General features: G+C 44.1%; 2 protein-coding genes across 9 annotated transcripts; both read right to left on the reverse strand.

The window, feature by feature from the left end:
* Positions 1 to 4,282: 4,282 nt before the first annotated feature.
* Positions 4,283 to 12,882, reverse strand: meltf (melanotransferrin). The gene is made up of 16 exons (XM_030791128.1): positions 12,822 to 12,882; positions 11,158 to 11,312; positions 10,881 to 10,980; positions 10,264 to 10,449; positions 9,843 to 9,999; positions 9,526 to 9,593; positions 8,668 to 8,852; positions 8,326 to 8,491; positions 7,764 to 7,915; positions 7,464 to 7,560; positions 6,133 to 6,327; positions 5,620 to 5,773; positions 5,319 to 5,386; positions 4,964 to 5,151; positions 4,527 to 4,716; positions 4,283 to 4,350 (listed from the first exon to the last, which is right to left on the reverse strand). Exons 1-16 carry the CDS (start codon positions 12,880 to 12,882, stop codon positions 4,283 to 4,285), a joined length of 2,190 nt encoding a protein of 729 aa, XP_030646988.1.
* A 5,430-nt stretch (positions 12,883 to 18,312) lies between these two features.
* Positions 18,313 to 120,316, reverse strand: dlg1a (discs large MAGUK scaffold protein 1a). 8 transcript variants are annotated; one of them, XM_030792036.1, is made up of 25 exons: positions 119,567 to 120,316; positions 119,186 to 119,317; positions 114,041 to 114,207; positions 81,253 to 81,417; positions 55,505 to 55,603; positions 54,776 to 54,841; positions 51,772 to 51,822; positions 49,917 to 50,041; positions 48,837 to 49,006; positions 48,323 to 48,459; positions 47,139 to 47,283; positions 44,882 to 45,008; positions 42,661 to 42,817; positions 42,309 to 42,411; positions 33,628 to 33,742; positions 29,716 to 29,892; positions 27,194 to 27,260; positions 24,787 to 24,811; positions 23,679 to 23,720; positions 22,135 to 22,185; positions 20,381 to 20,482; positions 20,003 to 20,175; positions 19,700 to 19,809; positions 19,358 to 19,449; positions 18,313 to 18,462 (listed from the first exon to the last, which is right to left on the reverse strand). In XM_030792036.1, the coding sequence occupies exons 1-25, from the start codon at positions 119,583 to 119,585 to the stop codon at positions 18,356 to 18,358; spliced, it is 2,724 nt and encodes a 907-aa protein (XP_030647896.1). In that variant the 5' UTR covers positions 119,586 to 120,316; the 3' UTR covers positions 18,313 to 18,355. The 8 variants fall into 8 exon arrangements, with proteins under 8 accessions (XP_030647896.1, XP_030647895.1, XP_030647893.1 ...); XM_030792035.1 differs by lacking the exon at positions 24,787 to 24,811 and adding an exon at positions 25,200 to 25,296; XM_030792033.1 differs by lacking the exon at positions 24,787 to 24,811 and adding an exon at positions 25,200 to 25,299.
* Between the last annotated feature and the right edge of the window lie 2,696 nt (positions 120,317 to 123,012).

The following is a 123,012-nucleotide window of genomic DNA, read 5'->3' on the forward strand; positions in this document are numbered from 1 at the left end:
TAATGAATAATGAAAAGTGGACAGGTCATCTGTCCATTGACTCATCCATCACTGTATTAAAATCACCCCTCTGTGACTTCTGCAAATGGAAATTTTGAAATTAGGTGATTTTACTTTTAGCTGGTTAGATGTTTTACTCTGCTGTTTACTGTTGGTGGCACAGACTTTCACAAAAATAAACTAAGAGATTAATAAAACAAGACTGATAAGTACTAATGTGTAAAATCATCCGTCTACCCTCTGTATCTGTCTGCTTGCTGAGTGCCTGTCCTTTGAATTTTCCCTCTGGTACAGTAACTCCTGCTGACCTGTTGCGACCAAATGAAAACTACATGCATCATTCCGCCACCGATTCCTCCAGAAAGTCAGAGCTGTTTCACAAACACGTGGTTGCTGAATAAAACAGAAATGGCCAGCTTTACTCTGACAATGTAAATACATAAGTATAAATAATAAGTGTTTCTATCGATTGGTTTATAATACTCCTGGCATTAATGAACAAAACAGAAATTGACACAGATAACAAATAACTCATAAATAAAAAAAAAAAAAAAAAAACTCATAACATATATTATTATAATATAATAATACTTAAACTTTGCTTTAGGCCTACTCTTTATCTAATTAACGTATGGTCTCAGAGGGGAGGACTGTTACAGATATTGAAACCTGTTAAAACAGGGGAAAAGTGAGTGGAGGGAGAAGACGCAGCTCACTCTCTCAGGCGTTCTCCTTTTCTGCCCGATTCTTTTAGGTTAGTCTGCGTCTCTCCCTCGTGCGACCAACACGCTCAACAGAATGAGCAGCAAATAAATGAAATGAACACTACACAAAGAAATGTGAGAACACTTTTGTGTGTCACACTATCGATTGGTTTATAATACCCCTGGCATTAATGGACAAAACAGAAATCGACATCGATAATAAATAACGTAAACTCATAACATATATTATTATAATATAATAATACTTAAATTTTGTTTTAGGCCTACTCTTTATCTAATTGACGTAGCACCAAACACAGAGTGCATTCAAATGTGAAAAGTTCGAAAGCAACATGTGAACCAAGTCATTGTGAGTTCACATTTCAAACTATTCATCTAATTTGCCTCCATCAACGTCTGAGCCTTCGAGTGGTCGATTTGCTTTCCTTCAGTGAAAGCATGCGCCACATTAAAGAATGCTAATTTGCCACCTGCACGGGCCTCGCTGGCTGACGGCCGAAACAGCTGTCTTCTCCTTGTAGTTTGGAGCATAGTTCTCTGCAAACCGCAAGTTGTTATCGTCGAGGTAAAGCGACACCCTGGCGGCTGCTTGTCACACGACATCTCCTCTGACACGAGAGACTGTAAAACACGGCTGTCTTTTTTGACTCTGCATCAGGATCTAGACTTTCCACCAACTTATTTCTCACAAAATATTGTTGTTTTGCCTCGGGATATACAGATTCAAAATAATTGTCCAAACTTGGAAGTGACATTACACGGAAGGCTTGTTCTCCAAGTTAGGCATGAACAGAAATCAAGCGGGCGAAATATCACGCTATGTACACAGTCAGAACAAGGTACTTACAAGAGCTTTTAAATGACCGTTCCCAAGATGAAAGTGAACAAGATTATTTACATAAAACTTGCATAATCCTTGAAATCGAGAGGTACGGCGAGTTTATACAGCCTACAGTGGCGATAACACAACATAAAGGTATGCGTTGCTATGCGTTAAGACTAGGTTGTGATCCATCGTGAGGACTATTAAATGCGAGGTCTGTAATGGGATTAATGAATACAACTTGTGGGTAGAGGGCTTGCTGACATGCGATTCTGACTGACTAGAAGCCATGTGTTAAAACCGTTTAATAGGCCTACACAAGTCAAATTTAATAATTCTTAATTCATACGCTGCTCCAAACGATAACTCAGTCTATCACACAATTGTCTGCCACTCAACTGACCTCAGAACAGAAATCACATCGTTGGAGGTTTAGGCATACTTATCTATGTCAGCATCAGCTTTCATGGTGTCCTTTCCTTTATAAGCATTTAGCATGGCGAAAGCGATAAGTTTAACGAGGTGATAAAAACGATATTAATAAGGTAAAGTAAGGTGTTTGTTAGGTTACATTAATTTTTCTTCATCGAAAAGCCTGGCTTATCTATGTCACAACTGTATTTACTTCACCTGTTTTCACTTACACCTTAGGCACACTTTATATCTAACTCGTTAATCAAGGAGACGAGATCAAAAACACATATATACTGCATGCTCTATAGCCCATTGCTAACACAGATCAGTGGAAAATATCAATTTAATCAGGACTATAAGAAGATTCTCTTGCTCTAAAAGGATTCCAATACTGAAAACTAATACTTTTAGTTCGCTGTCATTGTTTTTTGGTGAGAATTTGAAAAAAAAAAAAAAAAAAATCATTGAACGTCCTGAACTTTTGTTCTCTCAGTGAACCTGGACGTGTGACACAGAGTCATAGTACTTTGACATGTATTTACAGCCTGTAATAAATTTTTCTGCGGAATTGCACAACAGGTGTAGGCTCTGAAGATTTCTCAAGGTTTTCCGTAAAAAGCGACCTGACTCATTGAGAATGTTCTGATTAAACTAAGGTTTAGCAAAGTCGGCCATGAAAATAAAACCTCAAGATTGCATTGCTCATTTATTTCAACAGAACAACAGAGAACGCTGTTAGGATTTATGTAGCAATACTTATGCAGGCGCACTGACCTGGCAACTAAATATTAGTTACACATCAATCATTTCTCACAGGAAACAGTGACAAAATAGCAAAGCGAGAATCTATGTATGACAGCAATGTGCCAGCACATATACACTGATATGGTAACTGAACATCATATAAAAATAGATCTGTGAAAGATACAAACACATAACCAGTGATAGGCAAATTACATACAGTGTCATATTGCGATAAAACAGACATCAATAGTGAGTACAGTAGTAAGGTGTAAATGCAAAACAAAGGCTACTAAGTGACTAGAAGAACAAACGATTTTGATAGCTTTACTCTAGGCTACATGGGACAGAGAACTGGGGTAGGTTCCTTTCATTGTTTGATACTTTCTTCTCTTTTTTTTTAAATGACAAGTTGAGAAGCACATGTTCTCACCACACTTGACAATACCCACGTCTTCTCTATTCCTCTTAAATTACTGAGCAAAACGGGTCATGTAAATTCCAACTGTTCCTTCACATTATAATCACAGTTATTACCATATTACTATGGGCATTTTGTTTTTCAATGTAACAATAATCAAAAACGAGCTGTTTTACTCTGTTTAAACAGATCACTGGAGTCTTTGCACAGTAATGTGGAGTGAGGCCTTGCTCTGGAAAGGTCTGAACCGAGTCTTTCCCCTGTATATCACCACAGTGCTTTGCAGTGCACGTCACTACTGAAGACCCTGTTTTATCTTAGCATCTCCTCATTTCAGTCGAAGATAAAGACAAATTTAACCTGATTTTTATGAAAATAAACTAATGAAGGCAATCTAGTCTAATCAATATATATATTGTTTAGCAAAACCATTAAGTATAGCCGTTGTCTCATTGCTGCACTGTTGAGGGGAGAACACATGAGGAAAGCAATCAGTCCAGACCTTACAACACGCAGTGGTACATCACTAGTGCATATTCACTGATATGCCATTAGCTTTCAAAACAAACAAACAAACAAACAAACAATCTCAAGACAATGTGCAAGACACAGTGTATTCACTGATACAGCTTGTGCCTTTCAAGTAGTTTGACGGAGTACAGTAAGCGTTTGTTTACTGAAGTCCTACACAGTGTATCTTAACACAGAGCAATGTAACAGGCAAAGCATATTCCCTGATATGGCAGTTGCCTTCAGTAATCCGAGTGCTCTAGCCATGAGGACTGTGCATTACTGACCAACACAAAACACTGCTCACGATGAAGCAAATGGGGAGGGTAAAAAAAAAAACAAACCCTGGCACATTCATTCCTTTCTTTATCCTTTCTTACTCTAACAAACACACCACTGAACTGACAGTTTTTCCATGCATATTATTCTCCCTGGGACACGTTCATGATTTTTTACACCTTCGGTATGTACACGAGAATCTAGTGCAATCAGAGGCATTGATTAACAGAGAGGGAAAGTACGCAGCAGGAAAAGCATGTGCATTAGGAAGAATGTATGTGATTAGAGTACTGGGAGGGAGGCTGAAGCGTCATCAGGAGGCACGGCTGCTGCTGCAGGGCTGGGCCGTGACTAGTGCTGGTCAACCTGCTATACGGCCATCGTGGCCAAGAGGCAGGCCAACAGGCTGGCCCACAGCACCGAGGCCGAGAACAACACTGAAGAGACACACACACACACACACACACACACACACACACAGAACCACGAAAAGAGAGAGAGAGAGAGATGATTACACACTGAGGTTTCTTTTTTTCCACTTTTTTCATTTCGTAAATGTTTGTGCTCTCTCGCAGACTGTGTATTGTGAAGCTTGAAGTCATGGACTTCCTACCTGTAGCAGAGTTGCACTCCATAGCGATAAGGGAGTCCATGTAACCCTGACCCAGCCACTCCTCGTAAGTCTTTCTCTCCCCCACGCCCACCATCTTCAGGGTCGAATCTTTGAAGATGAGGTCATGGCCTTCATAACCAGAGGAGTCAAACATCTTGAAGCCGGGACTGGAGTCATCGCCAAAGAATTGCTTAAAGGAGGGAAGAGGGAAAAATATTATATTACTCACGTCTCACTGTGATAGATTGAAATACTACATAAGAGAGATGTTAAAGGCATTTAGCTCACTCAGTTTTGAGTGAACCGGTAAATATTGTGAAAACCCCCCCCCCCAACTATTTCCTATGATTCTTTTTCCTAATGTCCTCATTGCACGCTTTAAAGACAAAAAACACATGATTGTGTGAATGAGTCCCTTCACTAGATCAGGGTATTACCTGTGCTTTGTCCAGAAGACCAAAGATGGCAAAAGGGTTAGTGTCAGGCCGCACCATCACAGCATGCGACGGGACGCGGGCCAAATGACACTGGCCATACTGGGTGACCTCGGCGCGTGAACCATGTGGACACAGCAACTGGAAACTCTTTGACTGCAGGTTTATGGCCCAGGGTTCTGTGGAGTTCCCTGAAAATAAGAACAGTGGAGAAGAGTGAATAATGACTTTCATAAATACCACCTCAGCTGTTGAAAAGGAACTCACAAACTACACGCTTATTCACTTTTATCGAAAGAGAGTGGAAAATGTATCATTGAATGTAGTTTCTCTGGTCTGGTCTAAAGATGAAACGTACCGTCGGTGTTCTGGAAAACAGTGGTGTGTTTGACAAAAGCCACATCTCCTGCTCCAGTGGCCATACATCTACAAAACAGATACAGAGTCCATTTAGACCCGTTTAAAACCGACAAAGCCTTCAGGTTAATGTCAGTGTTTCATAATTTATTTACTTTAATGAATAAATTACTTTTATTCATTTGTTTAAAGCAGTATTTATTTTCCACGCATCACAGGTAATGTGTTAACACATTAGATTGTATCAACAGTCTGATAATGTTTCGCATCTGTATCTTTATCTCTTTTTGTAAAGCAGTCACCTGAAAGCGCCATTGTAACCGTCATAGAGATCCTTGTCCTTCATGCATTTGTTGTTGCCGAGGGTGTCACCGATGCACTGCTCACAGAGATTGCTGGGAAAGCCGGGCTGATTGGCACCTGGAACACAGCTGGCTTTGAAGAACTCTCCAACAGCTGCAGAGAACACAGAGACAAAGAGAGAGACAAAGAGGGAAAGGGAGAGAGAAAACTAAGTCATTTCAATTCAGTGTGTTAAAAAAAACCACAAGGCATCTGCAATATTTGTGGCTCCATGTTGTATTAATGAGAAATACAACCGTTTCAGAAACCATGCATTGCTTGAAAAAAAAAAAAAATTACCAGACGTGAAAAAAAAATTATGGAAACAAAAAAGCAACTAGTGGTAGGATCGAAAAGATGAGTTCCTATAACCACGTTTACAAAGCAGCACGTAAAACTGTTTTACGGAGCATATTCACTGGGGTGAAGCCTCGGCGTTACTGGCCGCGTGTGTGGTGCGGTGGCTGCGCTACCTTGAGGGACCTTGCAGTGCTCCGGTCGGATAAGACCCTGCTCGACGAGCGTGCCCACGGGAACGTTCCAGCCGGCTGTCCTGCCGTAGCCTGTGTGGCACGACCTTTTGTCCTTCAGGTTGGAGAGCCTTTGGATGTCTGCGTTGCTCTTCTTCAGCACAGCCACGGCATAGTACGCACTACCATCATCGTCTCCTGTCACAGAGGTGAGGTTCACGGTTAAGCCAGAGGGCAGTCGACTTTGAATACTTTTGAAGAGCTTTTGGAAAAAAACGTCAGTTGAACATCGGTTGTCTTGAGTTTCTGTGTGACCTTGTGTAATTACAGAAAGACTGACATGTTAACCAAAGCAGGCACATGTCACACCCCTCCTCATCTCCCTCCACTGACTCTATGTATCTCCCTGCATCAAGTTCAGGTCCCCGATGTTGGCTTTTAGATCGACCAGCGGACCTAGACCTCCGTACAACGGGTCACTTATTACAACCTATGTCCCACCCTGCCCGTCATCGTCCGTAAGGGAATGGCATGTGGCAATTCCAGCAGCTCGCAGCAGAGAGTCACCAGCTGGACTCTTTGCGTTCGCGGTTCCTTGATGCTGGAGAGAGTTCTCCAGTTCTGCTAACTCCCTCACAGTTTTTAAGAAGCACTTAAAAATTCACCTTTTCTGGTGAAATCCATACCTCCACAAACCACTAACTAACCCACCCTTCTATACTCGACCCCTACCTACTGCCCTGATGACTCTAATGTTCCGCTGCACTGCTCATCAGTCTATGGTGTATACTTCACAGCACTTCCTTACTATTTGCATAAACTCATGCTTACACTGCTCTATGTGTGCTGACTCTTTTAACTCTGATTATGTTCTCTATGACTGGCACTACCTAGCACTGAATTGTGATACTTGATGTTCGATAGTTTATATTATGGATGGCTTTTTGACCAACTTGTGTGAGCATCTTATTTTCCTTCATCATTCTTGCATTTGTATCTGGCCTGAAACTGAATTAAGCAGTGGAACTTGTGCATCCTACAGCACCTCAATGGCCCTGTGCTCAGTTTGTATTCTGTGTGTCACGGAAGTCGGTTTGGATAAAAGCGTCCGCTAAATGAATAAATGTAACATATGTTTTAAGGCAAAAATCATTAATTTTCAGTTGATGTAACAAAAACCAATTCATTATGCTCACAATAACTTTCTGCTCTGTTGGGACTGAATCTTATTAACTGTATGACTGAAAGAGTGCAGATGGAGCCTGGTACACCGATTAAACAAAACACAATCCTTAAACAAAGCCACACTAGGTGAGCATATGCTTGGTTCTGACCTGTGTAGCTCTCCCCTGCAGCAGGCACCAGTCCATACTGTTTCCCTGCATTGAAGATGTAGCCTCCATCAAGAGTAATGGCATCAGCGTCCTTGGCCTTCAGAAAACAGAACAGAACATTAACCTGAAACTGGAGCATATTATCTGCAGAGGGAGAAATGGATACACGCTTACATTGGGTCTTCTGTCTATCTGCCTGTCCATCTGTCTATATATCGATCTGTCTGTCTGTCTGATGGTCTATCTATCTGTCTGTCTGTCCACCGGTCTGTCTGTCTGTTCACCAGTCTGCCTGCCTACCTTGATTTTCTTCATGCAGTCGTCCACAGATGATCCGGAAACACACTGAATTTGAGGAACCAGTGCCTTGCTCTGGAAGGCTGTAGCCATGTCTGCACATTTGAGCAGCTCACTGTGAGACACCACACACCAGCGCAGGGACTGAGGAATGTCTTCACACACACACACACACACACACACACACACACACACACACACACACACACACACAGAGATGCATCCATGGTATGAGGAATAATTCTGTACTCCACCTTAAAATACAAGGTATTTAAATACTAAACTGCTTAACTACTAAATACTAAACAATACTAAACTGCAAAACAGTATGATATAGATATAAATACAGACATAGTACATTGTTGAAAGAACCAGATTAGTTTAACATTGGGCAGTGCACTCGCACAAGCTTCGGTGGAGATGAAAGACTTAAGTATATGAATCAATGCTTAAGTTGTTACTCTAACAATGTAACATTGTACTGGCACATTTGTGCAGGTCCATCTACTTGTACACTTGGTTAAACTTATTGATTCTGATGTGTGAGACAGATAGGGATTCTAACCGGAGGGAGAGCAGTCCATGGCTCGCAGTGTATCGTAATATCTCTGACCCATCCACTCTATGTAGTTCTCACTTCCTGCTGTGATGAATTTGGTGGAGCTGTCACTGAACATCAGGTTCGTACCCCCGTAGGCGGCAGAGGAGAAAAAACTGAAGCCAGACTTTTCCTGTGGACATGTCAAACGACAGGACAAGACCACCTGCCTCAGCAAATTTACCGGTGCCACAACGTCGATCAAAGTCACACAGTGCGTAGGTCGTATTTTGGCCATATAGACAAAGCAAGCGCCATTAGATGTATGACACAATACAAAAGAGCCCAGTCTCATTCATTTGTTCTCACCAGTCCCTCCCGCAGCATGTTGTAGACCACGGACGTGTCGACGTCACTGCGCACCACAATGCCTCGGGCCGGCACTCGCACGAGGTTACACGTCTTGTAGTTATTGACGGGACTGCGTGTGCCGTCTCGACACAGGAGCTCGTAGTCCTCTGACTTCAGACCTTGAGCCCATGCATCTCCCTTTCCTAAAACGCAGTTGATTCAGGTTACACAACCACACAGAAACACAAAACAAGCAGAATTATGACTGATTGTTCACTGGACCCAACATAATTACAGCTCATATGATATTTACGCTATACACTGTAAAAAAATTTTTCCACCGGTTCAACTTAAAGACTTAAGTTCAATTGCTGCCTTAAAGTTTGAAGTTAAATCAAATAAGATTTACTAGTTCATTTGACACCTTCAAATTTATATTTCATTGTACTGACTTAAAAACCTGAGCTGAAACACTGAAAACTCAGAAAATTCAGTTAAAATGCATAAATTATTTTTATAAGTTGAAGTAAATGAAAGAAAGATGTTAACATATCTTATTAATCAAATCATTTTTTACAGTGTAGCTTTGCGAGACACTGACAGCTTTTCCTTGCTATAGTTTTCTTTTGGATATGTCGTTGAATGTACATTGTGATGTAGTTCTTAGTTGATGCATCACAGGTGAGTTTCATGACAACTTACAAAATGAATAAGTTTCTACATGACCACTCAACTGTGACAAACATCTATCTGTCTGTATTCAATTTAATGTTTACAACTGGAGATATAATCCATAAAAATATTCCATAGCCCCTTTTCTGCTAAGATAGCCTGAGAGGTTTCCCTCTGTTCTTCTAGACAAACAAACAATCTTACCATCAGTGTTCTCTGCTACTGTGGTGTGCTTTATGAAAGCCACCTCTCCTGCATCCTCAACCAAACACCTGAGGAGATTCACACAGGACAAGGTGTTACTGCAAACAGAGGAACCTGAACTTTCGTACTTAATGTTTAATTCTTGTTAGAAATGTGCAGATATAACACCGGCACATGTAGAGAAAAATATGATTTTTTGCTTAGTGTTGTGTAGTTGCTGTGTATTATGAATGTCTACCATATTTGATTGGAAAAAGCGACAGAAGTGCATTTGTATTCAGCGATATTTTGACACTATGATAGCAGTTAGCAGTTACCTGAAGGCTCCACTATAAGCGTAGTATCTTTCATTGTTACTGGCCTCACACTTGTGGTTCCCGCTGCCATCTCCAACACACAGCTGACACAAGGATTTTGGGTCGCCTGTTTCAGTGGCCCCAGGAATGCAGCTAGCACTGAAAAAATCTCCTACTCCTAAAAGCACCAAAACAATTTTTTTCTTTGTCAGTTCTTATACACATTTTTTTTTTTATTGTAGAGGTAGTACAAGTGTGAGTATCTGTATGTGCGCATGTTTGTTTAGGTTCTTCTGTCATTACGTAAAACGAATATGCCAAACTGACCAATGGAGACTTCCTGAAGGGGTATTACCTGTGTATGTGTGTGTGTGTGTGTGTGTGTGTGTGTGTGTGTGTGTGTGTGTGTGTGTGTGTGTGTAAGCGCATTGAAGATGCAAACCTTGCGGTACGTTGCAGCCCATGACGGACATCTTGCCACTGTCAATTAAATAACCCAGCGGCATGTTCCAGCCAGCCGTGCGACCCTTTCCGGTGTGGCATGACTTCTTGCCTTTTAGGTTGTTAATATTGATAGACGGGTTGTTCTTCTTTACCACAGCGACGGCATAATAAGTCGTTCCCTCTCCTGTAGAATGGCCAAAGAGAAGAACTGATAAGCTATGGCTGTGAACTGATCACCAAAACGCACAATAACACACCAATTTGTTATTTTCAACGCTACAAAGTCTACCCATGCTATATGTTTGTCGACCACATAAACCCTGCAGTTAAGCTATCGCATGCTGTGGATGAAATATTAAATAAGAGAATTCCTTACTGAATTCCAACGGTTGCAAGCTTTTAACTACTATTTTGTTAAATATAAAATAATCCCGGTGAATAAATCGCGGTGAAACTCAGGGGCATACAACCTACACTCACCTGTAAATCTTCAATTTGATTACACCATTGAGGATAATTACAGTCATGACTACACGTGTATTAAGGTGAACGGGAGCACAGAGGGTAAAGGGCATTGGACAATTCTCAGTGCAACAGGTAGGCGAAAACACGTACCGGATACATCCGACTCTCCTGCAGCGATTTTGAAGTTGTATTGTTTCCCAATGTCGTAAATGCTGTTGGCGCTGGTTGAGAACGCATCGGCTTGATTATTCTGAGAAAGAAATCACACGTTACAGATTTATGGTGAGTTGGCTTTTCGGCCCCTAAGCTGGAGTGGAAGACATACGTTTCACAAACCTACTGCAACCAAATTCACTAGGTCGTGAAATATCTAGGTTTGCGCAAAGCTATAGCGTACACCCAACGACGCCCAGATTGTGTGACTTACCGTAAGTTTTTGAGCACATCCTGCGACAGACGAATCGCGAACACATGCGAGGGTCGGACGGATGGACGCTCTGCTGAATGCCTCTGACATTGCCTTACATTTTGACTCTTCTTCATTAGACACAGTACACCACCTAATGCTACTCTGGCCAGAGGCTGTATAAAAATTTAAATGAATGTTATTCGATTTAAAAACAGTTAAATTTGGGGGTTTCATTTAATGATTGGAAGACGAAACTGGCATAGGTAATCTAAAAAGTTAAAATGACAATGAAATTAAACATGACATGATGTTCTATCAATATCCTGAGATCACTACATAATGATGTAAAGACATTGGAAATAAATACCCAATGTATTTTTCTTTTAAAGGGATGAGAAAACAAACCATAAGCGCGCGCTATTAACACTTGAGATCACGTGTAAATAGATCATTGAACGTAATAAAACGAAAGGTCCCTGTATTTAAGCATGACATACATTATCATTTCGTTATGTATACATTTTAATAACGTTTTATTTAATCTGTATCGGGATACGAACAAGAAGACTTACTGACCGTGCTGAGAAATAACGAGCAAGGAAAAGAGCAACAACCAAGCGTCCATGGTTGACACCTTGATACGAAGACGTGAAATGTCTCTCAACCTCTGGATTTATACCAACGTGGCTTTACCACCGCGTCTCAAAGTCCAAAATACAAGGCAGGACTTCCAGCACAACGGCCTGAAGGATGGTAATGTAGTATTTTATGACTGAAGAAAGTTTTCCGCGTCCTTTAGGTTATATGTTACTGATTTGTCAAACTTCAGGGAACATTGCGCATACCTAAAACGACACGTCTGACAGAGCCACTCGGAGCCCGGCCAGAGAGTACACAGTGGAGGCTTTCATTCCCACTGCAATGACTCCTCCTTAGTGGATTTCCATTGCCCGCCACCTCTATTTGGAGCTAAACTTTGCGTTGATGTAGTGCGTAATGATGCGTTCATTCACACACTTCATTACAGCAGAATCATTTGTAAATCATCGATAAATTTTGTTAGTAAATGAAATGTTACCTGATGTTTACTTACAGCTGTAATAGCCTAGAATTCTGACAATCAAGACGACGTGCAAATACGATTATACAGGTAGCCCATAGCCTACAGATAAATGTCAAAATGAAACACTTTAAGACACACAGCTTCAGTGCGCCTTCACATCGACTACGCCCCTCTCCGAAACATTGGTGTAATGCAACGATATTTTTATTGGATAGAATTCCACCTTTTGGCACTTTGCTGGATGTGTGAAATGCTTTTTCACTTGCCCCTTCAGAACCTTCCGTTAATTTGCGTTGAGATCAGGTGACTAAGGCTGCCATGGTTTAAGGTTACATTTTTTTTAATATTCATCAAACAATTCAGTGACCACAGGTGGCATGTGAATGGGGGCTCTTCCATCCTGGAGGAGACCACTCCAGTCTTGATGGAAATGCTTTACCACAGAATGTAGGCGATTACTTAGATTGTATTATGTGCGTTTACCTTGCCCCTGAGGAGCTGAGTGGATCTAAACCATGCAAAGAAAATACCCCTTACGTCAGAGCACCTCATAGACACGTCACTTTTCTTTTGGCTTATGCATCAGCTTGAAAAAAAGGAGAAGAATGTGACACCTGACCATGTAACCATTTTCCATTGGTCAGCAAACCACTGTGCTCTTTGCACTGGCAAACGTGCATCTTCGGTGTGATAAAGGATTTATGCAACTCTAACCTGACCACAGTATCTTCACCCTTCTTACTTAATGGACTGTTATAGATGAAGCTGCCTGCTCATGCTCTAAATGAACATTTGCAGTCAGATACTTCAAGATCATTTGAAGAAGACATGCATGTTAGGGTTAATTTTCCTGTCAGTGCTCTGGACCAAGGCACTGGCAAAAAGAACTGGAGTTGGTCCCTGGGTGCTGCACTGCGGCTGCCCAATGCTCCTAGCTCATAGTGCATGTGTGCACTGCTCCTAGTGTGGGTGTATAGGATGGGTCAAATGCACAGGTTGAATTCCACTGCTCACTGCTCCTAGTGTGCGTGTGAGCAATAAAGTACTTCTTGCTTCTTCTTTCTGTCTGCTGAGCATGAGGATGAATTCATTAACAAGAAGTGCTGTATGAGAAAATACACTCTAAACCATAAAACATACTTCTGGATTCAGCAGAATCAATTTTAATCTAAACTTAATGGATGAATGTCTTTTTCTGACTCTCATAATCAAACTGTCAGTTACGTTAATGGTTTTCTCTTAGACCCACCAACCCTAAATGCTCTATTGTTAGTTCAGCAGAACTCTGACCCTGGTTTAGGATAATGTGTCTTTCTCTACTGAAGAGTTCTTTGTCATCTGCCCTGGTCTAGTCACATGACTCAGCACAACTTAGCAGCCTAGCTATTGCAGTAATCTTTAGTCATGGACACCATTTGTTTGCATCTGTGAGGAGAGAAAGTCAGGTGTACATGGATTGAAATGTCTCAGAACTCCATCTTTCACATTATTAACATCACACTTTTCATCATGGTTGACCATAGATAATGTCTTTCCCTCAAAATTCCACATCAACGTTAGCTTTTTCAGTACACCCCATGAAACATACCCAAGACTTTTAATGAGCCTGGCTGGCATTTTAGTGCCTATTATATTAATTACCTCTGGAACCACCTGCTTTCAACATTTTTATTACACATAACAGAACAAAATAAATCTCATTTTTCCTGATAAAGATAACCCGGGGCGGAAATTGAGATAGCTGACATGCTTAGGTTGTAGCTGCGCAGTCAGGTGAAATCATCACACGCAGATAACAGAGTTTATAACATCCGCAGTGTATGAACTGTAACTAGCCGGTGCCGGAGATTTTTTCAGACAGCTTTGTGCCCAATACAGGGTTAGAGAGGACAAGGGCGAATCAAAGCACTGCCGCTAAAACTATGTACAGTGGCAGGCAAAAGTTTGGGCCCCCCTGGTCTGTTACTGTGAACAGTTAAGTAGAGTAGAGGATGAACTGATGAACTCCAGAAAGGCATTAAGTTAAAGATGAAACATTTGTTTTCAACATTTTAAGCAAGATTAGTGTATTACTTTTGTCTCGTACAACTTCAGAGTAAAAAAAAAAAAAAAAAAAGGAATGGAGCACCAGGCAAAAGTTTCGGGGACCCTGCACGGTGAATATTCAGTAACACCGCCTATGGCAGGTATCACAGCTTGTAAACACTTTTTGAAGCCAACTAAGAGTCTTTCGGTTCTTGTTTGGGAGATTTTTCGCCCATTCTTCCTCGCAAAAGGCTTCTGGTTCTGTGAGACTCTTGATGTTTAGGTCAGGGGACTGTGAGGGCCATGGCTTGTGCCTCTTGAGGTCATCCAGTTTGGATTTTGAGGTGGGTTTAGGATCATTATCCTGTTGTAGAAGCCATCCTCTTTTCAGCTTCAGCTTTTTTTTTTTTTTACAGATGGTGTGATGTTTGCTTCCAAAATCTGCTGGTATTTAATTGAATCCATTCTTCCCTCTACCAGTGAAATGTTACCCATGCCACTGGCTGCAAAACAAGCCCAAAGCATGATCGATCCAACCCTGCGCTGTTGGAGTGGTGTTCTTTTCACGAAGTTCTGCACCCTTTTTTCTCCAAGCGTACCTTTGCTCGCTGCGGACTTGTTTCCAAAATGTATCAGGCTTGTTTAGATGTTCCTTTGCAAACTTCTGACGCTTAATTTTGTGGTGAGGACACAGGAAAGGTTTTCTTCCGATGACTCTTCCATGAAGGTCATATTTGTGCAGATGTCACTGCACAGTGCACCACCACTCCAGAGTCTGCTAAATCTTTCTGAAGGTCTTTTGCAGTCAAACGGAGGTTTCGATTTGCCTTTTTAGCAATCCTACGAGTTCCCTCAGAAAGTTTTCTTGGTCTTCCAGACCTCAACCGTTCCTGTTACCTGTCATTTCTTAATTACATTACGAACTGAGGAAACGGCTACCTGAAAACGCTTTGCTATCTTCTTCTCCTTCATGAGCATCAATTATTTTCATTTTCAGAGTGCTAGGCAGCTGCTTAGAGGAGCCCATGGCTGCTGATTGCTGGGGCTGAAGGTTTGAGGTCAGAGTATTTATAAAGCTTTGAAATTTGCATCACCTGACCTTTCCTAACCATGATTGTGAACAAGCCATAGCCCTCACAAGCTAATTAAGGTCTGAGACCTTGGTAAATGTTATCGGAGGGCTCAAATCTCTAAGGGTGCCCAAACTTTTGCATGGTGCTCCTTTCTTTTTGTTCACTCTGAAATTGTACAAAACTTAAGTAATACACTAATCTTGCTTAAAAGGTTAAAAAGAATGTTTCATCTTCAACGTTATGCCTTTTGGAGATCAGTTCATCATCTACTCACTAACTATTCATAGTAACAGAACTTTTGACCAGGGGTGCCCAAATTCTCACATGCCACTGTAAAGTTATTCCATATCACATGAAAACCATACCATAAAGCTATAAGATGTCAGAGTGATTACATATTAACTTAAATTTGTTTATTTTACGTCTCAAACCAGTGCACAGACGTGACAGATGGGAGGACTGCCCCTCTGACCGCGGCTGGCCCCGCCCACCTCTCGTCTCCCTCTGACTTTCTGTGATACCACATTAACGCTGAACCAAAAACCTATTTGACAACATCTGAGTCATGAAGATTTAATGTGCTGACTAACTGGACGGAGGGCAATAACCGTACAATACCTTGTTCAAGAGGGACAGAAAATTGTTTATTGTGACCTTGAAATAAGAATACAACCTTCATAAAACCCAAAGAATATATCAATTAACTGTGTTATATTACAAGACAAGATATTACATTGTAATGTATTTTATATAAAGCAGGATATTTTATAGGGCTAGTCCAGTCCAAAGGATTCATGTTTATGATAAAACAGTCCATTCTACTGGAATGTGGGGAGACTGGGGATTTTCTTTATCAGATGATACTGTGATAGGATACGGATATTGGCATGTCGATAATCCAATGATAAAATCACTGTGAATAAAGCAAATTTGTTTGCGGTATGGTCAAATTTGGCCAGGAACACAGATACACGGAGCTACTGGAAGTAGTTTCAATTATTGTTGCATGTAAAACAATGACTCATTCAAAAGCACCCATTGGTGCTAATATAAGAGATGAGGTCAAACTCTATTCCAATTGGTGAGATTAACTCACCCAGTTAACTGAAATCATTAACCGCCATTGGCTGAAAACAACCAGAAGAGCTCTGCCATCACAAACTGAGAAACAAAGACACATACATTACAAAACCGTATGAGAAAGCTTTATTTTATTAGCAGGTCTCCTCTTTTGACAAATGGAATGAATCTGGTCAGCAGGTTATTTACATAATCCAGTCCAAAAAGGAAAAAAAAAAGAAAGAAAGAAAGAAAGAAAGAGAGAAGGAAAAGAGTTATAAAGCAGTGGTGGAGTGGAAGAGAAGCAGTCTTTAAAAAACAATCGTCTGTGCAGAACATGATGACGAGTGAAGGTATGTGTCAGAAGTTCGCCCCCTGGTGGAGCATTAAAGGCTTGCATTAAAGAGAGCATGGTCAGGCCCGACAACTCGACAGCCCACTCAAATCCGTCCAAACAAGATATGCCGTTTCACAATCCCAGCTGGAAAACCATGGGAATTCTTTGTCTTTGCATCACACCTTCTTTATTTTTCTGTAATAACAACTATTGCTTAAAAACCATGCATGTCACCATGAAGAAAAGAAAAGAAAAGAAAAAAACAAAACAAAACAAAACAAAACAAAAACCTCACAGAGAATACACATGGACGAGAGGCAGAGGAGAACCAGCTGTTGACTTAACTGAGTTTAGTGACTGACTGTTTGATCCCGTTCGTCTCTGGTTTGATGCAAGCTCCAGGCCTTGGGCATGTTCTCTGATCGACTAACGTGAAATGCGTTGCCCAATGTTACGCGCAAGAAGAAAAGTAAGCAACAACAAGACAGTGGTAAAAGTAAAGGAAAATATATTCATATTTATATATATATATTTATATTTATATATGTTTAACATTGTAAAGAAAATATTTCCCATAGCTGTAGAGTTTAAGTAAAGCTCAATATAGACTTTTATTATAACAAAATAGGCAGTATACCGTGGGCTAAGTATATGTTAAAATCTCAGTGTACAATGAATTCTTTCAGGTTTGCATTGGTTTGTCTTGTCCTATGAAAACGTGGCCACCAGGAATTGAAAAGTGGAGGAGAAAAAAAAAAAAAAAAAAAAGAAAATTAAATTCAGCCGTTTATCACTTTTGTACCTTGATTCAAAATTCATCTCTAAAGAGCCTTGGCATGACGATATCGAATGGATTTTTGGGAGGAAGAAGGAAAAAAAAAAAAAAAGGCAAAGAGAGTTTTTTTATTTTGTGCCAGAATAATGTCGATTAAAAATTCACCATCTCTTTGTGCAGTAGTGATGAAAGTGAATGGAAGCGGAGGAGACTGAGTAGAAACAGAACAGGAGAAAAGCAAGATGATGGCTATGATCAATGCAGCTCAAACATGTATCCAACAAAAAAAAAAAAACAACAACACCTTAACAACAAAATACCTGGAAAAAAATGAACTAGAAAAGAACTCTCCAAAAACATGCTCTTAAATCTAAAACGTGCAAACATTTGCCTCATGTCCTGGTTTTTTCTTCCTTTCCAAAAACAAGTGAGTCGATACACAAACTTCTATTAGTTAGAAAAAAAAAATCAGTAATAAACCAAATTATACATAATGCATCTGATTCATTGTGATTTTTTTTTCCTTGCAGAAAGTCACCTCCCTTAAACATTAAGGAACTGTACCATAAAAATCTCCCCAGTGGCATGCTGCCCAGTCATAGCCCTTGCCCCCCGCGAGTAGGACTTTTACAGATCCAGAGTCCTAGGGACAGCCCTGCGGCTGCCGCTGAGTGTTAGCGTGACGGAGGCCTAGGAGACCACCTTTCGTCTGCACAAACACATCCTCTGAGTTTCCTATGCTTGGGGTCAGTGTGCCAACGCACACAGCAGGCCAGGTCGGTTATTCAAAAAAAAAAAAAAAAAAAGACGACAGACAGAGAAAAACAAAATAAAAAAAAAAAGAAAGAAAGAAAGAAAAAAAGGTTTCTTTGTCTTCTGCTATTTCATAATTTCTCCTTGGCTGGCACCCAAATGTAGGGGCCAGACTGCTCCTCGATGACCTGCTTAACCTGGTTGTAGATCTCCTCCAACGTGTCTCCCTGTACGATGGCTGAGAGGAAAAGGAGGACAGGGTTACACCTGTGGCTATATACATATACAGATATATTTAACCTTCATTATTATAAATCTGTCTTAAATAATCTACTAAATAAAGGATACCAATGTCTGCAATGTCTTAAGTGTCCATTAAAAACTGTATCAGCACAGATGGTGAGCCCTACAGTGATAGTGAAGGTAATGTGTTGAACTGACCCCTATAGTGTTGCAGGTCGTGAAAGGCCACTGTGACAGTGTGTGATGGAGGTGGAGAAAAGTCACTGTGATGGTGTGTGATGGAGGTTGTGAAAAGCCACTGTGACGGTGTGTGATGGAGGTTGTGAAAAGCCACTGTGACAGTGTGTGATGGAGGTTGTGAAAGGCCACTGTGACAGTGTGTGATGGAGGTGGAGAAAAGTCACTGTGACGGTGTGTCATGGAGGTTGTGAAAAGTCACTGTGACGGTGTGTGATGGAGGTGGTGAAGTCGTTGTGATGGTGTGTGATGGAGGTGGTGAAGTCGTTGTGATGGTGTGTGATGGAGGTGGTGAAGTCGTTGTGATGGTGTGTGATGGAGGTGGTGAAGTCGTTGTGATGGTGTGTGATGGAGGTGGTGAAAAGTCATGATGGTGTGTGATGGAGGTGGTGAAAAGTCGTGATGGTGTGTGACGGAGGTGGTGAAGTCACTGTGATGGTGTGTGATGGAGGTGGTGAAAGGCCACTGTGACGGTGTGTAATGAAGGTTGTGAAAAGTCATTGTGATGGCATGTGATGGAGGTTGTGAAAAGTCATTGTGATGGTGTGTGATGGAGGTTGTGAAAAGTCATTGTGATGGTGTGTGATGGAGGTTGTGAAAAGTCATTGTGACGGTGTGTGATGGAGGTTGTGAAAGGCCCGTGATGTACTCACAGGTGAAGTGCTCTGTAAACTCCTGTTCCAGCTTCATGGCGCGATCAAAAGTCTTCCTGCCCTGCTCCTCTGTCAGCCTCTTATTCATCTCTCTGCAGATAAAACAGCAGACACATTACTGACAACGCTCTCCCTTCCTTTTTAACACACGTATATACCAACACACACAAAATAATGACCCGACACCACTGAGGAGGTGGACCTAGAAAATGCCTGTGCAGTATGCTATATCAGTATTTATGGTTGGTAAACCATTGTCAGTACATGATGTTAAAAAATGAACTCCATTAACTGTTCATAAAATAAAACAAAACAAAACAAAAAAACCCCATGTTAACTTACAGGATATTTTCCACTGATTTTGGTTTGACAAACACCGCGATGGGGTGCAGCTGCGCCATCTGCAGGCGTTTGATAGCGTTGCCTGACACGTCCAGGATGCAGTGTTTACCCTACGGACAGACGAGTGCGAGCAATCCATTTTAAACCTCAAACCGCCAAAGCACTCGCCCAAAACACATTAAGACCCATATTAACTACACCGTTTTTTAACAGGGTCTTTGTCCATGATCTATCCGTAGAAACTGAGCAAACTCCACAAAGCACAAAAATGACGACAGGTATAATATTTGGCTTTGCTCTCACCTTTTCTGCGACCTCTCGTACTGACTGCACGCTGGTGCCATATAGATGGTTGTTGTACTGGCCTGCCTCGATAAACTTATGGTCCTGAATGTCCTTCTCCATCTGTTCTCTCGAAAGCACAAAATGATAGTCCCTGCCATCCACCTCATAGTCCCGTTTTGGTCTGGTTGTGTCTGGACCACAGAGAGAGAGAGAGAGAGAGAGAGAGAGAGATCATTTTAAGGCATGATGATATGTGAGGGAGAAAATACTGTTACAATGAGAGTCTGTAAGATCTGAGAAATGAAAGGATTGAAGTGAAGATCCTGTAGTCAAGCTGGTGAGTGTAAGCGCATTGTTGCTGTGGAAACCACACCAATTTGACCAAATGTAACTCACGGGGCACGCAGGATCCAAACTTGTCGGGAAACTCAGAGATGAGATCATCGTTGATCCGGTCCTTCATGGGTCCGAGGACAATGACTGGACGGGTATAATTCACTGAAACAGAACACATGTCGTCAGCTCTCGACTCACACACCTGCCTGTGTCTTGCCACACACTACGGTTCATCATCACACCTGCTGTGAAAAGCTCAATACAGAGCATATCCAACCACCAGCCATGGCTGAGTATGTGACCAACATCCAAAAGCTCAGCCTCACACAGAAAAACAGAGTCATGGAGAACAGTAGAGACAGAGAGAGGACACCGGTAAACCAGAGTCATGGAGAACAGTAGGGACAGAGAGAGGACATGGTAAACCAGAGTCATGGAGAACAGTGGGGACAGAGAGCGGACATGGTAAACCAGAGTCATGGAGAACAGTAGAGACAGAGAGAGGACATGGTAGAGTCATGGAAACAGTAGGGACAGAGAGAGGACATGGTAAACCAGAGTCATGGAGAACAGTGGGGACAGAGAGAGGACATGGTAAACCAGAGTCATGGAGAACAGTAGAGACAGAGAGAGGACATGGTAGAGTCATGGAAACAGTAGGGACAGAGAGAGGACATGGTAAACCAGAGTCATGGAGAACAGTGGGGACAGAGAGAGGACATGGTAAACCAGAGTCATGGAGAACAGTAGAGACAGAGAGAGGACATGGTAAACCAGAGTCATGGAGAACAGTAGGGACAGAGAGAGGACATGGTAGAGTCATGGAGAACAGTAGAGACAGAGAGAGGACATGGTAAACCAGAGTCATGGAGAACAGTAGGGACAGAGAGAGGACATGGTAGAGTCATGGAGAACAGTAGGGACAGAGAGAGGACACTGGTAAACCAGAGTCATGGAGAACAGTAGGGACAGAGAGAGGACATGGTAAACCAGAGTCATGGAGAACAGTAGGGACAGAGAGAGGACATGGTAAACCAGAGTCATGGAGAACAGTGGGGACAGAGAGAGGACACTGGTAAACCAGAGTCATGGAGAACAGTAGGGACAGAGAGAGGACATGGTAAACCAGAGTCATGGAGAACAGTAGGGACAGAGAGAGGACACTGGTAAACCAGAGTCATGGAGAACAGTAGGGACAGAGAGAGGACATGGTAGAGTCATGGAGAACAGTAGGGACAGAGAGAGGACATGGTAGAGTCATGGAGAACAGTAGGGACAGAGAGGGGAAACTGGTAAACCAGAGTCATGGAGAACAGTAGAGACAGAGAGAGGACATGGTAAACCAGAGTCATGGAGAACAGTAGAGACAGAGAGAGGACATGGTAGAGTCATGGAAACAGTAGGGACAGAGAGAGGACATGGTAAACCAGAGTCATGGAGAACAGTGGGGACAGAGAGAGGACATGGTAAACCAGAGTCATGGAGAACAGTGGGGACAGAGAGCGGACATGGTAGAGTCATGGAGAACAGTAGAGACAGAGAGAGGACATGGTAGAGTCATGGAAACAGTAGGGACAGAGAGAGGACATGGTAAACCAGAGTCATGGAGAACAGTGGGGACAGAGAGAGGACATGGTAAACCAGAGTCATGGAGAACAGTAGAGACAGAGAGAGGACATGGTAGAGTCATGGAGAACAGTGGGGACAGAGAGAGGACACTGGTAAACCAGAGTCATGGAGAACAGTAGAGACAGAGAGAGGACATGGTAAACCAGTAGGGACAGGGGGATATGCTGCATGAGTGCGTGTCTTACCCTCCTGCTGAATTACTGGTTCGTAGGACAGCACATATTCCTCCTGTCCACCTGGTGAAGCGGAGAACACACACAGTCAGCTACAATCGGACACACCGCTCACTTGTCCAACAGTGTCCTCACGCTGCCTAACTTCCACTCTGCCAGTACACTCGTCTGTGTGACCATCGCTACCTCTACTGGTCTCTACTGACCACATGCACTTCCACAAAATGAGACCCTGCTGAGGAATCTGTCTGGAGGTGATGTATGTGTGTGTGTGTGTAGTTTTTTTTTCCCAGTGAAGTTGGGGGTGGGTAGGTGGTCTACTGTTTACTGAACTGTGCTGTTTTTTTTTGTTTTTTTTTTATTTGGCCAGCTGGGATTTGATCATGTGTAGAACACATGCGTAGACTACAATGCATAATCAGTATGCCACAATACTAAAGAGATTTCAATGAATTCATGTGAATATTTGTGATGGGAATATAACAACAAATGAAGTAAAGCACTCGTCAAAATGCACTAATCGCACTTGAGCTGAATGTATGATTGTTAACACTCTGCATATGCAGAGATGACATTGAGCTGAGAGGCATGCAGTCTGTTTGAAAGTTCAAGAGACATTTCCAGCCACTCAGAGACAAGCACATGCACAAAATCTGAAACCCCAATATCCCTGATCCACCAAACTAACAAAAGACACTTACTGTAAGACCACAATTTAAATGTCAAATCAGCATAATTATTTTTTGTAATGGTTATATAATATGCTTTATTCCAGGGATCAGTCACGTAGACTTCTTCCTCTTCTTTACATTAAAGGAAGGTAAGTGTGTGGTTTAAAGGAGGATAAATGTGTAGTTTGAGAAAGACTCTGCAGTGCCATATAAAGACTGGTTAGGAATGAACTACTTGGTCACGTCTACAGAGAAAAGGCACTGGTGAACTGGAGAAAGACACTGGGAAAAGACAGTGTAAACCAGTGCCTATAATACTTTGCCTGTCTGCATATGTGTATGGAGTAAATGTTTTTAAGCAGGTCTTTACACTGGCAAACGGTAAACCAGTCTTCACACTGGCAAACGGTAAACCAGTCTTCACACTGGTAAACTGTAAACAAGTCTTTACATTCGTGAATGGTGAACGAGTCTTTAGACTGCTTAGACTGAGCACATGCAGTGAGTGTTGAAGCTGAGAGGAATCTGTCAGAAATCCTTCTCCTTCAAACAAACACACACACACTACTGGTTAATGAATGAGAAAAACACACTACACTACAGCTCATGCCTGCACTAGACTTAAAGTGAATGTGTATGTGTGAGAGTGTGAAGCTGTGAGTGTGTGTGTGGGGGGGCAGACACATTCTAATAAGGAACGTAGAGGAAACATTCAGGAACCCCCAGAAAGAACGACAGGAGATGGGTGGAGAGAGGCAAGCATCTCAACATGCACACTCACACACACACACACGCACGCACGCAGCACGCACGCACGCACGCACGCACACGCTCAAATGCCGAGCAGAACAGGATGGTGGGAAATGGAATGGAAGGCACACTTACGGTAACTACTCTCACTATCGCTGGCATTAGACGTTACATGCTCTGTAATCACAACAGAGGGGACATGAGGACCACCATGGCACGGATCACCACACACCACAAGAAAATACGCAAATCAACAAATCAAACGAAATTACAGATAACCAGAGCCCAGCAGATGGCAGTGTTGAGAACCTACAGGACGTTGGCTTCCAATGAGAACCTCTGTCCGTAAACCGCATGTTCTGATGCTAGGATGCACACGGTGTTTTAATTTGGTGGGAGCGAGTCTCTCGTGTCATTTTTAAGTGGATACGAGCGTTTTCAGGGGACATTAAGGCCGGATAGAGACAGCCTGTGGCATTATGAAATTTTAACAGGTGCATTATGAATTTAACAAAACCACATAGTCTAAGGAACTCAACACCGTCATGGTTCATTGCTCATTTACAGACAGAGAGGGGAGCAGCTCCACCACCTGGGGATGAGAGGCAACATAAAACACACACGTACAAATGTATAAGCACGCACACACACTCACACACACGCACTCGCACTCTGTGGTCTGATCTAACACACACGAACTCATGAACTGAACAACATCTAAGTGTATTGCTCATTTTTCTCTTCTCTGTACTATGACGACGCAGAGGGATCTTCAGTCAGTGAAGGGTGTAGTAGTGGTTGTAGTTTTGTAACAGAGGTGCTTATGTCAAGACAAAGGGTGGCTGACACTTCTGGTTTGAACTTCAGTTACTAAAAAACCATAAGACATGAGATTAGTTTGCTGATGGAGATTTAGAGATTTGGGGCATTTCAGTACCATGGAAACTAACTGACCTGGAGCTGCCCAAAAAACTTAACTGCTGTGAATTTTGATGAAAAACTCTGAAAATGTTGTGTCAATTAGCATAATCTTAGATGTATGGAAAATGGAAAGGTATTGTCTCAGTTTAATGGACTTTCCCATTCAAGATCTGCCTTACAAACAAAACTGAATGAACTAAAATAATACTGAAAAAAAGGCTGAGGATGAGGTGAATAGGGTAGAATGGTGAGAGAGAAGAGGTGGATGTGAGAGACTAAGAAGGGGCAGAACAGGATTGTGGGAATCCGTGCAAGGACTTACTCATGGCTTTGTCGTCAGAGAGGTCCTGTGTTCAGCAGAGAACAAGAGAAACAACCACAAAAAAACACAACAACCGTTAAATGACTGGAGCACCACACGTATTCCGACCACCGGACAAATCCACCGAGCTGCCACAGAACCCAGACCCGTGCACACGGATTCACAGTGAACCCCAGAAGGAGGAAAGACTCAAACTTCAAACTGACTAATCACCGATCTCTGCTGATTTACGCCCTGTTCTAGAGGTGACGGGCAGACTCCTGGACGTGGGGACTGGTATAGGTCTGGGTTACGTGAGAGTGACAGGGGATTTGTCCAGTGGCACTGAGCTGCTCCTGGACCTGAGGCTGTCCTGGGTCACCCTGTCGGCTGTCTCTTTGGCCAGGTTACCACGGCAACTGTACTGTACTTACGGTCCACATCACTCGTTTCCTGCTCGCTGAGATCCTTGTTCTTGTAGAAAGGGAATTTTCGGGAAAAGAGGTTCTTTTTACGCTTGTCATTGAGTGACTGCTGAGGAAAAGAGGGGGGGCAGGACAGAGGAAGGGGACGGAGGGAGGGTGGGAGAACAAAAAAAAAAGGGGGGGGGTGGAGAGGAGGTGTCTAGTATTGGTGTGACCAAAAACCCAAAACTGAAAAGTTACCCAAGGAACTGACTCTGCTGCCATCAAATAATCCTCACTTGAAAAACGTTCGATATTTTAATGCCATCGGACACCAGCCAAACATATCATCATCATTCATTTGCTATGTTTGCAGTTCGTAGCAGTGTAGTTATACATATACTGTCTATGTATTGCGATGTTTGCAGTTTTGTCTGATGCAGTTCCATGTGATTTCATAATTTGGTAGCAACCAATTAAAACTATTTCAGCCTAACCTCTACTTCTAAAAACCAATCCGTTCTTACCAAACTGGACAAGAAAAAAAAAAATCCAATTTATCGTTTCAGATGGCAACAGGGTCAGTTCAGATTATGACACAGATTACCAAACATCTGACCAAAATCATGGCAAATTAATAAGTAGTGCCCATAGCCAAGACAAACATGTGCAAAGCATGCAGCTTAGAGCAACTGGGCCTTTTTTCGGCAGTTTACATAATCTGATTAACTCCATGGCAAAATAACTATTTATGAAAGTGCATTTACAGAGGCACTTAAAAAAAATGAGGAAATGAGTTGCCTCATCTCAAATGACAACATGAAGTTTACGGAAGCACAGAGAACCAAAAGACGGTTTTTCGAACACGAGGCTAAAGCTAACAGTGAAGTAAGCACAGACAAACTGGGACATTCATGCTAAATGGCTCCAGATTACAATTTTATTAATTCACAGAGGTTAGGACAGAGTGAAGAAGTAAAAAAGAAGGGAAAAGAAAGAAGGAGAGGAACAATGTAGGACGTGGAGAAGCAGTTTGACATCAATGGCAAGCGTACCTGTTTTTTTCTTCTTCTTTTTTTTTTTTTTTTTTACACTCAACAGTTCATGCAATAGTTTTGCATTTTTTTGTTTGAGCTGTGTTAGATTGTGGGATGCCAACACAGCCATATCGAGACTGCCGTTAATAATCCAGTGAGGGAAAAGTTTGCTAAACTGTTAACAATGCCGTGAGAACTCGCAGAGTCATAAACATGCTGTTAACTAGCCTTTGTTTTTTGTTTTTTTTCAACAAGCCTCGGTCAGCAACATGGATTAGTACAGAACACACTCAGTTTGGTCATTCGAGCAACTGTGCAAGACATTCATTTTACACATCATAAATGCACAACACACACTAAACACAGTCTATAAATAAATACATTACCGTCAGGCAGTTCAGCATTTTTTTTTTTTTTTAAACAGACGTCATTAACAATGCAATAGAGAATGTGCTTAATCACTTCCCAAATGAAAGCTAAAAATGGCCAGTCGTCAGTGCTCGTCTGATTAGTGAAATGTCTGAGGTGCTACAGGAGGGTTCACAGTGGGACTGAACTTCATTAGCACATGGGAGAGGTGTGACAAAGGCAAGGCAAGGACTGACGCCGCGGTGCTGAGTTAAAATTAACACCAACCGCTCCTGCTCCAACAGACGCTCCGCCTCATAGCAACGCTTATCTCCCTCTTACTCATGCAGTGTGGATCAGGAGTGCTTTTCTTTTTAAATGACTAAAGTCAGACGTGGTAGATCCGACAGCTTAAAAATACGCATGCTAGGGAAAAGTTCTGCGTGAATGTTTGTGGAGAAACTGGTGTAAACTGGCCTGGACTAGGTTGAAGCAGTGAACAGTCAGAGACAAACAAGTTTTGTTTCTAGAAAATTCCTCAGTGGTGCTGGAATAAGCACTATCATTTATTATGTACGAGACCTGCGCACGGGTGTGCGTGTGTGTAACAGAGTCAAATTTGGAAAGGCACACACTTACCCCTTTGTCTCGAGACTTGGCGTTAAACTTCACCGTCTTTAACCTGGCTCGTTCTTTCTTTTCCACCCTGATGGAGAACAGGACGAACGCATTAAAGCAGAGACTCATGGGCCGCTAATGAAATATTTATCGCAATTATGCTTGAAAAAAAACATCACATTTATTTTCAGCAAGTCAAGAGCAGGAGCCACAGGCATCCTAAGGACTGGGACAGTCTTTTATCTCTCAGGCACAGAGACTTCAGAGGACAGACTAATTGGGAAAAAAAAAAAAGAAATTAACCTTGATAGGATCAGTATAATCAATCTGTCTCATTTTCAGCTGTAGTCTACCAAGCTTTATGAGCAGGAAGTGAATCTTTAAGAGCAGCCATCAAATTCTGCCTCAGAACAATCATTCTGATAAAAAAAAATATGATACCACCAAAAATGTCAGTTTAATTACTTTTAATTACTGAGCTGCCTCAACACACCATAACCTGGTTCCTAAAATCTGTTAGTGGATATGGATTAAGTTGCTCAAATGCTTTTAAGAATTTCTCTTAAAAGCAACACAGCAACTAGACAAAAGCAATGCCAAAATGTTCAAAAGGCCCTTTATACATCAACGTACAGAAAGCAGTTCAAAGCAAATGTCCAGTTCCTACTCAGAATATCATCGATGCAATAGACTAAAAGCGTATGAAACTATGTTTCTAACGTTTCAGCGGACATGTGCGAGGAGCGTTCTGCGCTCTGGAAAATCTTCGCCCGTCTGAAAAGAGGAAAGTTTCAGTCAGAAGTTTGCTCCTGCGGTGTTTCCGTCAGATGGAGAGTGTGTGAGGTGAGAGACAGCTGAGCTGCGTGTAGATGCAGCTGTTTTTTCGCTGGTGAGGCGATAAGTCAGCTGTATTTTCGGTGGCGAGGTGATAAGTCAGCGGTCGTCTTTCAGACGTCGACGTCTACGTGTCTGCTGCTGGGGCGAGGGAAGACGCGCTGCTATCACACCATCGCTAACCCGAAGAGCTCGGATTAAACGGTGTGATATCACATGCCAATACATTCAAAGGCCAAGGTCCAAACGGAACGCCTGCTGAAAACGTGCAGACATTTTCCCGAAGCCTGTTGGCTCACGTCGCTAATCCAAGAACGCACGAATCAAAGTCAACATGCTAAGGCCTTTGGCGGTTTTCCCATTAGTGCTGCGGTCAGTGATTGGCCAAGTTATTTTTTGATACACCAATAACAGTTCACGCTATTGGTCTTTGCAATAAGGTTGTTAAATACTAAAAAAAGGTTAATTTATGCAAATTTTGTTCAAAGGTCTGGCCCCTAGCAAAGAACTGATTCATGCAAATCCAGAAGAAAGAAAGTGATTCATGGCTGACTGATGCCACTAAACTCGGGCTGGTGAAAGCAGGGAGAGGGAGAGTGAAGACTCAGGGGGAATGGCTTCATCTCTGTAATGCAGAGAGGAACGACAGACAGGGGAAAGGAAGTGATGCATATTTTAAAGGCGCGAGCGTAGTCAAAATTTTTCATGCACCGTTATCACGAGACGTGGTGGTGTTTGTCTGTAACAGATCTGTCGTGCGGAAACGTGTCTCCGATTGAAACGCGGTCGTAGCAACATCCACAAGATTTTTCCAACAAAGACAAAGTAAAAACTACTTCAAAACCAAAACAACGCTCCTCCAAAAAACAGTCACCCTGAGAGTCATTTCAGGGGTCCGGTCACTTCAGGTATCCAGAAAATTGTGTGAGTGTTTTTTTTTTTCGCCTGCTTGTTAACCTGTGCCCTGATATTGAGTTTTCACAACAAAACAGCTTCTCCCCCTGATGCTTATAACTGAGTACAGTTTGACACTGTCTGAAACAGTCACCTCACTAAGAGAGAATGGCTAGGACTCAGACACACTGCTCTTTGTGTGTGTGTGTTTGTGTGTGTGTGTGTGTGTGCGTGCATGTGCACTCTGCTGACTCACTCATACAGTTTTTACTGAGTCTTCATGAGCTGAATGCATATAAGAGCTTTTTAAACCTGTGTACTCCAGAAAACTGCCAAGTAAGACTTACTCCCTAAATCCCTCAGCAGAGAGAGAGAGAGACAGAGAAACACAAGTAACCTAAGAACATCACATGAAAATATTTTCTCATTTGAATGAATTAATATGTGAGAGTGAAGTTCTAGAACACAGGGGATGGAGATGACTGTTCCATGTTCCATGTCAGTATTCAGTACATGGCAATGTCATGTGTGTGCGCATGTGTGTGTGTGCACGCCTGGGTGATTCTGCTGATTATTCACAAAGGGTGCTAATTCAATTAAAAGCCAAGAGGCAGCCATGTGGAAAGCTGCAGCTATTACAAGGAACATTAAAGGAGACATTAGTGGAAACAAATAGTTAATGTAGCATTAAGCTCACAGTGGTGTTAATTATGCTGAAAAGGGGGTGGGGGTATGCTGAGCTATTGTTTCTCTCCTCCCCAGACGGATGGACAGAGAGATGAACAGAGGGATGAGGGGTGAGTGGAGTAGCATACCTCCTCTTGCTGGGGATGACGCCCACTTCCTCCACCTCTCCGTCGGGCGTGACCTGTCGTGCCTGCCACCACTCATCGTCGGAGGCGTTGAGCACGTGCAGGATGTCGCCGAAGCTGAAGTTCAGCCCCTGACTGGGCAGGCCAGAGTCCTTAGTTTTATCATAGTCAAACAAAGCCCTAAAGCACAGATGGAACAGAGCAGAATAATTAGAATTGTTCTATAACAGTTATAATAGAATGTACAGCACAGATGGAATAGAGCAGAATAATTAGAATTGTTCTATAACAGTTATAATAGAATGTACAGCACAGATGGAATAGAGCAGAATAATTAGAATTGTTCTATAAGAGTTATAATAGAATGTAAAGCACAGATGGAGCAGAATGGAATACTTCAGAATAGAATAGTTTGGAAGAAAAAAAAGCATTGAGAATACAGGAGGAGAGTCAAATGACGTCTCTGGAGCTTGTGTTTCACTGCTTCAGGTGATGATGCCAAACACATAGTAGCACTAAATGAAGAGAAGTAGGATTTTCTGTGGCTATGCTAGTTTTGTCTGGCCTGAAAAAAGACAGAGTACACTACAGAAGCAAAAGGCCAGAGGGTCTCAGAATGGACTCAGAGGAGGAACAAAGCTATTGAAAGGCTCTTACTAAACACAAATTCACTTTATCTTTTTTTTTTTAACTGCTATTCTCTTTAATCTCACAAATTCAGCATTCCTGAGCCTAGACTTGCCCACAGAGACATGCTAAATAGGCCACTGTTTCACTTACTGTGCGTACATGAGCATGCGTGTGTGTGAGCATGTGTGTGAGTGTGTTGGCATGTGAGTGTTTCGTTGAAAGAATTGGAGCTGAAGTAACACCTCTCTGATACTTCCTCACTGGCTAATCCCTGGTCTTTCATCAATAATAAAAAAGAGAAACACACTGCATTCCTGCTCTCTGACAGGAGGCAAAAACTGAGGAAAAATCCAGAAAAAACCCCCACAAAAAACATGAAGACATTGACGAGGTCTCTAAAATCAAACAAAAGAACATCCATGTGAGCTGTCATGTTCTGGAGAAAGTTCTGCTTGTTATAGCTGAACAGATTTATTTAAAAAAAAAAAAAAGAAAAAAAAAAAGCCCCAAAACAACAACAAAAAAACCAATACAATTACTACAAATTCTACAAAAACTAAGCCCATTAGCTGTGCCCTGTCAAACACATAGATAAGACTGAAGAAAAAAAGACACTGATTTAGCATTGGGCTGATTTTACGAGCATTGTTAATAAGACTGCTCAGAGCTGACTGTCAGTCAATGAGAGGGAAGAGTAGGAAATGGTTCCTCCAAAGCTTCTATCCATCAAAGGCCTGCTGGGGGTTCACTGCAAGGCCTCCGCAATGACCAGTGTCCATACACCAGAGAGGCATTATAATAACCATATAAAAATTATATTACCAACAGAACATTAAATAAACAATAACGTATTCATTATGACTAATATACTCTGACCACAGGGCACTTGGTTTGGGCCGCTGGGTTCAGGCATTAACGAAGGACAACATGTTAGACGACATTCCTATAAATTTGTTCTCCTGTGTTATATCTCACGCAAAGCTGGGGAGGCTCCCATGATTAATGTTAAACTAAATCTGTTCGGAAAACGCGCACGCTCTCTCTCACACACACACACACACACACACACACACACACACACACACACACACACACACACACAGAGCACAGGGTCTAACTGTGTTAGCAGAGAGTTTGAAACAGAGAGGGAGAGAGAGCAGAGGCTGTTCTCAGTGCATATGGAGAAGAATTTTAGGAAGCCACTCCGTGCCATCGGCACCTCACATTCAATATTCTCACTGAGTTTTTGATCTGATAAAAAAAAAAAAAGATTTCAACATCTTTCTCCACACTCCATTATTCATCTCAGGCTAAGTATGACAGTATGTCAGTCTGACTTAATGCATTTCATTATTCAGATGGAATTGTAGCTCAAGAAACCAGCTCTCCTAAATATTTAACACTAGGTTAAGATTTAATGGTTAATCTTGAAGTGTTTTAAACTGTACTGCACGGAGGCATAATTCAGCTAAATCCACACTGAAACACTATGGTACTAATGAGATTTTAGTGCAGGGATGTTCATCACACTCCTTCTCTGTCCTGAGATAAGCATTTGCCTCAGTCTCCGAAGGTTTACGCACACAAAACCCCCAATGAGAGCTGAAGCAAACAGCCTCTCTGCTAAACGCACAGCCCAGGGGCTCCAAAAACCCCCAATATGTCAGCAACGCTCTGCTCCTCTCCAGCTCCGCTCTGCTCCTCTCCAGCTCCGCTCCTCCCGGTCTCCCAGCGAGACAAAATAAACCACAGTATCTAGTCTGAGTTAACCCCTCATGTTCCGAGCAGCCCGGGGTTTTGGACGCAGATGAAGTTTTAACTGATATCATGAGCAGAGACCGTGGGTCTCCAGCTCTAGCTACGCTACCTGTATTATGGGTTCAGTGAAAACCAACGCTCGATGCGGAAAGCACTAACGCCTTCTACAACTGAACGCGTACCCCGGTGTGTGCTCAGGCCGTCAGGGCCAGCTGCCGAAAAAGCAATAAAGTAAACAAATAAACAAATAAATCTGCTCCCGCCCCCTGTTCTGCTGTAGTGTGGTGAGTCATCCAACAGTATATCTGAGTCTGTGACGAATTCCCTCTCACAGTGGAGACCTTTATGGTGGGTGCAGACACTAACACAGGCATTTGTGTGATTGCTATATGCTCAGTGTTATTATAGCAGTAACACAGAGAAACACACAGACGTATAATAAAGCAATAACACACCGGTGGAAGGGTGCCTTATTGCGATTATGCCTGGCACGAAGCGACGCACTCCCTACGTACGAGATGAAGCAGAGTGTGCAACTACAATTACACAAAGAATCCGTCCAGCTATTTCCATGGCTATCAGACATACTCCTGCTTGCATGACAGGAAAGTTACACCCAGTTACACCCAATTAAAACAACAACAACAACAAAAAAAAGATATAATTCACTGCTAGGTTATGTCCAACAAAAGTGTTCACTGAGCAGACGAAAAGAGTGCAGATGAATGGAAGAAGTGACTCAGGACCGGTTGGCCATTGAGACCACACCAGTGTCAGTAAAGCAACATGACGATTTCAGCGTTGGATACAAAAGCAGAAGACCTCTTCATCATCCTCTCAGAAGACCTCTTCATCATCCTCTCAGAAGACTGGGTGTTCACACACCAGACTTCATCTTTTCCTGAGTGAACTGGACCTTTAACGGCCGTCTAAGGTAAACAGCATGTGAGAAAGGTACGGATTTCTGTGAGGAGCAACACGTCCCTTCTCCAGGCACACAGAAAGGTCACAACCAATGAAAGGTAATAAAGGTCTAAACTGCAATGAGGTCTTAAGAGACTGTGGTGGGCACTGAGCTCTCCGTTGCCTAAGGAAACCATAGAAGTCAGAGGAGACAGCACAAAGTCTGATGAATAAAGGAAAGTAACTGGGAGATAAAACTGTTCCCTCATAGACCCTGTGCTCTTCAGACAGTCAGTGGATCAGTTTTTACACATCTGCAGAACAGTGTCTCACTCCGTAAGAATAAGCTGCTCTGAATTCTACTATATTACAACTGGCCAAGAGGCAACGTGATACGTCAGGCAAAACTCACAATAGAAAATAACCCTATTCAAAATTTCCTGAACCAAAAAAACAAAACAAAACCCAAAACGACAGCAGCAACAACAAAAAACATCTGTCAGAAGTGTGTGAGAGGCGCTCCTCTGACGGAGGTGAGATGCACGCTGTTTCAGAGGGTAGTCTTGGTGAAGGGAATCAGATGGAGGAGATGGAGGCAGGTGGAGACGGAGGGGTGGGGTTTACCTGACGTAGAGCGTTCTCTTCTGGCTGGTGCGCAGAGAGCCAGAGCCTGAACTGACACTACTATTCATCATCTGCTCCCGCAAGTCATGGATTTTCGCCTCAAACCGACTGTACTCTGCAAAGAGGGAGAGGGAGGGGGAGAGAGAGAGACAGACAGAGAGAGAGAGACAGATAGAGAGAGAGCGAGACAGACAGACAGAGAGAGAGAGAGACAGACAGAGAGAGAGAGAGACAGACAGAGAGAGAGAGAGATTACCAAACTTGAGGATAACAAAAAAATAAGTAAAGCAAATCCCAGCAGATCCCTCTAACAAAATCAAAAATCACAGATATATCGAGAATATCAGAGCAAGCAGTGACCTCCGATTTAACCTCTCCTGCCCTCTGAGGTATGCCTTTTGACCCATTCCCAAAGGTCAGTGAAAGTCTACACATCAACTGATTCACGCACTTCCCATCTCTCTCTCTCTCTCACTCACACACACACACACACACACACACACACACACACAGACCGAGCGTGAAATAATCCGTTTTGAGACAGATGTAGGAACATAAGTTTGGCAGTCTAGGTTGCCCAGTGGTAAGGACACTGAGCTTCAGACACAGAGAGCCTGACTGGTTTCAGCAGCCATACATAATAGATTGAGAAGTGAAACCATCTGCCCAGTTCATTTCTGCTTACTGGAGCTGTGATTCCCCATGTCTCCGCAGCCTTACACACAGGACAGACACGGGGGAAACTGTGGATGACATGAATTATTAAACACTTTTCACGTGCTATCACGTCCTTATCCTAAACCCCGTTTTTCCTTTATCTGACCCCTCACGCTTTTGTAGTGCAGACAGAAGCTTCATAAGAACACAGAGCAAACTCATTTGAGAAGAGTATCGATAGAATCTACTCTTTAATACAGGAGTACACAGACTGAACTAGTGCATTTTAGTAAATAATCAAAATGTTTATATTTAGAAAGGATTTGTTAAAAGTAAGACTAAAAACATAATCTGATAATCAAAATGGAGGATTCATTGAGCTTTAGACAAAAGACAAAAACCAACACCAACTCTGGGTTCCCCACTGGAAAGCTGAAAGATCTCGGGTTTACACACAACACTTACTCACGCTTCCAAATCGGAGCGCTCCCCTCCAAAAAGTCAGCATGCTGGAAAACGTTTTCATAGCCCACACATGCACACACTGAAAACACATCAAGGCTGCTTTCCAAACCCACACCCTCTATGTCTCAGCTTTAAAGACAGTCATATCACTGCTTCTTTGACTCCCTTTTACTTACATGTTCCTCTTTTCAGAGGTGCTGTTTGTTTGGAAGAAAAAGATGAATATTATGGACTTTCTCTCTGTCTTCCGACTGCTTCTCTCTGTCCTGCTAGTCTACATCCATGTGCTAGTGTATCGCGGTGCTGAAGACAGCGCTCTACATCTCTGCTTACCATCAGCGTGTGTGCGTGCATGTGTGTGTGAGTGTGTGTGTACCACGACGCAGCAGTGCAAACACCCCCAGCATGGCAACACAACAGATGCTAATGGACTACAGAGTGCTCACAGAGCCCTCCCCTCCCGAACTATACCCCTCCTCCATCTCTCTCTCTCTCTCTCTCTCTCTCTTTCTCTCTTGTTCTCTCTGCCCCCACCCCCTTGTTTAAGTCATAGTCACACTGGTTTATGTAGAATGCACATAGACTATAATAAACATGCCACTGCTTCAACCAATCAGGAGAAAATTCTCAACAGAGGTAGACTATAAATAAAGCAAAGGCATATTCTGGTTACCATGACGTCCCACATTTGACAGTTCAATTCACAAAGTTTTGCGTGTGACCATAGCCAATGTGTCAGGACACAGAATCCTCTGACCAAGCCTGCCATACACACAGGTGTCTGGGCAATTCAAAAGGATCAGTTTGAGATAAGGATTCAGGAAGTGCTCTCTCTCTCTCTTACTCGCGCACACACACACACACAGGTCTTTACAGGTTGTATTAGTAAGTTTGATGAATTTTGGTCCTTGGCACGGAGCTGTGTTAACTGTATTGTCACATGTCGGTCTGTGCTGTGTGGTGCGCCCTCAGATTTCTCTGCTGTCTGAGGGGGGAGAGAGGAGAGAGGCCTTGTGTCGGCTGCCAAAAGCGTAAACTGAGTCCCCGGACAAACTCTGAGCACTTTAGCCCTGTGAGAAAACTCCTCAAGAGCCTATCAAAACTGCCTCAGCACCACACGCACACATATACAGTGTGGGTTCTAGTCTTAAAGTCTTTTTTTGGCTGAGTGTGAGTATGTGATCAGGCTGTTAGGAAGGGGGATGTTTAGTGCCTGTCTGAATGAGTAATCCACTGGCCAACATGTCATACAAGTGCTCCAGTCTGGAGAGATGGATTACAGTGTCACAGTAGACAATAGAAAATCGTTCAGATGCAGAAACATTTAGGCAGATTTAACAAATTAAACAGACGGAGAGAGAAGGGGAGAGAGAGAGAGAGAGAGAGAGAGAGAGAGAAGGGGAGAGAGAGAGAGAGAGAGAGACCAAGGCCGGAGGGCTGGGGAGACAGGGGACATTTATTTATTTCACATATACTCAGCACAAACAATGAGCAGCTCTTCCAAAAGTAAAAGGACAAGCTATAAGCAATATCAAAAGTTCTTTTTTGTCCCCAAAACACACAACAATAATCTAAATAATCCAAGCCCTAATCCAAATACCAGTTAGTAATAGAGAACCATGGGAGCGTTACAGAAAAGACCAAGGATTCCTAGTGTAATATTTACTGAAGCATTTACATGGCCAGAGAGAAAAGACTTATCCATACCAGAGCAGTACAGTGATGTCTATGAAAGAGCAATGGGAACAGCAAGAGAAAGGCTAAAAGTAAACAATGTCGAAAAAAGAGAGAGAAACAGAGAGAGAGAGAGAGAGAGAGAAACAGAGAGAGGGGGAGAGAGAAACAGAGAGAGGGGGAGAGAGAAACAGAGAGAGAGAGAGAGAGAGAGAAACAGAGAGAGGGGGAGGGGGAGAGAGACAGAGATGTTGAAGGTGTTAATCTATATATTGATGAACAAATGTTGCAAACAGTCCTGGTCCTCCTGTAAAATGAGCTGACAGAGGCGTATCGCTGTACGATAAGACCTTAAAGAGTGCTGGGGCAGGGTGTGGGGAGGGAGAGGGGGTGTTTTGGGCTTGATCAGTTTCACTGATGTCCTTTTGACAGCGGTCAAGAGTCAAAGACACACCCTGCACGGGACGATCAACAACCCCTCAGAATGAATGAAGAACACGGCCAGTCAACCTGCGAGGCCTTATGTCACAAATGCCTGATTTAAACCCAAAAATCCCATGAATTACAAACAGCAAACAAGAACAACACGATGACGAAATCAATGGCAAACCCAAACGCAAGTGTCTTCAGCTAAAAGATACCAGGAGGAGCACAAACAGCGTGAAGGGCATGCAGATTAGCACACAGTTTTCCATTTTTCCCCTCCATTCTCCTGTCTGTCTTTCTTAACACGGCAATTTCTCCGCTCCTGCTCCTCGGCAGTGCACACAAAAGCTGTGTCATTAGCAGTTTGTCATAAACTCTAACTCTGCCCTGCGGGAAATGGACTGACTAAGAGAGAGAGAGAGGGGGGGGGGAGAGAGAGAGGGAAAGAGAGAGAGAGAGAGGGAGGAGATGGAGCAGCGGAGGCAGAAGGAGAAACTCCGGTAATCTCTGGCAGCTCTGAGTCCGTGTTGGTTTTAAGAGCATGTGGCTGTGAGGATGGTAGCGTAACGCTGACTAATACCAAAGTCATCTCCTTAAGGCAGAAAAGGCGACAGTATCTGGAGAGGCCTGTCACCGTATAGAGGCGTCACTCACATTGGATGGAGCTCTTCTCAGCTCAGGGAGACACGCCGCGGGGTTTAGGAACGGATCAGTCTTACGGACTAAGCTTTGCTGATCAAAGCGCTCCGGATCTCCGGAGTTTTGATTCTCTGTCGAGGACGGTGGGCGGTTCTTTAAGCTCGGTTTTAAAATGGACTTTAAGACGTTTGGGTTCTGGACACGTGCTGTTGATGTTAAAAATAAGCTCTTTTCACGTGACTATTTGAACGTGTGCTAAGAGCATCTACTCTGGGTACGAACGTTCAGCCCGCGTAAACACGGCCTGACTTTGACTGTGTGGCAGTGAAGTCTGAAACTAAAACGACCTTTCACTCAAAGCTTCATTTAGCTCTGCTCTTTCTGCCAGGTCTTTGACCGAGGAAAGAGCCAAAGGTAATGAACTTTGGCTCGTCCCTAGTGACCGGCGTGCGTCTGCCTCACACACCTGAGCCGAAGGCTGCCATTCTGGAACAGGACGGCGCTGGGTTCTCTCTGTGATGCTCAGGCCTTTGTAGTGTAGTGCAGGGGGCTATGGTCTCACTGGACAAGGCATGTACCCCACAGCATTCAGCTTCAGATTTCAAAGGTGTGTGTGTGTGTGTGTGTGTGTGTGTGGGAGGGGGGGGTCCCTCTTTGCTGTCTATGCCAATAACTCAGTCTACCTGGTCTGACCTCAGTCTACGTGGTCTGAGCTCAGACAATCCAAAGTCATCTCTGACACACAGACACACACCTTAAAACACATGTAAAAAAAAACACACAGACACAAACACACGCCCACACCCACATATGCCCACACACAAGCATAAGATCACAAAGCACTGTTCTGATACACATGTAATTGTCCTCTTACTTTGTGGAGATCTTGTGCAGTTATAACCAGTAATAAGTGAACAAGCTAGACGTGAAAAGTCAAATGAAGTTTGGCACTTCCGTGCACATGGGCCACCCGTGTGGCAGTAATAATGACACACAGCTTTAGTATACAATGCCCCATTAGTCATAATGTAAATGTAATCATTTATGCATGCTGAGATGGCAGACAACACAGCTGCCAACAGTAATCACCGAGAAACCACCGCAGTCTAATGTCAGGCATGCCAACACAGTCAGACTACTTCTCTATTGCATTCACATAATTTCAACACAAAACATTACTGAGTATTACGCTTTTGGCTGCTGTTTTCGAGTTCATTACCCAATAAAGACGCCGTGATCGAGTTTCTGCTGGCGATAACAGGAAGTTAGATCATTTTAAATGTGCGCACAACCAACCTGCACAAGGCCTGAGAGGAGGACGTCGTCTGTATACACACTGAGGCAATGTGAGCTGGAGTAGACAAAAACTATGCTCCGCGCTGAAATGACAGTTGTAGAGACATAAGTTCTCGCCCTGGTTTCACTGCTTGACCCTGTTAATGAGAACACTACTGAGACCTCGCGCCTAGCAACCTGAGACCCAGAGCAACGTAACCAAGAGCAAATGACAGGAAAAGCCCAATTATAACCGCAGAACACAGAGCGAGGACTGTAAGCTACGGAACGGAGGGGGAAAAAAAAAATCCCAATATACATACCCCCAAACAAATTCATTCAAATAAAAACACTGAGATTTTAAACAGAAGTCTCTGAGGACGGAGCGTAATGGAAATTGTTAAAGGATAAAGATCAAGGCAGAGAGGAGTCCGGGAAAGAGACGTTGACGCAGACAGTGCAGGGCCTCTCCCCTGTAGTGGTCAGCCTGGCCCGAGTGCCGTGTGCACTCTAATTGCTCATAAAAATAGCAGGACAGAGAGAAGAGTCCCTCAGGAGAGCAGCGATGGCCAAGCCAAAACTGAGCGCAGAGCACAGCTGCTGCCGAACGCACCTCCTGACCCCCCCTCCCCCCTCCGTCCCACAGAGAGATGGAGAGATAGTGGAGATGGGTGGACGGATGGTTGGATGGATGGATGAATGCAGGGAGGAAAGGAGGGAAGGAGGGGGCAGTGGCATGTGCTCCGGTAATTCGGAGCCAATGCTCCAGGGCCCGGGCTGCCTCACACTGGCCGGAAGAACAGAGCACCACAGGTACAGGAAGGAACGCGTGGGAGTCAAAGCGTGCTGAGATCACAGGTTCTCCACGACAAACGGAAAAAACATTGCTAAGGACGCACAACACAACATGCACACACACACACACACACGCTCACACACACACACACAGACAGACACACACACACATACACAGCATGGAGGAGAGGAGCTATCACAAGCTTGTGCTGGCCTTTAATTACATTCCCATGGATGGGCAGTAAACACACTCAGTTTGGGGGAAACCTTCTCCTGCCAAAGCTCCACACGAGTCATCTCTGCTCCTCATACACACAAACACCTCCAACTCTGAGATGAGGAGGAGAGAGGGGATGGTGAGGGCAGCAAGGATAGAGAGAGAGACACCAGCACAAAAGAAAAAAAACTCTTTATAAAGCACAGTTCAGGCTCCGGACTGCAGGTGAGGAGAAGCACAAAAACTCTCACACACGCACACACACACACCCACACGCACGCACGCACACACAGACACACACACACACACACACAGAGAGCGCTGCCACACACAGCCAGGCTGGTCTCTAGCCACCTGGCCTTCACCTACCTCATACACCCACACACACTCAGATATTTGAGCCTGGTGGGACCCAGAGGACTGCAGTCTCAAACACAGGCTTTAATTAAAGAGCCATGAGCCCAGGCTGCACTGAATACACCATCGTTCCCTGAAACAGAAGGTCACTCCCATAAAATGCCAAAGAGCAGGTGGCAGAAGGCACAAAAGGGATTAAGCTGATAAAATCTGTATTAATATCAAACGCACAGCAAAGAGCTGGCCCCCGAGACAGAATCGTGATATTATGAACACCAGAAAAATGATATCATGACCCCCCCAATCTCACTCTAATCTCTGTGCACGTTTAAAACACAAACACACAACAATAACTGATATAAAAACTCTTTCTTCCCCTGCATTTCCATATTATATGGCAGTTACAGTTCCACAAAGTTGAGTGAAGTTAAAATACTTCAGTAGCATCAAACGGTGTCAAAAATGTGGTGTGAAAACAAGACTTTGACACTTTGTCTTCACTCTGGTGGAAGCCAGAAACAGCCACAGAGGTGTGTTGGGGGTGTAGTTGATGGTGAGTGTGGGAGACTTCAGTCAGATGGAGGAAACCCTGTTTGTTGAGGTTTTTCTCTCTCTCTCTCTCTGTAGCGTGTGCCATACAATACCCAGGGCACCTCCTGTGGAGACATCAGCCTGTACCCACCCTCTCACGGTTCCATTAGAACAGCACGCCATGCGTGAAATAGCTTTTCAGCTCATGTCTCTTAATCAACTAACGTGCCTCCTTTACGATTCCACATGCCTGGATTCACATCACAGCTCACAGCCTGGGGCTTGGTTCCGGTTTGGTTCCTGGTTTAAGTGAAAGTGGATCTATCTTTGTGTTTGTGTACGGGGTACGGCCCAGGGGGCGTGGAAAAAGAATATTTGGAAATCTCATTAATAACAAAGACTTCCGAAAGGTTATTTCCATATAAAGAAATTTCTCTCTTTTGTAGAAGAGATCTTCATGTCTGCAGTAAAAATAGTCGGCTCAACACTGGAGTCCTGTCAGATTCAGTATTCGTGGTGAGGATAACGGTGGTGAGGGAGGGGGGAAAAAAAAAAAATAAAAACAAGAACACTCATCTCATCCCATTTCACTTTAATGGCAGTTGGAGTGTTAGCGCTCACAGTTTATTAGCGTTCAGAGGTGTGGTGTGATACCAGACAAATATGCTAACAGTCCGTCTCTAACTTAGAGGTGCAAAACCACACTGCAGCACCAGAAATGAACTAATTAAAACAACAACAACAAAAAAAACGGCTTTAAGGAGCCAATAGATAAATAAACTCAAAACCTTGTGTGGTTCACAGTGATGACTCACGCGTTTAAATCGTGTCTCTGGTACATTCATTCATTCAGACGTGCGCCCTTTTACGTTCCACATCCCTTATCGTCTTATTCATTTCCAAAAAGTCATCTTAAAAGAGCTTTTGTTCTGAGCTCTGACCTCAGCGCAGCTCACAGGAAAAATAAAAAGAAAGCTAACTACGCACTGTGAGGACAAAAACAACCCCAGGGCATTTGATTTAATGTAATTTCACTGACACTAAACCTACCCCATTCAGCGAGAACGGGCCTCTTCAAAGCCCTGGGTGAAGCCGGTTGCCATGACACCGCCGCCGATAAACTAATAAACCATGGCAACCGCTTCAGCGGTAATGCGCCCTTCTCGGCGTCTCCTGCTCCGCCCGCTGACGGGTCGCGCCTGTTTTAACGCCGAGCTACGAATGAGGGATGAGGCCTTTAGCGGAGAGGGTTTAGTGGAGGAGAAGAGAGGAGGCAATTGTATGGTCCTATAGTGTGCAGTCCACCTGCTCCTCTCATCATTCAGTCGCTAAATCACTCCATACATCAAAGCATTAAGGGCTTCCTCTTGACTCCTAATGGACGGACGCACACGCAGTCGCTCACCCTCTCCCCGTCTCTCTCATGCACTCAAATGAGACTGACTGGAAGGTTTTGTTTTTTTCTTTTTTCTTCAAATGAACTGCAGTAATAAAACAGAGCATAATGAAGTCTAATTTTTTTTGTAGTTTTTTTTGTTTAACCACAGGCTGAAGTTTGAGCCATAGCAGCAGGTGAAAGATGAGCGCTGATGTGAAAGATGTGTGTTGTGGAAGTTTGAGAGACAGTAAGCTGTATGTCACTCACCCTCAGGTCTGTACTGAGCCACAATGGTGACTGTCTGCCCGGCGTTCTTCAGCACAGCTGCAGCCTGCTCGTGGGTCGCGTTGCGCAAGTCCACCCCGTTCACCTGGGGGAAAAAAAAAACACACACATCAATGAAAACACACACACACACACCTTTTAACTGAACACACCATACAATGTTCAGGACGTGTTTAGCCTCTGATTAAGGACATTTCTCTAAACCAAAGCCCAACACATACTGAATAAAAATCTAGTTCTTGTCAGCATGTCCTGAGTAAGATCATATTTCTGTCAGCGTGTTCTCTGCTGTCATGTTGTGGTAAAGACTGTGGGAAACAAGGCTTATTCTTACAGAGATGATGCGGTCTCCTTTCCTCAGCTCCCCGCTCAGGTCTGCAGGACCTCCGGCCAGGATGAAGGAGATAAAGATACCCTCTCCATCCTCTCCACCCACGATGTTAAACCCCAGCCCAGTAGAGCCACGGTGCAACACCACTTTCCTGGGCTCTCTGAAACACAACAGACAGACAGAGATACGAGTTACACTCAACCAGTTCGGACTGGGAATGCAACCAGCTAAACCAGGACTGAGAAGGTACAGCAACCCCCCCCCCCCAAATACTTTGAATAAATGAATGAATCCGACAGTCCCAAAGGTGTATGGTGTCAGGCTTGGAATGCACTTTAAAACCTGGGACTTCAGCAAACACCTCTCAGACGCACCTCCTCCAAACTTACAAATGGACATAACCCCCTCTAGAGGACGGCATAAGAATTGCATGTCCAAAATCCATTATAGCATACACAGTGACAAACCTTCTTGAGACAAAGTAAAATTACATTTAAAGAGTACATTAACATGGAGCATTAACAAATCCTACATCATACAGGATCCTGTAGAAGGAGACAGACATTGTTCACAGGGTCAGATGGAAGAGTGGTGCTGAGTATGTGCATGCAGTATGCTGTAATGGCCTCATGATGGCAGTGTAACCATGTCTCTTTGATTAATAGCAGTGTACAGTACTGTAACAGAGCACCGTGCACAGTGATCTATCCTTGTAGACACAAAAACGGAAGAGAGTGTGTGTTTCACTCGGCTCATAGGTGATGCACAAACACAACCACAGAACACAAAAGTGAACCGCGGTTCCTAGACGGAGCATTAAAGCCTAAACTCTAAGATTATCAGATTTGGCCAAGAGTTCCAGACCGGTCAAACTCATTAGAGCAGAAGCTTATGACGAAAAAAAAAAAAAAAACCAGATCTTTTCCGGTGACGTGATTTGGGAAAAGCGCTGTTCCAGTAGGATGCAAATCCGTCCATTAAAGTGGATTAAGTATGGTAAAGCACAGCAGAGAATATGTCTGCAACCTCAGATAGCATCTGACCCCTTCCTCTTCCACACAGCCAAAAAAATATCACTGGTCATTCAGACACAGCAAATGCCCTCTAAAAAAACACAGTCACGCAACACACACACACACACACACTTGGACTGACCACTCACACAAAGTGAAAAACAAAGTCAGAAGCAGAGTGAGACTGAGGGAGACACAGCTGTGGTTTGTGTGAAGCTGAGGTATAGTAGTCTAAACCAAACACACAAACTCAATGGCTATGCTACGTTCTTTTTCAGGTCAGTAACTCCAGTCAAAAGACCCCACAGATAACGTGTGAGTCTGCAGGGAGAGTCATCTGACTGAGACTCTCCTCTCTTTCTTTCTCTCCTTTTTTTTTTTTTTTTTTTTTTTTTTAATAACACAAAGCAAATGTCACTACATGACCCGTATGGCACAGAGCTGGTTCCACACAGCGGTAGACTCTAGCAGAGCCGTGACAGTCCAGAAAAAAAAAACAAAACAAAAATCAAAAGTTAGCTGTGAAACTGATATGTTAGACAAAGTGAGTACAGGGACGGGTTACTGTAAGTCTCTTCTCAATCTCCTCTGTAAACTACGACATGGGAACACATGACTACAGTAACTCCACAGGGAGAGTTCAGTAGCATAACAAGCCTACTCTTACAGGCTGGAAGTCTCAGTGTGAGAGAGTGTGTTTTGAATACGTCAGGCGTTGATAAAGAGTTCTCTGGGGTTCTGAGAGTGGCGGTAACCTTGTGTTGCTCCTCCGTGACAGAGGAGGAGAGATAGCGTCATATCTGAGCCCCGAGCCTCTGGATACTGCTACCGAAAATTACAGAGCTGTCTTCACAGCAGCTTAAACGCAATAAATCTTTAATAACTTTATCTGCCAATTTCAGCAGGCTGATACAGAGCAAAGGAGTCTCCAGAGAAAAAAAAAAAAAGAGAGAGAGAGAGAGAGAGGACATCCTATGATGCCATAGAAGCAGAAGAGGAATGTGTTTTATGACCCTGTGCTGTCTGAAGTAGAAGAAGTCATTTTAATAATTACATTCCCATGGCTAATCAGAATACAGAACCAGATTAGGAAAGTCACACCCAGCATCCGAAACTGCAAGACGACCTCGGGCTACGCCTCGAAACCGAGCATTTACGGAAAATGAAGGATAATAACTGAAGTTCTGGCCTGTGAAAGTGCAGGAACTCACCTCGTGATCTCGTCATCTCCCAGCATGCCTTTGGAGAGAGGGGAGTAGCGCGGCGGGGTAGCGGAGGTGAGTGGCTGACCCAGAAAACCAGGGGGGCTGATATGGTTCTCCATGTGCTGAGAGTAAGCTGAGAGAGACAAAGCAGAGTTATTCACACGTCCATGCTGACCTGTTACAATGGTTTAACAACAACAACAACAACAACAACAAAAAAGGGTTTAAACTTTCTTTAAGGAGAAGTTACTGTTTTCAGTCCGTAGTTCATGGATACCATAGCAACACTGCTGTAAACGCAATGTAATTCACATCAACGAGTATTACCATACACCTCCCCAACGCAAACCTCACATATCTGAAGAAAAATATGCTGTTTGTTTAGAACAGACATGGGAAATTTGTAAGAGGGTATTTGCGTCTAGTCTTCGGTCCGTTCATTAGCATGCAAACGCTGCCGAAGAGCAGAGAACAAAGCGGAGAGTCACATTTCACCTTCAGCCCAGCGCCGCGTGTGGACTCCGAAAAACATTAGTCATAAAACACACGCATTACAGCTCTGCGAACAGGCAGACGTAATCTACTTAAGGCAACATGACCTTCAGCTGTCACAGAGGGAGGGAAGGAGGGAGGGTCCGTCACTCCAGTCAATGAAAGATCATTTCACTCAATGAAATGAAAGAGGAGTGTATCGACACGCGGCCAGGACGAGGAAACCACAATCTTTCCATGAATCGTTTTATAAAAATGAGAAGAAGGCTCTGAACATCAAAAAAACAAAAAACAAAAACAAAATACAAACTTCTCCTGCCGGTAAGGAGACCGGACCGGCCACAGGAGCGGCGTTCGGCACCGGACCGGCCACAGGGGCGGCGTTCGACAGCGCTTCTGCTTTTCGGGTTTCAGCGGCAGAACTTGCCCGTTACGGCTACGTAACCCAAAGTCACCGCGTCACCGTTAGGAAAAGGTCTCCTTAATTCCACAGCCTGACTCAAACGGAACCCGCGCCAGCGCGCTACCGTGGTTACGCCCGCCAAGGCCTCCCCACTCCATATATTGATGTTGGATTAGCTGGGAGGAGGGGAGCGCGCGGTGGCGTTTGATGATTAAATTTGCCTTTGTCCTTCATGCCTGTAAACCTGGGGTGACAGGATCCTCAGACGGGATCCGTGTTAATGCCGAACGGGTCTCATTCCGACGACTCGCTCCGCTGTACGGTGCCAAGGCAACTACCGCATTGATCGCTATCACTCAGCAGTTCTGGGACATCGCAAATCAATTTGGGCAGTGTTCCGAAGGCGCTATGCCCCCCCCAACCCCCCACCCCCCCCTCTCTCTGTACTGCCTCTCCTATGCTCATGAGCACGCACAGAGTGCTGCGTAAAGCAACACTACTGGATTAAAGCTGGGGCTGGGGGTGGGGTGTGTGCGTGTGTGTGGGTGGGGGGGGCGTGTGTATGTGGAGGGGGTGCGTGTGTATGGGGGGGGGGGGGTGTTTGAACTGTGGCAGAAATTAGTCCACACCCATCCCCCCCTCCCCCGTGATTTAGCGATGCCACTTAGCATCTTTAGACTCCCAAGTAAAAAAAGAGGAACAACCACAAAAAAAGGCACAGAGAAAGAGATGATTCTGTTTCTCTCAGAGAACGAGGTGCGTCAGCATACACTGATCAGAAATCAAATACAGCTTTAAGAAAAGAGTAAGAAAACTATGAATGACATTGAACAAGGTGTAAGCTGCCGGTTGGAAACAGCACGCTTGATTGGTGTCAGAGGGTAGAGAGGCACAGAGAAAGAATCGATGGCTCTGGAAGAGTGGTTGTGAGTGATGAGAGTGCTGATAGCGTAAGAGGGTAAGGTGGAGTTTGGGGTGGGAGCCAGAGAATTCAGCAGCGTTTGCTTGCCCTTCTGAATGCCCCGTACGCCCGAGTGACCGGGAACGGCGAGCGACGGGGTGTCCACGGGTTTAAACCAGACAGGCCAGTTTGTTTAGCAGAGTTCTGTGTCATTCACCTGTTCTCTTCATACAATTCTCCCTCAGTGATCAAGGAAGAGACTAAATAAACAGTCATTTCTGAAGCGACAGTCTGCTCCCTAAAGCTGTACTGTGAGCCAACCAAAACGCCAGTCTACTGATCAGTAATTAGCGCTATTAATCCAGTGTTCAAGATCTTCACGTCTGTGAGAAAAGAATAAGGTAAACCATGCAGGCCGTGACGGAAAAGTGAAGATATTAGTACGGGCTGATCTGGGAGTCACTCACAGTTGGTGATGTCGGGTGGGGCGTAGCCGTCATTCATGAAAACGCTGGTGGGTTTGGCTACTTTCAGATAGACGACGTCAGACGTGTTTTTCAAAGCAGCCACTGCGTCCTCATGGGTTACCTCCTCCAGACAAGCACTATTCACCTGACACAGACACACACATGTACATATGCGCACACACATGTAAAAATACAAACAGACACACACACAAACAGAGACACACACAGACACAGAGAGAGAGGGAGAGAGAGAGAAATACGTTTTAACCCTATGAAACATATGATTTTAAAGTAAAGCAATGTCAAAACGAAAGATAATTCAGAACCCAAAAAGGTTTATTAATGACGACTAAAGACAAACATTATGAGGGACATGAGAGCCATTTCAAAAGTAACCACCTTCTACAAAATTCATGAGCTCAGTCAATCTCTCATTCACTTAAACATTCTGTAGCCCCACACCTGGGGATCGATCCATCTGGTCATGATATGCGGTACAGGCTAACTCAATCAAACGTTTTCAAAACTTCACCCTTAAATATCGAATTGTGAGCTCTTAAACCAACGCCGCGTGCCAATTACACAATGAATTCTCTTCATCTTTCATCAGATGCTTCATACGAGTCTACAGCAGCAGCAGTCAAGTCCAATAACATCCCAGGGCCTCATTAGCCCGGATTCGCATCCAAGAGATCCGTTTCAATGAGCGTCTACAAACGCATTAGTGTCTGCGGACCTTGCTAATGGCTTATAAACTGATTAAAACCACTGCCTGACTTCTGCTCATCATTCCAACGATAGATCTGGGGGTTCTGAAACTCTGAGGTAACAGAACAAGCAGTACCAGCACACGGAAATGATTCTATGTGAGGGGAGGATTAATAGTGACCCAGAGAGGAGATGGTCCAAATTTGTAAGGTGCCATACTCTTCCAGGCCCCCAGGGGTGCTGTCCCCTGATTACACCCCCATGCATCGATACCTGACACTAATGGGCTAAGGGGTGAATGTACAGTGTAGAAATGGGCAGTTAAAGTGGTGTTACATATTAAACACATATCTCAACAAAACCTCTGCTGTGTCTGCGCAGTCAGATAACTTTATGATAAGAAAGTTTTGTATAGGAGCAGTGGGAGCATGCAGTGGAGGATGAGGAGTCCTCCGTATGAGGAGGAGGTGTCTTACAGCCAGGAGCTTGTCTCCAATCTGTAGTTTCCCGTCTTTGTGGGCGGCACCTCCTTCGATGATTTTGGTGACATAAATGCTATTGTCTCCAGGAATGTGCTGGTTTCCGACGCCACCTGCTATACTGAAACCCAGACCTGCAGGACACAGACAGAGACGGGGTGCTCAAGACCGGGTCTGGGACCATGTGCCGAGACAGTCACTGTTCAGGTGGTAGAAAGACCTGCACAGTGATTTTCCACTTCCTGGTCATGTGATAACGCGTGCCACCATATCATAATATAAACACAGTAGAAGTAGCACTTGTCTACAGTAAATGTCCACATTTAAATGCACTTAAACGTAGCTATGAGCATCACATTAAAGGAAACACTAAGCAAACTGTTTGAACAGGTATGGCTGTATTTCACACAGGACCACAGTGAAATGAAGGCTAATCAGTCCTGGTGGATGTTCATTTCTTATGTTCTTGGGGACCAGAGCTCAGTCAGTGAGAGTAAAGCACGATGTTTACCTTTGGGACCTTTGACGAGTTTTATTTCCATGATTTTCTCGCTGACGGGTTTCCTCCTCCTGATATACAGTCTGACGATGCAGCCTGCCTCCTTCAGTGCCTCCACAGCCTTACTGTGAGTTACATCCCTCACATCTGCCTCATTCACACGCAGGATACAGTCATTCACTCTACACACACACACACACACACACACAGGCACACAGAGGTTAACACACACACACACACACACAAAGGGTAACACACAGTCCTGACACACAGACAGAAGGGGACCACTATCTTGTAGGGATTTGACAATAAATCAAAATTCGGTATATCACGATCCAAAAATATTACGATGCATTTCCTAAGTAAGAAAATGATATTGCGATATTTGTTACTTTGTATTGTACCCTACTTGTATTTGTATTTGCTACTTTGCATTGTATCCTACCCTCTAGAAATGAAAGTTTCTTGGCTACAATTCTCAACCTCTGTCTACAGCTGAGACTCTTATTTAACTGATGTGCATGGACTTAACAAACAAGTACATTCTTCTCTTGAATATACATCGCGTAGCAAACTTTATAGTAATCGGGCTGCGAACACATTACATACGAACATGTGTCATTGTGTCATTGATTGAAAATCGCTGATGCCTTGACAATGAAAGCGATAATGGAATGATGGTATCCTGTTATCTTACACATCATTTAAAAACTAAGCTTTATTTCAACTAATAGTGACGTGACTATCAGTGTCAAAATAACGCATTACATACACAAGTGTGTCATTGAAAACTGCTGATTAAAATGACTGAACAACAAAAACGTGAAGGGATTTCTGCTATCTTGTTATGCAAAGAGACGCTTTCTGCTCATAACGTGGAGACAGATACTTTTTAATATTTTATGATACTTTATGATTTAATACTTTATGTAACCCATTAAAATAAACACAGTTTGAACACCATACATCTCTCAGTATCAGACAGTACATGTTTGAGGGACTGTGTTATGTACAGAGTGTAGGGCCCATATCTGTTGTCATTAGGCTTTTAAGAGTAGTGAAGAGTAGTGACACTCCACTGGCCGTGCTGACCTGAGGCGACCATCCTGAGCGGCAGCCCCTCCTGGGATGATCTTAGTGATGAAGATGCTGGGGTCATCTCCTATGTGGGGGTTATCAGTACCACCTGCAATACTAAAACCCAGGCCTGAATTCCCCTGAGGGAGGGAGAGGGAGAGGGGGAGGGGGAGAGAGAGAGAGAGAGAGAGAGAGAGAGAGAGAGGACATTCTATGATAAAGCTTTGCTATGTCATGGAAACAGAGGAGGAATATGTTTTATAATCCTATGCAGTTTGAAGCAGCAGAAGTCATTTTAATAGTGACATTCCCATGGTTGAATGTTACATAGAGAGAGAGTGAGTTATAATGAATGTGAATTCACTATTAACCCTTAATTCTGAATTCTCCATTCAGAGCTAGTCTGCTTTAGAATCTGGAAAAACAAAACCTAACACATAACTGGAGAAACATGATAATCCTTAGAGTTAGGAGAAGTTGTAAATTTCTTCTCTGTTGCTACTTATCCATCCCTCCTGTCACAAATGTTCTGCTGTTGGAGTAAATTACTGCACTTACACGACACACATTAACAGTCAGACGAACCGTGTGTGGTTTTAAAGGTTGGCATATGGTTGGAGGCAGAGACCGTAGTAGAAGGAGCATTGTTTGTGAACTGCAGGCTCACTGAGGCATAGGAAACACAGGCCAGCTGAATCAGGTCAGCAGAGAAAGAGGAAGATGCCCACAGGCACTGGCATTGAGAAAACAGCCTTTTATCAGAAGCTCTAAAGAGCCAACTGTCCATTACCGTAACAACGTGGAGAAAGCCCTTCTGTGACTCCACTCAAAACTGCTCCAATCTACACACCTATACCCCCCCCCCCCCCCCCCCCCACACACACATACACTTTAATTAAAGACTAAACAATATCTCTGTATTTAATAATTACCGTCATTAAGATATTTGAATAAACATGAATAAAAGTCAATCCTCAAAGCATTGCTCACAGCTGCACGACAGAGAGGCAAGTGGAAGGGAAAAGATGTTCAGTGGTCCATTTTTTTCTTTTCTTCTGATGCATTTCCTATCAGTCAAGACTGACCAATCCTCTCTGTTATTATTCCCCAAACTCAGGGAGTTCAAAGTTCAAAGAAAAAACCAACTGTCCTACTTCACATGCAAAGCAAAGAGCATGTAGGGCACAGCATTGGTATCAATATCAATAAAACAAACCTAAGTGGACATTCAAGTCTCTCTGTAACAGACAAAGAAATGGTATCAGGCACAGACGGTAAGGTACTCTACGGGCGATTTTTCGAGGTGGGTTAGTCTTGGAATTGTGTGGAAGAGCAGGATGACAGCGGACTAATTATGAACCATTAACCCGTCAAACATTCAGGTCAGTCACACTACCTCTCTTCCCTGAATTCAGAGCTGCTTTACCATAGGGTAAAACACATCAATCAAAATATTACATATATTCCATTATGAATACTCCGTAATTACATTCAGTATGACATAGCGCAAAGAGTGTTAAATTCAATGTCAGCTCGTATCTTATTTAGGGGGAGAGAGGAGGCTGTAGCACACTCTGTCAGTATAGATTTGGAACATAGAGCAAAAGAAAGGCTATTCCATTTTTCCTCAGAGAGAATGAAAAAAAAAAAAAAAAAAAAGTCAATACTTCATATATTACACTTGACGTTCCAAAATGCACTCTGTTTGTGGCTCAATTTCTCAGAAAGCATTTGAACCTCAGCAATCAGGAGACCAACGACAGACAGCCTCTAGTACCACACAGGACAGGACTGTCTGTCCACACAGCATAACAGTGTCCTTATTTTCAATAAAACAACAGAGAAAGACCGGGGGGGGGGGGGCTCTTACCCGTTCAAGTGTAATTTCTTCATATTCATAATCAGCTTCTGTTCCATTCACCTGAAAGAATAAAAAAGACATGAGTAAAATAGTCTGTGAGATGGCTTCACAGATCTTCTCGTATCTGTTGAGACAGGGGAATAAAACTCCTTGGCCCTCTGAGCAGGAACTCTCACCATGACTGCGTTCTAAAGGGGTGTCTGAAGCAGCAGTACGATCCCAAAACCTTACACTGTGCACAAGCAACCCTGAGACTTCATTTCGCCATCACTTTGTGCTGTTATGTGTGTCATTGTTTGAGTTACATTTAAAATATATATATATATATTTTTTTTTAAATTAGTTTACTTTCCTACGAATGACCATCTAAGCCGAAATGCCGTGAGACGTGTTAGCAAAGGGACTTGAGCATTGAGAACTGCTCCCAAATGCCTCCTTTAGGCTCCACGAGCCCACAGGAACCACTCACACAGTCAGAGAGCCAATCGAATTTACCAGCATCAGCATATCACTGGCCTTTCCCTTAGCATTAGCATCTGGGAAGGAGAGGCAAGGGACAGAGAGAACAGGAGAGAGAGAGAGAGAGAGAGAGGGAGAGAGGGAGAGTGAAGGGGAGAAGGAGGGAGAGAGAAGGAAGGCCAAGAAGCTTACAGACAGCAGCTGTGGTGGATGCTTCTTTCAGTCAACATCACATTAGCTCTGCACTGCCTGATCTGTGCCTTGCGGGAGCAACACTCATAAGACCACAGTTGTCTCGCCTCCGTGAGCCAGCTACACGTGCGTGAATACGCAGACCTCCCCCTACAGCCCCGGTCGAAAGGACTGGGCCATTGAGGAAATCTTGCTAACTCGAATAAGAAGTCGGCCAACGCAACACATCTTCCTGTACCGGGGGAAGGTGGAAACGTGCTGCAATGAATCTTTTCACAACTTCTAACGGCCAAAAACAGCCCGACTCTCAGGATACTATAACGCCTAAGCTCATCAGTTCTGTGGCAGTTTCGAGCTTTGGCATCAAACACACAGAGTACACCAGTCCCCACAGGGATTCTCTGGCCTGTTGACCAACACAGAGGCTACACAGGGCTGTTTCGGCCCACTAACGGGGAGGGAGAGGATATAGCACAGGGACTGACTGGATTTAGCTGCGTTTAATTTGATTTTCCATGTTTCAGGCTCCATTACTGTTCAGTCCATTTTAACAGGTGCTGAACAGGGTGATAGTGTTACTGTAGTGCTATACATCATGGCAGATACTTGGTAAGTGTCCAGGATAGGTACTACAGTCTTAAGCAGACTCACACTAATGACATTTAATTTAAAAAACAAAAAGATGCAATAACCAAAACTGCAAACAAAATAAACAAAAAACATAATAACAACAACAACAAACCTTGGATAACGAACTGCTTCCTCACAGTATTGGTTAGTTCTGTGTGAACCATCAGTCCTTGCTTCAAGCTCCCAGAAGACACTTGTTAAGACTTTTAATATCCAAAACCACACTTCTTGTCTCTCTCCACACCACTGAAAGCACGTCTGCATTTGACATGGGTGGCGCTGTGCGGCAGGGGAAAGGGCAAACGGACGGACAGGCAGACGGGCGCGGTCAGAGAGAGGAGAGCACAGAGGAACAGGTCAATACTGACCCTGACCAAGGTCAGCTTTACGCTCAGACTAACACACAAGGTCGGAGTACACATCCCAACGCTAGAGTCCAAAACTAATGACTAGGCGTACGGTGACGGAACGAGGGCCAACGACACAGAGGAAACTTGCGTGGCGCACGCACGCGCGCGTTGGAGCCACACCATCGGCACTGCGGTATCTAATAACGACGGCTATGCTAAGCGCTAGGCTAAAACCTCTGTCGGTTCCTCACGTTTCATTAACGCGACTAAATCTTCAAAGACAAACGATCCTGACAGCGCTTAATGATCCTACACCCATGTTCCAGCCTCAATACGACAGCTCGCCCATTCCAACCCTGCCTTCTGTTACGCTCTACTGCACAATGTGGTGATGTTCCTGAAATTATTAAAAATAAACATTACAAGCAATTAACACAATTTATGACTGGAAACCAAAAATAAATAAATAAATTAACATATAAAAACTCTCCTGTAGCGCATTTTTAGGAATAAATACTGATACGTTTTTATCAAGACAGAGGAGGAAAACGAACATGCTCAGAGTGAGTGACATTGAAATCAGTTAAAAGGTCGTTGAATATTATGGGACAATGTAAATCTCCTATATGTTCATTTCCTAATGACACCACAGTGCTTCCTCCTCAGAGCCTATAGTGATAGCTTTCACAGTGATGGAGAGAGGGTCTGCTGATGGAGGGCGACAGAAGCAGACTCAGTGGGTCTTCTGGCTTTCACACACACACATACAGGGATTAGGAGCTACCACTGAGAGAGAGAAAGTGAGAGAGAGAGAGAGACACAAGAAGAGAAAGAAGGGGTGGACAGCTATACAGGAGAAGCCAGGGAAGAAATGAACTCCACACAGAGTCAATTCAAGCTGCTCTCTGGTACTCTTGATAGAGTCCTGAACCTCAGAGGTTTCTCGGGAATTTAATGCTGGGCGACATTGGGACCTCTGCTGATGGGGACATTTCACTGGTCACAGAAAAACAAACTGCAACAGTTGACTTGCAACTAGCAGAACGCATGTTCAGTCTGAAAGACACCTAGTGTGTGTAGCTTCTGCCGCTACTGTACTTTGGTCAGAATACACCTGTCATTTTCTGCAGTGTTTAAGAATGAAACATCAAATAAAGTGACTGGTTTTGAAAATAATGTCTGAATAATGTTCCCTGTGCTCACATCTCAAAGTTACATTCAGCAGTTTGACCCCAGAACATGCACACAGAGTGCTGGATCTTCAGACGACATCCCATATGGAATAAAGCATGAGATCTTTCTCTCCACTCTCTGTGTTAACAGTGCAGACAGACATGGTCACGCAGACATACACAATAACATAAAGAAAAGACAGTACTTACATAAGGACTCATATAGGGAGGTGTGTCTAAACTGTCTGTGTTCACCACGACAGGTGCCGGGCTTGCCTGCAAAACACGCACACACACATGCACGCACACACACACACGCGCGCGCGCGCACATGCACACATATGCGCACATGCACACACACGCACACACACACACAGACAGAGTTAGAGTTGACCTGCACAGTTGGTGAAGCGTAAAAAGCAAAGCCTGCATCACAGTCTTCACTAAAAAGTCAACGCTCAGAAATGCAACGCTAGCAAAAATTTAAAAAGACGACAGAACACTGACCCACCAAATAAACAAACAAACAGATTAAAAAACAAACAAACAAAGCAATAAAACAGCAGTAGTCGACTCATTTACTTACTCTAGGCATGTTGAGATTGTATCAGACAGACACTGCTAAGAGATTATCACTGCTGACTGTCCATACACAGCATAACATAATGCGGAACATACAATCCCAGAGCATGAAAAAAAAAAAAAAAAAAAAAAAACCCCAACCCAAATCTACCCCCAGTTAAATCCTTCTCCTGTCAAGAATCCCTCGTTCCACTGGTACGTATGCTCGTGAGGAGCTAGTGTAGGTTCCATTAACAGGTGTAATCTCTCTGAACTCCATACAGGAAACATACGTCAGATGGGAGGAGTGGGAAAAAAAAGCAACAGAAAAAAAAGGGAGAGAGAGAGAGAGAGAAGAAAAAAAATAAGAGAGAGGACCTGTGACGCGGGTGCAGGGATGACAGTGGTCTCTGCTGGGACGGGCGAGAGAGGGATGACAGGGATTATGGGAGCTGGGGGAGGAACGGCATCTGCCTGCTAAACAATAGCAATGGGGTGAAAGGTCAGGACATGACAGCAACACTGACGATCATAAGACCATGTACAGAAATCACACAGTGGCTATGAGACTGATTACAAACTAATTTATCGAAAACAAGGCACAAGGAACGGGGGGGGGGGGGGACTAGGAAACTGGGGAGGAAATGTATCTGGATGATGTAGGGGAGGATCATAAAATGACAGCATAGAGTGGGTTACTGATGTGCTGCTCTGGAACCTGTGCCCTGGCTCTTACAGCCTCTGTAACTAAGCACAGAATGATGAATCAGAGAGCTGATTACACAAATTTACACAAGATTACACAAATCCAGCAAAGTCATTTTTACCCCCTTTAGATCTAACCAATCTGAATCCACCACATTCCAAACGTTAGGGGGAAATCTTATTCCATTAATATGTTTGTAAAATTACAAATTCAGTTGACAATTTTATTTTTAGCAGCTTACATAAGTAACCCAGTCAGTTACCGTATATATTGACAAATGGCTTAACTTCCAGGACTGAGAGAGAATGTTGAAGTCGGGGGTGTGGTCACTACTTTGACAACATAAGGCTATTGGGTGAATGGAGCTGGCTGCTTTTAAGATCCATTCAGAAAATGACTACTTTTTCATTGTGAATTACTATTAAAATGACAAATGCAACTGTAAAAGCTTAACAAGCTTCTTATATAACATCAGACAGACACAGAACAGAAGAAAAAAAAAGAGAAATCACACACCAGCTTTCATCAGAGATATTGATATCAGAGACTTAAAAAAGCCCTCCCTTTGCTAGTGAGTTAAGAGGATGTGCAGTGTGACAGAAAATATCCCTACAGCACGTGTGGGCGTGCGTGTTTGTGCGTGCGTGCGCGTGTGTTTGTGTGTGTGTGCATGAAAATTTCAAACTTGAGGATAAATTAGGACAAATTGGGGTAAATCACCTCTCATTACATTTGGATAATGTCTTTCCAAGAAACATTAAGGGCCGAAGAACACACTGCTGATTAATGTGGGCTCTGGAAAATCAGAGCACTGAGACGTCTGGGAGGCAACGTGCGCCATGGTAACAGACATCCATATCAGACCATTAGCCCATTTATGACTAATCTCCGTCTCAGTTTGGATAAATCACACACACACACACACACACACACACACACACAAAAAGAAAAAAATCATCATGATGCAGCTGAGTCCAGTCCAGTCAGACATGGTCTGTGTTTTCTCATGTCTGGAGCGTTACGTGATGTGTTTTAGCATGAGACTGCTCATGGCTCAGAGGAGTGGACCGTCAGCAGTCAACGATGAAATATGGATAATGAAAGACAGGAAAATGAAAAAACACTGGAGACCTGATAAATGACAGAATCAAAGTGTATATGCTCTAGCACCGGTAGATTCATCATATTCTTATCGTCATGATGAACAGGACAAGCACATCTCAGAGAGGCTTGGAGCAGAGGAAGAGCCCTTATCTAGCATTAACCACACACAAGTCAATGCACTGTACACACTGACCCAATCAGAGAGGAGAGGTGGAGAGGGACAGAGCTGCAAAGAGAAATCCAAGCCGCGTAAAAGAGTCGAGCCCCAACTCCAGCGCTAAACCCAAATAAATGGTCTTGAGAAAACAGCCGAGACCGAGAAGATGAGCAGAGCAGCAGCAGTAGTTCTGGTACCATAAAGGGAAAGCACATCCACTGTGTGTGTCAGGACCAGCAGTCACTACCATGGGTTACAGGAGAAATAACTAGTCCCAAACGCAGGTTTCGTGCAAAATGCGTGAAGTGTTCTGGGGGGAAAAAAAAACAAAAAACTTGGGGTGGAAAGAAAATGTTTTTTTTTGCTATGCAGCAACTGCTATTCATGTTCAGGGTCTATACTTGTAGCATATAAAATCAGAGACAAACTGATATTGTATATTTTAATCTGCTTTATTCATATTGCAGCACGTTTATCGCACATTGCATAGTTCATGTGTGCCATGCAGCCCTAGTATCCTGAGAGATGTCACCGCTTGAAGATAATGTGCAGATTTATCTGCCCGTTTTTGTCTGTCCAGAGCACACCTGTATGACATACAACCAGGTGTACGGTACAATGCAAATGCACTGCCACAGTGACTCAATCCATCAGAACGAATAACTACACAACATATTATTAGTGACGAACTGTGTGACTCCAACAAATAACAAACGTATTTACCATTCCATTTTAAACGTTTCTGTATTTCTTTCTACCCTCGAGCTTTACACGACATGCATACACACACATCCACACACACACACACACACACACACACACACACACACACACACACACACTCATTACTGTCATCTCACATTCAGGAAGAGGGTTGATTTCAAGTTATGCATGATGCTCATCAGAAATGATGAGGACTACAGGAGGAAGGCTAGGGCTTTTCGGAGCAGAGGTCCGGGCTGTGATGACACGTCGGCTGAACACACGCTTTCAGGACGTGGAGCCAGAGTGTCAGCGTTCTTACACAAAGAGAAGCTGAGCTAACGCTCATGACTCCGGCACCAGAACAACCTGAACACAAGCCTGGATAACTCTCCTTTCACCCAGGGGCCCCCACTACACAAACCCAAACTCTAATCTGCACTAATCTGTGTTTACACAAAATCAGAAAAGTAGAAAGTTTCGTGTTCGTGTGGTCAATCCAAACAACAGTAAGCTTTGGTTCTCTCTCTCTGGTCGCAACAGAAAGCCTCAAATGTAAGAAGGTGAACGAAGGATACTAATGGTGAGAAAGCTTACAGTATATACCACCACACAAGGGTAAAAATGGCCGAATGCCACCACCTCATTTGACTTAAAGTAGGATTATCGCAGAAGGATGTGTATTACCCACATTAACCTGCCTGGATTACATAAGACTCTTGTAATGGTGGGAGGTATTACAATGGCGGTACAGTAGAGCGCTGGACTATGAAACGCACAGTTAAAATTAGAATCAATCATTAGCATTGATTAGAGGCCCGGTATCGAGTTCAGCTCGCAGCCTTTAACATGGGCTCAAATTAAAGACAACTTAACCAACTCCAGTTTTACTTCAGTGTCATTATACTAGCAGACAGTAACGGAAAGGGCAACATTATGCTGACAAGGCTCAGCTGACATTTACTAAATCTAAAAATCGCAGATGATTTCGGGGAATAATTTGAATAGCACGTTTGTTACGGGAGGGACGAGGAAAACAAAACATTTGTGTGTTTACGTCACAGCAAAAGAGCATTCCATTATCCGATAAACTGACCAATTGCAGGTCAAAACATTCTACTACTGATCAACATAAACAAACTATGACGTCATCACCATCAGCTTTTCTCTCTGTCTGCCATCCCTACAGGCTGTCTGGTCAGATTTAAAGAGAACAGAAGGAGTAAAAGTCAATCTAAAACAAAGCGAAAAATCTTTGCAACAATCCTTCTTTCTAGAACAAACAAACAGGACTCTTCTGCCACGACAGCGTTTCCGACACAACACACACTAAACTTGTACCTTATCCAAAGAGAGCGTGTCCCATGAATTGTCAGGCCACCAGCCCCCGGCCGTGGCTTTGACTTTGGCCGTGCTTTTGGTGGGGCTCTTTTTCACGCTATCCCGCAGGTTGGTGAACTTGCTTCGGCTCTTGGAGGAAGCGGGCAGGGTGCAGGAACTGTAGAGTTTGTGTGCGCCCTGCAGAGACTGGAGATGGTTCAGCGTGGTTTGCTGAGACAGATGGTGGTGATGATGATGATGATGGTGATGGTGATGATGTAGCTGATGGAGTTGATGGTTGTGCCGCTGTTGCTGCTGCTGCAGCTGTTGTTGGAGCGGCACAGGCTGCCTGTGCAGGAGAGCAAGCTGGCTGGGACTGTGGTGGAGTCGCTGCTCTGACATCATGGATGGCTCGTTGGCTAGTTTGGCCAAGCTGGCGACGCAGCCGTCGGAAGCGGAACAACAGTACTCGTGGTTGTGGTAAAAGGTGGTCATTCTCCCAACAGAAGGAACTTTCAGCAGACTAAATGACTTAATCCAGGAGGAAGGTAGAGGAAGAGAAGGAAGGGAGGGGGGGGAGAGGAGGGAGGGGGCCGGGGTTAAGAGCGGAGGCCGGGGTTAGCGGGCTGTTGTTAGCTGGTTGTTGTTTGTCTGTGCAGCGTGGCAGGAGGAGACAACACAGAACAATCACACGCCGTGGTGATAAATCCAATCCTCTCCTCTGGCTCCTGCTCCCCTCTCTGCTCCAGCTTAATGCTCCTCTGCAGCAGCTCCCTCTCTCTCTCTCTCTCTCTCTCATGCCCCCGCTCTCCCTTTACTCTCTCACCAATTAAAGAGCTCCGATGGGCACAGCACATGACAGCACACAGTCTCTTTACAGGCATGACTAATCAATCAGCGCTCTACTCTTCATTTCCACGTGGGGGGGGAGAGAGGCCTGTGCACGCCGGCCGCTTTGTGGGAGGAGATTTACGTCCGTCATTCACATTTCCAGGGCTTTTGTGTTGCTGCTCAGAGGTCGAAAAGTGACAGTTCACGCAGGATAAAACCATCGTGTCGGGCTGGTGCTCAGGGAGAGGGAGAGAGAGGGGAGGCCCTCAGTGAAGCATTAGCAGAGGATATTACAGGGAACAAATGGGACCTCCAGAGCGGAGATCTTTGCACTGGCTGAATTATCTTACGCTGCATCCTGGAGGGCAGCTACAAGCAGTATTGCTAAGCCCTGTAGGGCAGGATACTGTGCTTGTCAAAAGCACCATGCAATTTAAGCTCAGCGCTGGAATGGGGACAGAGGGTGGAGGTTCATCTGAGTCCAGAGGACACTGTGCACAACACGCTTTCAGCAAAGAGGGAAATGTCTGCTACGCATGAACGACATTACGCAAATGTTTCAAGGGTCTCTTCATGAAAAGCCTCATTGTAATTATTTAGTAATCAAAACTACGTTACATCATCTGGTAAATTTATAGTTATACTGTACCTCACAGGTGAAGCCCCAAAAAAAAAACCAAAAAAAAAAACCCCACACAGCTTAGATTCTACATCAAGTTATTAATGTAATATGTCAGTCATGTATGAGTTATTAATAAAACTGCCTGGGGTATTTTAACAGACAGGAGACAGAAACATAATTCTGCCACACCACTGGGCCAGTGATGGATGAGCTGTGTGTTTACTGGTTCCAGCATCTTTTAATGAACATGCATTCATTTTACTGCCGAATAGAGTAGCGGGAGTAATTTGAATCTCTCACGCTTGGGGGTATGTCAATCAGCCACCATTTCAAAAAAAAAAAAAAAAAAAAAAAGAGAGAGGGAAAAAGAAAGAAAAGAATGAGCACAAAGAGTTGACTGATCATACAGGTCAGCTGTCAGTAGTCGTATTAAAAGGTCAGCTGTCAGTGGTCATATTAAAAGCAAGGAGTTGAAGGGAGAAAGTTAAACGCTAAACCCAGAGTCTTAATTCAGCGGATTCATTTAATTCTCAGTTAGTCAACAATATGTGCTCCTGTGAGCTTCCAGTGGCTTCCACTGTACAGCAGGTGGCTCCACAGTCACAAAGAGTTTCAGCAAAAAGAGAAAAGAAACCCCCCTGTCCAACCACTGACAAGACAGACTACAACATGCTACATACTAACATTTCTTCCCTGATGATAAAGACAACGATAAATAAAAGATCTTTGACACTTTTGGAATGCGCTAAAATGTTCCCCTCTAACCACATGACGTCTGTCTGTGTGGTGTATCTTGACGGCAGTTTTTTTTTTCTTTTCCCCTCAAGGAGAACTGGGAGAAACACATACTGTTACAGTAAAGACAGGAAGCCTTCAACAATAATAATATGAAGCTTTCTATCATCAGTTATGATATAAAAAAAATAAAATAAGTGAGTCTCACGTCAGAGCTATTACGAAAACTTTACGGATTAAACACATGACGAGACCCGGGAATAGACTACAACTTAGACTAAAATAAAAAGAACAATAATAATAATAATAATAATAAAAAAGGCAGCTTGAACTGAAACAGAGTAATGACAAAACCACTGAAATACCCCAGCAACCTGAAGCCATGTCCATATTCACACTGTCTGCTGCTGCCGTCACTCTGGCTGTCTTTATAAGCTCTCAAAAGCCCTCTCTAATTCTACACAGTCTGCAGTGCAGTGCAGTCCGGCCTGGGGCTACACTTAGGCTGACGGCTCACTATACAGGCTTGTATTTCTCTCAGTAAAAGCTAATCAATTATAAAATAAATAAATAAATAAAACAAAATAATTTAAAAAAAGCCCGTCTGCACGCTTCGCTCAACATCCTCTCCAATTTATAGGTGTCCTGTTGGAACACTTTCCAAACACAAACAGGAACACGCACGACGCGACTAAAGGTCGTGAGGATCTCTGCACAGCCCAACGCTGTGGTCGAAAAAACTACGCCTCATTTGGCCTCATCTGTTTCTTACAGAGAAAAAGTAATGTTTGTAAGAGAGGAGCAACCAATGGGTTTTCCAGCTTTTATTTTTTTTTTCCCTTTCTTTTTATGATTCGTGCTCACAGAAATGAAGAGTTTTCTCTTGTTGTAGTCACAGGAGCGAAGGTGCAAACCTATCTGGTTTAATTGAAACGTCTGTGCCTTACGAGGGGTTCCTCTGGGGAGCAGCAACTCTCTGAAGACATCCTCCACAATTAAATTAATGCAGTGTGCCATAACTTAAATGAACCACGCTAAACTTCCCCATCTCACCATGCGGTTCTACCCCTTCATTACAAAAAAAAAAAACGTGTTTATGATCTGCACAAACTTTTTTTTTCCTCCTACCTCCATTTGAAACTTTTTATGGAGGAGACACTGCATTTTTGAATACGACCTTTCCTCACTGCAGATCGCTGAGAGCTGGCAGAGCAGGCTAAAGCTGACAACATTAAGTAAAATCCTCCTCTGTCTCTGACTACAGCATGACCGATCGTCTGAAACTATTAGATTAATGCCATTGTCTTTAATGTCTACTTCTTGTTTCAAGCACAGTCTCAATGGGAAGTCTTATTAAATTACCTCGATGGTCTTGAAAATCAACTGTATCTCATTACATTGCAATTTGAGGGGTTTGAAAAGCTTCCAAAGGCATCTCGAAAGCATCTCTAAGACAACTCTTTTAAAAGCATTATAGCTAGAGTCTAGACTGCAAAAAGCAGATTTCGACACACTCGTATGTGGTCTTGGTAACTTCACCCCACATACGGTGGTATCCACAGTAACCAAGACTTCTAGCTTGTGCGTGAGCATCTCCGTGAGCAGATAGGAGGTTTGATACTCGTGATGTTTCCGTAGAGACTGTGCACGGTCCGACTCAGTGGGTGGGCCACTGCACTGCGAGGGTGGTGTGCACTCACGCTGCATTGTCTGATGGGAGAGAGAAGCTCTCCCTCCTGCTGCCATGATTCACGGAGCTAGGCGAAGCACTCACCCACACAGCCGACTGCTCCTTCTCTCATACACACCCCCGGCCAGCATGGACGTGGGCAAGGAAAAAACACCAGCACAGCCGCTCGTTCCTTCTGCCAGAGAAGCAATTCTAATTTACTTCGGCCTTGCCGCGGTCAAGACAGTCATAAATTACCCAACAATGAGAACCTCCTTTTGTCAGGGCTGAGGGGTGACAAGGCAGATAGGGGTTGGGACAAAAGACAACGGTTGGGATGCATGTGGAGAACAAGAAAGTAAAAAAAAAAAAAAAAAAAAAAACATTAAAAGGGAAAAAAAAAAAAAAAAAAAAAGACTGGTTGGCCTTAGGACCGAGCAACTTCCCTTGGTGAAATGCAGGACCCTTTCAAGACGAAACATCAGGCATGGCAGATAAGAGAAATAAATTAACAAGTCGTGGCCATGTGAGGAAATTTTCCTCGCTTGACGATCACCGTGGCAACGCCATGGCAACGGTCAAAGCCACATCGAGACCTTCCCTAGCAATGATGCAAGATTGCACGCCGTCTCGGGGTGTCTACGGCTTGTCTGACATCAAAGCACAGCCCTCTGGTACTAACGAGACAAATTTCTCTATTCATGGTTTATTTCTCGGCCGACACGGAGAGATCAAACCCGAGTGTAGTTCAGGAGGAATGAAACCTGAGAAACACTAGCAGAGATGCAGTCCTGAAGTAAGAGCAATCTACTTGGCTGCGTGCTTGATAAATAGCTAGTCATCCTTCATTGCATCCTTCAGATGCAAGGATTTATGGTTTGCAGTCCATAATGGGAGTACGGCCAACATAACACATACATTTAGAGGTGGACATGAGGAGCTGCTTCTGCTCTCAGTGGGTAGGAATGAAGATCTCAGCAGAACCACCGCGAGCTTGCCTCTGCTGTTAACAGATCTTCAGGAACCTTTCACACAAGGACTGGATATCAAATTCAGTCTCAACTACCTTCCCTGCAGCTGTTGATATGATAATAACTCATATTGTACTTCCAGATTCAGCATGAACAATGGTCAGCACACAATTTAACTGTGCGCAGTGGTCAAACTCACTAAGACAAACAGCTACAATTCACATGCTGAGAATCATGACATATTACTGAGGCTTAATGAAAACAAAATCTTACTGAAGCTTAATGAGAACTGCTGAGAAAGCTTGTGTCTCTTCTCTGTAGTGTTTGTCGGGTAAAATGCACAACAACAACACTCGTCTCTCAGCCCTTTTTGGTTCACTATGTCCTCTTTTTTTTTTTTTTTAAATGAACAGCCTACATCTGAGAGAGCACCAGGTTTAGTCCCTCTGCTTAATAAATTATTTCTGTGCCAAACCACATGTAAGAAATGTATATTCTCTGTACCACGGTTTCTTCCTGCCAATGGACGAGCGATAAATCTTAAAATCGGACGGTGTCGCGTTACCTTGGTGCTCTTAACCAATAAAAACTCGACCAACGCCTCCATGGGATCGAGTAAGTGTAATGCAGATTAAAGGGCGGAGCGTTTTCTTTCATCAGGCCAGTTGTCAAGTCATTTAGTTGTCTCCTATGACTGACACACGCTAGCAGCACTGCCTGAAAACACACTGTAAATCAATGAAGCGTGTCTTGGATCCTTTGTGAGCAGCCTAGGGAGACAGTGGTGCTGTTTTCCAGGGTTGGGCTTCACTGAGACTGCAACATCCTGCCAGTAAATGAGTGGGATTTACAACGGGTGGATACATAGTCGTGTAAATTTTCTAATGACTATTGGAAATGAATGTCATTATGCACTCTTTTACCCCCCCCCCCATTACAAACACTGCAGTTTTTTCCCCTTCCATGCTCTCTGACACAGCTGGTATGTAAGGGGGTGGACTGGGGGGGGGGGGGGGGGGAGTGGTTCCTTTCCTGAAAATTTACAAGAGCCATGTAAACAAACCATTAAAATATCCCTCTGAAATGTAACTGCAGCACAGTCATGGAGACAAGTTGCATTCTGTTGCATCACAAGCTGCAGTGCTTTCATGCTTAAATCTCTTCCTTTTCCCATGAAAAGTACACCATTATCAGCTTTTACCGTACTTTACAGCATCAGCAAAGACTGTCTGTTCTCAGTGGGCCTTGCATTTTAAAAGCCAGCATTATCCTGTTTTACGTATAACTTCTATGCTACCTGACCTAATCCCTCAGTGCCATCCATCCTTATTACGCTAAGTGCTCCACAGTAACAGGAACAGTGGTTTAGCAACTTAAACAATATTCAGTGAAATGCATACAGTCCCATACACACACACACGTGTGTGTGTGTATGTTTATAAATATATATTATGGCAATCTATATTCCCACAGTGTATATTTTTATATGGGTATCTTTGATAGATAGATCTAGATATCATGCTGATCCATTTCTAACCCCATTCAATACTCGTGAACAATTTAAGACGAGTGGAAGGGGCTGCTGACAAAGGCCAACAAGTCATCCCAAACAGCGGTGCTCTGAGTCAGAAACAGACGTGATGCATGAATGCTTAATCAGCCACCAAACTGTTTTCTGTATGAGCAGTCAGACCTCCAGGACGTTCTTGCCGGTGTGGTATTACCGAGCCGAGCGAGGAGAAACGGGGACGGCTGTTCTTGACGGCGTACGGTGGTACCGGCTTTTCAAAGCGTTTCATGAAAAAGAGATGAGGCGACGGAGCCGCGGCTACGGCGTCAGAGAGCAGAATGAAAGGACAGACTGGAAAAGCCCTTTGTCCAAGCTTTAGTCCTTCAGCATTCATTTCAGGCCGTGACCCTGTTAGCTTGTGTGTGGACACTAATGATCACAATGAGTGTGTGTGTGTGTGTGTGTGTGTACTCTCATGTTCAGACCTCCTGTATCTGTCCTAATGACTCCTTTCTCTGGGCCTGTACCTCGACACTCAGCTCTTAGGGCCAAAGTGGCAGGGCAAATGGCAGTGCATCAGTGCCTAAACTGCCTGATATGACTAAAGCCATGGCAGGTAGAGAGCCATTACTCATCCTCTAAGTGCTTTCTTCACTGCCGTGGGGAAAAAAAAGAAAAAAAAGAAGGGTACTTACAAAATCCAATATAATTACTTGCTGTAACCCCTTGTGTAATAGACTTCTGAGTGCTAATGATGGTATTCAACACATAGACAACAAGGCTCTTTACAACATTCCCTGTACTGAGGGAATGTTGATCTAGTGTAAACACGAGAGCAACTTCAGTTCTGTTTTCAGCGAAACCCACCTGGAACACTCACTCTGGAGTCCTGTAAATTCTCATACAAAAATTCGTTTGAGATGCATTTCGTTTACGGCAATGGCAGGAAAAGTAAAGGAAGGGTTGCGGTAAACGAAAGCCATTTCAGTGACAAATGAGAACTAAACAGCACTGCTTTATGGGAAATCAGATTAAGAACAAGAAGCCTATCAATGTCTCACACAACGACAAATATAGCTTCAGTGTGTTCCTTTATGGCAGTGCACAAGTCAAATCACATCAAGATCTGGAACTTTAACTTGGCATTTTTCTTTGCTTGGTGGACCAAGAGGCATGACATTTTGAACTCACCCCTCTTCATAAAAAAAAGGAAAAGCTGCCTTAAAGACTCATCACAGTAACACTGGAACCCCAAGAACACTCATATACACCAAAGAGAACACTTACTTCTCCAATCACCACAGCGTCATCCAAATCTAAATCTAAAATGATCTACTGAAACATTTTCAAAGTAACAGGCCAAAGAAAAGCAAACCCACCACTCATTTAACAAAGCAGACAACAAACAATGGACACTCAACATGATCAATCAGAACATCAGAGCATAGAGCCACCACTTCTGAGGATAAACAACGCCTATCACTGAGAGCATCTCCACCTGGGCAAAGCCCAAACCTGCATGTCCACCCTGCAGCATGTGATTCAACAACACAGTATTTACCTGGCTGGCCCCGGCCGTAATGCAGTCACTGAACGCGTTGCGACGGCTGAAGAAGGCCAGCAGCTGCTGCCAGCGTGAAGAGGGGGATGGAAGTTCCTCGCTGGAGCTTCTTTTGGCCCACGGCCTCTGCTTGGGCCCCGGAGTCCCGTGACCAGAGCTGGATCCGGTGTTGGCCCGGCCGCCCCGGGGATACAAGGTGTTGTTCCCAAAGATGTAATTCATCTCTGCGTCTGGTGTCCCTCAGGGACGGTACAGAGCTCCGACAGCTGCCGACCGCGAGAGGGCGGGGGGAGAGAGGATAGGAACAAAGAGCCGAGGGGGTGCACCTGGGTAGGGTTACTGCATCCTCTCCCGAAATTCACTGGGCTACGGTGAGAGAGAAAAGACGAATGCAGGAGAGCAAAATCCATCCGACCCGCCGAGCGGAGGACTTGTTGTCGTCTTCAGACAGGAAGTTGACTGTGCCTTGGCGAGACGCGTCACTGAAAGTTTTGAGAGACGGGAGGCGAATGCTCTTCCCACAAGCGATCCACGCTGCCTCTGGCTCCAGTCGACCAGGGATCTGACAGGGGATCAATGAGAAAGAGATGGAGCTCGCTCCTCACGAGAGCTTGGACAGGCAGGAAATGGGTTCAATTATCAGGTAGGTGTTGCAGGCAAAAGCCCAGAGGGTCCTCTAGGGCTTCTTAATCTTAATGGACTCTGGTCAACAGATTGATCAAAAGCAGGTATCAATCAAGGCACCTCCCTAAAAGCAAGTCGCACACATTAAATACAACGGTTGTCTTCAGAGAGAGAGAGAGAGAGAGGCACACCCTGACAGAATACAGAGAGATAGGTTTTGTGGTCTTCCTCCTCTTCCTCTTCCTCATCCAGTACCTCTCTCACATGTTTACTCTAAGATGAGTTTAATTCTATTGCAGCCCATCAGAGTCACCCAGGCCAGAGGGAAAGCGGTTCCAGAGCCATTGATTTTCTCCATTCTCATGGAGCATTGTTAGGTTTGGAAACCCAAGCCTTGTTTTAGAGGATACAATTACGGAGCGCGTTTACGCCTCTGCAAGCCGTCCAATTGCATAATTGTGAAACTTCATCCCGGCGAAAATACTTACGACTCCATACATGTGAGTGAAGCAGAGAGAGGTGAGGCCAAACAGTGGCCGACTATGATCCAGCGAGAGGAGAGGTAAATCCCTTTGGATTATGTATCTGTGTGCGTGTGTGTGTGCGCCCAGCAGATTCAATAGAAGATGATCCAAGACTGTAGGGCCGCTCCTTCTGATAGAGATCGGTTTTCACACACTGCAGTCTCTCTCCATCTCCCACACACACATGATTCAGGGGTGGAGAGAGAGAGAGAGAGAGAGGGAGAGGAAAAAATACAACAGGCTGTGCCTTCTCAGGCACAGAGAGAGAGAGAGGGAGAGAGGGAGAGAGAGAGATACAGAGAGAAAGAGAAAGAGGGAGGAAAATGCAAAGCAAATTCAGAAATATCCACACGTCTGTATAAGCACATCCAGAGATCTCTGTCGATTTCCACTGCTGCAATCTTTAGCATCAAGCTCCATCGAAGGCGTCTTCAGCGTTGACAAATGCTACCCAAAGGTGTGCCACAGGTGTCAAATGAGGTAACAGACATTGTCACAGCTTGTGCCTCCAATTCCCTCAGGACCAAAACCATGGCAACTGCTCTCACATCAAATAAAGCAAAGCTTCCCCACCAAGCTCAGGCACTGCCTTCTCCTCTCTCTGTCTAAATATATTTGCAGGGCTTTCATAAAAATAGGACTGCCACATATTGGCTGCTCAGTAATCTGAAATACAGACGCTCGCTATATTTAGCTCCAGAGTGATTGATTCACTGTTTATTACAACCTCTTTTCTTGAAAGCGATTTAGGCATTAATTTCATGTTAACATGTCAATCCCACAAACCACTCAGTTAGCAAAATATGACTTCTTGCATAAAAGGTTTGGATTCAGTGTACGAGTGAAGAATATTTTAAGTGATTATAATGTTGGATGAAATGCATTGTGTATGGAAACACCTACAACTACTGCCACTTAAACCGTGGCTCTTCTCTATTTTGTTCTTGGTAAACTGATCCCAAATCAGCCCTACAAGCAGTACTGACAAGCCAATGCAAATCACGTCTTTCATTACATCTTCCCTGTCCAAGATGAAACAGAAGAAAAGAGGTGTGGTAATCAGAGAGTGCACACTCTTTCAACTACACGATCCTGTCTAAACGACAGGTTCCCGTCTAAATGACAGCTGCTCCAAGTCAGGTCTTCAAGAGATGGCTCCTGACTTTTCCATTTAAATGTTGACCTTATAAACGCTGGGGAGGTGGGGAGTGTCAATAATTCATCACCAAATAAATACAAAAACACTGTGCGTTTATATTTCATGGCAGCGCTGTGAAGTTCCATTTCGTGTGGACTTTATAACGCGGTGCATGTCATAATCGCCAGCGAGGAACGCGTCTTCTCCCGCTGCCCTATGCCTGAGGTCTGAGGGGACAGCCGGCCAAACACACAGGAGACGGCGTTCAGTAGAAGCACCTCTGGTGGAGAGCAAAGGTAAGAATCCAGATCTCTCTACATAAGTGTGAAAACCAAGCTTCTGCCTCCCTGTTAAACCCAGTGAGGATGTTCTAATTTTCTCTGGTTGGGCGGGGTCTTACCTTGACAGGAAATGGGCTCATTTATTACACCTATTAGTATTTTTCCAAGAATTCTACAGCTGTTTCATCCAGCACACACCTTCCAGGTACTCGCGATAGAAAATTCCCAAGTGTCGTACAGTTATCATGCGATTCATGTTGCAGTCTCACACACACAGAGACACATGAGACTGGGAGTGTTCAGTACCATCTCTTTTCTAATAACAACTCCACCATTCCACTAAACAGTCGGTGCTGTCGTTTAGTCTTTCCCCCACAACCCATCCCCATCCCCACCCCCACCCCCAGCCCCACCCCTTCCACCATCCTGAAACGTTCAGGCCAATCAATCGATAGCACAATACAAGGACAAAGTGCTCCTGGGCTTCCCTGCCTCCAGCTTATGCCTTCGGCCGCAGGGTCACATGAATTTTTGCCGGTAAACAAGGGGGTAGAGAGAGAGAGAGAGAGAGAGCGGAAAGAGAGAGAGATGAGCAGTTATTTCAAAGATGGATTGCCGAGCACTTGTCTTTTAGACATGGGAGTTTGCTTCGCGTGCTCATAATTCCCTCCTTCATTATGCGGAGGCCGCATATTTCTTCTATCGTCAACTTTGCCATAAATTTTTAATTTCACTCTCTTACAAACAAAAATATAAATCACTAACCAATGGTTCTGGAGTGACGTGGAACGTACTTTACGGCCAAATGCCACACCCAGGGAGTCAAATGACACCTCCCCCCCATCAGGAGTGTTCATGAAGGAGGAGAGTGCTTAATAACCAAGTTTTACTCCTCTATTTCTAGGCAGCCCATGATGGCTCGCCTTAAAAATAAATGAATAAATAAAATCCACACAATTACCGGTAAATACTTCTTACTGGACCATGAAATTAGTATCAGATTCTTTCAAAGTACACATGAATGAAATATACCCCATTAACATTCCGCCACTTCTTGTATGCAAGTCCATGTGTCCTTCATACGCTGCGGTGTAGTTTGAGGAGGATGGCAAAAATGTTAATTGGGCGTATATTGGTAAAGCGGCGTGTCCAAGACATTTAAAAAGATATGCTTCATCTTCAGTACCTTCATCTAAAAGGATGTTACACTGGACAATGGCTGACCGCGCTCTCTCGAACCCTGATGCTAACCTGTCTGTCTGTCCACACATACATGCACACCAACACGCACGCACGCAATGCACACATGTACCTGCACACACGCATGCACGCACACACGCATGCACACACACACAAACACACACACACACACACACACACACACACACACACACATACACATACACACACACACACATCCACACACACACACACACATCCACACACACACACAGCCACACAATCTTGACTTTAATGAAGCAGCACAAATTGACAGGTCAGAGCGTGTGGAGAGTAAACACCTTGCAGTGGACAGGGTGACCGGCTGAGGAAATTATGATGAATGCAGCGCCTGTTCGCCAGCTCACACACAGACCTAATGTAGACCGACGGGCATATTGAATGGTGATCCTATTTTGTGCGTTTTCTCGCCCAATACACGGTGCGCTGTAGCACGTAGCAATGCAGCACTGATCTCTCGGGTAGCACGCTAAACTCCACGCTGTCGGAGACAGGAGCACAGTAAGCCTCACGCTGACGGAGACAGGAGCACAGTAAGCCTCACGCTGACGGAGACAGGAGCTGAACCGGACTCACACATCACATGAGAAACACTGTATCGTCGTCACACTCTACTAGAGAATTCACCCACTCTCCAAAACCACACAGAGTCACAGCAGTGTGGGCATCTCCTCTTATTCGAGGATAGACTGCGTTACTAACAGTAATTATCCAACTTTTCCTGTTGTTGCACAGTCACAGTGCACAGTGCTTCTTCTCAGTTTCTTCTAGAACAATTTACCAGAATTCAATTAATTTCATTTAATTAAGGAAACTGCAACAATAAGAAAGAAACGATAACACACAAAGCTAAAGAGCTGAAACGGTATGTAGTATAGATTAAGGAGTATAAAAAAGTACTCAGTCAGGTATTTTTCAGTTATATTATTACAGATTCAGAAATATTTTAAGAGGACAAACAAACTCAAAAGATATCGCATATTATAGTCCAGAAGCTCTACAATCAGTCCTCAGAATTTCCAAACACAACAACCCTGAATGTTTACCATGTCCTTCTTCGTCACAATTCGTGCGTGATCACATTCAACACTATCAACTACTGTTACCTTGGTAACAGATTCAATCATCACAACTAACACATCGATACTGCCAAGCAACATATGGCTCTGCTATGAGCTAAAAAGAAAACCAGACAAAAACCAATCAGTAATGGAAGGAAAAACAAAAAACAACAAAAAAAAAACCCCACCAAACACCCTCACTTTTCAGATCATTATTCTACGCCAACCATAGAGAAGTCTAGAGAAGTGAAACTGCTGAGGTATTTGGTTTATTCTTTGTTCCAAATCTACTCTTCATTTTCCTTGTGGATGACTCACATGCATTGATGAAAACTGTTTCCGTGACAGCGGCCAGAGCTAAGACATGACTAAGGAAGACCCACCAACAGCTGCAGATGGAGCCTCTTGGTTCTCCGCATGGTCCTGACCAAGCGTCGGCCCATCTTTTTGGCGTACCATATCGAAGCGAGCATGTCGCCCGTTGCCTTGGCGACGGACCCTCGCTGTGTGGCGTCCAGAGTTGGACAGTAGACCCCTTCCTCCCAAATGATGGAACCCTGGAGGAGTGGAGTTTCTTCCTCCAGAGGGTGCAACTTTTCCTCCCCAGAGTTTTTCTAGCACAAGCCCACGATGCAGCACGGAGAGTGAGCACAGGAACTCGTTTCAGGAGCTCTCCCCATCCGGATCCCGCTGCCAGGTTTACACACACACATACACACACACACTCTCTCTCTCTCACACACACACACACACACACTCACACATGCACACCCATGCTGCTGGAGAAGGTATAGAGAGGACTCTAAATCGTCTGCTCCATTCCCTGGGAGTGACACTCCTCGTTTCTCACCCTCTCTGCCTCGTCCCTCGCTTCTCTGTTTTTCTCCCTCCTTTCCCGAGCCTCTGGAACGCACACACACACACTCACACACACACACACACACGCACACAGACACGACAGCGGTGGTTCCAGCAGCAGCAGCAGCAGACTGATGAATGGAGTGTGGAGCAGAGAGAAGCAGAGAGGAGTGGTGTAGAGATGACAAGTCCCAGCAGAAGAGACAAAGAGCAGAACAAGGCTGGCCCGTTCACGTCCAGGTGCCAACCGCGCGATGGGCGAGCCAGCCAGGATCCCACAATACTGTCTAATCACTGTTTTACTGGGCAGCACACAGCTTCATCCAATACTGAGATCCTACACTCACTCACTCTCCCTTCTCTCTCTCTCTTGCTGTTAACTCATCCATGCTCTTCTCATTCCCCACTTCTCACTTCTACAAACCTTAACTTACACTGTCAATCACAAAAACAGTTCTACAAACCTTAACTTACACTGTCCATCATAAAAATAGTTCTACAAACCTTAACTAAACTGTGAATCATAAAAATAGTTCTACAAACCTTGACTACACTGTGAATCATAAAACAGTTCTACAAACCTTAACTGTCAATCATAAAACAGTTCTACAAACCTTAACTAAACTGTGAATCATAAAATAGTTCTACAAACCTTAACTTACACTGTGAATCATACATACAGTTCCACAAACCTTAACTTACAGCGTGAATCATAAGAACAGTTCTACAAATCTTAATTTACACTGTTAATCATAAAACTTTAAGCTGTGTTTGTGAGCTAACTTAGGGCTGTATTTTATGTCCGTATTCCACGTCCATTCCATGATTCTGTGTGTGTGTGTGGTGTGTGTGTGTGTGTGTGTGTGTGTGTGCACATGGGAGAGAGAGAGAGAGAGAGAGAGAGAGAGAGAGAGAGAGAGACAGAGAACCCCACAATGCCTGTGTGATTGGTTTTCCATATCGCCATTTCATACAGACAGCCTTCGTGTCTCTGTCGGCTCTCATATCAACCTTGACTTGAGCATAATGAGAGAAATAAAGGTCAAATTTGCTTTGCGTCACAGGTGGAAAAACTCAAAGTCGCTTAATTGACATTTTTAACGCTTGGATCAGTAATTGACCGCATCGCAAATAATGCCCGCTAAAAGATGCATTGACTGGGTTACCTTATCCATTTTAAAAAGGCCCACGCTATCAGTGTTTGCCTCGCTTTATTAGGAAGATGCAGTCTGCTGGGAAAGAACAGCATTTGGCAAAGAGATAAGAAGATTAATGGCCCTAAGCAGGTGCCGGTCATTAATCTGTTGTCACAGTAAAGACAAACGTTAAGACCTCTCTTAACCTCTCGCCTCATTCATACAACATGTAACTGTGAGAGTTGCCCCCTTCCTGGGGCATCAGACACCAGAGCTCTGCCACCCTGAGAAGGCAGGTGCGTCTCCTCTCTCTGACAGAGGACAAAGGAGAGGGCGCCGGCCTGCCAAGGGCTCCCGGCTAATGGAGCAATGCATTAGTTTAATGACGGGGAGGCGATGGCAGGGAGGGCCAGGCGTTGGCCGTACTGTAGAAGGCAGAGTCGTGGAGCGGTCTCCTCGTCGCCATGGAGCGGCTCTTTGTCCTCTGATGGCTGAGCTTAAGGACGGGGGGGGGGGGATGAGAGGAGAGGCTTCGGTCAGGATCAGTGCAAAGCTCCGTCACCACGGTTACGGGATTTATGACCGGGACTATGCAAATGAGGCCCGGGGATGGGACGAGAGTTCTCCGAGGTCATCGCGGGGGTCTTCAGTCACAGTGTGTGGAAGTTAACTGTGAAATTTTGTGAGGCTTCACGACTGATTAAAGGTATCCCCATTAGTAATTAGTGATGCAATTTTTCAACGGAGATTCAACTGAGATCTTTTTCTTTTTTTTTTTTTTAATTGCAATCACTCATTACCATAGTAGCTCTTGATGTGCTTCATACTGCACTGAGAGCAACACTGAGTGCAGATAAAAATCTCCATTAGTAATTAGCAGGAAAACAAACAGCTGCCAAAACTTCATTCAAATTCTATATTCCACCAATTTCAACTGTAACATCATACACCGCATAGTGGTTTCAGGTCCAGGATAAACTAAAAAAAAAAGAAGTCAAGAGTGTGGGAGTGCTGGTTCATTGGGATTCAGGGCAGCATGCGGCGTGAATGCCTTCCCCTGCTTGGCTTGGACGGCGCTAATGCACTGCCTACCCTGCGGCTCTGGCCACATCAGCTCCAGCCTTACCACTCTATACTGCTGATGACAGCCGGTGAAGAGGGAGAGACCAATCGTTGTTCAGAGAAATGACATATAGCACAAAGGAGGATGCCAAGAGAGCGGCACCAGAAATGTGGTCAATATCGCACGAAAGAAGAATACGGCTTTCATACGAATATCATTTAATAAAAGCTATGGGAGGAGATGAAATGTTTACAGTAATACCATCTTTTTGCAATACGTAACGTCGCCTTCAGTCCAATACAAGGATAGTGTTCAGTCATTTGTGCCCTGCAGGGTATGAAACCATGTCCGTTTCTCTACTTCCCGGGGTTGATTTTCCACATCCCTGATTGGTTCATTCTCCACGAGAGGGTTTTGCTCTTACCTGACCTTTCACCTGAGCCCAGTCAAAGCCATTTCAGTCAGAATGTGCTTGCTGCTTAATTGCTGGTTTTTCCTGAATTTCCTTTGTGGATAGGCGAGGAAAACAGTCTTTTTTTAAAAAAAAAAAAAAAAAAAAAAAAAAAGCTTTTCAGAATAATTTACACCCCCCCTCCCCTTTTTTCCCCCAACAAGAGTGCCTTGAACACGGACAGTAAGCTCTGCTGAGAATTCAGTCACACACACACACACACACACAGGCGCACACGCGCTCACACAGACTCGTTCATTAATTAACCAACCCGATCGTAATTAATATCCTGTTAATGCAGGGAATCCGCATAGACACGGTCTAAGTAAAGGAAAGCAATTTTCCTAATGCACTGGTACTACTGCCATGTTCATTCCATCCCACCAAGACCTGTAGTTGGTCCCTATCTTTAAAAAAAAACTCACTACACGCGCACACGCACACACACACACACGCACACACACGCACACACACACACGCACACACACACACGCACACACACACGCACACACACACGCACACACACACGCACACACACGCACACACACTTGACGCTTTGTAGACTTAAAGCTGGCAGATCCCAGACGCCATAACAACTTAAAACAGCTATTGGGATTTTTAAAAGACTAAAAATCAATTTGATACACAAATCTCTGTGTCATTCACATGTGGGTAGACCAACAGAGATAGTCTTCCCACCATCTCTGTTGATATCAACTAACGCTTGTCTGATATCAAATGTGTGTTGATATCAGACAAGCAGTAAGCATCAGGAACCATGTACCCCAACACAACAAGCTGCAGATTATCAGTGTGTCTAGAATTTAAAATCCATCCCTTTCTCAGTAGACTGCATCACTTAATCTGCTCATTAGAAACCGCTGACTTTCTGGTTTGACGGCAGAGGCTGTAAACAGAACTCATACAGGGCAGTTTTGGGGAGAGGAACTTCTTACAGGGCGAGAGAGTAATCTGAGGCAATGTGTCTGAGACAGACCATCATACTCAATGTCAGGGAACTGAATGGGAGCTAAAGTAAGTGCTTTGGTAGATGATGCAAAAACCTTAACGATTCAGCACCACAGTGATGTCAACATGTAACATCCAGGTTGGCAGCACAAAAGATGTCGGCGTTTTTGGGTGACTGAACTCAGACGGTAAATCAGATGGGGTAAGTCAGACAAGTAAACAACTAAATAGACTGCAACAGTTCTTCGACTACTTATAAACATCTCTTCATGTATGGTGTCTAAACATCTCAGAAGTTTTATGGACAAATTCTCCCTCCTTTCTCCCTCACGTCTGACTTCATCAGATTCAGGTCACCTTCATTCAGATATTTTCATTTCTAAACGTTAAGGCACACACATCTGAACAATATACTACAGCCGACATCCAAACACAAACACAAAAGAAGCAGATTATCATTTTTGCGCTACACATTCCACACAAGGTCACATGACATCATACAGCGATAACACTGAGGGAAATACTAACACAAACACAAACTGCGCTCAGCCAAGAAGTAATGTTTAGCCATTACTGTGCAGAGCGACCAGAGGAGACAAACAGCCACCGCTTCACGGCAAACGAGCATGCGCCGTGGCACTAGTGCCATCTAGTGCTTGCAAAGCGTACTGTTGGTGAGAGGGGGAAAAAAAAAAGAAAAAAGAATAAGAATATAAAAAAAAAAGAAAAAAAAAGAAAAGAAAAGAGGAAATGAGGACACAGCTTTTTTTTTTTTTTTTCCCAAAATGATCTGCTTGCATTTTCATCTCTGCTCTCTGGCAGCCAGATGATCATCATTTTGCACTGGTCAAAAAGGACCCACGGAGCTGTGAGAAATACCGCGCGTGGTGCACAAATGTGAAAGACCAACAACACATAATTAAACAAACAAACAAACAAATAACCAAATAAAGGATGGGGACGAGAGCGTCACAAGCGTAGAGGACGGGCATTCTGGGGCGGGCGGCGTTACCTGCAGGAGCGCGTCGCTCTGGGAATACAGCGTGGAGAAGGCAGGGACAGGGACGTCCTCCCCCGCCAGCGTGGCCGCTCCGTCGAAGATGCATTCCAGAGACTCTACCTACGGAAGGGCACGCAACTGAGGTCGTCACTTCTGGAGCGCAAAAGACCTCGTTCACACACACACACACACACACCCGCATCAACATACACGCACATCATGTACTGGATGCCACAGGGGCCAGCACGAGACTACAGCTGTACACAAGAACAGACAGTGAGATGTTTCTTCATATCGTATGAAGATGGGTGGTTTTGACAGCTGAAGCAGTGTGTTCTCTGGCTTCAGAAGATACCAAGCAAAGCACTGAAACACGGGATGGAAGGAAACACCGGATGACTTCCCTTCACAAAGTCATGATTCAAACAGCTCTCTACAGCAACCCTCCACAGTAAGTTAAACAAACACACAAAAACAAAAAAAAAAACCTGAATTCACCAAGATAAGGTGAACATCATTAACTTTTCTCAGTGTGAGCGGTCTGTGCGTCATGTCTCTGTCACTAAAGGTCCCTGTGACGTGTAGCTGCGTGTGTGTGTGAAGCCCGATACCGAGCTGGGCTCAGCCGTCACACGTCCGGACACGTCACGGGTCAGCTCGGCACAAGAGCATGTGGAGACACAAGATGGCCCATCCGTCTGTCCCAGCCAACGAAGCCAAAAGCACACGGTGCAGCCATGCACAAACACAGCCAGGGGTAACATTCAAAAACAGACCCAAAGATGCCTTTTTCTCTTCAAAAAACAACAACAACAACAACAACAAACAACAAAAAACAAAAAAAAAAGAGAGAGATTAACTTCGTGTGGACATGATGACATCTTTTTTGATTCAAATTCTCTTGACAAACCTTCCTACAAGTCTTTAAAGCGGATATAGTGAAGGCAGAACATGAATAAATTGTGCCATGTTGTCAGGGTCCAGTCCAGACATCGTGACTATAGGCAGAATGTACTGGAAAAATAAAGTAATTAAGGGTGTGTGTGTGTGTGTGTGTGTGTGTGTGTGTGTTGGGAGGAGGCATGCATTGCATTACACTTAAAGCAAGCTGCTGCTGAATTAGATTCACTCTCTGAATGTTCAACTAGCCTCACTGACACACAATCTGAAAGCACTTCACCGTGAGTTTGGTGTGAAGACAAATGGGACATATTTTTAATGTTACTTTAATATGTACGTGTGTCTTGTTAGCTATATATGTAGCAATAGAGAACAGCAGGTTTGGTACATTTTGCAACCTAAACCTGAGTGATTTCATGGAGAAACCCGTAGTTCACTAGTATTACATTTACACAGAAGAGCCACTAGGTGGAGCCATAACATCTACTGTCACCACAGAACATGCAAACAGTAATTTACATCTTGTCTGCATTAGTGGATAGTAAAAATAGTGGATAGTGGATTGTAATTATTCAATCAGATACAGCAAGTTATGCAAAATTCAAACAATCTGAGGTGTGTCCCTGACCCGCCAGTGAATCAGATTCATGTATGTTCAGCAGAGAAAGGCCTGCACTACATTATAAATGTTGAGTGATCCAAGTCATAATTAAATTTAAATGCACTCTTCCAGCACGCAGAGCAGCTGCATTGACATGAGTACAGGTTTAGGAACATCACAAATGAACTGGGATGTTTCTGAGGGAGACATCAGAGGCTGGAGTAGTACGGGGAAAAGAAAAAAAAAAAGGAGACAGACAGAGACAACGAGAGAGAGAAAGAGAGAGAGAGAGAGACAGAGAGAGAGAGAGAGAGAGAGACAGAGAGATAGAGAGAGAGAGAGAGAGACAGAGAGAGAGAGAGAGAGAGAGAGAGAGAGAGAGAGAGAGAGACAGAGAGATAGAGAGAGACAGAGAGAGAGAGAGAGATAGAGAGAGAGAGAGGGAAAAAGAAGGAAACCCATAGCAGTACCATCAGCCTTGAGCACACGGGCTGATTTAAGAGTAACACAGGCATACAGTGATGACAGGGCTGCCGCAGTGTTTTTGTATATGTATGTGTGTGCGTGTGTGTGTGTGTGTGTGTGCGCGTGGTGCGTGTGTGTGTGTGAGCGTGAGTGCACGTGGCGACAGAGCGAAACCGTGGCTCCTTGTTGCTGATGCTGATGTGAAGTGACAGGTTAGACTCGTCAGGCCCCTGCTCTGTCGCCAGGCAGGGAGCAGCTCTGATCTCAGCCGCTGTGGATGGGCCTTAACATGGCTACAGCGCTTAGTACAGCCATGTTCCTCACAGCTCTGACACACACACACACACACACACCTCTACGCGGCCGCCATACACACCTAATGTCTCTGATCTCTTCACATTAACACCACTGATTAGACAGTCTGCTTTTCACATTTCTGATTTACACAAAACAATACCAATGCTCAACTCACATGGAAAATAAATAAATAAATGACATTATGATGACTGACTTTCCAAAATCCAGTGAGCGAGAAAAACAACAACAACAAAAAAAAAACACCAAATGTTTGAGTGTGTTTCAGCTGTGTAAAAATCACTGAGTACAGAGAGACTGGATCAAAAAACCCGAGAGCAACACACTCAGCTTTCCTCTGCAGACGTCTCTCTTTCGCAGGCTTCGGTAAATCTCAGTAAACATTCAGTGTGCCGCCTTCACAGCGTGTCTGAGGGTTTCATGAGAACAACACTGATCACGTTCAGATCCGGCCAAGGTAAGACTGAAGCTCCAAAGGCCTGGGCACTTTACTGGCATCTCTGATCTCAGGTCAGACAGACACCGCCTCACAATTCTCCTTAGTCTAAGATTTCGAAGGCTTTCATCTTCATCAAGTTTTCTGATCGATACCGGGTCTGTGCTACCTGGACAACGAGTTAGCTGCCATTCCAACAGCTCTGGACTGTGACGCTGCACAGTAAACGCATTAAACACAGACCCGTTTCCTGTTTTCAGGTACGCTAGCTCGTTAGCTTCAGAGAGATGCCATACTGTCTTATTTAACGGTGGGGTTGGGGAGGGAATGAACTCAATTTGTGTTTAGGCCGTTAAAAGTTTATATGGAGAAAAACTTTAGTGAGACAAGGTAAATGAAAACATTTTGCGTGTGTGTGTGTTTGTGTGTGTGTAGGTGTGTGTGTGTGTGTCTGTGTGGATATTAGGCTGAGAGTAGAAGCTCATGGGACTTTTTAAATGGACCATCCCTCTTCTCTCCTCTCTGTGCCTGTATCAGTGGATTGAGGTTAGTGAGGCAGACAGCAGCCCACACAGACAGCCATCAGTGTGTCATCATCTAAAGGCCTTTTTCTGCTCCACACCACCATCCTCCCTGACACGCTCATCTGTTAACACGCTAATATACAAACCACACCTCAGAACAGCCACAGGATACACATACACACACGCACACACACACACACTCTCTTCCCTTCAGCTGCTGCAGCTGCATTGTGTGCAAACTCCATCTGCTAATGCTATGCTTTCTGTTAGCTCTCAGCGTTGGTGCATGAGCTCAGAGCCTTTAAGTAGTCTGTGTTTAAGTTCATTTCCTCGACTGTGCAGGGTTTTGATGCAGCCTGAGCTTCAGTTCAGCTAAGTTCACATTCGTGATCATTTATTTATTTGTTTATTTTTTAACAGAATGGGTTTTTTTTTTTGTTGTTGTTGCTCTGAAGGGAATCCTGTCACACCGCACATGAATGTATTTTTAGCGTTTGCTTGTGTTTTTTTTTTCGTTTGATGGTGCACATGAAAGACAGCATGCAGGGTGAGGGACGGGACGTGGAGAGAGAGAGAGAGAGAGAGAGAGAGAGAGAGAGAGAGAGAGAGAGAGGGAACGACAGACGGAGGAGAAGGAGGTGCCTTCGTCTTACCTTCATGGGGGAGATGTGTGAATGAGAGACAAAGCCGTGTACATTCTCGATCTGAGAGATGTTCTTCTCTGACACCTGCACCAGCTCTGGCGCTGGGGTCTCGGGCAGGCGAGGAGAACTTTGTTCCTGAGGCGACGTCGGGTCCTCATCTTGATATCTGTATTTCTGCACGAGACAGGCAAAAGAACGCCGCGTTAGGAGCCGGTCGACACACGAAACAAAGCTCTGAATTTTAAATTTAAACCTTTGGACATGGTTGATGGGTGATCTATAATGCATGGCACAGACTTGGCTTTAAGCATTGGTTTAAAACCTTGACTTTGCGTGAGAACAGTCAACATGTCAGTCTTCTGTATAAAGACCGGTGCTTCAGCTGTCAGAGTGGAGTGTGACTCAGCTGCAAACTGCTATAGACAGTCTGAATGAAAATCACATCAAAAAAAAGATTCAAAACACAGACACAAATCCAGACATATTTGTGTCCAGAAAGCAGAAGTCAAAACGGAAAAGACGAAACTGAATAGAAAAAGTCAAAACACGGGACGTTGGCCTGACATATAAAACCATCTTTCAGAACATGTAATCGCAAAGGACCCCATCTCTTTGCCTTCGCCGCACGCTGTCATCTCAGCCAGGTCACCCTACAGCCAATAAATAAACAGAGCAGCGGCTCTGACAGTCCCAGGTTGCTGGGGACACAGGGGCTGCTGAGGCAGTAAAGTGGTTTTGTTCAGCTCGGTGTGGAGTGCCCTCAGATCAAAGACAATACTTTCCACCTCGCTGCGAATACAGGTCCAATGTATTTGCTATGCTGACGGGAAGCCCAGGTGTATAGTCAGCGTGACGCTAAATGCTGTAGGAATATAGCATTCCCTGTGCACAGGTGACAGAGAGAGAGAGAGAGCAATAAAGCCTGGAGTATGTATGCAGTGGAAAAAACAAAACAAAACGAAACAAAAGAAAAAAAAAAAAACTCACACACACGCACACACACACACACACACACACACACATTTTTACCTCTCCTCTTTTTGACCCCGATTATTTTCACAAATCCTCAACCTATGAGAATTATCCCTCACAAAAAACTACATTCCTCTAAGACCTCACGTTCAGGCAAACAAGACTTTTGCTTCCAGAACTAACTTCAAGTTCCCTGACCAAGGCCTACTTTAACAGTTTTGTGTCAGGAACTGGAGTGACAAGAACTCAGGACAGCTGTGCGCAGGGATGCCAGTGTCCCGGAGGATGGAATGGCTGGAACAGCAGTGGAGAGTGAGAAATTCCCAGATGGATCATTCTGGTACACGATTTAGAAAGGAACCTTTTTTTTCCCCCAGTCTGACAAGATAGCTTACTCACATTTTTCTTTCTCCTGCAGAGTTCTCACAGTGGCACCAATCTGCCACAAACACACACACACACACACACACACGCGCGCGCGCACACGCACGCACGCACGCACGCACGCACATACACACGCACGCATGTGCACATGCACACAATTTGAAGTGTAACACACAGTGGGCACTGTCAGGTTATCATCAGAGAGGGAGTTATTTGGTAGTTCTCACTCTCTGGAGATGTTGCCTTAATCCAGGTACCAAACAGATACCACAACCTCCGAACAGGCTAGATAACAAAGCATTTGTGTAAAGTGAAGGCTAACATGTGTTAAGGAAACGGGACAAGCATTTTGTGGCCAAAACAGCTGAAGCAGTGGACTCTAACGACGTGAAATTACTGCTCTCTAGAGACATTACTGACACCACGATCATTTTGCAATGGTCATTTCAATTACTAGGGTCTGGTCTTTAACCTTCTGAAGGCAGAGGGCAGAAGGGAGTGGAACATTAATCCTAGCACTGGGCCAAAGTGGTTTTTCAGTCGTGAGGTTCTCTGAACCCTTCTGGCTCACACACACACAGAAGATTATTTCCCTGGCCGGGCTGAAAACGGGGACAGAGTCTATGATTCCAGCCCAGGTCCCGCTGAGGTCTGACTGGAGTTGGTCCACTTTGGCTGGCCTTTGACACGTCTGTGAAGTCTAACGACTGTGAGTGGACATGAGGACGCTCCCACAGTATAACACCACAGCTCAGTTCATCTCACACCCTCAGCGTCATACTAAAAACCTTCAACTCAGCCATCGACGTCTCTGTTAGACAAATGTCAGCGATTAAAAAGGGTAAAAACAAATCAAAAAAAAAAAAAAAAAAAAAAGACATAGTGGTATAGGACTCTTAGCTAACAAAGAAACAAACAAGGTTTATTTTGTGACACTTGCACTAGTAGGTGATGAAGCACAATGAATGACTCAGTGACTGACCAGTCCCACAAACTACTGGATGACTGAATATCGAGGCCAGAATGCCAAGCCAGGGAGTGAGGGGCTGATTCAGTAAGTGCATGTGCTGACACTGGGCTCCACTGACTGGTCCTGGTCAGGACATTGGTTTTGCCTCAGAAGTTCTTCTGATGGACCATAGATGCATCTCAGTGTGGTACGGCATGGTGAAAGCTCAGAGAGAGAGAGAGAGAGAGAGAGAAAGAGAGAGAGAGAGAGAGAGAGAGAGAGAGAGAGAGAGAGAGAGGCAGAGAGAGTGAAAGAGAAAGAGAAAAAGAAATAAAGCGAGAGAGAAAAAGGGAGAGAGAGACACACCGGGAAGGCTGGAGATGCCATTACACTGCTGAGTGCTCTGGTGCCCCACTCCAGGCAGGCAGCCGGTCCTTCTGTGAGACCAGCTTGCCGGGATAATGAACTGAAACTCCAGGTCAGCTCTCACCTCAACAAACTACCCCAAACACAAACTCTCCACCCTGCTGAGCTGACATCATTTTTGACATTTGGACTCGGGTGTAGCGTAGAACATTGCAGCTAACAACTACAAAGGACTCTTGCATTATTGAAGACCGCTAAAATAATCAAGATGAGGAAATCCTTACCAAAGATGATGACGATGAGCGATGCTAAAACATTAGCTGCACACTGTGAGTTCATTACTGTACAGACTCTCTGAAGTCCTTCTGTCTTTGTCCTGTCTACTGTAGTTCTGTTGGGAGTGTGGGCCTTGTAAGCTAAGCTGCTCTGATGTTGTCAGCTCTTGTCTGCTTCGCTGGCAGGAAATGCACTCAGGTCCTGAGCTCCGAGCTCACGACCGCTTCCCATAAATGATTCACCTTGAGCTGCTTCCGAAGAGCTCTCCCAACCTGGCAGTGCGCGCCCTGATCCGAGCCAAAACATCCGACTCCGTGCCCAGCTCGGGACTTCCAAACTATTCCCTCAAAGTCAAGAAAGATATTTTGGAGACTCAAGGTCACTGCTTCATTCCTGGGGAAGTCCACTTTAAGTGAACTGTCTCACCGTTGTCATGTTTGGCATATCTAATACCACACAGGCAACGTTGGCTCCACAGACTATCATCCATTCAGGGCATTATGCATTTAAAACACTCAAAACAGGTTTACAGGTAATGATGAACTGTCCCTGGCGTTACACCGCTTCAGCATTTCTCTTTATTTAAAAAAAAAAAAAAAAATTACCATTTGCCTCCAAGGGAAAAACAACAACAAAAAAATGACAACATCCTCAGGTACACTGAACTCTATTCAGTTTTGGAACCGACTGCTGATGACTCTGATGACTGCTGATGACTCTGATGACTGCTGATGACTCTTACTGAAAATAAAATCTTTTTTCCAAGATTTGCTCTACACAGAGGACTGTATGTTTTGGACATATTTGATGATGCAATAAAAGGAGCCCAGAGGAATACTCCAACTGCTGTGGACTTCTATAGCAATAGTAGACTAAATTCAGTGAACAGCAGGAAGACATGTGAGATCATTAACTCCATTCTGTATCTTTTACCAGTAAAACCCTGCAGCTGACGTCCTGACAACCGGAAAGGCTGAACACAGAATTTGAACTGTTTCTGGTTCTTATGCATATAGGCTACAACAGTCTGGCTCGAGTGCCCTGTTCCAGAAGAAGCCCCCCACCACCCCCACCCAAAAAGAAAAAAATTCCTAGGCAAACATTATTAAAGCAATTCGGAGCGAAACCGCCGAAACCTGACAGGCCGCCGTCTGAAACAGAAGGATCGGGCTCAGGCAGCACTGTAACACGCATTCCCAGTGAAAAATGAGATAAAACGCTAGCATATTCAATTTACACTCTTAGATAATCAACTGTGGATGGCAGAACAAAGCTGAATAAGGCATTGACTTATCTGTTAGCCTAATTAGATGTGAAAATAAAATCAATTACGAAAATCATTCCTCCGACGTTAAACAGTGGCACAGTTTTGTTAAAAACATCAAATGTAGACATGAAACACTGACTGTAAAATGAGAGACAAAAGCGAAATCAAAAGTCATGTTCAAATACATGCAGCGGTGAGGCAAAGTTGGAGTCCGATGCCAAAATAAAATCTTTCCTAATCTTTACGGCAGTGATGAATGACTGCCCCGGTAGGGTCCTCCCAGAGAGACTGCAGACATGTAGAGATGGACCATAGGGGAAAGTGGAAGACATATGGAGAAGAGGAAGGCCTGTTGGTGTGCGTGTGTGTGTGCGAGTGAGAAAGAGAAAGAGAAAGAGAGAGAGAGAGAGAGAGAGAGAGAGAGAGTTAGTTCCTGTTGTCCTCAAAGACACAACTCCAGAGGAACCAGCCCTCCTGCCACTTTAACCATATGACTGACTGATGGATGCGTATGCGGCTGCCCCCCCCGACAAAAGAGGAGCACTCTAATCTCTCTGCTGCATCCTTCAGCAACCCCCCAGCCCCTTACCCCGCACCCTTTCTCTCTCTCTCTCTCTCTCTCTTTCTCCTCCCCTCTGTCTCCCTCTCCTCATGTTTGCCCTGGTTACATCACACGCTCGCAGGGCCAATGCCGGGGCGTAAGGAGAGGCAGCCCTGTGCAGACTGGAGCGGAGTGGGATTCCCCCAGCAGTAACGGATGAAATCCCTTTCACAGCCGACTCTCAAACGAAAGAGGTGATGAGAACGCAAAGACTGATGGATCTCACATTTGTGATTTATATAACACACGCTGAGTAACTGAAGAACAAGGCTCACGTGAACTGTTCGTATCGGGCGGATGTTCATTTAACTGAGTGAAGACGGATGGCTTAGTGACGTAATTCACCAAATCAAACACATCGCCTAAACTAATCCACCTCGCCCATCACTTCACCGCGCGAAACCCGGCGACAGCGCCGAGCTAAATAATCTGCCGTACGGATGGAAAATTCCAGAATTCCTTTAAAAACTTATACAGCTCATTCTGAATATATAATCCCAGTCAGTGAGAATCCACCACAACCTCCATATGAGCCAAAAAGAGCCAGAGGTGTCAACAAAGGCATTTTATGTGATGTTGTGCAAAACTCTGTAAAACTGTCCTGCAGAACTGTTGACCATTATTTAAATGAAATCATACAATGCGACACAGATTAAGTCTTTTATTTTGTCCATTTTAAATTGGGAACTGGAGTCGTTCATTTCTGTGACTACCTTCACGGTTGGCCTGATTAGCAATACAGTCTTCATGTGACGGAACATCTCTGATTTGTCAGCTGTATTTTAAAGGCACAGAGCAAAGGACATCAGTAAAAAACAAACAAACAAACAAACAAACAAACAAAAAACAGACTGGTAACATGTCTCCCCAGCGTCAAATCCTGACAATGTTCCTCTGTCCATCAGTGTGTGATGGAGACCACAGCTAACACCTCATAACTGACCTGCATCCAACGATGCCAAACTACGAAGGAGTCCTGGGCACATACCGAAAACAACAGGCATACCAGCAGATACCGGCACAACCAAACTGCACCTCTGGAGTTTAACAGATGCTCCAGCAACAACTCTAGCACAAATGGGGATGGCAAACGCACCAGGTGTTGGACCACCTCTTAATACGCACCTCCTTCAGGACTTCAGAGGAGAAACAAACAAAATCTTGCAGAGCAGTAGAAAAATTAAGCCCCAGGCTGAACCATAAACAAAAGAAGTGTCCAAGTAAGGCTGTGCGTCAAACGTGATGCATCTGAGGGGCAGCACCGAGGAGAGGCCACCTTGCCTGTTGATGTGAAAATATCCACTGCCGTAGCATAAAACAGGTGTGCCAGACTCCTCACAGTGCGAGTCGGCATGACAAACACAACAGCAGAGACACGACCCAGCATCCTGTTTGTCATCTCTGCTCTGCCAGCCTGGCCTTTATTAACGGCTGCACCCCGGATCTTTCCAGAAGACGACCAGCGAGACAGGCAGGAGAGTAACCCACGCAGCCCGAGAGTGAGTGATGCTGATTAAAGATGCGTCAGGGCAGCTTTGATTGATAAAGGCGTAAGTTAATCTTTCTGACGGCCGTTAAGCACTGTGCAGTGGAACTGTCTTTTTCGGCTGATAAACGGAAACAAGGACAAACGCGCACGCGGGACTCGAATTGCTTGACTCCAGCCGTTTTTTTAGTTCCGTTTTTCTTGTCGGGGGTTATTTGCAAGCATGCTGAGAGATTTTATAGGCTATTCCTGGGAACACAGAAAGGTAGTATTTACTTCAGTGAACAGCCCTCTGTGACACAGAGAAAAGAAATTAACTGGAAATGTCACAGTAAGGTTATCCAGGTTACAAAAACAACTCGGATGAGGACAATGACCAGACCAACATTACGTTCCTCACTCTGAGCTAAAACATATGGTCCTAATTAAGCGTCAAAAACAGCATGTGCAGGCATTAAATATAAAGCATGCATTTTCTGCATCGAGGGAAAACAGCCTGCTCAGATGTGACAACTCAAAACCATCTTGTCTCTCGAACTATTCTCCTCGGTTCGGTACTCCAGTGCTGTCTAGTACACATTTCTCGCATGCGGTGTTGGCTCACACACTCTCAAAACACACTGCACTCTTGCTCAACAACTTTGCCAGTTCAAATGTCCGAGCAAGCATATTTGCCTGGAGTAGGCAGCAAGAACACGACTGGATACAATATTTGACCAGTTTTGTTCTTGCTATTTGATTCATGGCAAGCCTAATTTCTTAAGGTGCCAATAATTCTTTGCACAGCAATCACATGACTGTCCCTGAGCCATTTCAAAGCTTTCTCTAAAATGTCTAAAGTGATATCTTCATTGTTTATCTTTGTTGGATACTTGAAAGCTTCATCGCAACCGAGCCAAGCATAGCTCAACAAACACCATGTAACACAGCGTAAGTGTTGACATAAAGCCAGGTTAACCACACTCTAAAACGGACACCATCTAATTCACCACAATTTTGTTCACTAAAATACCCGAGGTGATGTATGGGCAGGGTCATACTGACTTTATGATTAACTGCACGTTGTTCCAGGTTACCATGACCCCTTCTCACTGAAAATACAACTAATGTAATTACGACGTCAAGAGGGCAGAAAGTAGGCGTTTTTTTCATGGGTCAGCAGGTACCCGATCCATACGAAAACTGCTGAAATCGAGAGCCATCATTCACAAGGTCATGAACCTTGCCTTAAAAAAAAATAAAAATGCAAGGCTGAAGGTTTTAAGCTGTCTGAGGTCCAGCATATATGGTCATACAGCGTCACAGTAGGGGGAGAAAGACCAAAGAGCTTTCTTCAATAAACAGCAGCCGAGAACATCCAGTGCCTCTCACTGAGTGGCCAGTCTGGCACTGCTAAGGGTGCAGCTCAGCTCCAAATCACAGACTCTGGGGGATCCTTCATCTGACAGAGAGAAACGGTCTAGCCCAAGTGATGATGATAAAAAAATAAATAAATAAATTGCCACAAAAAACCCCCCCCAAAACCCTCAAACCCCAGATGAATGGCTGCAGAGCGGGGAATAATTGTCAATGGTCGAAATCTAGGAGCATCATTAAGCTCCACACACATTCCTGCGGCCAGGCATCGATGATCAGATTAAGGACTCCAGAGACAGGAAGAAAGCTGTAAGACTGGCTGGCTTCCTTGACACACTCCATTATTAAAAGGGAATCTTCAGCCAAGAGTCTTCAGAACCTCAAATACAGAATCTGTATAAGCTCCTACTGAACAGAAAGACTCCAAACTTAAATCCTCTTCACTCCAGAGCTGAACTGAACCCTGAAACAGTGTTACTGAGATGGGTGGACAGATGCGAAGCACAGAGTGCCAAGGGTGACCGATTTGATTTGTAAAGTCATTAAAGGAAAGCTACAGCAAGCACAGAAAGCCTGATCATTCATCAGACTCAGTTTTTCTTCCTCCCAAAATAAATAAATAAATAAATAAATACAAAATTTTAAAAAGCCAAGAGAAATTCAATTACGAGGAATGTAAAGCAATGTGTACTGTTTCTGTTACGTTAATTCGTCGCGGGAGTGAACTGCATGTTGCTCCCTGTAGCTCTGATCAAGATCCTTCTTCATATGGTTACAGCAAAAAAACATGCGGCCAAAGAGATCCAATTCTTCTGTTCTGAGTGGGGCGGAAAACACTGCATCGTAATATAAAGGGAGGAAAAGTCATATGCGGTACAAACAAGGGGTTTCTAAATTCATTTCACAGCAGCATTCAAGATCCACCAAATTATAACCCACACCTACACAGAAATAGACTGTTTACGCCCAGAAATGACAGAGCCTGTGATGATGAACTGCCAGAATGACATTCAGGACCAACCCTGGAGATGATGTATGGTCAATAGATGACATGGTCTATAAGAGCACGAGGTTATTACTGAACAAATGAGAACAGACCATCATCCACCACACTGTAACCCACATCTAAATCAAAGTCTATGGGAGCATTAATGATGGGGAAACAATTCATATTTCAAACCTCTCCGGCCTGAGATGATCTACCTTCTGACACACAGTGATGGGTCAGGCTCTAACCTTACCATTCTTTAACATTTATCCTTTGATGTCAGTTGTGTAATATAAATTCATGGGGAAACAAATGTCGAGTAAGAACTTTCAATTTTCAACCAGATCTGTTCTTGAAGATATTTCTTCATCTTCCATCACCTTTTATAAAAGTTTCTTAAGCACAGAACCGTCTCTCTCTTTTTTCCTCCTCAAAGCAATTATTCTCAGAGGACCTCACCTACACTATTCAATTTAATACAGACTGGCCAAAAAGAGCTTATCCTGTTTATGCACGTCGGACATAGAACTCATCAGAATTTTCAACAGGACAAAGTTCCTCCCCAAATCTTCATGTTTATCAGGTCAAAAACCAACCTGTCCTGAAAACTGAGGAACACACAAGCACTAGTGCATTCCTTGATCTCAGTTCACCTGACCGGTGTAAGTTCGCCGCTGCGTTCTCGAGGAAGAAGCTTTAAAAAGGTGAGGCAACACTCATAGCTTTTGACACACACTACAAAACATGACAATCTCAGATTTCTGTGTCTAATTCCTAGCATTCCAACTGTGAAACAGCCTAACGCTCAACTCCAGTGCAGCGAAAAGAGGATGTTTTAGGATTTCTGGGGGCAACTGAGGCTGTTATACATGGGCAAAGCAGAGGTCTACAGCAGCCTAGTGTAATACGACAAGAAACAGGAGAGTGCTCTCCCTGCCCTGGTACGAGCAATTAGGACAGTTTCCTGGGACCCTCGAATGAGCACAGTTACATAATAAACAGAGCAAGCCATCCCCTCCATTTAAACTAAACAGTCAACAGCACGGCCAAGGATCCCCGAGTCACGTGACTGGAACAGGATGTCAGCGCTGCCATCACCATGTATTCATACCTTAGCATTATGAGGTCATGACAAACATGTTCTGTCCTGTGACATCACCCGTCGATATTATTACACACGTCCACCATCAACACCTCCACCATCAGCACTGCAAACGAACAATCTTTTTTTTTTTTTTTGGTCATTTCTATGCCTTCTGTACGTGGCAGGGAAAGAGGGAAAGGAAAGGTTGTAATGTAGCGAATGCATGCATGCATGCATGCCTGGTCTACTCCAGGCATTCAGGAATGAGGCACAGAGCTGGAGGACAGAGCCACTGTATGGTGGACTCTGCCCCAAGCTTTCATCTGTCAACAGCACAAATCAGCCCCACTCTGGTGTCACACTAACGACATGCTTCGGCAAACAAACGCGAGAAGCACGTTTTGGGCGCCCGACTCTCATGCCACGCACGCACGAATTATTTACTGGCAGGGGGGCTGGAGACCACTGCCACGATGGTCTTCTGCGAACACGTGGGTGGCTTTCCTCAGATCACGCCTATGGGTGTCACAACCAATTTGATTAACAGCATGAGGCAGTAATGAGGTAGTTGAAGTTCAGAGAAGGAAAGCCAAGTGCAGAACTGGTAAACAGACTACATCAGGAAAAATACATCACGTTCCTTCCTACCTTGCATCCAAACATAAGAGAGATGGTGCTGTTGGTGCATGCTACTTTACAGTGGCACAACATTGGGGAAAAGCAATCCAAGTTTTTGATGCTGGGAGACATTCTCTCAGTGCCCGGGCACTTCAAACAACCGGTCAGCGATCAAGGTCCCGGCCGCGTGCTTCTGTCACCCCGTTCCTGACGTGCACCCTCATCGCTCGGCTCACTCTGTGGCAGGGGTGGGAGGGACGCAGGAGCCGGCATGCAGCCTTCATCCAGCGAGCCTGTGCGTGCGTCTGGGCTCTCTCTCTCTCTGTGCCACGCTCCCCCTCTCTCTCCGTCCTCTTCCGCTCAGCCAGGCAGATCGACGCGCTCCCGAGGAGAGGTGCTCGTCAGGGAGCCCTGGGTGAACCGCACCGAGCCATCCCCCGGCCTCGAGGAGGAGGAAGAGGAGGAGGAAGAAGAGGGGAAGAAGTTGGAGGAAGAGGAGGTAAAATAAGGGGGGCCGCTGTGCAATGTCCACGTCTGATGTCAGAGCATGAAGAGGGGCTCTCCACACACACGTGCGCGCATGCACACACACACACACACTCTGTCCGTCACTGCTCTTCCACCTGCTGCAGAGAAGCCCCTGCCATGACACACACACACACAGTCGTGAGAGAGAGGGAGACTCCGACACTCTCCTCGCAACTACCACAATCCAAACAAGGCACAGTGAGCAGCGAGACACAGGGAGAGAGAGAGAGAGAGAGAGAGAGAGAGAGGGGAAAGGAGAAGAGGAGAGACAGAGGGAGGGGGGAGGGGCGAGATGTTGCAGCGTGGGGCTCATTACACAGCCCAGTAGAGACAGTTTCTCTGCCGAGGTACCTCTGCATGGATGGATATGGAAGAGAAAAAAATAAAGCCCCCCCCCCCCCCCCCCCCACACACATGTATTGAGAGACCATGTAAAGAGCGTCTTTGCAAAGGCTTCCCGAGCGTGTTTACAAGGTTGTGGAAGGGCAGGAAGAATATTGAATTTGATGGCTGATTTAGCTGCTTGGTTATGACCTCTGGCATCTACTCTGAAAACGCACACTGACTGCACCAGATGAATGGGCTGGAGCAGGCAGAACACAAGAAAAGCCAATAAAACCTCCACAGGCTGAGGAGGAAGGAGAAGGCAGGCAGCTGCTCTCTGAGTTATAGGAACTATTGTTAGATACTCTTCACTCCTGAATCAGCAGTCTCTGGGACAGTACTACTGCCTACACCGCCACAGACGGGCCCGAGACGTTAGACGGAACGCCTTGTTTTGTTTTGTTTTGTTTTATTTATTTATTTTGGTGTGTCCCCTGTGAATAGATTGCCGAAGTCAAAAAAAGACCTCACTTTTCACAGTTTATCGACCCGAATGCCTCGTATTGGAGCCAATTTAAAAAAACGAGCTCTTGCGTGAAGAGAACGATGGAGAGGAAGGAGGCCATTTAACTTCCTGTTTGCTACATTCAGTCACGCGCGGCAGTTTTCCTAAAGAGAGCACTGATGTACCGCCTTAAACAAACCTCCAAATAAACTGCTGCTAGTACTTCTCACAGATCAAATAAACAAACAGTTTTACATCATGGCTCCCCATATATCACAGGACTATGTGTAGGTCCCTATCAGTGACAGTGCAGGTGTGCTGGAGTCAGCTGTAATTAGACTTCACATGCAGTGTTTGAGCTATGAAACCAGTCTATAAACAGTATGGCCACAGAGTGTGGGGGCGTGTATTGACAGACTGCTATAAATCTGAGTGTGTAAGAGTGTGGTAATTTCAACTCTTCTCCCCTCCTGTGGTCCTCCCTCCCTGCCACTATAAATCATTTGAGCTGTTACATCACCGGGTGCAGGGATGCATGAAGCTCCTCACTGCGCTACTACATTCAGTTTGTCTCAGACACGCGGGCCTTAAGAACTAAGGCAGGGGAGACCAGGGAATAATACACACACACACACACACACACACACACACACAGAAAAAAGAAATGAGTCATTGTCTTCCATCTCTAAGTGAAAAAGATTGGGAATGTTTGATCATGCGTGGTTCTGAAAGTAACCCCATTAGAACACCCAAAAGAGTGAGAGTGAGTGCAAGAGTGAGTGCGTGAGAGAGTGTGTGAGAGTGAGAGTGTGTCTGAGAGTGTGTGTGCGGGAGTGAGCGTGTATGGGAGTGTGTCTGAGAGTGAGTGTATGAGTGTGTGTGGGAGTGAGCGTGTATGGGAGTGTGTCTGAGAGTGAGTGTATGAGTGTGTGTGTGAGTGAGCGTGTATGGGAGTGTGTCTGAGAGTGAGTGTACGAGTGTGTGTGGGAGTGAGCATGTATGGGAGTGTGTGAGTGTGTGTGGGAATGAACGTGTATGGGAGTGTGTCTGAGAGTGAGTGTATGAGTGTGTGTGTGTGCGTGTGTGTGGGAGTGAGCGTGTATGGGAGTGTGTGTGTGTGTGTAAGAGTGGGAGTGGGATAACTGGTCTGGGACATCAAAACACAGAGGCAGTTAAACACTGAGCAAAAAATATTTTAATTGGTTTTATTCTCAGCACTTTCAGCCCTCTAAAAAGCTTTCTTTGCTCAAAAAAGGCACCAGTTTAACTAAACTGCATTGTTAAATTCGGGGACAAACGGAGTTTGGGGGAATTAATGACTTTCCTCCAGCAGAGTTCTGGATCTCAGCATGACCTCAAAGATCTTTCTAGAACACGGTGTCCCCCCCGTGGACTCCAACAGATACTATTTTATACGGCATTTTCACCCTCATGTTCACCCTCACGTTCACCCTCATGTTCACCCTCACGTTCACCCTCACGTTCACCGCTCACGTTCACCCTCACGTTCACCGCTCACGTTCACCCTCACGTTCATCGCTCACGTTCACCGCTCACGTTCACCGCTCACGTTCACCGCTCACGTTCACCTTCATGTTCACCGCTCGCGTTCACCTTCATGTTCACCCTCATGTTCGCCACTAACCGCTCACGTTCACCCTCATGTTCACCGCTCACGTTCACCCTCATATTCACCCTCATGTTCACCGCTCACGTTCACCTTCATGTTCACCGCTCATGTTCACCCTCACGTTCACCGCTCATGTTCACCGCTCATGTTCATTTCCAATTATTCACAGAATCCCTTAAGCAGTCAGAATTAAACAAACTGTCAAACTGTAATTCCTTAATCACGAGTACCGTATACCTGACAAAAGGTCAGACTGTATCTCAGGACCCTCTACCACCTCCCCAACACATCCCTAATGCACGGGGTCCTATTGATCCATCCTAATTTGGACCATACGTGAGACAAACAGGCGTGAAACACAGCTTACAATGCAGTCTTAGAGACCTCTCTCATAGCACAGCACTTCTAGTTCTGGCTGGCTGCTCTGTCTCTTTAACAATACCCACAAACCAAGGAGCATATTTCCCATCTTCCCCACATTCAGAAGGTCACTGCCCTTCCCACCTCTTCGCAACCAGCCAATCGCAGGGTTCACCAGCCTTGAATGACAGCGATGACCCTCTTCTGGTGCTCATGCCTCCTGCTGTCTAGACGATAGCAGAGCAATGTGACCAGTTGAGCAAGACGAGAGAAGTTCAGATTGAGTGTGGCACAGGAATGTTAATCTGTTTACACTGTTACGCGGTTCTAGGTCAGGCTTTTCCCCCAGCGTCTTATTCGAATGGGTTAATTAACCGTCGCAATGAGGGAGAAGTACTGGAATATTTAGACGGATTGTAAAATAACCGAATGTAGGTTTAGGAGTTAACACATTTGTTATGCTAACCTATTTCACACATTTCTCAAATTCAAACGCTCTCCTCCCAGTACCGGCGACTGGTACACCCTCCGCTGGCTTTCCACAGCATGTCAGCGAACCTTTAAGAACTGCAGTAAGAATCTGACTGACAGAGAGAAGGAACCAGATTAGGACACCCAAAGTATTTTAAAATACTTCATAATTCAGGGAGAGGGATTAATATGCAAATGGGATCAAACTTGTCCATGTAAGCCCTGGGTGTTTTCAGTGTGCTGTTATGCTGTGCCGTCTGGATTGAGTCCATCTGCCTGAGGTCAAAAATCCAAAAGTTATGCATCCGAGAGTTTTAAACTCCAAACTGTAACACAGCTGTGTAGTAAACGGACTGAACTAACACTACCCCGTATTCAAATTTACAGTCGAGGCGCAAGCATTTTTCCTCTCAATGGCACTGACAAAACTGCATCGGCCTGTCATATTACTTTAAACTCGTACGTCTGTGTGTGTGTGTGTGTGTGTGTGTTCCTGCTCTCTCAGCACTTTTCCGTTCAAATAATGAGGAACTCTCCACAGATAAGCTGCGATGCTAATCGCTCTCCAGGGCTGTCTACCTCGCACTGAGGGAGCTCACAGCAGTCCTATCTAGATCACTGAGTGCTGAATTTCACAGATGCTATCAGGGATTCAGGAGGGGGAGGGGGTCCTCCTGTCACCCAGGTACGATATTTGAGCTAGTCTTCCTGTGACTCTATTGCTTCCCTAAAATATAGCTTCTTTCTTTCTTTCTTTCTTTCTTTTTTTTTTTTTATAATTAGATGTAATCTTCTTTGACAGCATACAACTTTGCTTTGAAGTTTCCACTTCTGGCACAAGAGCAAGGTAGGACACAGAAAAGAAAAAGAGAGAAAGACAGGGGGAGAGAAAAAAAAAAAAAAGTTTTTCAAGGTTACGTAACACCTTCACTGCAATCCAGCTTTCAACCTGTTCACATAGAAAATGTACATTTAAGCTGAATATGTATAGATAAGTTCTATGCCGTGAAATAATTAACCAACTGTAGACCATTCTCTCTACACGGCACAGAACTAATTAACAGATAATTTAATGTAGCTGAAGAACTCAGAAATTTTTAAGTGCCTTGCAAACTGTGGTACTCCTAGAAAATCTGGTCTGGGTCCTTGTCAAACAAACAAACAAACAAACAAACAAACAAACAAACAAACAAGGCTGTTGGCCATTGTACTCCACAGCATCCTCTCAGCAGGTTTTGTAAAAGTGCTGTATATATACTCGTATATACCATACAGAAGAATAGGGGACTGAATGGGTAACAGTGTCAAACAATAGCTTGTGTGTAGTATGAATGGTGGCTGCGGTGATTGTGGGGAGAGGGGTGTGTGTGTGTGTGTGTGTGTGTGTGTGTGTGTGTGTGGGGGGGGGGGGTAGAGTGTTAAAAAAGCAGGTCGAAATGGCTCTATTACATAACAACCCAGCCACCCGAGCACATAGCCGGTAAAGGTAGGGAACTCCAACCCCTGTGGAATTTGCATATTCAAATATTCAAATCGGGCTAAGAGCTTCAGATCAAGACAATTATGGAAGACGTGCAGTGGAGAGCTCCAGACTGGGAGAATGGCAGAGAGAGAGAGACAGACAGACAGAGGTGAGACAGGCTTCTGACTCATTTTTCCACTCTGGACGAAGGCACGCCACCCTGTGAGATCTCTGATTTACATACTAAGCAGGTGAAGCACACACACACACACAGTCACCCAAATGGGTAAACATCACCACTACACATAAAAACAACACAATCTTTCATTTTCTGCTTTCAGATTTTTATGATCCAAGTGATGGTTGAGGGTGGAAAAAACACAGTACTTGAAAACTGAGCGCAATGGAAAATACGCATTGGGACGACAAGCAAGGCAGAGCGGGAAAAGACGCAATGGAGAACATTTGTAACAACTCAATGGCTTTGCTGTGAAGCTCAAGGGTAGACCATCTGCTAGATAAAACACTAGAGACAGTCGGCATCAGCAGGAAGCTGAATGAGCTCACTCAGCTTTCCTCATTCTTCCTCCATTCACTTATGAGCACAACATCAATGCGTCGAGTAATAAGAGATTATGGGGCCACATCAATTACTGTTACACAATCATTGTTGAAAAAAATAAAAAAAAGTCACCACAACTTTTAATGAACTGACTTTGTGAGGAGACATACAGAAATAATGCTTCAAATCAAATCTAAATCCGGAGGTTTAATAGCGTTCACTTATCTTTACTGGGCAAATTGGAGCCAAATGTTAACATTTGTGTTAATCTCCTCATACAGGCTAAACAAAGACTCAGTGTCAGAAACCACTGACATGGACAACTGATTTCTGGATTGCTGTCCACCCCAACCACGTCCACGTCCACGTCCACGTTTTTTTTACTCCCAGTCAGTCCTCCAGTGTGCCCAGATTAGGCTCACTGGGATCTTTCAGAGTCACAGAAGGGAGAGCCCACACTTCCCTCCGTGCCGACTCCGGCCTACGTAACACACGGGCCCATTTACCAAGGTCCAGTGGAGTGCAGCCTCATGCGCCCCGGGGGCAGTGAATCTACACATTCCCATTTGTAGGTCAATACAATCAAAAATTAAACACAAACGCTGAGCGGAGCTAAAAATAAAGATTAATGAGAAAAAAAAAAGGAGGAGGAAAAAAAGAAGAGAGAGGAATTGACCCTGGCTTGACCCAGAGGTCTTGGGCTGATTGATCTCCACAGACAAAGAGTTTAAACAAAAGCTGCTTCATATCCTACGGTTGAGAATTCATTCCTTTTTCATCTCTAGTATGGCATAATCTGTGTCGAAGGTCTTTTTTAATGTTTGCTTCTTTTTTTTCCCTGGGTTTTTTTTCCCTTTTTCTCCACTCTGACAACTCAGGTTGGCCTGGCTCTACAGCAGCCTGTGCAATCTGTCGCGTCGCTCAACCCCCCCCCCCCAACCCTCCACCCCACCCCCCTACCACACACACACTTCCGCGGCCACTGGGACCTTCCTCAGGATAACCCCGGTAACCCGTGGCGACAGCTCCCTGAAGGGGAGCAGAACAGCCAGTGCCTGGTCTTCCCACGCAGCACAGAGAGCATGGGCTGAACCAGCAGGCCACTGTGGGGAAAATCCAGCTCAGCTACTCCCCCATGTGGACAAACTGAGTCATGTACCACAGTATGTGAGAAAAAGCACAGATGTTTTTAAAACCAAGATAAAGGCGGTAATCAACATCAGTCAAGGGTCATAATCATGTAGTCAAAAGTGCATTTGATATACTTGATGAATTGCCAACAAGTGTTTTACACAATGGATGGAACAACACAACAAACAGCTCTTTATATGCTTTGAATGATATTAAAAGCATCACAGCTGAGACTCACGTTTGACAGTGTTATGGTTATAATGATGACATATAGACAGATCTTGGATTGAGTCGTAGCTTTCAAAAACAGCAGTTTAAGCCTTTGTACTTTTTCTTTTGCAGAACATGTCTTTGCATTTTAGCAACAGCAAAGCTGAATTTTCTAAAAAGTGGCGGCTGTTACCCCGGTGAAAGACCCGTGCCAATGAAAGCACGGTTTCAGACGGGCCACGGCAGGCGGAAGGAGCTACTTGCACTGGGAAATCCGCCGTCAGGAGAAGCCAGACACGCTGCTTTCCTGCCTCTGTTCACTAAAACGGCAGACAGGAAGTGATTTCCTTAATAAAAACCCAGATAAAGATCAGAGCGTCGGGGAGCCATTGACTCCCGCAGGAGGTCAGACGGACCGGAGCGTTTCCACACTTCTCACACAGACGCAGCGTTTCACTTTCCTGTCTCTGCCTAGCTTAATAAAACCAGCTCTCTCTCTCTCTTTCTCTCCCTCTCCCCCCCCCCCCCCCCCCCCCCCCCCTCTCTTTCTCTCTCCCCCTCTCCTCCCCTTCACTACAGCAGAGGGCAGTGTTTATTTACATTCACAGCCAGAGAGCAGAGACTGACAGAGCCAGGGCAGGAGTCTAAAATCACAAAAGAATTTTGATTCTCTCATATGCATCCAGTCCCTGAGCTGTGCTGATTATAATCTAGGATAGCTGAGGGTTAGGAGAAACAGACCAGCAAAAGCAAGGCTGCTGTATTTCAGCCCTGGAAAAGATCGAGTGGATATCATACTTTGAGACTGCTAAAATCCTTTCACTTGAGACCTTGAGTGAAATGCCATAAAATCCCTTCAGGAATGTTGATATTCCTTACCGCAAAAGTGTTTTTGAGCCAGCTTTCAGTATGCCTCAGACCGTGTTCTGATCTATGATACTTCTGTTGTGCTGCAAAAATTAAAAAAAAAAAAAAAAAAAAAGCACACACAAAGTCTCTCTTTTATCCTGTCCAAACTGGCTCTGAGGCTTTTTTACACGCGAGTGTTAAACCTGTGTAAATGTGTGTGCGTGCGCACGCACACATGTGCATGTGTTATAAGGCTTTACATGCAGTCCAGGTGGTGACCTACGAAAACCCTCAACATGACTAATGCTTCGCTCACGTCACCTCCAGCTTCCCCTGCCACCCACACCTGCCCACAGCCAGCTCCTCCTCACTGACGCCACTGCACAGGAGCCGGGTCTGCCCACCTCCTGCAGGGAGTACTGTTAGCACCAACACAGAGACCACCTCCAAGACCTCCTCTCACACATCAACTGCTCCCCTGAACACATTAGAGGAGTGTACACCATTATGGTACTGGGAAATGCATTATGATTACAGCACTTGGAAAATGTACTGCTTTAGTGGTAGGTCTTAGCATGTCTGTACACACAATGGCCCAACAAAGATGCACTGTATGGGTAGAGAGATGTTCAGAGAGAACTCTGTATTCACATTAAATTGGATAACTGGCAGATTAAAATAGTGCTCCAAAACTCAAAGCACATTAAACTATGGACTCTGAAATAATACTTTTGCTTGGTCACTGATGTGCAATGAATATGTCTGTGCATGTTCCAAATCTCTAAAAGGAAATTTCCAGAATCTACAGACTGGTGAATTCATAAAACAGACATCGCATTTTGACTGTTCCCAACAGGGCTGGTAATTATGTTCATTTTCAAAAGTGTGACAGAAAAACTTTCCAAACTTCGTAACAGTCACTACATAATGAGCAAATATAATCATAGCCTGCAAATCCAGTGAATATAACACAGGAAACAGGGTGGGCCCAAAATATCTTTTCCCTCTTTAAGCTAAAATAAATCCCAAATGCAAATCCAGCTCAGTGCGGAGGGCCTCAGAGCCCATGGCCAGACGAGCGCCCGGATTCTTTTTCTAAATGTACCATTTGAATGTGCAGCCCAACAGCCACACACACACTGCATATGTCATAACGGAGAAACACTTGCGGTGCAATGTTGATTGGGTTTCAGAGCAGCAGACGGACTGAACTGGAGCTTCTGAGAGCAGCAGTTTGGGAAACTGACTGCGTGCAACTCTAGCGCAGAGTGTTGAGTTGGAGAACACCGAACACACTCGTCCCGCTTCCAAATCAAACACGGCAAGGAACACATAATGGGGATGACTCCCTGACCTCCGTCCAAGAGGCGTTAGTCAGACGTGCCTCTTTATTCCGGGAACGGCTGAGCTTTGAAGGACTGTGAAAAAAAAAAAAAATTAATAAATCAAAATAGCTTGCTGTGCCGAGGACGGGCTGTGGAGAGAAGTCAGAGTCGCTGACAGGCAGACTGAAGCCACCCAGAACAAACACACTTCAAATATAGCCTCTGGTAATTAGGGGCTCCCTGACAAGGCAAACACCAACTGGCATCCAAGACAAACCCATAGCGATAACCTTTGACACACAACTCAGTGGGAGATGGTTTGAAGGGGAGCATTCTGAAGAACTTTGGATCAAGGATATATATATATATTGTTCCAGTAGTTGTTTAAAAAAACCCAGCGTTGTAACATCCTCCGACTGATTCATTTTGCATTGGAAGCTGTGTGTTCTCAGAAGCACATACCCTGCATATGGGACGTAATTCAATGATTTGGCCATAAAAAATGTTCAACAATTCCAAAAATTTTGAAGGAATTCGAATTAAGAAAGTTTTAAGACATTCCAAATCTACCGAGTCACACGGTAGCAGTTATGAAACTGGAGATAAAATAAATCCCCCACAGTTACTCTCACGGCAACAGTCAACTCGACACCAGGCGTCTACCATTAACAAATTGCGAGAAAATGTCATCTGCTTGGCCATTATTCGTTTAGTAAGAGGTGTAGGAGTGATGGTGTGTGTGTGAGTGTGTGTGTGTGGGGGGGGGAGGTTACACCAGCCAATCATCATCTTTATTTTGGTCCTTGATCATACATCAAGTCCCTCTCTAGCGGAAAAGCAATGTCCTTTCGACGCAGGGTGTCCGTGAGTTTGGGGAAAAGCGGAGCATCTGGATTAGAGAAGGGCCACTGCTTGCCAGCTCCGTTTTTAGCCGTGACCTGATTGCCTCCAATCGGCTGCCAGTGCTCAGAATCCCTCTATATCATTATCACAGAGGAATTCCACTCTGTTTACTACAAGTCTGGAGTTTCCTCAAACCTCTGCTACAGCAGGGGCCCTGAGTAAACCGGCTAAAAAAGAGGTGGCCTAATAAACATCAGTGTGAAAAAATTACCATTCTGGACTCAATTCTGTCTCCTAAAAAGGGCACAAATGACATTTTCTTGTTAAGTCTGCGGAGACACTAGTTCAGCACCATCATACATCACCATGACAGCACCTCAGTGCTTAAACCACTACCAGGCACAGCAAAAGTTTAACACAGAGAAAAAAAACCCTCTACAGCCACCCTGTGTGTCATATCAAACATGACACACAGTGGCCAGAGTAAAGGAGAGAGCACTCAGTATTCCTAACTCCACCGCCAGTTCTGCAGTCAATCCAGTCTCTCTCTCTCCCCAGAACCTTCCTCACTGTGTCACAGACAGTCAAAGACCTTAAAATAGTGAGAGAACAACAGCCAGAGGCATAAGACATGTTCACATTTTGACTCAACATTTGCACTCACTCACTCACACACACACACACACACACACACACACACAGGCAGGTAATTCACATGACTCTGCCCAGTGGGGTGAGCCGGGGGTCTGGCTCAAGTGTGCCCCCAGCAGTCCCAGTAGATCACATGACCAGTATTGTCAGATCCCGGGCAGAAACGCACCAGTACAGCGACAACGCGCGCAGGTATCCAGCGGTCAGAGGGTGAGTGAATACGGGCTGGTAAAGGCGGACCACAGACAGGGGGTACTGGTGACATTGAGTCACGGTCACCAGCACCAGACCGACGACAGTGCAAGTGCAAGACTCCCTTTTGACGTCAGCAGTGCCACACTGACACAGAACAGCTCCCAGGCAAAGAGTCAATGAGCATTCTCCGACTGCTTCATCACTCGCGGTGCATCTCCACACGCCAGGTGGACTCTGACAGGGTATGAGGTTGCTAAGTCATAAGCAAACAGACTTTGGACCAGAGCTATGCATTCTGTTTGTTTAGTGAAGGGAGAACGTGCAAAGGTTAGGCATGTGTGCACAAGCACGCACACACACCCATCACAAACAGGATGGTGTCTCTACCATTCCTATATATTTAACACCTGGAACAAAAATAAAAACCAGCTGCAGTTTTGCTGAACGGTGGGAAAAGTTTTAATTTTCCTTTCACCTACATTTGGTTCAGTCAGAGCACCAACTCACAACCGATACCACGCAGACGCGCCGATAGATTCTGGAAGTGCCGCTTTTAAGTCCCGTTCTGCAACACATAATTATGACTTCCTGGGAGATGTCCTACACAGGCGTATGTCGAAAGAACAATATTCAACTTCGGAAACGAGCGTTCCAACAGTAGGGGGGAGAGAAATTGAGTGTTGATGACTTTTGAAAAAAAAAAAGGAGCAGCCATGGATGTGGAGAGAGAGGGTGGAACATGCAGTGATGAACCCAGCTTGGCTTTGATTTAGTGTCTGATGGCAGGAGGACAGGTGAGGAGTGCTTAGCGGCAATCTTCTTAAGGCTCCGCACAAACAGGGTGGGCAAAGACAAAATGCCAAGCTTCCACTGAATTTTGATTTTCGCTCATGTGATTCACATACGTCCTGCTTGCCCGCTGACACCAGGGAGAGAGATCCACTCAGGACAGCTTGACGCCCAAGACTCAACAGCTGGGTATGTCATTAAATTAGACTGGTTCTCTCTATACCTCTCCCCAACTGCTGCTATGACTGTGACTCTGTGTGTGTACATGAAACACAGAAACAGAGAGACAGACAGCTGAGAAGTGTGTGTGTGTGTGACAAAGAGAGAGAGAGAGAGAGCAAACACAGTGCTCAGTGTGTGTGTGTGTGTTGTGTATGCATGTGTGTGTGAGAAAGGGAGAGAGACAGAGAAAGAGAATGAGACACAGACAGACAAAGAGGGACCACTGAGAGCAGTGAGAGAGAGAAAGAGAGAGAGAGAGGGAGAGAGAGAGAGAGATTGCTGGAGAGAGAGATTGCTGAGAGCTGTGTGTGTGTGGGGTGGGGAGAGTGAGTAACATCCCATATGTGTGCAGAGTGGAGTAGGAGGTCAATGACTCATAGTGCGGGGGTGAGTGTGGGAGAATCACACAGCCACGTTCCCTGTCAGCTCCCACCTGCCTTACCAGCTCCCCACACCACTGACACCTCCCCACACACCTCACCTCCCCACACACTGTCACTACCTTTACCATACACACACACTGTCACTACCTTTACCATACACACACACTGTTACTACCTCTAACACACAGACACATGACACACGCCGTTACCATTCAATGTCACACAGGAGTGCTGTCATCCTTCATTTTAAAAATCAAGAAATGATTAAAAAAAAAAAGAGAGAGAACAAGAGAGTGGAGTACTTAGGTGCAAATGCAAACAAAAGAAGGGTGAAGCAAAAACATGTTGATTTAGTAATGAGTTTGACGAGAAGTAGGTTCATAAGCTAAACAAAGCTTCTGATCAGTTAGCGACAACTCAAACTCCTCAGAGCTTCAACAGTACACATAACCTGTGTCTCACTCAAACTGGTTCCAGTAAAGTACTAAATGTCTGGACCCACACACTGATCACAGCAAAACAAGAACAGTATTCATGTCACATTCACCCAGGGGGTCTTGGGGAGAGAGGGGAACAAAAAAAACAAAAAAAAACAGAAGTCCAAAAGCTGATGTGATCTGAGACATCTCAGCAGACCCAGATTCAGTAGATTTGACAGGAGACAGCATGCGAAGCTCAAATCTGGAACAGGCCGAACTTCAACACTCTCTACACAGGCTGCCATTCCCATAAAGCAACAGAAATCTCTCTGAGTCACAGTTCAAACCACTTCTGATAGCAAAAGCCCCATTTCTCTCTCCAAGAGAGGATCTGTCAAGGTTAAGGAAAAATCACGGTACAGTCCTGACCTATTAATGGTTTTAGCATTTGCTTCTCAGCGAGCAAATTCCAGGAAACATACAGTAAGACATTCTCACAATACCTGGAAAACTGCTGTTCATCTCAGTTCAAGTGGAAAAGATTTTAAAACACCAATACACAGAGATGCATTAGAACACACAATACTTTACTTTATGTCCGATGGCAGCGTCCTCCATCTAGTTGGGTCGTTCTTTCTGTGTGTCCAGCTCCAGAAAACAACAGGAATTCGTTAATGCTCGTTAACTGACTGATTAGGCTATGTGGAATCATTAATGCCTTCTCCACATTACTTTTTTAGCTACACTGCTCCATTCCACTTCAGATGTCGGCCACTGACCAAGACCAAGGGAGAAAAAGGACTCTCTGCTCCTCCAAGTGTAAAAATAGGTCCTTCCAAAGACAATTATGGGATGATTTAAGGAATTAAAAGTAAGCTCCTTAAAGCTTAAAGGGTACACTCTGGGTGAATTATTTACTCTACCTCAAGTACCTGGGGACCAAATCAGAAAATCTTGGTGAATTTTTCAAGTCAAATGCTCTTAGAAATGACTTTGGAAAGACCCCGATGCCCAACCATAACATAACATGAAGACTCAACCTGGACCTTGCTCGCTGCTGAGTACAAACTGTCCCTGTCAGATTTCTAGGACTTTATTATCCTCAGGATCTCTTAAAACAAACAAACAAAAAAAAAAACCCTCTCTTAACAAGTGTAGAAAGGTCATATTTAGAAATGAATTCTATCTTGAGGCATTGGTAAAATTCATGATGCGAATACACAAATGAGAGAACTGGACTCGACCAAAACGGAGGATCTTCTCTAAAGGAGAGCAGCATACTGGACTCTCTTATCCCAAGAAGATTTAGTTCTCAGCTCTACTTCTTTTACTGTGTTTATTCATAAACAGCTTCGGGAGCTTCAGGAGCTCTGAACAGCACACACTTGACAGCGCAGTGGACAACAGAATCACCTGCTAATACGGGAAGCATCAGCACAGAGAGGAGTGACCTTTGACCTCCAGCACTAGTTTTTGTCCCGAGATCTACGCCTCCTATTCCCGAATCACTAAGGGTCAATGTTTGCTTGTAACCAACCAATCCGCCGACCCCCCCATCCAGTCAAGACTGCGGAATCTCTTACCATCTTCCGCAGGAAACTGAAAACCCACGTCTTTAGAACACACCTGCCCCCAATGCCTAACCTCCCTTCCCTAGAGGAAAAAAAAAAAAGAAAAAAAAAAAGAAAGAAAAAAAAGAAAGAAAAAAAACCTTTGTCTTGTATTTGTGTTTGTAAAAGTATTCCAGGGGCGCAATGCGAAGGGGCAATTTGACGCTCAGTCTTATTATGATCTCTGTTGAAGGTATTAGAAATCCGACTGATGCACCAATTGTAAGTCGCTTTGGTAAAAAGCGTCTGCCAAATAACTAAATTGTAAATTGTAAATTGTAATCCAAAGGGCAGAGGTTAACCCTCCACTTTGGTCTCGAGCAAAAACCTATCGACGCATTTCAAAGATATATGCTAGGAAAAACAGACAATATCTCCATCCCTGGTAAAAATACGAGAGGCAGCACTGCCAGACTGAAAGACCCTTTTGATGTGCAATGGAGACCTGGTATCTCGCATGAGCCAATCAATGGCTGGGTCTCCACAGGGAGCTACATTATACCTGCATGTTAGCGCGTCTTCCTAAATAATGAATGGGAAACCATTATATGGATGAAATGATTTCAAGTGGCTTAGGGGGTGGTCTGCACTTAGCTACAAATCTTTCGCCTTTATCTTTAGCACACATGCTGCAAGTGAAATGATTGAGTCACTAAAGTCAATCAGCAACCAGGAGGGTATAAAGCAGTTTGTCAAAGGAGTGGGAGCTCTGTTGGCCATTGCTAATCTAGTGTAAGAAAATGACATTGTTCAGTATATTATGGACATTGTGCATTACCAGCAGAAGACAAAACACATCACTCTTAACATTCATTGGCTGCCTGACAGTTCAAAATCAAAAACACACTCTGAAAGAGGACAAACCAGAAAACGATCAGGCTGAGGAGAAGGCAGTCATGGAAAAGAAAGAGAGGGTAATGTAATGGAGCACTGGGATTCACCATGAGAGAACGGCACGTCCAGCGTGACTGAGGGAAAACGCTATGTCACCGAAAAAGCCCATTTGATCCCCCAACCTCACAAAATCAGTCACTGCAGCGGACTCCAAATGCCTGCCATGAACAGAGACAGGGCAAGAGAAAGAGTCTCTTTCTTCTGGTCTCTCGGATCGAGACGGGAGCCACGCATGATCAATTTGCCCCCAGTGTCTGAACAGTCCACAAAATGCATGTAAACCACACACAACAGCTGAACTTTCATCCGCACGTACGCTCAGTTTACTTCTGAAGAACTGTACAGCAAATAACAATATTCTGAAATAGTGGGGAAAGTAATTAAATAAATAAAGGGAGGTTTCAGTTCACCACACAGGTACACTGACTGTGTCGTTATCCTCTCCGTTCTTCCCATATTGAACGCTGGGCAAATGCTAAAACACATGAGTCTGGACCACTTTAAGGTGGTCAGTTTACTGGCTGCTGTGGCAACCATGAAACAGCAAGGGTCAGCAGCTAGAGCATCTCTCTCTCACTCACTCGCACACACACACACATGTGCACACGCACAATAAATAAACCCACCCAACTCAGCCTTGATATACCAAACTGAGTAGTAACAAGTAGAGCCCGACCGATATATGATTTCAGACCGATACCAATTTCGATATTTATTGATTTAAAAATCCAATAGTGATATATTGGCCAATATTCTTTTTTTTTTATCAGAAACAAATAACATAATAAATGTTAGGGAAAATCTTTGTTTATGTGTAGTTATGTAAGAGTCCTCACATAGATAACATGACATAATGCTGTTTAAAAATAAACTTTTTTTATTGTCACAAGTAGTACTTTGAACAAAAGTACAACAAAATATATGAAAGTTTTGATAAACAGTGCAGTAAACTGATACAGTGAGCAGTGAAGTAGAGTAAACACTGCTGTACATGACTGTAGTCATGTCATATCGAAGACTTGCGACTTTGGGATTTCACACCACACGTTTGAAACAGAAACTAGATAACTTTGTTTGGCTACCAAGCCATGTTAGATGCTTGTTCAGCTCACATTTATTTATGTGTCCCCTCTGGTTTAATAATTCCCAATGCACCAACTGTAACTACAGACATGCGAGTCGCAGATATATTTACCATTGCTTCATGTAGGTAAAATAAGTTAAATACTACAGTTTAATCGCTCGTTAACGTTAGCGGCCTTCCACTGATAAACACGGCATTAGCTTGTTTTGTCGGTAACCTAATTTAGCAGTGGACAGTGTCATAAGCTGCTGTAAGCGATGTCGCCACAGAATTTCTAAAAGAGATGGGGAGAAATGACAGGACCGTTGTTTGTTTACTCACTAGAACTGCCACGCTGTTTCATAAATAAACCTACAATCAAGTTTGTCAACAGCTTAGTCTGCACCACTCAATTAACATAATGTTAAACGCAATATTGATGTTTGACTGACTTTACCGCCTTTCACATTACTGCAGCAAAACCAGGCATGGCTGACATGAATGTCATAACATGGCTGAAGGATCTATCTTCCGTCTCTTTTTTAACTGTCATTCATCGGCCGTTATAAACGTCAATACCGATTTATCTGCAATTGGCTCACATTGGCCGACAGTATCGGCACACCGATTTATTGGTCGGGCTCGAGGTCTGTCCAGTCCAGTATTACTATGATGAATTACCTGTCAAATATTAATATAATGGGCTATCCCCCCTCATAGGGCATCCCATGCCAGCTGGTGAGAGTTTAAGTAAAGCAAAACTATAAAAACACAGTACATGTAACTGATTCTACCAGTTTGGTAACCTAGTGACCGCTTCAGAGCATGGATGAAAAACACTGTCTACAAATAACTGACTGGTTGGCTGTTGATATGCTCACTAAGAGCCTGAACAAGGGAGAATTTTAATGATTTCCTGTTCTAACAGCCTGTTGTTGACCAACAGGAAAGCTGAAAGCTTTCCAGCAGGCAAGATCATTACACTAATTACCAAGTCATGAAAAGCCAAGCTCAGGGTGAATGGCTAGGTATCAGAACACTCAGTAATAAGAACATCAGGGTCAGGCTCAGCTTTATGGAAGAGAGGAAATACTGGCAGGAGACTAGACAAGACCACAATTGACTCTGAGGAATGATGTAATGCCTCGTAACAGACACGCAGCTGACACTGTTTTCGACTCTACTCAGAGGATAATGACACTACTAATGCCTACTGTTGTATTCAATATTTTATTCAATACAGTACACTACGGCGGTGTAAAGGCAACCAGAAGTACTAACACCGTTAGTTAAAGCAAATAGATATGTGGCTGCCTTTCTAATTAACATTCAGCAGTGATGGTCAAACTAGTGGTACAGCATCCTTTACTTTCTGCTTTCAAAATCCTGCAAATAATCCAAGGTGATTCTCTATAACTCCACTGTCTTAATGGGAATTATAATCTGGAGATTCAGGTGGCGAAGCAGAAGTCTTCAGATTCCACTGGGGGCTCCCTGAGCTACTTATCCGATAAGAACTGAAGAGGCAGGCCATGGAGGGGTCATGTGTGGCCAGGTTTTAAAGGGAGGTTGACAGAGTCCACCCCAGGGAATGGGTCTGGGCAGAGGGCTCAAGGGTGACCAGCTGGACAGATGTTGTCCTTTCGACCTTGCACACCAACATGACTTCCATCACCAAGGAGACAAGCAAGAATGTTTCCGAATGCAACGCGTTACGGAATATGGAAAACTGACGTCTTTTCCACGAACGCTGCATAATGATGCCGTTAAAACAAGCAGAAACTCTGTTGTCATTCCTTCTTCGAAATTACAACAGGCTTTTTTTTTTTTTTTAAATGAACAAACATGAGATTTTTTGCAGAGCTGACAAAGCGCACACAATCAGGTTACCAGTGTGAGCTGTGCTGAATTGAACAGCATTTGTAAAAATTTTCATAATGGTAGTGAGTGCTCTGAATCATCATGCTATTTAATGTGTGGATGTTTACCACTGTGCTGTCTGCCTACAAGCGCTTCAATCAGCTGTTACTTTCACTTGTTTTTGTTTGGCTTTTTTTCACCGCCCATTCATCGGATCAACAGAATAATCAACCATTTTCCGGAAGCAAAGGGTGAAAATGTTCTATAAACAGTGTGGAAATTCAACACGGTTCTCAGACTCTCGCCCACTCGAAGCATTAGAAATAAATCAGTCTTAATCATTTTATTTTCTAGCCCATTTACAAAAAAACTGTGAGGAATTTCCATGTCTCTCCCTATAATAAGAATTACAACAGTTAGACCATTCAACTAAGCCAAGACGTTTCTCTGGATTAAATGGAAAGGCCTCTCACATCCAGGGCTGACAAGACGCACATTTACATAAACTACAAAAGCCTAACCACACTTCACTATACAGTCAGCATGTGAAGAAATGTCTCACAATTGATCAGCGACCTGATTACGGACCACTGTGCCTCCATAGACAAGCCGTCAAATTAAAAGGTTTTTAAATTTGCAGACATTCACACATTGAGTATTCAAGGTTCCCAAAGAAATATCACATCTGTCAAACCATTTGCCAACTTTCTTCCCATTCACAACAAGAGAAAAAAAGACACCAGTTCTATGGAGCTAACTAGCCTAATATGTTTGGATTTCAAATTATTGTTTGAAGTCAAATATTTTGACTTCATCCACCACATTCTCACTAAAAACAGAGCAAAACGCAAAACCCTGAACACTCCAAAGATGTCTTCAGTGAACACAAGTCTCTGTTTCTCTTACAGATCACTATAAACTACAAATGTCTAATCATCTAATACAGGGTTTTGAAATATGATCAGTACCACCTTATTTTTAATTAGTTCCTGCAGACTCCATATCAAATAATGTAGTTACATTAAATCATGATGAACCACATAAATCACTGTTGCACAATTCCTAGTTACATCCTCTAAAGTCAATACTCAATACGTTCATCCGCTAACTTCTATTCAGCACTACCGCTGAATAAGAAGGAATCCAAGAACTCGTGGCGATATCGCTAAATAAGCTCACAAACTGTGCCGTTTAAGCGGAAAACTCAACTTGCTATTCAAATCGTTGCCCCACTTGACAGCTGCTCAATGCGGATTAACGAATGCAGCCAATCGCTTACCTTAGTGGTAACAATGCATAAACAGTCCATTCTTCCCCACACTGCTGCAGTCTGCGACCCCTCAGCATCTCATAGCAGTCTTTTAAGACCTCTCACTCCCATAGGAAAAACCAGGAAAAAAGCGGGCGAACGGACGTGTGCGCTTTTAACTTAATCTCACTAGATCCAAGAGAACTATCACCGCGCAATCCAGGGGTATACAGTTTCTGTCGTTTCAGATCTCCGGTCGGCGACAGTGTGCTTGTATCCCAGAGGTGGCTAAAGACGAGGATGTCATCACTTCGCGTTATCCACGGCTCTCTCGTTGCGCATGCAGGGGTGAGAAGCGCTCCCGAGTAGAGCGTTCGACACCGTGGTACTCACCGTAGCCTGCTGAGGGATAAACTGTGCAAGGTGCAACTTGTGCTGCTATGTTCACCCTCATCTTTCAGATTCAGGGCATAAATCTTTAATTAGCACGGCGTTTGGACGATGTTCAAATAACAAGGACCTTCTGTAACAATAATTCGACAGAAGACCCTCGCTCAGTAAAATGCAAGAATAGCAACATGACAACTTGTACAAGAACGTCTAAATACTTGTAGGCAACAAAAACTCGGGTTAAAGAACTTTCTGGTATATAAAATGTATGATACACGTGTAAAAAGCGAATGCTTTGTCTCGCGTACAAATCAACATTACAGCTCACAGTTTTAAGTGGATTCCAATACTCTAGCTTGAGGCGAAATGCCTCGCCTTTTAACGGCGCAAAATTCGTATGACAAAATCAATATTCCTGGGGATTAATGGATTTTGTGACAGCAAACTCATAGGTAGGGGAGAATGCAGATTAAGCGTTCTTTATATGCGAAGCATATTTCAGTGGGGGGGAAAAAAACATATTTTCAGCTGGGTGCTTACTTCTTCACACGTGAGCATGGTTAGACAAACGTTTGTGCAGCGTTGTGAACTCTTTGACCAGCCTTGACACAACAACCATGAACAAAATCTCATTGTAGGTTAAAGTCACTTTCAATAACACTGCTTCCAGACGAGACTTAATCTGAGTCAGTCTGAACAGAGGATATTATTGTACTGTTTCTAGAAACAAAATCAAACTCTTCAAACACACACACACACACACACACACACACACGTCCTACTGAAGCACACAACACTTACACATGGCCGAGCCTCCATATGACATTTCTCATTAGAGTCATGCTCTTTAGACTTTTTATTTATTTTTTATGATCACATCCGTCTATAGCATTTTTGGGTATGGGACGCCTGAATGAGGAAAGCCTCGACTGAGGCCACCCCGTCTGAAGATGGATGTGGTCGACGAGGACGGATGCCCCGTAAACGCTGAGCTGCAGGAGCAGCAGGGCTCCGGCACGGACACAGGCAGGAGCATGACGCTGGGGGATATGACAGAGCCAAGCATGAAATGATGAGGCGCACTCTATATCTCCTGATGTGGCTACTCACAGATCTGGCCCAGGAGGAGAAAGCTTTTCCTAGCACAAGCAGTATTTCATTTAGAAGAGGAGACTCCTAACGAAGCGACGTTAGATCAGAGAGAGGAGGGAGAGGAGGAAGAAACTAGAGTTCAGAAACATTCTCTGCATTGCTATTAGTATTATTACTACAAATCTCATGGCATCTCTGGCTTTTTAGTTTACTGGTTGATACAGTATGCAGATATAATTAAGAAAAAAAAAACAAACACACACATGATGGGCCTTACCGTTGATCATTTCTCCGTTAGTCTAAGCAAAAGGACAAAACTTTGATGTGGCAGTAAAATCTCTGTTATCATTTTTAACTTTATGCACTGTAGTTTTGCAAACATAAATGACTAATTTTCAGTTTCCTAGAAAGTTAATGTCGTCATAATAACTAATTTAAGATCACGTCTCAATACATAACTGTAAAAGGCTGTTTGAATTTAGCAGGGTTTGTCCAATTCTGTTCGGCTTCCATGAGGAGCTGTTAACATCTCCATTCCAGTTTCTCCTCATTTAACGTAAAATGAATAGCCACAATATCAGCTTGAGCGATAAAAACAGTTCTCTACCGCTTGAGTTTGAACAACTCTCAGATATCAGAAACAGATGAAAACCAGAGACACAATGAAAATCTCAACCCTACTCTCGACCCAACACTACAGTGCATAAGTTTTATTGGCTAAACTTATTTTACAATGTCTTGATAACAGAGGACAGAGAGAGCGAGATAATCTCTATTACAACTTTAGTTATTCAGTTAATGAGATTTTGTGTGTGTTTGTGTGTGAGTGTGTGTGTGTGTGTGTGTATGTGTGTGTATGGGTGTGAGAGTGTGTGTGTGTGTGTGTGTGTGTGTGTGTTTGTATGCGTAATTTGGCACTTCCCTCAGCCAAAACCTAAATTTCCTCCCGGCACTATGACTGCTCACCTGCTTACAACCACCCCTGAGAATTTAATGAACACACAATGAGTTGTTCTCATACCCCTGCAGGCTATCCAGCTCTTAAAACCTACTTCCTCCTCCACACATACAAGATTCTTTCGGCCAATTGGTTTCATTCATCCTGCTGTTAATGGGGGCGCGCTAAAAACGAGGCAGTAAAGAGAGTAAACTGATCCCCGTGCACAGGACCTTAACCTGTCAATGTAATTCAACAGCTTCATTTAAAAGGAGATGGGTATAAACACTTACTCGTGACTCAAAGACTGCAAGCAAACAGTTCTCTAGTTTTCTTCCTAAAGGCCAATCAAGTTTCATTTGAAAATTCTTCCGTTAGAGTGAGGTTCAAGTCGAGTGCTCTGCTTAAAAGAAAAGACCGATTCTCCATGGTGTCTGATTGGTTCTCACAGCGGGCTGGGGTTTCCTGTGTTAAAACAGAGGGGTGCACTGCTTACCTCTGGGCTAGGCGTAAGGCTGCTGGCTTGAGTTTCTGAGGTCACAGTCACACTGGGAGCACTGGACAAATCCCACTGATTGACTGGGGGAGAGGCTTCCGCTGGTTTGGCAGGCTCCACGCATTTCTTATTTTCCAGTAAGGTCACTTCGTAAAATTCCTGAATATCTGAAAGGATGAGGAGATTACACTGAGCTTTGAAGATAACACCATATCAAACCAAAGTAAACCAACGTCTCAAATTAATCCAAGAGCCATCCTTAAAACCTGATCCTGTCCCTACAAAACAGTGTTGAGCATCCAAAGTTTAGATTAAGATTAGTTTAATCTTAATCCAGCACAGCTAAAACAAGATAATACTTTGATCAACACTGTTTACTCACACTGCCATGCTAAACTCAACCAAACACTTTGAGACCATGCTTTGAGAACACGAATATTTCTGTAGGGAGGTTTAGAGAAGTGTAATTACAACAAATAGGGAAGCCAAAAAAACAACGACAACAACAAAAAAAAACATTTTGGTTGCATGGCATGTTGGCAAAGCATCTGTCAGGAGGCAGTAGATGACAGCCTCTTGGGGCAGGAAAGAAAACAGATGTGAGATCAGAGGGAAGAGAGAAGCATTTGTGTGTGTGTGTATGTGTGTGTGTGCGCGCGCGTGTGGCATGCAGGCTGCCTGCTGACGGCCGGAGCGCTGACATATGAGAATGAGGCATGGCCAATCGGTGGCCACTGCACTGCGACACCAAATCAGATTACAGGAGGGAGGTGCTACTTTTTCTGTCTGTCACTCATTAGATTAAGTTAGTCATTTCAGACTAACTGTGAGAACTGAGCCCACACACATCTCCATGCAGTCCAGTTAAAACACATTCTGGCTCTGCACATTCCTGCGTCTAAGAGTTCAGCCAATACTCTGCTAAAATCAACGATTAGAATCTGTGTCTTGGTGCAGTCTACTTAACACGCCCTGGATTCATTAGCGCTCAAGGCCTCTGGGTTTACAAACGAGCAAACCTCTGTAGTGTCCAGTCGGCTAAACACAGCACACACCTGTCTCCCAGGTAAAAATCAGCTGCTAACTTAAGGGCGAGAGCTAAAAAGGGGCAGGACATCTGGATATCCGGACCCCTGAACTATAAAAGAGTATACATGCTAACACGCCGACGGTAATGCGGTAATTACATACTGGATGTGTGAGGACGGGACATACCCAGTCATGACCTGGTCAGCATTCAGAGATGACAAAGCAAAAGTGGGAGAGCGCTCTTCAGAGAACGCTGTTAATGAGCGACCCCCCCACCCCACCCCCCCACCACCAAACAGTCCGTCACTATAAATGCTGGATTAAGACACATCTCTAAGGTCACAGGAAGGTCGACTGTGGGAAACACAACGCTGGGAGTCACCTCTTCCGTACACAGATTTATGTCGGCGAGAGCAACAGGTCCAGAACGGAAACGGCTGATTAAGGAAGTGGCGAAGACTGTACCTCTGTGACGCAGTCAAGCACTAAGTGAAGACATTTAGAGGAAAAAGGGCATCGTGTAGCCTTGCTGCTCTTTCACCTGAGATCGGGGGTTAACCGAGGTAACTGGGGACTCTTAATAGGAATTAGTGTGGAATTAAAGGTCTCCGGCTTCAGCATACTGGTCAAGGCACTGGATGAGTGAACGCTACGTACAGATGCGATAAAACGAACGCACAAAATTACTGCGAAAGAAATAATTACAGAACTTGCTTCCCATTTAATATGACATTTACTGATATTTTTATGAAGCAAAAACCATCATTATCTTCATGGTGTTTCACGGTAACAAAACTTACAGGACTCACAGCTGCATCTATGTGAGTCACCTGCTCTCGAACATCCTCTTTCCTGTCATTTTCATGATATATAACATTGTTCGTCTTTTTGCTTCGTGTACGCTCAAACGAAAAACTATACACTGAAGTGAGAGAGGTGCGAGGAGTTCTCGTTCCCCTCTCTAAGCATTGTGACAACACAGAACTCTTATGCCTGGAAGGCTCTTCCCTGATGAACTCTTAAAAATAGCTTCCACCACGCTGTGTTCACCCTGTATTCTCGAGCGGCCTAAAAATACGCAGAGCCAATGCGTAGAAAATAATTAGAGCAAGGTGACGCTGCATGGCCTTTGTCTAGCCTTGGACTTTTGACACAGGCACCAGAAACAAACAGAGGAGTTGTGCGTTCACCGGTCATCCACTCCTGTCACCGCCCTGTCAGATTAGGAGTTTTTTTTTTTTTTTTGTACCGGTACTGGAAGGGAACTGGTTTGAGGTGCAGTCATTTTAACAGTGTATCTATCGCAAAACTCGCACAGTACAAATGAAGCCTGACTGGAGGGGTGGTACAAACTGCTGCCTGCCAAGCGTTAATGGAGTGCAGAACTAAGACAATGAACGCGCGAGGTCGTGTCCTTATAGGAGAATATGGAAACAGGCTTGTTTATAAATCGGCTGCAAATGCGTTCTGAGTGCTAGAAAACGGCTCAAGACAAATTAGGATGTGTGGTAAAAGAAGGGACATGTCTTGTTCAAAATGTCACGTCTGGATTATAACCGCCGAATTAAAACAGCTAACACTTTCTCTCTTTTCGTTTCACTTCTCAAACTGCAGCTAAAGGTTAAAGCCAAATGGCCAGAAAAGTCAAAATGTGAGCTATCCTTTTCAGAGGTTCTGATGGAGCTCTTACACAAAACAGGGGAGTCATATGACACTTCCAAATATCTTCTCACCCACCAAGTCTCCTGATCATCCTAATTGGCTTGAGGAAAATATTGTTAAGAGTACAGACACTGGTTTGATACCCTCACTCATGACATATTTCAAACCAGCAGGACCCTCAAGACTCCTGTCTCTGCATGTTTGAGTGTGTGTGAGTGTGTGTGCGTGTGTGTTTGAGAAAGGAAGGCAGGAAACCATCACAGAGGGGATTAGCAGTGAGTAATCATGTCAGGAGACGGATTATATTTTTTTGGGACTCTATCGCGTACATATCAGACAGATGCCGAAAGCAAGAGTTCATACACATTTTTGTTTGTAACCCACAGACAGATGACAGGGAAAAGGAACATGTGTCTGTCTACCTCTCTTTCTCTGTCTGTGTGTGTGTGTGTGTGTGTGTGTGTGTGTGTGTGTGTGTGTGTGTGTGTGTACATGATTTTGAACTCATGCAGGGTCAAGGTCAAGTATTCCGATATCATGTCAAACACATGTAACTATTGAACGGATAATAACTCGGGAGGAACCTAATAAGATTAACATGGAGCATAATTGAAAACTACAGGGGGCACTTTAAGCATGTGAACAGTTGTCAGTTTCAATTAAGCAAATAAACTGAAGGTTTCCAACTGGCAAATACAGCAATGTTACTACACAATTCTGGAAATCGGATATATGACACACAATACTATATGGATACACACAGATACAAATACGGAGTGGTATAGTAGCCTAAGGTCTTAAAATGAAAATCATCCCATGACCATAGAGCCTCATCAATCTCATCTATAAATGTGGAAAATAAGAAAAAAATGATCAATGATAAGAAATAAAGGCCTACCCAAAATGACTCTTTAAATCAGTCATATGAGTAAACAAATGTAAAAGCATGTCTGATGGTACAGAGAACCAGAGGCAAAGTTTCTGGCAGGGGTACAGTTAAAATACCAAACACCAAAAAATCAAGATCTCTCTCTTGTCTTGGCCTCGCTTGTTACAGCTAAAAAGGGCTTCACCAAACCATCACTCTTAGCAAGGTCAGTAAAAACACACTTGTACAGTCAACTTATCACTATGGAGAAATGACCAGAAGAGACATGTAGACACATTTGTCTCAGTTATACCCACTAATGCCGGCTTAGATTTGCACTCAGAGGTAGAGCAGCTTGCTATGTGGTCCATGTAAGCGTATATAGAAACTTGACGTTGTGCATTTGAGATTAAACACCTGCCAAAAATAAAAAACTGGCTGTGAAATGTTACCTCAGAATATTTACCCTCTTTTCAAAGGCCATGGTCACTTATAAATCTCTAAATTTAAAGATAAAGCCAAGCACAGCCACTTAGTCACTCAGTGATAACGCACACTAGCATCACAGAGGCGCGACACTTGGCTGTGAGAAGCAGTCCCATAGCAGACTCACATCCTCTGATCCAACCACTCTCAAATCGCTCAGCTCAGATCGTTTTAGAAGTCTCTTATTCCAGCTTTACTGGTCTCACTAACCTTTCGATGTTTTCATCAAGCGCTGTTCAGACGCAATAAGATCTTTTTTTTTTTTTGAAGTAATGATGGTGAGATGGCCATTTCTCAGATGACTTTCACCTTCTAAGAAGCACCAAAGATCATCGCAAAACTACCAAAAAAAAACCCACATAAAGTCTCTAGCATTTAGATAAACAGCTTAATTCTCCCAACTGTGTGACTTACTATCCCACAGAGATTTCACAAAGGAAAGCAAAAGATAATAAAAGGTTCAATCTAAAATGTCTAAAGTGGAGTGAAGGATTTGTAATAGAGATTGGACCACTGCCCGTGGTTCAAATATTGCACTTAATGGTGTGATGTCATAATCTTCTCTTTGTATGAGATGCTAATATAACCATATTATTCAACAGTGGACACCAACCACATTACAGATGGAAGAACCATTCTTCCATGAAGCAGCTGCTTTTCCTATCTGCCTAAACCTACAGCTTCCAATGAGCTCAAGAGTTTCTAAAAAACTCCTGGACCACTTTCTGTTTGCTGAGGACCAAACATTGCTGAAGAGACACGAACTGCAGAAATTTGGTTGTCAACAGAGGCGTTTTTTATATATATATTTGTGTATTTGTTTGTAATTTTATACAGGCTATTTATGGTTGATTAATGGAATCTCTCTCTTGCCATTTAAAACGGGGAAAAATTTTTTGAAAAGGAATGACACGTTGCTGAAATGTGCTACAGAGGATGTGAACTAGATTCCCTTGTAATGTCAAACCTGTTCTGCAAACATTCATGAGATCGCTAAACTTAACGCAATACTTCTTTAACCTTCATAGACAAGTAACAAATGCTGAACAATATAGCCTAATTCACTCTTCTTGACGTAAAAGGTCCATATTGAGACTTACCTATGAGGGCCTGGAACAGGTTACTCTGAAATATGTTGATTACTCTCTCAATTGAATTTTTGAGTTGACGGTCTTCGGTTTGACTGAGTTTCACCCGATACTCCTCCAGGAGTTTAACTGCTCTTTCAGCATCTGCAAAGTTTGATTGACATTTTAAAAAAAGTAGTCTAGTAGAAGAGAAAAAACACATTAACTAGTCCACGTTACCACTAACGTTCGTAAAAAGACAATGTTACAATTAGAAGCGTTCCAGCTGCCTTTATTTTCAGGGTGCACTCACTATTGGTTAAGTGACAAAAATATATATTGGTTTTGATGTATTAATGACACATTTTACTAACCAAATGTGTTAAGAAATATTTTACCTAAATGCAATCTCACCTTTCTTCCTTACTGGCATGATAGCATCCAGATGAAAACAATAAGTCTAAAGTATCCCAGTTGTGTATCGAAGACTGTTGTCAGTTAAATCTTGCGTGATTCAAACCGTCTTACTTAGGTTAACTTACTAGGAGGGGCTCAAACACTTCTTGCACAGTTTGCACATGAATACTAAAGCATTCTTTTTTTTCTCCACCAGGCTACCCGTCGAAGATAATATAGCATTTGACAACAGCAGAGGCACAGTGGTCGCTGAAAGGAAAAACTGATCGGACAATGATGTGTGCGAGAATTCAAATGCCCGCTACTTATATGCCAACGTTGCCAGCTAGATGGCTAGCAGGCTAACTGACTGTCACAGTTCCTAATCTGACAGCAGTGGGCAGAATTCTGTCAGGGCTAAGCATGCGACACTTGCTTTAAGCTACGGGTTGACACTTCAATAAACTTCCACAACACGAATGAATGAAACTGGCCGGCTATCCACACTGCCAAGTCACAACTGCGCGGGGCAAAAACTATAGCGCAACAATCTGAAAAACTGCCCCTACACTACTCTAGTGGAAGTCGTAAAAGAAGCGCAAATAATAAATCCCGGTCGTAGACACACATGCAAAGTTTACTCCGTGCATTCAAAATAAGTTTCCTTTCCTTTTTCGAGTCAAAATCCTTATTGCCCCCTTCCGCGATACGTAAATATGTTGGCAAATGTAACTTCTTGGCTCTACCCTCCTCTTTTTTTCCTCCAGTGTATCCGAAATTCCAAACTTTCCTCCAAAATGGCGTCCTTGATCTAGAAAGTAATCACATGATCAGCTTGCTTTACTTGTCCGCCCAATAGAGTTGGCATATAAGTTACCTACTAGCAAGGGAGGAGGGGAAAAGGTGAGACTTCAAAAGATCTTAAAGCCGCAAGGTGCATGACAAATTGTCCCGTTTGAACGCCGATAAACTTTTCCAGCATCAAGCGCTCGAACGAGGAGAATTCTTAAGCGTTAGATTAGAAGTCACCCAGCACTCACAATCCTTAGGGATGAAGGAGACATTTGTACGTACATGTGAACACTGAAACTGAACTCTTGGCGCCGACAATAAATCAAAGGATTACGGTTGATATTCTGAACGCACACTTGAAAGGAGATTACAGAAATCAGCGTTCATAGGAAGCAGTTTATTCTAAATACACAGTATATTGAATATGAAGTGGGCAAGACAGCTGGACAAGGCTAAAGATTTTGTTCATCCTCAAACAATCGCCCGTGGAAGTGACAAGTGACACTTGATTGACCTTGTGCCTCATGACATCAGAATATTGATTTTGACAGTTCGTCATCTTCAACATCTCTGCGAGTAGCGTCAAAAGTACTGCAGTGAAGTGGTGTTCGAAATAGTGTGCTTGTCAAATTTCTTTTAGACTTCTAGAGATGATGATGATGATGATGATTCATTATTCATTATTATTAATATTAATAATAATAATAACAGTAATAATAACAGTAATACTTGTAGTAGAAGTAGTAGTAGTAGTAGTTACAGCACATAACTTATAGTATATAAAGATTCTGTTGCCATTTTCGCTCCATGTATTTCTGAATTGAAGATGGCTCAGATCACTGTATCATAGTCCATAGACCATCTACTGATGGGATGAGAAGGAAACTCTAACCTTCCCCATGTAAAAATCACACTGAAGATATGGGGTCTGAACACATTACTTGTTTATGAGACACCGTTTTTTTTTGTTTGATTTTTTTTGCCCCTGAAAACTCAGTTAGGTGGGTCGACAATTTAAAGTAAGTTAATGACAGCATTTAAACCAAGTAGAACAGGACAAAATGCAAAGGACAGTTTTAATAAATCATGCTCTGTTCACTGTGGTATTCCTCAGTGAATTGTTATTATTTTTGTTGATATGGTAACCTAAATTATGCTGTCTTTGGTGTGTGTGTGTTTGTGTGTGTGTGTATATGTATGCGGGTTTAAAAGTGTTTTTACTAAAATTATCTCACTATGTTTCCCCATTCAAGTCTTGCGTATCATCACTGTGTCAAGTATAAATAACCTGTCTTTTTCCAGTGCTGCGGTCACATTTGTGGCGAGGCCATGCTGAAGCTGTGGCCCAGATTAGAAAGCAGTTGAGTTAAAGGAGGATGTTATTTTAGGATGATCATATTTTATGAATGCCTGCTTGCTCTCTGAATGCTAGACTTTCTGATGCAGTGGATTGGGGCGAGAGTGAGTCAGAGGTCAGGAGTAGCCAAGTTTATTCTATGCCACTGCATAAACCACTCCCTGTATGAAGACAGAATTACATGACTGTCCCCTTTCTCATTTACAAGAGTAATAACATTAATAGCACAAAAACCTTTATAATATTTGACGCAAAATTATTTACATTCACTTAACCATGTTGTTGTTTTCATTGTTGTTTTATTTGTATTTGCTGATGCCATTATTTTGATGTTGTCATTAACTTGTTTGCACACATGAGGCTGCCTAGTCTAACAAGCTTTTTGTTGTTTTTAGGCTCTTCCACTTACAGTCATTGTCGATAGAACTCCTGGGCCTAAGGTTTTGTCGTGTAGTATTAGGGCTTTCTGTGTAATCTAGTCAAGGCTGTCAGAGCTGATGAAAATGACAGCATAGGCTATGGCTAACAGCTTTCTCAGTAGCCAGATGGCATCATCCAAATCCTACCTTACATCAGAATGTAAGTGTATTAATGCAATCCCGCTAGGAGTATTAAACCATAAGCAGGAAAACATACACACTTTCTCTCTCTCTCTCTCTCTCTCTCTCTCTCTCTCTCTCTCTCTCATCCTTCGTGAGTCGATGCAAATCTTTGGCCAGTTGAGCTCCTTTGGGTCAATCCAATTTGAATGCATGATATGTACACAGACACACGAGCACCTCCAATACAAACGTGACCTCTGCCGATTCCCCGTCATACCGTTCACGCCATCAGCGCCAACAAAGCGTAAAAAGTCAGAGAGTTTCTTTGGCTTTGATGATGCAGCTTAGTTTTGTAGATGGATAGAGAGCACTCAAAGTGAAGACGGAGAGAATACACAAAGTGCAGCAAAAATTGAATCATGCTGTAAGCATTAAGTTACACACTTTAAAAACAACTGAGTGGGTTTTTTTTCGGTTTTTTTTTTTCAAGTGAACTCAAAGCAGTGCATTCAGATTAATCAGATGAGGTACAATGCTGTTGCAATGAATTATTCATGAACTTGACAGTGTCACTGTGACTTTTTGGCGTCGCATCAGAAACTCACTGTGTAGCCTGAGCAAACAGTGTAGCCTAGTCATGCCTGATCTTTGTTGGTTGTTCCAGCATATGAAAGGTAGGCTTTTGTCAGCTGAAACCATCTTGTGAGAGGAGAAATGCCAGTCACTGGATTCTCCCGCATTGGCACTGTTTGGGTGGGGTGCGAACAACAGCC

This window comes from Chanos chanos, chromosome 14 (assembly GCF_902362185.1).
Source record: "Chanos chanos chromosome 14, fChaCha1.1, whole genome shotgun sequence".
NCBI classification, from domain to species: Eukaryota; Metazoa; Chordata; class Actinopteri; order Gonorynchiformes; family Chanidae; genus Chanos; species Chanos chanos.

Bases quoted from the DNA above. Each gene is read 5' to 3' on its own strand.
- meltf (XM_030791128.1), bottom strand. From the start codon at position 12,882: ATGCACGTTTGCCAGTGCAAAGAGCACAGTGGTTTGCTGACCAATGGA. The intron at 10,450-10,880 runs GTACGTGTTTTC...GCCATTCTACAG, and splicing joins AGGAGAGTCGGATGTATCCG to GAGAGGGAACGACTTATTAT. The intron at 10,000-10,263 runs GTTTGCATCTTC...TGGTGCTTTTAG, and splicing joins GGGCTGCAACGTACCGCAAG to GAGTAGGAGATTTTTTCAGT.
- dlg1a (XM_030792033.1), bottom strand. The intron at 114,208-119,185 runs GTAAGTCTCAAT...TCATCCTTTCAG, and splicing joins CCTGTTCCAGGCCCTCATAG to ATATTCAGGAATTTTACGAA. The intron at 54,842-55,504 runs GTCCTCTCTCTT...CGTGTTTTGCAG, and splicing joins TCCCTGCACCCGCGTCACAG to GCAAGCCCGGCACCTGTCGT.